General features: G+C 34.1%; 23 protein-coding genes across 23 annotated transcripts; 14 read left to right on the forward strand and 9 right to left on the reverse strand.

Annotated features, from left to right (window-relative positions):
* Positions 1 to 375: 375 nt before the first annotated feature.
* On the reverse strand, positions 376 to 3,181 carry EAE98_004635 (uncharacterized protein; the record flags this gene model as incomplete). Its single annotated transcript, XM_038952255.1, has 3 exons — positions 376 to 2,234; positions 2,290 to 2,919; positions 2,989 to 3,181. The coding sequence occupies 3 exons, from the start codon at positions 3,179 to 3,181 to the stop codon at positions 376 to 378; spliced, it is 2,682 nt and encodes an 893-aa protein (XP_038811791.1).
* Positions 3,182 to 12,057: 8,876 nt separating this feature from the next.
* On the reverse strand, positions 12,058 to 13,910 carry EAE98_004636 (uncharacterized protein; the record flags this gene model as incomplete). The annotated part of the gene is made up of 2 exons (XM_038952256.1): positions 13,651 to 13,910; positions 12,058 to 13,599 (listed from the first exon to the last, which is right to left on the reverse strand). The coding sequence occupies exons 1-2, from the start codon at positions 13,804 to 13,806 to the stop codon at positions 12,058 to 12,060; spliced, it is 1,698 nt and encodes a 565-aa protein (XP_038811792.1). The 5' UTR covers positions 13,807 to 13,910.
* Positions 13,911 to 16,379: 2,469 nt separating this feature from the next.
* Positions 16,380 to 19,059, forward strand: EAE98_004637 (uncharacterized protein). Its single transcript, XM_038952257.1, has 4 exons — positions 16,380 to 17,192; positions 17,243 to 17,276; positions 17,332 to 18,473; positions 18,525 to 19,059. Exons 1-4 carry the CDS (start codon positions 17,028 to 17,030, stop codon positions 18,783 to 18,785), a joined length of 1,602 nt encoding a protein of 533 aa, XP_038811793.1. The 5' UTR covers positions 16,380 to 17,027; the 3' UTR covers positions 18,786 to 19,059.
* A 1,223-nt stretch (positions 19,060 to 20,282) lies between these two features.
* EAE98_004638 (uncharacterized protein) lies at positions 20,283 to 22,281 on the forward strand (the record flags this gene model as incomplete). The annotated part of the gene is made up of 2 exons (XM_038952258.1): positions 20,283 to 21,327; positions 21,389 to 22,281. 2 exons carry the CDS (start codon positions 20,283 to 20,285, stop codon positions 22,279 to 22,281), a joined length of 1,938 nt encoding a protein of 645 aa, XP_038811794.1.
* A 1,521-nt stretch (positions 22,282 to 23,802) lies between these two features.
* On the reverse strand, positions 23,803 to 25,518 carry EAE98_004639 (uncharacterized protein; the record flags this gene model as incomplete). The annotated part of the gene is made up of 4 exons (XM_038952259.1): positions 23,803 to 24,276; positions 24,328 to 24,703; positions 24,755 to 25,316; positions 25,371 to 25,518. 4 exons carry the CDS (start codon positions 25,516 to 25,518, stop codon positions 23,803 to 23,805), a joined length of 1,560 nt encoding a protein of 519 aa, XP_038811795.1.
* A 1,056-nt stretch (positions 25,519 to 26,574) lies between these two features.
* Positions 26,575 to 28,433, reverse strand: EAE98_004640 (uncharacterized protein; the record flags this gene model as incomplete). The annotated part of the gene is made up of 3 exons (XM_038952260.1): positions 26,575 to 26,997; positions 27,054 to 28,232; positions 28,296 to 28,433. 3 exons carry the CDS (start codon positions 28,431 to 28,433, stop codon positions 26,575 to 26,577), a joined length of 1,740 nt encoding a protein of 579 aa, XP_038811796.1.
* Positions 28,434 to 30,749: 2,316 nt separating this feature from the next.
* EAE98_004641 (uncharacterized protein) lies at positions 30,750 to 32,339 on the forward strand (the record flags this gene model as incomplete). Its single annotated transcript, XM_038952261.1, has 2 exons — positions 30,750 to 31,138; positions 31,214 to 32,339. 2 exons carry the CDS (start codon positions 30,750 to 30,752, stop codon positions 32,337 to 32,339), a joined length of 1,515 nt encoding a protein of 504 aa, XP_038811797.1.
* Positions 32,340 to 33,061: 722 nt separating this feature from the next.
* Positions 33,062 to 34,976, forward strand: EAE98_004642 (uncharacterized protein; the record flags this gene model as incomplete). Its single annotated transcript, XM_038952262.1, has 3 exons — positions 33,062 to 33,550; positions 33,605 to 34,252; positions 34,302 to 34,976. 3 exons carry the CDS (start codon positions 33,062 to 33,064, stop codon positions 34,974 to 34,976), a joined length of 1,812 nt encoding a protein of 603 aa, XP_038811798.1.
* A 1,202-nt stretch (positions 34,977 to 36,178) lies between these two features.
* EAE98_004643 (uncharacterized protein) lies at positions 36,179 to 37,175 on the forward strand (the record flags this gene model as incomplete). The annotated part of the gene is made up of 4 exons (XM_038952263.1): positions 36,179 to 36,247; positions 36,332 to 36,584; positions 36,659 to 37,044; positions 37,125 to 37,175. 4 exons carry the CDS (start codon positions 36,179 to 36,181, stop codon positions 37,173 to 37,175), a joined length of 759 nt encoding a protein of 252 aa, XP_038811799.1.
* A 679-nt stretch (positions 37,176 to 37,854) lies between these two features.
* EAE98_004644 (uncharacterized protein) lies at positions 37,855 to 40,214 on the reverse strand (the record flags this gene model as incomplete). Its single annotated transcript, XM_038952264.1, has 5 exons — positions 37,855 to 38,004; positions 38,065 to 38,310; positions 38,379 to 38,724; positions 38,782 to 39,128; positions 39,186 to 40,214. 5 exons carry the CDS (start codon positions 40,212 to 40,214, stop codon positions 37,855 to 37,857), a joined length of 2,118 nt encoding a protein of 705 aa, XP_038811800.1.
* Positions 40,215 to 42,019: 1,805 nt separating this feature from the next.
* Positions 42,020 to 43,176, forward strand: EAE98_004645 (uncharacterized protein; the record flags this gene model as incomplete). Its single annotated transcript, XM_038952265.1, has 6 exons — positions 42,020 to 42,125; positions 42,277 to 42,608; positions 42,669 to 42,730; positions 42,789 to 42,961; positions 43,026 to 43,062; positions 43,131 to 43,176. 6 exons carry the CDS (start codon positions 42,020 to 42,022, stop codon positions 43,174 to 43,176), a joined length of 756 nt encoding a protein of 251 aa, XP_038811801.1.
* Positions 43,177 to 45,595: 2,419 nt separating this feature from the next.
* EAE98_004646 (uncharacterized protein) lies at positions 45,596 to 46,842 on the reverse strand (the record flags this gene model as incomplete). Its single annotated transcript, XM_038952266.1, has 3 exons — positions 45,596 to 45,675; positions 45,736 to 46,689; positions 46,746 to 46,842. 3 exons carry the CDS (start codon positions 46,840 to 46,842, stop codon positions 45,596 to 45,598), a joined length of 1,131 nt encoding a protein of 376 aa, XP_038811802.1.
* A 946-nt stretch (positions 46,843 to 47,788) lies between these two features.
* Positions 47,789 to 49,409, forward strand: EAE98_004647 (uncharacterized protein). Its single transcript, XM_038952267.1, has 2 exons — positions 47,789 to 48,689; positions 48,741 to 49,409. Exons 1-2 carry the CDS (start codon positions 47,914 to 47,916, stop codon positions 49,195 to 49,197), a joined length of 1,233 nt encoding a protein of 410 aa, XP_038811803.1. The 5' UTR covers positions 47,789 to 47,913; the 3' UTR covers positions 49,198 to 49,409.
* A 1,937-nt stretch (positions 49,410 to 51,346) lies between these two features.
* Positions 51,347 to 55,460, forward strand: EAE98_004648 (uncharacterized protein; the record flags this gene model as incomplete). Its single annotated transcript, XM_038952268.1, has 11 exons — positions 51,347 to 51,355; positions 51,493 to 51,628; positions 51,684 to 51,831; positions 51,885 to 52,347; positions 52,401 to 53,337; positions 53,389 to 54,029; positions 54,080 to 54,198; positions 54,252 to 54,747; positions 54,803 to 55,120; positions 55,169 to 55,298; positions 55,351 to 55,460. 11 exons carry the CDS (start codon positions 51,347 to 51,349, stop codon positions 55,458 to 55,460), a joined length of 3,507 nt encoding a protein of 1,168 aa, XP_038811804.1.
* A 520-nt stretch (positions 55,461 to 55,980) lies between these two features.
* On the forward strand, positions 55,981 to 56,791 carry EAE98_004649 (uncharacterized protein; the record flags this gene model as incomplete). Its single annotated transcript, XM_038952269.1, has 4 exons — positions 55,981 to 56,133; positions 56,194 to 56,382; positions 56,448 to 56,714; positions 56,768 to 56,791. The coding sequence occupies 4 exons, from the start codon at positions 55,981 to 55,983 to the stop codon at positions 56,789 to 56,791; spliced, it is 633 nt and encodes a 210-aa protein (XP_038811805.1).
* Positions 56,792 to 57,347: 556 nt separating this feature from the next.
* Positions 57,348 to 59,192, forward strand: EAE98_004650 (uncharacterized protein; the record flags this gene model as incomplete). The annotated part of the gene is made up of 3 exons (XM_038952270.1): positions 57,348 to 57,485; positions 57,546 to 58,970; positions 59,028 to 59,192. 3 exons carry the CDS (start codon positions 57,348 to 57,350, stop codon positions 59,190 to 59,192), a joined length of 1,728 nt encoding a protein of 575 aa, XP_038811806.1.
* A 2,154-nt stretch (positions 59,193 to 61,346) lies between these two features.
* On the forward strand, positions 61,347 to 63,257 carry EAE98_004651 (uncharacterized protein). The gene is made up of 3 exons (XM_038952271.1): positions 61,347 to 61,753; positions 61,952 to 62,728; positions 62,780 to 63,257. Exons 1-3 carry the CDS (start codon positions 61,522 to 61,524, stop codon positions 62,875 to 62,877), a joined length of 1,107 nt encoding a protein of 368 aa, XP_038811807.1. The 5' UTR covers positions 61,347 to 61,521; the 3' UTR covers positions 62,878 to 63,257.
* A 262-nt stretch (positions 63,258 to 63,519) lies between these two features.
* Positions 63,520 to 64,211, forward strand: EAE98_004652 (uncharacterized protein; the record flags this gene model as incomplete). The annotated part of the gene is made up of 3 exons (XM_038952272.1): positions 63,520 to 63,597; positions 63,709 to 63,804; positions 63,867 to 64,211. The coding sequence occupies 3 exons, from the start codon at positions 63,520 to 63,522 to the stop codon at positions 64,209 to 64,211; spliced, it is 519 nt and encodes a 172-aa protein (XP_038811808.1).
* A 605-nt stretch (positions 64,212 to 64,816) lies between these two features.
* On the reverse strand, positions 64,817 to 67,137 carry EAE98_004653 (uncharacterized protein; the record flags this gene model as incomplete). The annotated part of the gene is made up of 12 exons (XM_038952273.1): positions 64,817 to 65,270; positions 65,322 to 65,378; positions 65,447 to 65,509; positions 65,560 to 65,825; positions 65,879 to 65,949; positions 65,997 to 66,087; positions 66,138 to 66,238; positions 66,328 to 66,359; positions 66,471 to 66,501; positions 66,563 to 66,608; positions 66,665 to 66,808; positions 66,871 to 67,137. 12 exons carry the CDS (start codon positions 67,135 to 67,137, stop codon positions 64,817 to 64,819), a joined length of 1,623 nt encoding a protein of 540 aa, XP_038811809.1.
* An 897-nt stretch (positions 67,138 to 68,034) lies between these two features.
* EAE98_004654 (uncharacterized protein) lies at positions 68,035 to 69,690 on the reverse strand (the record flags this gene model as incomplete). The annotated part of the gene is made up of 6 exons (XM_038952274.1): positions 68,035 to 68,106; positions 68,170 to 68,580; positions 68,634 to 69,016; positions 69,068 to 69,251; positions 69,365 to 69,520; positions 69,574 to 69,690. 6 exons carry the CDS (start codon positions 69,688 to 69,690, stop codon positions 68,035 to 68,037), a joined length of 1,323 nt encoding a protein of 440 aa, XP_038811810.1.
* Positions 69,691 to 71,129: 1,439 nt separating this feature from the next.
* EAE98_004655 (uncharacterized protein) lies at positions 71,130 to 74,727 on the forward strand. Its single transcript, XM_038952275.1, has 8 exons — positions 71,130 to 71,316; positions 71,451 to 71,757; positions 71,810 to 72,228; positions 72,421 to 72,959; positions 73,093 to 73,154; positions 73,270 to 73,596; positions 73,668 to 73,939; positions 73,991 to 74,727. The coding sequence occupies exons 2-8, from the start codon at positions 71,668 to 71,670 to the stop codon at positions 74,166 to 74,168; spliced, it is 1,887 nt and encodes a 628-aa protein (XP_038811811.1). The 5' UTR covers positions 71,130 to 71,316; positions 71,451 to 71,667; the 3' UTR covers positions 74,169 to 74,727.
* A 924-nt stretch (positions 74,728 to 75,651) lies between these two features.
* EAE98_004656 (uncharacterized protein) lies at positions 75,652 to 77,073 on the forward strand (the record flags this gene model as incomplete). The annotated part of the gene is made up of 1 exon (XM_038952276.1): positions 75,652 to 77,073. One exon carries the CDS (start codon positions 75,652 to 75,654, stop codon positions 77,071 to 77,073), a length of 1,422 nt encoding a protein of 473 aa, XP_038811812.1.
* Positions 77,074 to 77,812: 739 nt separating this feature from the next.
* EAE98_004657 (uncharacterized protein) lies at positions 77,813 to 83,220 on the reverse strand (the record flags this gene model as incomplete). The annotated part of the gene is made up of 4 exons (XM_038952277.1): positions 77,813 to 81,398; positions 81,451 to 81,554; positions 81,602 to 83,070; positions 83,166 to 83,220. 4 exons carry the CDS (start codon positions 83,218 to 83,220, stop codon positions 77,813 to 77,815), a joined length of 5,214 nt encoding a protein of 1,737 aa, XP_038811813.1.
* Between the last annotated feature and the right edge of the window lie 45,294 nt (positions 83,221 to 128,514).

Genomic DNA, 128,514 nt, shown 5'->3' on the forward strand with positions numbered 1-128,514 from the left:
TTAGAATTAATATATAAGTTATTATTACATTAGTTTTTTAGTAATGAAAATCGTAAATATTCGAACTTTCTCTAAAATATAATAGAAAAAAGAGAGTATAGAATTCTATATTTCTAATGTGTAATTATTTTCAAAATCTATAAATAAATTACTAAAATATAACCATTAAAAAAAGGTAAGATTACATTTTGAAGTGATTTTGAAATGACTTCATATGATAATATAGTTTACATATATATATAAACCGTATTAATATTATCGAGAAACCAAAGAATTTTAGAAAAAGTTTATATAATCGTAATTACAAGTCATAATCAAACTTCTAGAGATAGCAAGTGTATATATTATCTATTCTAGCTATCATTTAGAACTAATCTAAGGTCTAAAAGGTTTGTTTGATCCCGATATGAACATCTTATTATTCCTCATACCTTCTAAAAACTTGGCAAAATCATTCATTCCATCTTCTCCTTTCAGCAAACTCATTTCGCAAGGCACGGGATTGAGACCATAAAGCAGCAATGGTGATCTACTAGTCTCGCAAGGCACCGGATTTGGCCCTGCAAGCAAGGACACTGTTCCGTCTGCCTCCTTCACCACCTTTGATACGCTCAAACTCTCCTCAAATTCATCATCTTTTCGAAATTCATCATATTTTCGCTTCCTATAATGATTCTTTCCGGTTTCCGCACCTGTGGAGAAGTCATCCTCAAGCCAATGATCAGCTCTGATTGACATTTGGTGCTGAGACCTGCCCAGAGCCCTTGCATCTCTTATGATATGCAGTTTCAAATCTTGAAGAGTTCGATATGTCGTGTGCTCCCCCTTCGGACATGATGGATATGGACACTTAAAATCGGTTTCGCGAGGATTAAGCATCTTCATCCGTCTCGAAAATCGTTTATTCCCATTATGGAATCCGGAAACCTGATGTCTCTCCAGCCTTGACAAAGATTCCCATAGCTTCTCCTTCTCTTCAACACTCGTTGTTTTATCCTGCTCACATAAACCACAGGTATAGCCTTTCGAATCAGGAATTTTTCGCGCAGCCGTTCCAAGTGTTGGCCTCAATGTTACCGGATCCTCTTCCATCAGCTTCTCCAAGAACGCCCTAACAAAAAACTCATACGTTACATTGTCCGACACATTGCTCTCAGAGCTCTTTTTGCCATCCACAAAAATCTCAGAAATCATCACATCATCCTGCTCCCCATCCTCAGCGTTTCCCAATGATAGAGACTCATCACCAGCCTCATCACCGAAATCTATACCCAGATCATCACTTAAATCAACATTGTCTTCATCATCCTCAGGTGCATCCTCATCTTCATCCCCAGCAGCCAGCAGCTTTGCCCTCGCCAACACTTCTTCGAACAGTTTCCCACTATTAGTCAATGCTTTGACCCTGGCCGCATATTCATCCATCGAGTGAAGTTTTTCGTATTCGGCTCTCATGTGTGCCCTGAGAGCGTGTCTAGCTCGTAGTCTTGCGCATCTAGATGCATTTTTTCTCTCAGCTGACGTAGTTGCTTGTATATATCTTTCGTCATACTGAATGAAAGTGTTAACGAATTTCTCTTCGTCCTCCCGAGAGAGATTATAGCAGATTCGATGTAGGCAAGCCTGCGTCGTCGATTCTACAGCCTCCTCCTCTTCATTTAGAGCGATCGCCGTTATATCTAGATCAACCAATGCGTCGTCATAATACGTCTCAAATGTAAAGTCGCCGGGACTATGTCCTAAGAACGCCCTAGCTCTACTTCGACCTTTAATTCTATCAACTCGTACACCCGCCCCTTTCCTCCAAGCGTAAAAAGTTGTTGTCTCAGTATAGCCTGCAGCCAGTGCCCTAGTCTTAAAGTACCCAGAAAGCCCGTTAGTCGACAAAGGGCGACCATCCTCATTGTAACCTCTACCACCAGGCTTGCCTGCTAGGAAGATAGGCTTGTCGAGATATTCCGTCTTGATGCTGATCTTTCTAGGCGCAGATGTAGATGACGTCAACAATTCATCAATCGTCTCGATTCCATCGAGTATGCCCCGTTGGAGCATGATTGCAAGAAACCTAAGCGCAGGCGAGAACATGATATTTTGTACCAACTTTGGATGTCTACTATATTGCTTCAACTTCCGTCGATTCACTTCGGTTCCCTTATCAACATTGATACTTCGGTCTGTCTTTAGGTATACATATCCGATAGCACAATCAAAACGGCCGATATGATTACCTCCATCTAAATAAAATGAGTTAATGAGAGTGAGGTAATGAGAAGATAGATATGTGTATACCTTGTCCTTCAAAAACCCGAGTAATTTCAATATCCCTCCATCTCAAATATTCCCCGGGCCTATCCGAGAGTTGCGCCAAAGAGCATGGTCTAACTCCATTAAGACAGCTTAAAACCCATGCGAGTGCATGTTGTTGAGAGAACCGAGGAGACGACGCATATTCCAACTCCCAATCGAGGAGTTGACGTAATTCAAACTTTCCGAAATATGAATTTCCATTTTCCTGACCTGGAATAGGGATTCCACCCCAAATAGTGTTCGCTGCTAAGTTAAGCCCTTTAGAGATCTCAATTTTCATTTTGGGATAAGAGTAATAGTTTTGGGGCTGGCGCTTCATAGTAATGAATTTCAATAACGTTGTGCGTCGAGCCGTCGCAGATCCGATAGATGGTCGTGCGTCGGTTAATCGTCTTGGCCTCGATTTTTCCATCCATCTACCAATCATGAATATACAATCTTTGATCAACATGTCCTGGGGCTGATTGAATAGGTCCGAATCGTAAGCACCTTTCATGTATTCATTAAAATCATTCCCCGGAAATTGTCGATTCGTTCGTGGATATCGAACCGCCATTGCAATTCGGAACTCTTTGAGATGTCCATCTTCTTTACGTATTGTACGTGGAGCACCTAAGAGTGACACACAATTAGTTTCATTCTTCGAATCCAGTAACCTTTCAACTAAAAGAAACTATTTACCAATACGATGAGATTCTGCGTTCTCAACAATAGCATCAAGTCTATCATACAATGCTTGCTCTTCATCTGTAATGCTTGTCAATTCATATATACCATCACTATTGAGCCAAATAGCATCAATTTGTTGAGCTATTGATCTTCGAACAGGAGCCCGAGATTGAGGAGGAGGGATTCCGGGTAATGTGAACTGCATATTGACATTGAATCAAGATATCGAATTCCAAATAGAATATAAAAAGACTGTGAAGAAAAGTAATGTTACAAAGGTGTCGAGGTATAGAGGTATAGAGGTGTAGAGGTATAGAAAGAGGGAGAGGAAGAGATAGAAGAGAAGGTTACCCCTCTTTAATGCTCCACAGATTTGGAGCCCCACAGAATCCTAACTGCCATCATTACACAAATTGGTATTGAGCACACTCTTTGCAGAAATAATAATTTCATTGTATTAAGAAAGGATACTTTGCAAAGAAAAAATCCAAAGATTGAAGCATTTGAAAATAAACTCTATAATCCCAAGATCCTCCCGCATGTAATCCTGACCTCTTCGAAGCAAAAACTTTATGCACTGAAAATTTACAGCGAAGCTGATAGGACCTCCTCTCTTTTTTTTTATGATTTCGAAGATTGCTATAACCAACTGATGAAATTTAGAATTGATCGAACTACTTTTTCTTGATATGATTCATTTTCATTTTCGAATCTTGAAGCTCGGTAACCAAGCGCTGAAGCTTAGACTGAGCTTCGGTAGGTACCCCCCAAGAAATTATTCAACCAAATACATTTGTAGCTTTGATTCAATCATCTTAATCAAGACATATATCATATCTATATAAATAGGTATTGATTAACATATAAAGATACAAACTTTATATAGTTTATCTACTCAAAAGAATATATATATAGGAGAGCTTTTTATTTACTTTCCTTTCACTCCTTACTATTCAGTTTATGGTTGAAAGACACAGAATTAATCTCTTGCCTGCTTCCTTTTCAATCTTATTATATCTAAGATCTATAGATTTACTAGTACTCTTGTTGCAAATACTATTCCAACTACAGCTTTCGAAATCAAATACCAAATACCCCCCCGACTGTCATTCTCCAATATTAAAGAAAGTAGTCAGTGTTTACTACAAATGCTAGAGCAGATGATAGAGTAGATGATAGAGCAGATGATGGAGTAAATGATAGAGGAGATGATAGAGCAGATGATGGAGTAAATGATAGATTAGATGATGGAGCAGATGATGGAGCAGATGATGGAGTAGATGATAGAGTAAATAATGATAAGTTTTGTGTGTGGGATACTTTGACTTGAAGCTTCCAATCTACTACGGTAGGTATTCCGATCTGCGATACTAAAGCTTTCAAAAGGATAAACGGATTTTGATTTGTTTGAATAAAAAGAGAATAAGGATTCGAAGAGAAGAATTAAAGAAAGAATGAGGTTTCGAAAATGAGGATTGAAGGAAGAATGAAGTTTCGAAGAGAAGAATTGAAGAAAGAATGAGGTTTCGAAGAGAAGAATTGAAGAAAGAATGAAGTTTCGAAGAGAAGAATTGAAGAAAGAATGAGGTTTCGAAGAGTAGAATTGAAGAAAGAATGAGGTTTCGAAAAGAAGAATTGAAAAAAGAATGAGATTTCGAGAATGAGGATAGAGGGAAGAATGAGATTTCGAGATTGAGGATTGAAGAACGAGTAAAAAGGAATGAGATTACGAAGAGGAGAAGAATCAACAGCGGTTAGTACTCTTGAATATAAGAATGCAAAAAGATCAAATGATAAAGATATTTTAGAGAAGAATGAAAACAAAAGAGAAGAATCAATACTGATGCATAGACTCTGAGATCATCTGAAGTTGGAAAAGGTGGAGGAAAAGAAGGGGCAATGCAAAAGGTAAAAGATTAACAACGAGAGAATTCCTACGAATGAAAAATTGATTGGTAAGACACATGACGGGTAATATAATCAGTTGTGTGTTTATGTAAAGAAAAAGATAATTAATCTAGCATTGTATTTGGCATGTCCGGTCAGATGTCGCTGCGAGTGGTTTGCTGATTCGCTTATCAATGACGCTATCTTGATCCACCTACGCTATGACCACCAGAGCGATAAAATCTGTGAATGCCTTAGGCAAGTGCGGGGAAATGCTACCAAACTATCGACCTTGAGAGAAAAAGTAGGATTCCGTATTCCTTTGCTTCAATCCAGCTACCCATTAACCAATAGCTTATACACAGATTGCAACTCGATATCTGTCTCGAAATCCATAGATCTTTTTTTCTATTCAACAAGCTATTCATAATTTCCTCTCAAATGGGATCTTGGCAAGCTTACGAATTCTTATCGAAAGTGAAAAGGTGAAACAATTCTGACCAAAGCGGGAGCAACTTGATAGTCTGGATAGAATTATAATGAGAGAATGAGTGATAGGAATTGTATTTCCTGCAATGATTGCAGCGAGTATTGTGATTAAGCAAGTTAATAAACTAACAAACTTACTGGAATTACAACTACAAAACATGTTAGAGATATGAAATCTTTTGTAGGTGGTGCAGTTGGATACGTGGAACCAGCAGACTTTCTGCAGTTGACTAGATTGAACATGAATTATCAAAGGTTATTGAGTGCAAAAAGTTTCCTAATACTAGATAGAAAACTTCATTTTCCATGTAAAGTGTTAACTGTATTGTGGTGAAAGCAGAAGCAGTGTATGGTTTTTCAGTATGTGATAATTGTAAACTAAAGGTTGAAACTCCGAATAGTAGAAGGTAATGCCAGGAGGAAAACCCGTGGTTTCATATGTGTATCCTCAGAATATTAAAAGATAAGCGTTTGTTCTGGGAGAAATAGCGAGAATAACTGGATGGGATACTTACCGAAGGATGAATCTCGAAGTATACACGAAAAATGTACTTATCATAAGAAGATGATATGATTGAGTAGAATGATATATGCTTGCTTTCTGGCTACACAAATATAACCATAGCATATATATATCAAACCGAGGATGACGCATGATTTTTCGGATTGGGGTACCTACCGAGGATGGAATCTGCTTGAAACATGAACTATGCTCAAGGTAGAAATACATATTTGTTTAACGATTTGGAATAGGTACATACAACTCTTTATGAGTGTTATGAGTATTATATGAGGTTTACTTGAGATTGGGGTACTTACTGTAGATCTCTTAGTTTCATTACTATACAGAAATGTATTTGAATATCCACGGCAATACCTAGGTGATTGATTCATTTGCTTGAATTACCTAGGTAGGTAGATACTTATACAATGAATATATTATCTCAAGTATCATACTGATTTAGGAATACAAAAGCAAATAGAACAACATATAATCAATTCGGAAATAAACCTATGGTAAGTACTCGGGGAAGGTATTCAGCTTGTCTTCAATTATATTATTAAATATATAAGTGGATTGATCAAAATGTATATATCTTCAAATCTTAATTTACACTCCAGGTATATAAGATGTATTTGAGACTATGGTAAGTACTCTATCTGATAAATAGATTTTATTAAAATACCTATTCTATTATATATGTTCAAAACTAGTAAATCACATTGACATGATAGGAGAAAAGATATCATCAGGTTTACGGTAAGTACCCCAGCTGTTATGAAAGTTGATTATCGTTTCATCTATCATGAAAGCTCATCATTAAATAATATCTACCCAACATTCAATCAATAGCCTAATCAATTCTTCATCTACATCGTTTGTATTCATATACATATTTGTATGATTTCGAATTTCTATGTTTGTCATATGAGCTGCGGTAAGTATTCCTTGAATTTCTAATTGAATGAAATGAAGTTTACCTCTCTCGATGTGAGGTCGATGTGAGGTTGTGAAAATCATAATACAACAATAAGAAAATGAATAAGAGTAAGGAAATGATACGAAGAGGGGCTTGATAAGAGCAAGGAGATAATGGAGGTACAAGTTTGATGAGGAAAAGAAATCATTGAGAGGGGAGGAAATTCTTGTTTCAGATTCAGATTCTAAGTTTATTTTTGTAAGAATAATAACATCGAAATACAAAGAGAGTACTTCGGTAAGTATACTGACACTTCCTTAGCAGTTAATTACCTTGTCATAATTCATCATTTAGATCAATATACTCAAGTACTAAAAATCAAATAATAAAATCTTTGATGACATAGTTTAATACCGAATGTTTAAGCATGACTCAGGGACAATGTAACAAAGAAAGTTCTATACTTTAGGAAAAAAAGTGCTGGTGATAAGAAAAGATCTAAATGTAGTATGAAGGGTTCCATGCTTTGCGAGAGGAATGAATTCTCGAGAGAAAAGATCTAAATGTAGTATGAAGGGTTCCATGCTTTGCGAGAGGAATGAATTCTCGAGAGAAAAGATAGAATGTAGTATGAAGGGTTCCATGCTTTGCGAAAGGAATGAATTCCCGAGAGGAAAAATAGAATGTAGTATGAAGGGTTCCATACCTCGCGAGAGGAATGAATTCCCGAGAGGAAAAATAGATTAATGGTCGCTATCGCTCCCATTAATCTCTTTCTCCCCTCGGGAATCCATGCCTCGCGAGAGGCATGGTTCGAGGTCTCCGGTTCGATCCCGGATTAGGCCCTGAAATAGAGTTTTATTTTTGCATGTGGACCACGTACTCCATGTCCCCACTTGGGCAAATACGTTTTGGCGCTAGAAAACTCGTCAAGATAAGAAATTAGTAGCATGTAGGAAAAGTTGAGAAAGAAGAAGACTTCTTCCACAAGACCAATAACATAGGTTTTCAAAGATCTCATTCGAATGCTTTTATTATTGGTCAACGAGTAGTTTATTCAGAAATTGACAAAAGTCTACCAAAAACATACTACTCACGATGGCAAAAGGAAATTCCGGTACGGGGAATTGAACCCCGGTCTCCCGCGACCTGATTGAAGCAATGAAGCTTCGATTGAGAGGCGGAAATGCTAGCCACTACACCATGCCGGATTGCTTGTTGTATGTGAATGGGGGGCTTTTGGGAGGATAAGTAGTACAGCCAAACGCTATGATCCCCTCATAGAATAATTTGGCTGTGGGCTCGTCTCAAGCTTATGAATGAGCCTTCAGTGTCCTAGCGTTGCAAGCAAAAACTCAGACAAAAAGTAAAATAAATCCAGGACATTCGGTCCCGGAAGTTGAAAGTGCACGTAGCACTATCATAAAAAACCAAAGCCCCCGCTGGGTATGCAAAGATATTGTGTCACTTATTAAAAACTTGCGCTCGAGGAAAAAAAATAAGGAAAATTCCACGAACAAAATGAAGCCAAAAAGAAATTTGAACATGAGATTCAAGGAATTCTACAATGAATGAACTCTCTGACGGGGAGTCGAACCCCGGTCTCCCGCGACTTGCAATGTTATTGACAAGCGGAAATCATGACCGTTAGACCATCAAAGATGTTTGCTTGTTGTTGAAGGCTGTGCTAATTACAAGGTATATATTTGAAACTTTGTGGGGTTTTTATCAGATAGTGGGGCAGAGTCGTCGCAGCTCGAGTGGATGGGCTCGAGGGGATGGAGAATAATCGTAACAAATACAATGTCGCAAGGCCAAAAAGGATAAACCTTCTCTTTCTTCCCACTCATCTTTAAACCCACCTTGGTCGATATCTGCTCCCCAAAGTAAATATTTATTTCATGATCGACCAAGCGGGGACGGAAAATGATCATATACCAAGTGCAAAAACTAGAAGCACACTCAAGTCCCAAGCATACCTAATCCTGACGGATAAGAAGGATATACAGACACTAAGTAAGCATTGCCCGATATGCACCCCCCAAAAGAGGAGGAAAGATCAAAATGGCAAAAAGTTATTGAAGGGAATTGAGCCCAACGGGGGGGTCGAACCCCCAACCTTGTGATTTCAGAAGAACTCATAGATATTGAATCGTAAGAGTCACACGCTCTACCGATTGAGCTAGCCGGGCGGGCTTTATTATTTTTGTTGAAGTTCACTCAGTTGATTTGGCTCATATTTGCTTCTACTTGAATACGGTGGGGAAAGTGAAGAAAATTTCTGACTAGCGTCGAAAAAACAATTTGTCTGCATGGGCCTTCTTTCACTTGACCACCACTACCCAACACTCATCGCGCACACGAATAAGTTACTGCTTGATTGAGTGGATCGTAAGATCCGCCATGATTCAATGCTTTTATCACACCTAATGCCTATTTCTAGATTGCAAAAATGATTATATTGTAGTTGACTGATAGGATACGACGGAGACCTTATCCTTATACTAGATGGAAAGCACCCGGCGACTTGGACAATGAATGTACATCCAACTTGAGAACAAACGGACATGTGGATTGGAGGTTCATTTTGCAGTCGCCAGTGTTTAACAGAATTGACTATGGCATGAAGAGCGGATCAATGTTGGCTGTAAAAAGCTGTTCCGGCCGCTCTTCCTCAGAAGCTACTTTGTATCCAAATAACTGAAGCCAAAACTGCGGAAGATTCAAGGCTTCTACAAAATGAGTTTAATGTTGAAGCTCTTAAGATGTTCAAATTTTAAGCAACGATCGAGTGTGAAACTTCGAAAGCTGTTCTTACTCTTTGGAGATAGCAGCTATTCCGAGTGTAGATTTTTGTGTTTTCCATATAGTTTCTTCGCCTATGGTAAAAAAATAAAAACGTAGTAAAAAACGCAAAAAAAAATAAAGATGTTCTCATCGGACTCAAACCAATGGTACTCAGGGTAACTCCCTACACAGGTCTCGAACCTGTAGCCTCAAGATAATCTTTAAGATACAGAAGTTACTTATAGAAGTCTTGCGCGCTACCATTGCGCCAGCAGGGAAATCTTATGACTTTGTGGTGATCCCGATGAAATGTCCATTTTTATTACAACTCAAAGCCGACATCATTTTGAACAAACGAAAGAGGCCTGCTTTTATTATTCCGAACTCGAAAATTCCATTCGCAAAACTACTAATTCTCATCATGGTGATGTAATTTCCTCTGTATATCTCTATCTGACTAGAACCCTCCGTAGTCAAAACTTATCAACGCATATTAATAAGAGAATGATGATATTTTCCAAGTGTTCGTCTGAAGCTCAGTCCGGATATTTCTTGGACGGCTCACGAATAACCCACTTTAAGTGAGTTCGATGGAAGTGACAAAAGGCTACTTACTACTCTTCGTTCTGGCTATCAATTATAATTAGGAAAAAGAGTAAGGGAAAAAATGCAAAAATTATGACCAGACTGGGGCACGATCCCAGGACCTTGTCCGTATTTTAACAACTGTTAATTGTTAAGGACACGTGATAACCAACTACACCATCCGGCCGGTTTTTGTTGTGAGAGTTTCTGCTATTCACAACCATAATCGAGCTTCCTAAAGCGTGGGGATGGAAGATGGAAAGTCCATGGGTGGATGTAGACCGTCCGAGCTCTCCAATATCACTTGAACGTGGGACCAGATAAGATTGCTGGTTGGAATCTTCAGAAACATCCACTATCATCCACTTGGTATCTAGACTAGTAACCATTTTGAAAATGGATTGCCATATTTTCAACATGAACCCAAAATGCTTCCAGTTCATTTCAGCGGCCTCTCTCTTGGTGGTCTCTTTTGACAATCTGATGTCGTGTGGGTATGATATGCCAGGGACCCACAGTGGTGCTTAAATGTGGGGATATCGCCATCATTCAGGAACAATTGAACAGATAGATCATGACGAAGAGGCAGCTTTCGAGAATTTGGTAGAACACTTGTATACCTTCCTCGTTGGTTGATTTCTTACTAGCTTGTATCGAGTCCGAATGTCAATAGCTCAAGGTACACGGGAAGAACCCGATTGTAGTCGTCATGTAGTCGTGTTGTCTCTTGGGTGACCGCTCCAGCGATATGACCGACGGCCTAATGGACAGAGAGAAGCATGATGGCAAAGTATTTGTTACCACAGCTTGATAGTATAGATGATATGGTCTCATCTCATTTTACCACACATAGATCCCATGTATTGGTTGTTGTCATCTCGAATGTCGATATCAACACCTAAGAGCTAAGTACGCCCAAGTGCATGACGCCACGTCTCGAGATTATCAATTATCGGCACATTGATGCAAGTATGCAAAGAATAATCGAAAGCAAATGATGAAAGAGAACTTGGATATCATAAATTGATGAAGTTGATGAAGTCAATTAGAGTCTGTTATTTCAATGTTTGGATGTCAATGATGAAATGAATGAGAGCATGTCTGTCAATTGGTGGTCTGTGCGTAAAGCTAGTGGCAAGGTCTATCGATCAACCCAACCTCAAGCCAACCAATTCATATGGTCGATCAGGTCTGAAGGAAGTAAAAAACTAGTGAATATAAGTATCAGATAGTGATACTTACAATTCGAGGGAAGTCAAATTCTCTAAATGTTGTCAATATGAGTATAAAATTAACAAGGATAGATTAGTCTTCAAAGTTCATGAGTTCCTGTTCTAATTATCCCCCAACATTGAGTCTAGTTCTCATCAGTTTCAAATAGCTAATATAACACTGATCTAGGTGGACTATCCCTTGCCTTCCATGAGTACGAAATGAAGTCGAGCTGAATTTGAGGAGCAGAAAATTGAGGTATTAATTGATAAGAATATTGTTTCTATTTCTATTTATTGATATTATAGCTTTATGATTTTTATATATATCAATACAAGTCTGTTGATTATTAGAATTGTATTTCTGGATAGCAAATCCTGTTTTATTTTGGAAAGTTGTATTATTTTAAAAGTATTTATTGAGAATATTATTATTAAAGTAATGATTTATTTCGATACAAACGAATAGACTCGGATTTCTCTATTTAATCACTAATTTTTATATTGCTAAGTTAAATGTAGATTGCATTATTAATTATGTATTGAGTGAAAATATGAGAATGTTTCCAACGAGACTGTTTTTGTTCTAATTATTCCTCAACATTGAGTGCAGTTCTCATCAGCCCTAACTCTTCCATCCTATCATTCCACATCAAAAGTAGAAGCCCTCATTGAAAACATAAACGATAATTCAAGCACAATTAATTCTCAGCGCCCCAAGCAGGATACTCAGGTGCTGAAGTACCATCACACGAGAATTGTACTACATAAGGACTAGCAACGGTGTTACCATCCAAGATAGTAGTTCCATCAGGGGCGGTAACCGAGAAAGCGAAGAGACCAGGTCCATCACCATTTGCCCACAAGAATCTCATCGGATAGTATTCTCCTTCAACCAAATCGATTGTGAATGTTTGTGATGGATAAGTCAATGTTGCAATCAAATCGGCATTGGCACGAGTCCAACCGGAATATGCATTAGCTCCAACCCAAAGGAAGAAAATATCATCGGCTGATGTCGTGGAGAAGGTATATGTACCAGTCATCTGAGCGAAGAGGTATCCACGATTATCAATGACGAGATAGAAGTCGTTGAGCTTTTGGGTGCTACCATAAACAGATACAGCAGTGTTTGTGTAGGTTGTGACGCTATAACTGACAGCAGTGGTGTTGCCAGTGATCTCTGCATTCTGGGTTTTATAAATGACGGGATTAAAATTCGCGTATGTTCCGGCAGAGTTGATGATTTGGGGAGTTTCAGCAAAAGCTGCGAATTGTACACCGATGTTGTTGCAGTTTACATCGGGTGTAGGTACCGTAATAATTATAGTACCTGGAATTGTGCCAGAGGGAGCTATAGTACTCGTGGCAGCCACGGATCCAGTGATAGTAGTAGTAACATCACTCTGGACATATCCAACAAGGACTGTTCCCGAAGTAGGTCCAGCTGCGAGGACTGTAGAGGTGAAAGCTATACCATCAGTAGGAAGAAATGTGGTGGTTGTAACAGTGCCCACAGGAACTCCGACATTGACATCTCCACCGATAGTTGAAGTGTAAGCAGATTCCCCATTGTCGAGGTACATAGTTGAAGTAACAAATGGTGCCGGAGTTGCCACAATTACAGTTCCAGGTGTTGAGTTTTCTGCGGAGATTGTGGAGGTATAAGCCGAGTCATAGGCTGATACAGTAGTGGTATAAGTGATGGTTGTAACTGATATGGCATCCAAAATGGTACCACCAATGGTTGAAGTATAAGCTTGCGATCCATCATCAAGGTAAGTCGTCGAAGTGACGTAAGGAACTGGAGATCCAACAATAATAGTTCCAGCTGCAAGCAATTTAGCTGGGATAGTTGATGTGTATCCCGTAGCATAAGCAGAAAGAGCCTTAGTGGTCGTTACTGTTGGCTCCAAATACCCAATACCAATAATGAAATTTGTTGAACTGGCACTCGAGGTGCTGGTGCTGGTAACACCCTTAGAAGGAGTTCGTAATTCGACACTGACTTCACAATAACCAAGATAGCACTTCTCGACAGTAATGAGGCGCGGACATGTAGCGCAGCTAAAAAGAGTAAATACGGAAAATGGACAATACTCGTAGATTACTTCCTGTGCCGTCCATGGAATGTTTGTGGGTTTCGAGACGACCGTTGTGCTCGTTCCAATACTGTAGGTTCCAGCTTTCGTGCAGGTCAAAGTACCACTAGTCGAAGTCGTGGTAGCGGCGTAAGTGACGACCTACAAGATGAATTAGCAATGAAAGGTGGCGATGAGGTATCATGAGTTTACTTGAGTGCTTGCGGTAATAGTTGTGGCTCCATTGTATGCTGAAACAACACTTAAGACACTAGAAGTCTGACCAGGTACAGGAGAGGCGTTGATAACCAAAAATGTGAGAGCAAACGCCGCTATACAAGAGCGCCAATTCTGAGATAGAGACAACATGATAGTTTGTAATAGTATAATGGCAGAGCTATTCGTGCGTTCAATCTCTGTGGAAGCAAAACAAAAGAAGAATGAGGCGCCTGCTGAGCTCTACATAACAGATAAAGCCGGCGCCCTATTTATACTCCTGGATTCCATGATCACACATGAGTGATTTCCAGTCGGCAATTCTTTGAACGCAAGCCACAGTACCACCGTATCATCATAGCAGCTAACGCAGCGGTCTAGGTCGCCAAAATGAGGAAAATTGAAGATATACTTTTGTTGTCCAAGTTCGGATTTGGATAAGCTTGTCTCTCTAGACTCGGCCCAAAGATACATATCAGGATATGAGACTTCGAAGAAGGATATTCAGAGAGCTGAAGTCTGATGCTGACGCTGTCAAAAAAGTGGAATTCTTCAATCGTAAGGATAGATACCCATGGTGCATTCGTGGTCACTGTCCCAAAAATTATACCTTCGGAGGAGCTAGTATGGAGCTAGTATTATTGAAGGTGGTCTATATACTCAGCCCATTAACTTTTCCAGAACAGTTTCCCCATACTCGAACATAAAAGGGAACATTTGCCTCGGTAACGGAGCATTTGCATGGGTAAAGAACCTCAAAATGGAATGTTCCTGGGTACCACACCCAGCTGAATTGGAATACACGTGTGGACCCACTGACCCTGAATGCATATTAAGTGGAAATCAGTTTCGATAGAGCAATTCAATCAAAAAACATTGCAAAGAAAAGAGGTATAAACACGCGAAAATATCAATAACTGGCAATAATTGGTTCCAGGCGCGAGTTTACCGTTGAGGTTGCATCGATTAAGCACCGGAGAGGCCGATGAGATTGAATCTAGTGATCTAGACTGTATGATAGAAGAGAGTGATAGGCACCATCTTCAAGTATGCATTGTCCAACTTGAACTTCATGGTTGACCTCTTGTACTGTAGCCGCCAACGCCCGCAATCTAGATTGATAAGATTGTTCGTGTGTTAACTGTCAACACTCTTTGAGAGGCAAGAAAATTATGAGCACTAGAAGCTCATTACTCCATCAAAGTACAAGGCTTATATCCAAATCCGTTCAGTCATTCCCACACAATAGTGCGAATACCAATGCTCTGAAAAGTATCAAAACGTCGCAGCCATTAAGAACATGAGAATATTTAAAATCAGATTTTCAAAGCGCAATAATGTTTGAGGAAGACATCTCAAAGCTCCCCGCCACTCTAGCGAAAATGGTGACCGGAGTCTTTTGTTGGTTTCAATGTGCGATTTGAATTGATTAAGAATCAACGGGAAATGAAGACAAATGCTCTAATAAACGAATAGGGACGTATCAAGAGTTTGTTTGATAATATTTTCGACTTTTGTCAACTTATTGAAAGATATTAAGCTGCGAAACTGTCTATTCGTAGGAGAAAAAACAGGCGGTATTTGACTATTTCTAAGATATCCTTTACAATTCAATTATTTCTCTTTAATATTATATAAAATAAAAACTTGAAATATTATTTGAATAATAAAAGTCTAATATTTCTTTTGATCTTTTTAGATTTATATAAATTATTTGTAAATTATTTTTTATTCAATTAAGTTAGAGGATTTCAATAAAAATTTGAATTGTCAAATTCCACCTGTTTTTTCTCCTATGAATAGACTATCAAGCATTGTAGAAAGACTCGCTTACAGAGAGCGAGTAATTCTATTGACGCACGAAAAGTTTTTTCTGTGTCAAGGTAATATAATGTCACACCCAAGGAAGGTTTCCAACAAATGGAGCAAACAGCCTGCCCGGCTAGCTCAATCGGTAGAGCGTGTGACTCTTATCCATTGAAAGATGTTCTAGATCAATCACAAGGTTGCGGGTTCGACCCCCGCGTTGGGCTCAATTCCCTACAAATCGCTTCTTTTTGCGTTTTTTTGCGCATGTCAGTCAATTAGTTAATTACATGTTTCAACCAACAATCACTCTACTAATAATTGATTGATCTTTTCTCCTTACTATTTCTTTGCTCGACCTCCGTCAGTAGAAAGAGAGAAAGTACATACGGTTTTCAGGATTTTTTAACTACATGTAGTCATATGCAAGGGGAATGACGATACTTCTAAGAGGTGACATCAAATTCGCCGTCCTTGATGTTCTATTGGATATGGTCAACATGCTGTGTTTCTATCCATATCCATTTTTGCTAAGGATTCATGGGTTATGAATGGATATCTGCTGGATGCACTGCTTGATGTGCCAATATTGCCCAATGCTGTCTGACCCCAATGTTTAAACACTTGGGTTACATAAAATTATTAGGTACTGATTCCACCAAGACTGTTTTATACTTCCTTTCTTCCTTCTTTCCTTCCTTCTTTCTCCCTTACCAGGCAGTCGGTCGACGAATCAATCAGCAGCCCTAAAGCCAAGGTTTCATTATTGGCCAATCTTCGCAAGCCAATACATGCAACGAGCAACGGTGACATTTCACTCTCTTCGTGAATCGTGCATATTACCAATCAATCAATCACTACCCTTCCTTCCTCCTTCCTCCTTCCTCCTTCCGAGCCTCCAATCTTTCTTTCCCTTATTTCATTCCAGTCATCAGTGATATGGATGCCACAATATGGAATTGACCCGCGTAGGCTAATCCAAAAAGGGAAAGGTCGTATCGCTTATCTACGGCTTCTATCGCGATAAGCGTCTTTTAAACCTTCCTCAAATACTACCCAGCGATACCGGCAATCTGAACATTTCCCTTCTGCCCCTCTGCTCGAGTAAAACTCTCTAACTCTCTACGATACCGGCAACTCTCTGACTCTTTTCAAGGTGGAACCATTACTTGATGACTTGATAATTACATGATAATTTCTATGATCTTCAGGTATACATGATACATATAATGCGAATGGTAGTCACATTGTTATCTTTCTCACTTCGTTTACGTCTCAACTTTCCCGTCTCCCGTCCTCCGTCTCCACATCCTTTTCTTGTAAGTTATTTTCCTCCATAAGATTACGAAGGAGAGTTACGCCCTTCGATTTGACACCCGTTGAACAACTGTCTCGACCCTTGCAAACTACATACTCAACAACGGGAAGTCGCATCAAGTATAAACTCACCGTATTTCTCTGTCATTCCTCAAAGATCCTTTCAGTCTTTACCTCTTCAGCATATCTTTCCTTTCCATTTACTTTCCTCCACATACTTTTACAACTCAGATCAAGTCAGATAAGAGAAGATGGCCCCTCCAACTGCAATTGATGTTGAGGGTGTAGTCGACACTGAAGCTATCGTCCTTCCTGATCCATTGACTGTCAATGGAGTTTCTGCAAGAAGGGCAAAGGCTGGGAAATTCGTTGCGGGTGTCGCAGCCTTTACTACCAGTGATCATTTCAAAAGTCCGGTTGGTACATTCTGCCCCAGAGATATTGGTCATTTCCTAATGAGTCACAGTCAACATGGAAACCAAAGGCCAAAAGATTTGATCGTATGTCACCCTTTCAATCTGTATACGTACATGCACTTTGACTAATTACTCGCAGATCGTATCTCCCTCGAGAGCAGATCGAGAAAACCATCGAACTTAAAAAGCGCCGCTAAATACTTCGGCCCTGGAATGATTTCTCTCGGAGGAGGTTTACCATGTCCCGACTATTTCCCAATCGAAGAGCTATCCATCAAGGTTCCTACTGTACCTCACTTCTCGGAGGCACAAACAAAAGAATCTGGAACCATCTTAACTGCTGGGAAATATGATGTGTCTGAGGGCAAGGGAGCATATGATCTATCTATCGCACTCAACTATGGACAAGGTTCAGGATCTGCCCAGATGCTTCGATGGGTAACAGAACATACCGAAATCGTTTGCAACCCACCTTATGCAGATTGGGGCTGTTCCCTCACTGTCGGAAGTACCTCAGCTTTGGAGCAGACATTCCGCATCTTCTGTGAAAGAGGCGACTTTGTGTTATCTGAAGAATATACTTTTGCTTCTGCTGTCGAGACTGCCGCTCCTCTTGGTGTAAAATTCTTGGGTGTCAAAATGGATGCAGAAGGTCTTTTACCAGAACCCTTGGATGAAATCTTGAGCAACTGGGATGAACAGGCAAGGGGGGCGAGAAAGCCATTCGTTCTTTACACTGTACCTTCCGGGCAAAACCCTACCGGTGCAACTCAAGGTACCGAGAGGCGGCATGCTATCTACAAGGTTGCTCAAAAGCACGATTTATACATCATAGAAGATGAACCCTACTACTTCCTCCAAATGCAACCATACACAGGACCAGATGCTCCCGACGTCCCACCACCCGCTAATAATGATGAATTTTTGAAAGCTCTCATTCCAACCTACCTAAGCATTGATACTGATGGAAGAGTAATGCGAATGGATTCTTTCTCCAAAGTAATTGCACCTGGTACTCGAGTAGGATGGATCACTGCTTCCGAGCAAATCGTCGAGAGATTTATTAGATCCAATGAGAACTCCAACCAAAACCCAAGTGGAATCTCCCAAATGGTTCTTTACAAAATTCTTGATGAAAGCTGGGGACATGGTGGTTACCTTCAATGGTTGATCAACCTCCGATTAGAATACACTAAGCGCCGAAATGTCATTCTTGCCGCATGTGAAAAATACTTGCCCAAGGATATCGTAAGCTGGAACCCACCATCTGCCGGCATGTTCGTAAGTATTTCATGAACCCAAATTTGATAGGAATTGACTAACGAATTTCAGCTCTGGCTCTCGGTAGATTGGCATAAACACCCAGCTGCCAAAACCAAGTCAATCGGAGATATTGAGCAAGAAATTTTCCTCTCCGGCATTGACCAAGGAGTTCTCATTTGTCCAGGTAGTTGGTTCACAGCTGAGAAAGATGGCTTTGTACCAGTAGATATGTTTTTCCGCGCCACATTCGCTGCTGCATCGGAGGAAAAGATGACAGAGGCTATTGAGAGATTCGGAGTGGCTGTTAGAAACAGTTTTGGCATTGAATAAGGGGGTGCATTTTGATTGCATAGTTGCGAGGCGTTGATATTAAATCGGGTTAGACAATCTGTTGCGAGATAACGGGATGATTTTGAACCCAAGTTTTAGAGGCATGAAAATTTACAGGAAGAACTAGCATGTTGTATAGTATCTTAAGGCTTTCTCGAATCAAGATGATCCTGGACATGAAGTTCAGCCTATATTTCAAAATTATGACCCTTTCGCAGAGTGAATCTGTAATTTATACCTCATTCTCTATTTTCCTCTATATTAATCTATCTCTTCAACAAAGAGCGAGGTGCAGTTGAGAGATAGAAGAGAATCGGGGAGTCCATGCGGAATTTTGAACCGAGGTCGAGGAGCGGAAAGCCGCGCACGCAAACTTGTTCTGTCTCAATATATCAACCTCCTGGAGTCTTGAAACTATACGCGAATAGCAATGTGTATTTAGTATGAATCAAGGTTCCATATTAGACACGACAACAAACACTGCCCAGTGGCGATTGAGAGAATTGATAATGATAAAATTTTAAATCTTGCTGTCAAGTATAGCGTTAACTTAGAGTGTTATTTCAACTTCTCAGTCTTTCCTGGGCCTTTTCTTGTACATGATTCTGCTTCTTGAATATTAGGAATGGGTTTGGCTTGGTGGGGATGCCATGAAGGCGTTGGGAACCTTGACTTGAGATTTTTGATTATGTAGAAGGGAGTGTGGATTGGGGAGCTCTTTATATTGTGTGATGTGGGAGGAATTAAGGTATTTGTATTGAATCTTACGGGTCTGTTCTCTCGCCTCGTATTTGTGATCAGAGTCAGAATCCCAAAATATGAAAATAAATTGAATGCTTTTATATGGGTTGACTTCACTTCCGCTTTAGCTCATGGACATGAAGTAAGTTCGAAGGGAAAATTCATTCCAAGATGGCTCACTTGACCAAGATTAGAATTTACAATATCGACAAGGTCGTAAATCAAGCAGTATTATGAAAAAAAAAAATTAGTAGTACCTACGTCTCTTTGATGGCAACGAAACTGCACAATGACGACAAGATTTCCATCCTCGGTGTCTACTCATCCGGTATGATTTTCGGTGCTCTGATTTAAGATTTTCGAGCAAAGCTTGGATGATTACAAGACTATATCACTGTGACGAAACACTTTAACAGAGTCTCAGGAGTGCTGTGTCCTTTGTATATAGTTAATATCTGTGCTTGAAAAGGTCCTTAAATACCTCTCGAGGGCGGAACGAAAATTGGCTGGAGAGTACAAGGCGGGTTTCTACGATATATTGTTATCGTTCATGAAGCGAAGAACGAAGATGTATTAGAGGAGCGAAAATGAAGTCAAATGCAAGAAAGTGGATATGTTGGACAAGCTGTTGTTAGACTGTTGGTTAAATGTCAGATTGCAACAGTTGCACATTACCGAGGAATATACACTCATTTATGTCGCACTTCACCCAAATATCTCTCTCGAAAGTGTTACTCTTTCTCCCTTCATATCATCATGAATCAATCATCGCAGTTTACTTGGCGCATCCCCGCGTCCCTGATCTTAGTCTTCCTTTCGATCGCCTCCGCGATAAAATCTTTATCCACCCCCGAAGTAATTTTCTCAGAATCTCAAGTAACCTTTCGGGGAATCATCTCAAACAATATCGAACACTTCCACAATGTTAAATATGCTGCGGATACATCCGGACCTAACCGTTTCGCGCCTCCAAAACCGTTTACACCCCCTCCTGGTACCATCATAGATGCTTCTTTACCCGGTCCAGCATGTCCTCAAATCAAAGATCCTATGCCGCCTTTCTTCTCTGCAGTTGAAGAAATCAGTGAAGATTGTTTACACCTCCACATTGCTCGACCAAGTGGATTAGATATAAGCTCAAAAAGCAATCTCCCAGTCGTTGTATACAACGCCGAGGGAGGAGCCATCAAAGGCTCTAACCATGATGACCACATCTCCCCTAACAAACTCATCTCACTATCCGTCGCCGACGGAAATCCTATAATCTTTGTAGCTCTGAATTCCCGTCTGAGTATCTTCGGATTCCCACGACTACCTATATTAAAAGACGAGAAGTCTCTCAATCTTGGTATGCGAGATCAACGTGCGGCGTTCGAATGGATTAGAGATCACATCCAAGAATTCGGCGGTGATCCAAATCGTATCACCGCCTATGGCTTGAGTGCCGGTGGTACGATGACCTCGCTTCAGATAATGGCATATGGTGGTCAGAAAGGTGTACCCTTTCAGCAAGCATGGGTTATGTCTGGACCGCCTGGCACTTCTCTAAATATGACCAGTGATGCAACTGAACATCATACTAGAGTTGTGGCAGATAGAGTCGGTTGTGGAGGACTTGTGGATTCGGAGATTCTTTCATGCTTGCGCAATATTCCTATGCAAGATCTCATTGATTCTGCAATGGAGTATTCCGTGTCAAATCATCCGCCTTCCGGTCTCTTTACCTTTATTCCTTCGGTTGATGATGATTTTCTACCTGATCGGTACTCAACTATGATGCGTGAGGGTAGATTTGTAAAAGGTAGGTTATCTATCATTTGTGTCAACAATCACAAGGCATCGCGTATTCTAACTCAGTCTAGGCATTAATATGATATTTGGGTGGACTCAAGATGATGGTGCCATGAGTGTTGGCCCTGGACATCTCATACAATCCGAGGAAGATATGATAACCTCCATTAAATCATTCGCGCATGCCATGACTACAGAACAATATGCAGAACTATTTGATCTATACCCGGCATCAGACTTTGAAGAAGAATTGACCAATTACGTATCACAAAAAGATTCTGAGGATCCTGATATTTCAGTTCATTATTTTCGAGTTTCCCGCATCTTGAGAGATCTACTTTTTACCTGTTCATCGATTGATTTTGGATATCACATGGTTAAATGGACACAACGAACGATGGACCCTACATTTAGGGGAGTAAGGCTCTATGACTTGAATCAGAGTGCTTTGACTCCGCTATGGAAAGGCGCTGGAATGCCTTATGTCAAAGTATCTCACGGATCTGACAACAACTACTTATTCAACGGCGTATTCCCCGAAGGTCAACTCACTGAAGAAGACAACGAGATGTCAGAGATGATGGCTAGAAGTCTTGTCAACTTTGCTTATAATGGGAATCCGATCAATACATCTCTATCACAAAAACAATTTGCCGAATGGCCTGGATCGTATGGCAAAGTTGACATGGAAGATACACAACTCGAGAGCTTGAGGATTCAAGTCATTGGAGGACCACATGGCACAGGACCTGTTATCTTGACCGACGAAGATAACTCTGACAGCTCGAAACAGAATCTGGAAAATGAGAATATCAGGACATGGCAACAAGTGTTGTCTGGCGCAGATGAGTATAGATCGATGGGCTCGGTGAAGGAAGCTGAAAGGAAGAGGTTGATTGAGCAAGAAAAATTGTTTCAACGATGTAAATATATCAATGCTTTGGCAGATACACTCGATGTATAAGTATCATACTATTAAGATGTCAATAGCTTGACTATCAGCGGCGCGAAAAAGTATGACGATTATTAATAAATGATGGCATTGATGGAAACTTTGAGATTATGTACAATACTCGATCGCTGTTGACAACATATTGCGGATAGACGACAGAAAGTACTCAATATGACGATGCTCTAGTAAACTTGATCGTGAAAATTCACCAGAAAACGTAGTAAATACACACACCTCCCAACTTCGATTTCTTCATAGCATCGCGAAAATAAAATAGGAAACTCGGAGAAGATAGAACGTCGAGTATTCCACCGGATCCAGCATAATCGTTGGGATATGCGAACTTGACACCTAGGAAGAAGTTGTCTAGATCGTATAAATCTCTCTTATGCATTTCCCTCGCCAGGTCTAGTACTACAGCCAGCCAGGAAAATCAATTAATCAATCAATCAGATATGACATCAGAATCAAAATAATCGGCATCATTCACAACTCCCATTAGCAGACCGCGTCTCACCCTCCAACCCCCACCCCCACGATCCTCACCTCCATCCACAGTATAAAAGCAAATCCACAAATTTTCTTTCATCCCAAGCACGTCTTAAGCTAACTTCTCGTTCTCCTTCAGGTTCAGGATCCATACTATAGACCAATCCACTCCAGCCCAACACATACCACCCATCTTATCTCGATCTTCCACGACGAAACAAAGTACACCGAAAAGAATTCTAGCCTATAAAACGTGCAAATAACAACAACAAAACTATTTGCCAATATTAAACAACCGACAACACAATAATCATCGGCCAATTCAAGAGCGTTGTCATCAAGACTCACATTTCAGTCCGTATACGATACCATCCCATCCCTCATTCTATCTCGCCATACATACAAGATATCATCCCAACAACTACATCACGCTAGTGTGTCTCAACAGCCTTTGCGCCTTGTTGCTGCGTTGCACTGTTGTATCGCGTAGTATACCAAAATTCAAAGACAGTCGTCCCAGCCGAATATTTATACTCTCACTTTACATCGCTTCAAGTGCAGTGATTTGACTTCTGCTTACCCTATCATCTTGTTCTCCAATACTCAGTCCGCATGACCTTCAATATTATAATCAAGCCTTGAGTTGTTGTGAATGGGAAAGAATAGGCTTATATTGCGTTGTAGATTCGCAGATTCGGGCATGTTAAACATGTCAGCACTACTGTTAAGACGACAAACAAATTGAGACTACAGGATGCTTATATGTAATGGAATAATTAAGCTCGAATATCGCATATGATAGAATGATTGTGACGAGACACTTGGCTCACTATTCATTTTGGTACTCGAGTACATCGAAATTCAGATTATTGTAAAAACAGATAAAAGAACCCAATTTCTTATTTTTACATTTACATAATGAGTTGAGCTGAAATAAGCACTTTCATCAATTGTTAATATTTATTCCCTTTAGCCATCTCCCAGAGCAGCCAAGTAAACAATCAACGCCGGATCATCATTCCCAGAGACATCATTTTCACCATCCTAGACCTTTTCTTTGACAGTTCCGCTTTGCCCTTCCAAAAATCCCACGTGTACACCCTGTCCAGGCTGTAAAACAATATCCGCTTTCAATTGTGGGTTTCCTCCATCAATTTCATGCATAAATCCCTCAAGGCCATCAAAGTTTTGCAAGAGTCTAACAATCGTATAACCCATTTCGGTGAGTGCAAATTGTTGACCAATACAAATTCGAGGACCGCCGTTGAAAGGAATATATTGCCAAGGTTTAGGCTGCCATGTGAACCAGCGGTCAGGATTGAAGGACATGACGTCTGGAGTAAGATCTTCGCGGCGTTGCATAATGAGAGTGGAGTAGCCGATTGGAGTGTCTTTGAGAATTCCCATAGGAGAGAGGCCATCTGGTCCGCCACCGACGGGCAGTGTGGTATCTTTGAGAGCGAGACGGACATTGAAAGGAACGACGGGGTAAAGACGAAGGGTTTCGTGCATAACATTCTGCAGCTGTAAGTAAGAGATTTGTGCTGTAATGAATAATGAAGGACGTACCTGTAGATATTTCATATCTTTCAAATGTTGATAAGTTGGGGGTGTCTCTAGACCAACTTTCGAGATGATTTCCTCGCGCAATTTCCTGAAAACTTCAGGGTGACGAGCTAATTCGTAAAATGTCCACGAGAGAGTGGAAGCTGTTGTATCGCGACCGGCAAGTAAGACTGCTACGAGTTGATCTCGAAGTACATTTCTATCACGGGTGTAGGAAGCTAATGCATGGAGAAATGTATACCCTTCCTCTGTTTTCGTTCTGGTTGCTAGTTCCTCGGGAGAAAGTCGAAGCGTATCTTCAATGAAGGGGGTAACAAATTCATTGATAACCTTGAGACCTTTGTAGAATGATTTTCTTGGAACTAATCCATTCAAAGGTCTGAGAACAATATTAGCGATCGTTTTAAAAAATGAAGACAGGAATGCATACCCAGCTCTCGCGATAATACTCTGTACCCGCTGAACCTCTGCGAAAGCATCTGCAAATTCTCCTGGTTTCTCTAAACTTTCCACACTGCGTCCTAGCAGAAAGTCTGTCGCAGCATCTAGAGTATATCTGAAGAACAAATCACTAATATCAATCTCCCGACCCTGAGTGCCATCCCATTTTCTGCCTTCTTCTTTGACCTTCCGGATTAAAATTTGAATATGTCTCTCGAAAGTATCCAAATCACTGACTCGATCCTTGATAAATTGTGGACGAATCAATTGACGAGAATCATGCCATTGGTCAAGATCTGTCGTGAAGATGCTGTCACCAAGGAAATCTTTCCAATCATTGTGAAATGGTTCCCCTTTGCCGTAGTCTGTGAATTGAGTCGCGAGTATAGCTTTAATATTTTCTGGTTCCGCAGTGAATAGCGTACGCTGTCCTCCTGGATTTGCCTCTACTGTATAACGTATGTCTTTGTAACCGGAGAAGAATGCCATCCAAGCTTCGAGATTCTTGTCATGCATGCCATAGTTGACCGAACGCGCAACGAGGTCGAGATCTGAAGATCATTAGCAAGCTTCTTTGCAAAAGCAATTGTAGTCTTGATTTGTACCGAATGGAATCCATGTTTTCGCTCTTCTGGCATGACCACCCAGTGATCGAATCTTAAGCTCTCTCTGAACAAATTGTGTGACTTTAAACAAGACAAAAATCACTACAAATGGTAAGATGAGAGACTTTATTGATATGCTTTCCAACATGATGCAGGATGTGTTTTGCTCTATATATCAATGTGCTCGCTCATATATATGGGAATGAGAAATGATGAATCTATGAAGAAATAAATGAATGAGTAACATCCAGAACTAAGAGATAGAAGACTTATATAACCAAGTCTGAAACCAGGCGTTGTTTTCAATTGTACTTGTCATATTTGCACAGATTGTCGTCTTTGTTATACCTTTGAGAATCGGATGAATTATTAGGCCTTGTCGCAATCTTCAAGTTCCGTTTGTACAGTAAGGTGGGGTTTTCTCGAGGAATGGCAAGAGGGAGCCCCTTGTGATCTTTACCTTTGCTCGAATTGGAAATGATGGCTTGAGGATTTCCTTGGATAATTTTACGAACATACGAACATACATGTGTGTTGTGCACATCGGGGGTGTTTCAGAGGAGAAGGAAGGGAAACATTGATGGTTTGCGAGGAGGACCGAGGCTCCACATGTAAAAGAAACAAGATCTGTGGACAAATCCGGGGTAAGGTTTGACTCCGGCTGCCGTTTCCACATTTATGATGATGAGGAATCCATCGCAGATGATTACGCATTATGGATAGAAATTCTGTCTAACACATACCTGGCTCGAGCCTGGTAAGTAGGTAGGTCAATAAGTCAGTTGGGGTCAGTAGGAGCTGGTGGGAGCATCAATTCTATAAAAAATGAAGAAATGCATGATGGACTTCGCGTACTGTAAACACTACTCGCTCACTACATACCAGATACCAGGTAGATGCACAAGGTATTTTTATGTTCAGGCAACCTGGTCGATTGTCAATTTACAGTTGATCCGAAATCTACATAGGTACCTACACTCTCGAGAGTTCACATACTCATTGGGACAGGCAAATAGACAAGTCATTGGTCAAATCTTCATCGTTGTGTAAATCCCTCTTAAGATCTAATCTATGTACACGTGGAAAGTAAGTCTAAGTAGAGATATAAATGTAATATTATATCCGATGCCCCCAAGGAACTCCTTTCCCAAATGCGATTCCGCCGATATCCATAGCTTCATAGTAACTATCCCAATTTCCCAACCTACAATGCGCATGTTGTCGAGTTGAGTTGTGTACAGTAAATCATTTGTACAGGTCCCGATCTGATTCCCAAAGTTCTCAAGTGTTCATTGAATTCTGGCAATCTGCTGCCTGCTTCGATTTGACTTCTGTTCTGTCCAGTGACTGGGTCCTTGGCTCCTGACCACAATACTTCTGCGGCGGCAGCTCCTCTTGGCCATACCATATCGTCAAGGTTGATTGGATCGGTTTGCTCAGACCAAATGTGAAATTCTCCGCCAACGACCAAATGAGTTGAGTTTTCGGGTACTCCGGCGAGAGGATCGTAGGAGTAGACTAAGCGCCAACTCTTGGTAGGCGAACAATAATCATTGTAGGGGAAGTACTTCTCAGAGGATGCACCTGGCTCGAAATTGAGCCACTGTCCTTTGCCACAATCGAGATACTAAAAGTTTGTCAGTACGTGAATTAATTTATGCGGATACATTGTAAAATGCTTACCCAGAAGTTATAATTGCCAGCAATAGCTTTATGTCCAGCCGCGACAATTTGAGCGACAGAGGCATCACTGAGCCATGATTGAACAAGAACATCAGATCCTAAGGTGAGGTTCCATGTTGTGATCATTTCTTCCCAGACCATTGGGGTAAGTCCAGCAGCTCTAACTTGTTTGTGGTTTCTGTCCACGAATGCTTGGATTAACGGTTGAAGAACGGCGGTATCATTTGATTGAACAGTGGGATCCAATAAATAGGCATTAACATTAACTTCATCTCCGCCAGTGTGAAAGTACGATGAGTATGGAGAGACTCTGGGAAGAAGATCATCAAACAATTTCTCAAGGAATGCTGGTACGGCTGAATCATTAAGTCTCAATGATCCACAAGGAGGTTCAGCACAGTAGGTATCCCAAGGTTCGGCGAACAAGGCTGCCATGAGCTCAGGGTGAGAATAACCAATGGAGCTTGTGTGACCAGGCATATCAATCTCCAAGATAACCTCGATACCAAGCTCAACGCCATACTCTTGAATTTCCTTGAGGTCTGCAGGGGTATAGGACAATCCGGTCGCATAAGCACCCAACTTTGACAATTCAGGAAGTGCTGGAATATCCAAAGGCCACGACTGAGCATCGGTGATGTGTAAATGAATAACACTACATTTAGTATAATGCATTGCTAACATTGTTTTCTTGATATCCTCAACAGGATACCAATTCCGGGATACATCCATGTTAAGTCCGCGGTGTGCAAACTTTGGTGCATCGTAAATTGTCACGGGAGCTAATTTGGTGTAGACACCAGCTTTAGCAACAGAATGAGTATAGAAGAGTTGTGTGAACGTGGTCAGTGCATGAAGGATGCCAATAGATGATGGGGCGCTGATGGAGGCCTTTCCATCAGTAGTGATTGTGAGGTTGTATGACTCGTCAACCTGACCATCTGTAGGCTTGAATGTGGAGGAGTTATCTTGTCCGGTCTGGGTGATGAGAATTTCGCTGATGTAGGTCTTGGTTGAGGTGGCCGATGGCTCAACTAGGGACAGGGTGTTTCGTGGATATAATTTCCATGGTGTCAAACCTTGATAGAAGATCTTGTTCATAGCTCGAGTTACGGCCTTAGAAACGATCGTCTTGCTGCTTGTTATATTTCCAGTTCCACTACTAGAATATCCTGTAGACTGTACAGCGAGCAATTTCTCAGTATTCATATCAACATAAAAAATGGGAGGGAATGATCGTACAGCGCCGCCATCATAAGTAACCTTAACGTTCTTATCCAACCACAAAACACCGGTACCATTTGTATACGAAACAGGCTGAGGCCAAATAGCCAACGCAGAGGAGACCAAAGCAGATATTAAAAAGGTAGAAGAACGCATTATGAGAAGTGCCAATGTAGTATTTGTATGTGTAAATTAGATGTAACGAAAGAAGTGGGAATGAAATAAACAGATGGGGATATGTAGACTATATAGCTTCATGAACAAGAGTATGGTATGGTATGGCCAATTACTTAATTGATTCACAGCCGTGTGGCTCAGGATTCACGAATGCTTTGCAGTATTGGCTGTGGTAAATTCACCAGGATTCAGGAGTGCCGCAGGAATATGAACCCAGTGATTGGACTGCGCAAATCCCAGAATAGAGTTAGAAAGCAATCAAATTAATTTTTCCCAGGGCTTGGATATGACGATAAATGAATATGCAGGTAGCCAAATCCGATGTTCCAACTGGTTGTCCTGTTGTAGTAATAATTGTCACTTGGTGCGGAGAAGTCTATGCGAGACTACCAATCCAGCTGCCGTAACGTTACGACAAGCGCCTCCAGAAGCCGGTGAGAAAAAGTACGACGTGATGAAGTACCTTTGACTGACTGTAGGTAGTAGTAGAAGAGTAGCAGTTTAAGCTAATAGGATGCCCGATTGATTCGTTATCTGATCACGTCGCCCTGTAGGTCGGATTGTCGGATTGATGCATCTGCGCGAGGAGGGAGAATTGATATGGATGGGGTGGGTGTGAGTGGATATGCTTGGATATGCTTGGATATGCTGGGAAACGGGTGGACACCAAAATGGATGTGTCTGGGTAGCAATGGATTTGAGGATGGATCTAGGTTGGGGGTTGAGAATTTCAAGGTTACGAATCTCATGATATTGAGATTGTGATGTGCATCGGGGGAAGGGACAAAGTCAAATTTGCTTACTCAGAACTCAGAAGCTCGTAGGGACACAAAGAGAATGTACACTATACCTGGCACTCAGTCATAAACGACCCAAGAATACTAAAAGTGGGTAGCTGGCTTTGATATCCCCTGGTTCCTGGTTCTCTTGAATTGCCGTCAATTTCTTTGGTGCGGCACTGCGGCGTTCACAAGGCTCGATGGAAGCGATGGTTTAAAAATGGTATCTGGATATGTGAAAGGATGGAGTCGATCATGGGAAATATGAAATAACATGTCAGCACTTGGAGGCTGTGAGATTTGTTGGACATGACACAACATATATAAAATCCAAGGCTGTTTCATATTCCAACAGCATAGGCGTAAGATGATGATGTTTGTGTGTCCTAGACTCTTAGTGTGCTGTTGGTTTGCAGTGCCGTAATACCAACATCTGGATGTATATACGAAGTATTGGTTCTGTATCTTGGTGGCTCAGATCGCCATTATCGGATGAGCTGATAGACACCGGTAGATAGCTGTATGAGCTCGATTTTAAGTTATCTATTAAGTCGGCTCGCTCGGTCGATGTGCAAGTGGCCGTTCCCCGCGTTCAAAGGGGAGGGTCGAGTACCTGAGCTAGCGCCCTGAAGGTATTTCTGAGGAGTTGATACATGCGACCAAAGAGCTGATGAAGGCTAAGGCTTCTTGAGTCCAAAATTCCCATTTGACTGACTCAACGGATGCAATGTATGAAGCGCGTTGTATAATATGGTAAGTGATGCATGGTGGGTGGTGCGTTGTTACCAGACTGCATGGCATGACTGACCGACCAACAATTCTAGTCAAAAATGGTGATGGTCGATGAATCCTTCGAGAAATAATATCCATATGGACTCATCCAAGTGGCTGGGAAGAGTGGCGGGGTTCACGCGACGAGACCGGCTCTACGTAGGAGAAAAAACAGGCCGGATTTGACCAATGCTCACTACGCGTTGTTTTGGTGAGGGTGCACGTACCATTACATAGTGGTCAATTCCGGCCTGTTTTTTCTCCTACGTAGAGACCGGGAACCACTGAGCCACTCTAAATAATAATCAACCTGAATTCTGAGGGGTTTAGTTTTTTTGGCTTCCAAACTGGAGGTTCCAGCTGGAGGTTATCAGTAGACATGAGCCACTTCATAAGCCACATATAACACGTGATCGTGACTAGCCTTTTGCGGCTCAAAATGATATGTCATCCTAAGGCAAATATGTCGCCAGGGCTCTTTAAGCTTCTTGGTCTTTCAAGATCTTTATTCTATCAAACACCTACCATCGTTTTTTTTGAACTAATCACAACCACCGAACAAACATTACAACATTCGAACCATCACCAAAAACAAGTCCCCATTTGTTGCGACTTTTAACAAGATTGTCACTGGTGAATAGATTACCACAGTTCACCGTCACCCTTATTTCAGTCAAGAGCTACCGCAGCTCAAGTACTTGAAAGCCTGACTTTTGATAAACAAAGAGATCAACGAAATTTTAAAATGTCGGTCGAAGTCGTCTTAGATTCGCCTCTGGCTCATGCGCTCAATGCTTCCATTCAACCAAAGCTTGTAGAAGTAGGATGGAGTACAGGTGGCGCTGATGATTCTGCGCTTTCGGAATATATTATCCTCATGCTGGTGAATGGAAAGACGCAGGAACAAATCGCCGCGGAATTATCAGGCGATCTTTTAAACCTTGGTGATGATGATCCCGGAGCAAGAGATTTTTCACAGTGGTTGTTCAACCAGGTTGGATTATTGAATTCACAGATTAGCGGTGGAGGATATCCAGAGACTGGCGCAGAGACCGAGCAGGGTCAATTTGGAGATTCAAATGTATCGCAAGATGCGGATATGAATGATGCTTCAGAGGCAGGCGATATAAATGTGTATGCAATCAGTCCCTTAATTATCTTCAAAATCAGAAACATTCTTTCTCGAGACCAAAAACTAACATATTACAGACCAACAGGCCCCAAATCAATGCGAAATGGAAGTGGTGGTATTAGTCGTCCGCGGGATAAACGTATGCTGAATCATCTGACGAAGGCAATGGATCGCACGCATGATGCCGCTCTCCATCGAGTACGACCACAATCGGGGAATGAACGAATAAATACACATGCGCGAGGACCCCCAACAGGGCCAAGGGGACCCGTAAATATCCGAGGTACTGCTCGCACGCAAAACGGGCGTGGGCATGGCGGCATGGGGAGCATGCCGACGCAACATGGTGCAGCGCAAAATATTATGGGCATGTCTCCACAACAACAACTCGAACTATATGCTATGCTTGAGCAGCAATCGAGATTGATGGCACAAATGTTCACTCCACAACAGCAACAAATGATGCAACGAGGGGTTAACGGCATTGGCTCAGGATTCCCGGGACAAGGCAGACCTTTACATGAGCGAATGCAACATCCCAGTCGATCCCAAAACAACAACTTCCAGAAGCGCCACGAGCAGCAACCACAATCTCAAAATGACAACTCGATGGATGTTGAGATGAATTCTAATGACAAGATTGATAGTCTTTCTCCAGACACTACATGCAGATTTAACTTGTCTTGCACGAATAAAGACTGCAAATTCGCACATCAATCTCCTGCAGCTCCTCCAGGAACGGCTATTGACGTTGCAGATGTTTGTACCTTTGGTGCAGCCTGCAAAAATCGAAAATGCGTTGGGCGACACCCATCCCCAGCCCAGAAGATTGCACATCAAACCACTCAAGATTGCATATATTTCCCAAATTGTAAGAATACCAACTGCCCCTTCCGACATCCAACAATGCCATTATGTCGAAATGGCGCCGATTGTACAACACCAGACTGCAAGTTCACACACGTCAAAACCATGTGCAAATTCAACCCTTGCTTAAATCCGACATGTGCATTCAAGCATGAAGAGGGCCAGAAGAGAGGAAAATTCGATGATAAAGTATGGGTGGCAGATGGATCAAAGGAGCATGTCAGTGAGCGGAAGTTCGTGGACGAGGATGGGAATGAGGAGCTGATTCTACCTGGAGGAGGAGCATCAGCAGGCACGGGAGCAGGAGGAAGTGGCGATGCAGAGATTGCCGAATAGATGGATTGAATACTTACATGAGCTATGGAGAGAATGTTTAGTTTAAGAAAAATGTACAACATGCATAGGGATGCGTGGGGAGGAGATTATGATCTGGCGTTTTATGGACAAGAGGATCGTGACTGGATTCTCGGGATATATCTTGGTTGGGCTCTCATAATGAATAGCTGGTCACAGCCAAAGCATCTCTAGGTAGAATGGATTGTTGCATCCTCGGCACCCCAAAGCAAAAAGACTTTGGGGCTTAGCCAAACAGAAAGCTCTCACATCTCTTCTCTTGCTTTTGATGTGAATCTATGAATTTATGACTTTACACTTATCGTTGAACTCTTCTAAAGCTTACCACAACTGATTCGCATTCTACAGAAACAAAAGAAAAGCAGTCTTTGAGTATCCAGTTAGATGAGCATATTGATTCGTTATTCAGAATAGAAGGCATTCAATAGATTCAAAACTATGAGGAGATTGCTTATATCATGAAATACTTGTTATACAATTTATTAATATGTATTATTAAAACTTCCACCTACCTATGTTTTCTGCCGTGTACATAAATTGATACCGAAGCATAGCGCTTTGTGGGGGGAGGGGTAAGTAAATAATACCTAAGCTTTTAACGTACAGCACCGTACTAAGCAAAACAACTCCGCGACGATTCATCCAAATATCACTGGTAATTTCATGCTGTTACTACACAGCATTGACAAATAATTATCCCGAGGATGCGTCTGCCCGAGTCTCCTTTGTTGGCTCCTCTGATGCGATGCTATAATAGTCCTCAATGTCAAATCGTACGTCTACGTCGGCGAAACATTCTGGGGTCTTGTACTAGAGCATGTAGCTACCAAGCACGCCCACAATTACACATTCGCGAACGATCAAAGTCTCTGTTGAAATACTATAGTAGCCATGTTCCCTCCGATACTCCAACCAGGAAGTCTGCGGAAGTTATATCAAAAAATGGTAGCTCAGAAGAATGGAAGGAACCCAGTGTCGCAGTTCTTGGCGGTGGAATTACGGGTCTAGCAACAGCATACTATCTCACCCAGATGGCACCACATCTGAAAGTTACGCTGTATGAGAGTAGTCAGAGGCTGGGGGGGTGGCTACGGACAAAATATATTGACGTGGGAGATGGTGAAGTTGTGTTTGAACAAGGGCCGAGGACTTTAAGACCGAACACGCCTGCGGGATTTGTTGCTCTAAACTTGGTAGGATCTGCTTTCTAGCTATTTGCTTTGAAGTATTCTAATTCGCGATTCTAGATCAGAGACCTTGGTCTGTCTGACCAGGTGATTAAAACCAACAAAATGTCTGCCGCTGCCTTGAATCGCTTTATCTATTATCCCGATCGGCTTGTTTGCATGCCCGAGCCCAGCCAAGGGGTTTACGCCATTGCCTGGAAAATGTTGACAGAACCAGTTTTCAAAGGAATGTACAGGTTGCTTTTCGAATATAAGAGGCCACGAAGACCAACAGAATTGGATGATGAATCTGTAGGATCATTTCTGGCCAGGCGAACAGGAGGAACAGACATTCCAGACAATCTAGTGTCAGCCGTATTTCATGGTATCTATGCTGGTGATATCTACAAACTGAGTGCAAAAAGTATAATGCCCACCCAGTGGGCAATGGAGGGGGCATTTGGAAGTATCAGTGCAGGAATATCTCAAATAGCAAAATTCAAGAATGCGACAGCTGAAGATGCAGATTTAGAGGAAAAGGAGAAGAGTTCATTTACGGACAACGAGAGGGCAATTGTCAAAGAAACAAGTGTCTATACTTTTCGCAGAGGGATTGGTACACTATCTGAAGCACTGGACTCCTCTCTAAGGAATAATCCTAATGTAAAAATCAAGCTGGGCGAGGACGTAAAGAAAATCGAGTACGATGGTCAAAGTGAAGGCATCAAGGTATGGATCTATTCACTTCATATCTCTGACTAATAGCTGAAGTACCTAGATCTACACAACTCAGGCTGGCGAATCATCCACCAACCATTCTTACGTTATTTCTACCTTGTCAGGCCGCACTCTCTCTACACTAACTACCTCTTCAAATGATTCTTTACTCCCTTCACTTGCGAAAACAGAGGCTGTGACGGTCATGGTTGTTAATCTCTTCTACCGGGAAGAAGATCTCATTCCGGAGCGCGGCTTTGGATACCTAATCCCACGATCCATTCCTTTTGACCAGAATCCAGAATTTGCTCTTGGTGTAATTTTTGATTCAGACGCAACAGTTGGTCAAGATACTGTTCCAGGGACCAAACTCACCGTTATGCTAGGTGGCCATTGGTGGAACGACTTCGAAACATATCCTAGTGAGGAAGAGGGTGCTGCTATGGCAAAAGCCGTTCTCAAACGACACCTGAAGATCGATCAAGAACCAGAAATGGTACATGCATCTTTGCAGAAAGATTGTATTCCTCAATATACTGTGGGCCATGAGCAGAGACTGAAACAAGCGCATTATGAGTTGTTAAGCGCATACAAGGGAAAACTGGCAGTGGCTGGAAATTCATATACTGGCGTGGGGGTAAATGATTGCATCAAGGCTGCCAAAGTCGTGGCAGGCGATGTTGCACGTGGTAATGATGTTACTGGACTGGAAAAGTTCACTGAACAAAAATGGTGAGAGAAAATGATCAGACGAGAACAATAAACCCCAATAAATCTTTGTAACAAAATTATGGAGTAAGTTGAGAAGTTTCTTACGCATCTTTTAGTCAACTGAATGTATAATAGAATAGATGAACATACAATAAATAGCAAAAATGTGAACAATTATTTTGTGTCAACGATTGTTAATTTCAATCCAAAACAAACTACTGCATTGAATATTCGAGTCACCACGTCCATGTTCCCTAATAAGTACCGATCCCACTTACACTTTTGATCGTTATGAGAGATAGCACCTGCTGTTTTTGGTTGGAATGATTTTAGTGTCATTGGGACTTGATGCAAGAAAAAGGTTACCTTGCTGAAGCCTGAACCATCGATCATTCGACGGCCACTTTCATCATAACATAGTGAATGAAGAGCACCATCCTTTTTTGGAGTCGTGAGCATTCAATATATGGATATTATTCGCGATATTCAATATGTTGTCACAGCTGACCATTGGGCCGGATTCAACTGAAAGTTCTGCGAATTGAGGTGGAAAAAGTTTTCGCATTCCACTTCTGTACAAGCGAACCCCTTTTATTACCGACCATCTTCCTCGACAATTTCTGAAGAAGAAAAACTCAATTCATCTATTGATTCACCTTATTCCTGTTGTCAAAATACTCTTACTTCCTTCATTTAATTTTCTAACATTTTTTCATATCGCACAATCACATATTGACATTCTTTTGAGCTTATTTTCGCAAGTGTTTTTGGTAGATTCTTCGATGTAATTACTCGATGCTTTTTTTCGGCGGTGAGAACTTGGTTTTCTTTTTATTATGAGAAAATGCGATTACATGGATAGATAAGCACTAGCCTTTTAATGGCACGTCGGAACTGCAAATTACAAGAAAATGATTTGTGATGGGGGTGTGTGTGCGGGTTTAGCCAGTATGAGATAGCGCTTGAGAATGGAAGATACGAGATACTGTTGCAGCTGGACCTGAGAGTGGGGTGATCAGATTGAGATTATGTATATATAGTCTGCTTTGTTTCCGTCTTCTCTAGTTTTTCCTTTGCTTTAAGTTTATTATTTGGACTTTTTTGGGGCATCATAGTGCTAAGTACCTCGGATCACTATTCTCACGTCATATAACACAATACTAGCTACGGATAATTGCATTAATAATCATTTCACATTTCACTGTCAGAAACACCTACAAAAGTACAATGGAAAACGACGCAGAATTCTTCAAAAAATGGCCTACCCTTGGCAAAGCAATGGAGTCCGGAGTTGAAGTATTTTCCTCCACTGTTTTTCCTTATCCCATTCTCACCTTCAATTTCTTTTTCTACGCATGAATTCTCACTAATAACCATCAGTCCCATGACGGCCGTGAAGCTCAACTCCTCGCTTACATCTTATCTCACAGTCCCACCAATCCCTTAGACGTCCTCTCCACTATCGATGAATTTTCCCTGCGCGAAGACTTCCTCATCAGTGTTGGTCCGAACAAAGCTGATATTTTGCGAGATCTCGTTATGCGGGAGAAACCGAAAATGCTGTTGGAACTAGGCGGATATTTGGGGTATAGTGCTGTGCTTTTTGCGGATGCGATGGTGAAGGTGCATGGAGGTTTGTTTAGCTTTTTCTTAAACTTGTGACTCATGCTCGTTTTTAAAACGACTAGATTAATCACGATATGACAGGTGATACGGGGCTAAAGATTTATTCCCTCGAACTCGATCCTGCCTTTGCAGCTATTGCTCGCCAAATCGCTCAAATAGCAGGACTCGATCACATTATCGAGGTTGTTGAAGGCACAGCCGCTTCCTCGATTACCAATCTAGTCAAAGAGAAGAAAATCACGAAAGTCGATTTTTTGTTCCTAGACCATGTGGAGGATTTGTATGAGCAGGACTTTAAAGTTGTGGAGGCATCGGGTGTGCTGAAAAGGGGAGCCGTGGTTGTAGCGGATAATGTGGTCAGGCCGGGGGCACCGGAGTATAGAGAGTTCATAAGAGGAGATATGAAGAAGGATCAGGGGTGGGAAAGTTGGGGAGTAAGAGGCTTAATTTGGCCCGGGGATTTCGAGGTAAGTTTGATCCTTTGAAGATGTGGCTGAAACATGATTTGTTGAGGAAATATGGTTGGAGTAGTACTGATGTTGAATAGGATGAACTTGAAGTTAGTAAATTAGTTGGTTCGGAATCGGATAAGCAGTGATAAGCACTATGTCAAGATGAAAAATTTGGCGTGGAAAGGTTTTTACTTTGAAATTATAAAATTCATTTGGGAAGTAACAGTGTTATATTCACTCGCATAGCAAGAACGTACGCTCATTTTGTCAACATAGTGTAAGCATCCAAACAAGTTCAAACTCAATTTCTTGAAAATACCATAATCACGCTACCGGTTATGATGCAAGCAAGACTTTTGTTTTGGGTATAATCTTTATCTTCTGTCATCCTTGTCAAGTGAATAGTTTGAGTCGGGTTTGATCTCAACATTGTACTTGCGGAAATGAAGAATCTTGTAGAGAATCTCAAATTTTAGACACGACAAGCTTTTTGACATGGTAGAGTTTTTCGCCACGTAAATGTGAATGTAAAGAGTTACATTATACAGTGATACAAAGATGACAACTTGCAGAATCACTCGAGTATATTCCTACGAAATTACATTCCAAAATATCGTTCCAGATACACGGTTGACTAATTAGATGCATAACGAAAAAGGTTCTTCGGATGAAAGATACTAGTACGAAAAGCCGGCTGAGTTGCTGGCGATGTATCGACCGCTCTAATCAAAGAGAAAAAGACGGTCGCATACTCCCTGCTACCAAATTTGGCTCCGTCGAGTAAGTATAGGGCCAGGATAAGAAGGTAGAGATCATAGAGCCTAACTAATCTTCTGCCAATGTAGGAAACTCTTTCTCTATCTCGAGTCTTTCATTTCTTGCAGCCAGAACACGTCTTCTTCTTGCATTCCTCATTTGTGCCATCTCGTGGTGAAGCTCTCTAGCCCTCTCACCATGATAATTACGAAACTCCCACTATTGCCAATAATTTAGCTGCTGTCACTGATGCATCAGATCTTCAAAGTCAAGACTTACCGACTCACTTTCAGCCAGATGCGCGGCCTCACTCTCCCAGTAAAGCTCTTTGAATCCCTCAACATCCGCCGGAGTACCCTCCATTTGGACAATAGGATGTCTAGATACTTCTGCGGCATCCACGAGATCTACGTTATCCCATAAGTCTACAGCCTCGGGAACAATTCCTGCAACTTTGTGGAGTTCCCACGACTGTGTATGCCTACAAAGAGGACACCTGAAGTCGGGATTTCCAGGGTTATCCCACTAAAAAAGCGCAAGGTTAATGTCTATCCATTCTACTTAGAGATGATCAAGTTGTTGAGAGTACTTACATAGTCGCGACCACAATCGTAATGCACCATATGATTGCAGAAAAATTGCACCCACAACTCTCTGGGTGCGTAGTCTTCGAGGCAATATACGCAATTACCAAAGTAAGAACCAGCGTACTTACAGGGGTCATGGCTTGGAAGAGGGTGTATGGAGAAAACATTGCCAAACAGATTTGGTTCAGATTCTGGATCTGCTTCTATACTTGCTCTGTAGTCCAATGCATCTTGCTCCTTCCCAGGTGTCTCGGGTAACACTTTAAGTAGTTCCATAGTGTTGTAAAAGTCATCAATAAGTCCACGCCAGGTATCGGTTGTAACGGTATCGAATACAAAGTACAGTTGTTTCCTATAGATGTTAGCAATTGTCTTGGTAGATGAACTAAAAGGCTATTGTGTAACTTACCAAGGTCTTTTCTTGGACCAGTCTCTTAAAAGTAGGTAATTGCGCCGATGCGTATTGACTTGTGATACTTTCTTCGTCAATGCTCTAACCTCCCTTGCTTGTGCAACATCGGGAATACGATCTTTCACGAAATCGGGATCGTAGTTAGCTTGGGATATAAGTTTTGTAATCTCCCAGTGTTCATCTTCTGCAATGACACGATTGTCGTACAAATGATCTTCGACATAGTACCTATTGTTCTTAGCTTCGAAGTCGGCAGCACGATCAAGTAATTGTGACCAGAGGAGCATAGGTCCAAATGGATTAATAGTTCTCCCTTGTGGATCAGGTTTTGAAGGGTGGGTGATCTATTCAATTCCTGTCAGTTTCATTCATCTTCAATTGATAATTGCCACGATACATACCTGAGCCCATGCCGCACTTACACGATCGGAATCTATGTTAAAATCCGATATAACATAGGGTTCTCGGGAGCCTGGTTTGGGAATAGAGTCTTGGCTAAATTCATTTGCGAGTGCTTGTAAGAACGTGGTCAGAGTCTGTAGTGTAGTTACAAACTCTAAAAGCGATTCATAAATCTTTCTACTCTCGACAGGAACGGAACGTGTCTCCTGCTCTAGTTGTGCTCTACCAATAATGAGGATATTTTTTAGTGCATCTATTCCACGAGCCTGCGCTCCCAAACTTAACGATCGATGATGAAGCAATCTTATCCATGCCCTATGTAGTACCCATGCTGCCTTTATCGCCGGATCCGCTATGTTTGATCCATCGGGTAACGCTGGTCGCCCTCCCAAGTGAGCATTTCGCTCATCGACGAATCTTAAAATTCTCATCAAGTAGCCGTTGAGGCGAAACATTGCATTGAGATGTTTCCAGGGTGATGGCGCGTTTCTGTCACTCGCAAGAGCATGCACCATATTATGGAATCTTTGAAGCTTCAACGAATCATCGTCCTGTCCTGTTACCCATGGAGGCCAATCCGCCTTATGGCCTTCAAACTCTTCGCTGTACAGCCATGCACTCCCATAAGCCGTCAGATCTTCGACAAAGCTGTCTATGTACTCGTCACCAACATTTGCAGCGGCTAGCATTCCCAAAAGCCCTAAAGTATCTTTTGAACCACCCTCTTTGCGAAGCAAGCCTTTGTCGGTAAACAAGTCGGCTGCTTTGTTGCTCGATTCTACGTAACTTCGTATCTGCCTTCGATGTGGAGTATTTTCAGAAAGCAGTAAAAGTCTTTCCAACTTTGCTTCTTTCGCGAAATAATTTTCTCCAAACTCATAAACATCAAAGCCGCCTTCATCGACGGTTTCTTCAGAAACAAACTTAAGTCTCAATTTCCTTAAACTCAACCATTGACGCCATTCTTCCTGAGCATGGGCCACGCGTTCCACATGGGTCAGTTTTCGTCTATCTGGCGGAGGAGGCATCTTAATGACTGGCAGTAGAGAGAATTTAGAAAGCTGAATTGAGAGCTGTTGAGGTTTCGGAAGAGATTTGGAAACAACATTGTATTCGCCATGTCATTATCGACAAAGATATGATCTTGATGCTCTTTGTCCACCCTCGAGTTGTCTGCCCTTCGGTAAAATCATGAAAGGATACGCCCCCGGATGCGGGAAACCTACCTCCAAAGAGTAGAAACGTGGTAGAAACTCTCTTTTCCCATAGCAAAGCCGCATTGTTCTTGAAAATTGACTCTATTAGAGTTAAAGCTTTCGCTTATAGTTTCGGGGGAAACAAACAACAAAGGAAACAAAGGGGGGAAATAAAGGAAGCTTCTTCTCATACTCAACCGGATTCGATGCGAAAAGGATAAGCCAGTGTCTAAATCGCGTAGTAGTATTATAATCCCGATTTCCATTATCTTATTAAATGAAAATACTAGTAAGTATACGAATTCGTAAGACTTATAAGTAAAGTATAATTTTACATCAAAAATATAGATTTTAATAATTCGATTATAATTCAAAACTTCATTTAGTCTTTTCAAAATTGAAATTGATTTTAAAAAAGTAAAATAATTTTATATGATTTAAATTTCAAATTATAGATTCTTAGAATAAGAGTCTAATAATTCAATTTAGTTTTTTCTATTAAAATTATTTAATATAAAGATATAATATTATAATTTTCATTTTCAAAATTAAAGTTATTAAATAATCTTTTAATATATCATATTATAATACTTAATTAATATATATCAAATATTTCAATTAATAATATCGATATCGTCGCTTAAAAGAAACTTATTATTTAATTAGATTATTAATATTCTTGAAAATTAATTATATATTTATATTTAAAAAAAAATTTCTTTTAAAATATTTAAAAAATCAAAATTCGAAATCAAGATTCTTTCTTATAAATACAATAAATAAAAAGTATTATAAAAGTTAATCTAATTAATTAGGCTCATTTATATAAGCTAAATTATACGAACTATATCGGTACTATACTCGATTTAATAACGTGTTTTCAAAACGTGACTTTTTTTGATCTAATTAACTTTTTACTGAATCCTATATTAAAATAATTTAATTGCTTTCAATTTAATTAATATAGCTTCAAATTCAAAAAACTCTATATTATAATATAGATTTCAATTGATAGAATCAATAAATAAAATTTGAATATTTTTAATCAAAAATTCATTGAATTGAAAATAGTTAAATAAAAATTGAATTTCGAAAGTTCAAAAACCTGAAAACTATTTCAAAAATTATGATTTTATTTAACTATCTTCAATTCTATAAATTTTTAATCAATTCTATTCAAATTTTATTTATAGATTCTATTAATTGAGATTTATATTATAATACAAAGTTTTTTCAATTTAAAACTATATTGATTGAATTGGATTTTCCGATTTCAAAAATTCAACTAGATGATATTCGAAAAAGTGCTTTTTTGGGGAGAAACACGTTATTAAATTGGGTGTACTAGTTAGTCTAGGGGATAGCGAAGCCGTGACATCGAATTCGCAATTAACATTACAATTCCCCGTTATCACCGTCGGTATCCCATCTCACATCCTCCGACCACTTTGGAAGATTGAATATATAAACCTTAACAGATACGTTCATACCTACCTAAATAATGTCCTCATCACTGTTTGAGGTCTTCATTCCAAGCCTTCATTTCAATAGTCAACCTTCATCACAAATATCGTCTACTTTTCTCCCTTACATCTTTGCCCTAAAGCTTCAAAGAGTGCAGACTCAAGTCACTCAATATGGCTACACAGAATGCCTGCGACACTATTCCACCAGTGACTAAAGTTGACTACAAAATAAAAGGTGCATGGGAGACAATTGCTGGAATACCTGTGTACGTCTCAGGTGGGTCAAATTATTTTCTAGCTATTCGCTCATTATGTTGTTCGTTTGTGTTTTGCTTGATTTCTGTCTTCAACTGCAATCACTCCTAAATAGCCTCACTCATTTCACCTCTTCATCTTCAAAATCCATGAATCTCAACCAAACTTTCTAGGAGCATCTAAACCCACAAACGCCCTTATGGTCATCTACGATGTATTTGGTGCCGCACCTCAAACTTTACAAGGTGCCGATTTATTAGCCGCTGCTCTTGAGCCCTTAAATATCGTTGTTATTGTCCCGGATCTCTTCGATGGGAAAAAAGCTCAAGCGGAGTGGTTCAAGGATCCGAGCGAAGAGGCCAGAGTCGCCACAGCTGCGTTTATGGAATTTATATCTGCGATTGACAGATGGGAAAAGCTTGTTGGGGAAGTTGTCGCCGATTGTGGAAAGAAATGGGACGGCGTAAAGGCTTGGGCATGCCTGGGGCTGTGCTGGGGTGGTAAAGTAGGTTATTTTCAGTTCAACTAATCCGATGTGTTCTCATGGTTCTCAAAGTTTGAGTAGGTTGCCGCAGCTACTTCACGCAAAGGGACTCCATGGACAGTATCCGGTCAAGTTCATCCAAGGTACGCATTCTCTTGGTTTCTTAGAATACTGGGAAACTATTGATCTGATATTTGTTAGTCGATTGACGAAGGAGGATGCCGAGAGAATCACAATTCCACATATTGTGCTTGCCTCAAATGGCGAGGATGCTAAAGCCGTGCAAGAATACAAAGATGTTCTTGAAGCAGGGAACGGGGTCGTCGAGACTTATTCAACGATGCATCATGGATGGATGGGAGCTAGAGCTAACTGTAAGTATTTATAATTCTTGACCTGTGACTAAATTTAGAGCTACTGATTAACATGCTACGATAGTTGAAAATGAAGACAATGTCAAGGAATATGTCAGAGGGTACGTACTTCTTTCTCTTTCCCAATTCCCATGAAAGATCTCTACTGATGAGATCTCATGAACTACAGGTATCAACAGTGCGCGGAATTCTTCGCGCAACACTTGAAGAATTAGATTCGTTTCTCGGAATTGCTCACGAATTTACGGTTGCAGTAAATCATTGAAGTTGTCTCAAGAGCAGGTTAGCATTGCAGACATATTTTTCGTATTCAACGCAGCCCATACAATTGTTCATTCCTAAGTAGGACTCTCAGAGCTTGTGATCCTGAATTGGTTATGAACTGGTACCCTTGCCTCCAAGCTTTTGTCGTATGCTTCGATATTCGTGAACTCTTTACGAATGCTTTTACTGTAAAAGCAAATAGTTTTGAATTTAGAGTGCTACCTGTGTTGAAGAGTTAATAGTCATATATTTGCTTTACTATGCATTGATCATACATGCTTCTTTCTGTCTTCATCCCGCCTTGTTGTTTTCTTCATCATTGGTAGAGATTTCCTCTTGTCTAACATTTTTACCATGGTACCGCCGTCTCAAGCCCTTCGATATCCTATTCATACTTGAAATTCGAATGAGTAGAGTACAGGTAAGAATTAAGAAACATATCGTTATATGAAGATTGAATGTTGTTGGATATTATTTCGTGATTGGCACTTGAGCACAGCTCAATCACCTTCTTCTTCTGGGACCCAAGAAACCTTGGAGGTCTGCCCGTTATCTGTGACTATACCATGTACTGTAACGTTTCGTGTGTAATGCACTCAATATCCAATGAGCATGCATTGGCACAAGGCCGCTAAAGTACCACGAAGCATTGTTCCGCTGGCCTCGAGCTGAGCCAACGTATAAAAGTGGGGTGTAAGCACTAGGTATTAGTGTAGCCGTACAAGAATTAGATGTGCAACAAAATCATTGGAGACTCGGGCTTAGATTACTCACGGGAGGTAGCAGTGCAGATACTCAACAGTTACCATCGGACTATCTAGGGCACTTGCTACAACCATTAGATATGACTGCGGGGGACTCGAGTAACTTTGGGATTGTTACACCGAACGTGTCCAGCGCGGGTGCATCTGTTTCACATACTTGTCTGTTGGGATTTATATTGAGTGGCACAGCATAACACTGGGTGGGAGGAGGTTTCCACAAAAGTCAATTATGGCCCAAAGCTCCCAATAACGAAAGACTCCACGGTAGTTACAAACTCTTTATCAAAATCGCCGACGCTCAAGATAATAATGAAGGGATAAGCTCCGATCCAGATGAAGATGCAGCATGATGTCGGTAGGAAATCAAAAGTAAATGAAATCGGCAACTTGTGATACATGTTGTCTTTTTCACTAACCCGCTCGAGGACAGGTCGAATACTTGCTACTACTGATATTTAGACCTGAGTCTTGGTTATATGACCTTGGAACATGAAATATGGAACGCATATACGCACTTATTGTTACAACCCAGGCCACGCTGAAAACACATATCGAAAGAGTACACCTTGAAGGTATATTGGAGTGTATATTCTTTTACATGACAAGACACGCTAAACATGTATTATCGCAACACATGGAGAAGAAGAGCTTGATACTTACACAGAGAAAGAGATTAGAAGATCCTATGTATAGAAATACCAAATAAGCATTCACTCTTCTATTTTCACTCATGTTCTAGCCATTTCGCATCACACCTTCACTACCTACTTCTCAACTAACCATTCGCATACACCCTCTCGCTTATTTCCACCCCTCACTTCCTCTCCCCTAAACCTCCCCACCCCCATCCTACAGGACAAAAGGTTTCGATCCCGCATTCCATTCCCCGTTTCTCTTCCCATGTCCTCACTTGTTCCTATGCGTCACTGCAAGAGGAAGAAATTTGCCTGAAATTCTCCCTCAGATTCATGCAAAATACTTCTCGCTCAAAACTCCCTCACATTACGCCAGACTTACCAAACCGAGCCCAGATGTAGACTTTAAAATCTCACGTTCTTTGACTTTGTTCCAAAGTAGAATCAAATATGTACGGAACCATGTATCAGGCATCTTTATCATTATCATTAATCTTAGAACTCTTGCCCATCATCCATCATTAGCTCATTTCCTTGTATGTGTATTCGCATAGCCGCTTTTTCCTTCGAGGAAACTTGCGCTCCAAGCTCCATTTCCTTGAGCTTCGAATGGCCAATCCCATAAATTTTTCATGTCTCATTAAACTCCGTTCCTATTTCCAATCCAACCTGCCTAACCCATATCGCACATCGAATTTCCTCAAATCCACAACCCCCCAACGGCAGCCGCCACTATCCCCAAGACTGTAGGCAAAGCTTTATGGACATTTCCGGCTTTATTTGTGCTCCTGACTTTTCCGCCAATAGCACCGGCAGCATTTGTCCCGAGGCCTCCTTGGTCAGCCCCAGTCGTACATGCCGCTATTCCAGTCACCAGAAACCCTTGCTGATCATAGCTTTTTGCCGTACTGCATCCTACAAAAATTGTGCTTGTTACAGCGAAACCTCTAGAGTCCCAGCCCGTGATCGTTTCAAGGCCATCTCCTGATAGCGGCGAAGAAAAAGAAGGTGAAGGGTCCACATAAAAGGAGGGGGTTAATCCTGTTGATGTCTAAACACAAAGTCAGCATGTGGGAAAGGTAAAAGATATTGGGGATAGGTTGACACGTACTTATTGGTGAAGCACTTACAGGGACAATTTTCCCCTCAGAAGAAATTTCCCAACCTGAAGGAATGCTTGGCCCAGTGCTCCATGTTACCTCCGATACAGTTTGCGTTCCAGCAACCCAAGGATATCCAGTTCGAGTGGCCGAATTACCATTGTTGATACCAGCGGGGATAGTTGGGGAGCTAGATGTAACAGCAGCAGCGCCAGCAGTTTGAATCGATGAAGCCGATGCTGGCACATTACCGTTAACCGATCCCCCGACAGCTTCGATTGATGTCCAGTCTCCAGATTGATCTCCATATTTGTATTGAGTACCAGTGGAATAATCACTCACGTCAATTGACTGAACGACCATAGAGAATGGACCATTGGAGTAATCGGTTGGACCACGCGCCCAAGAAATTGTCCCTGGCGCATTCGATGAATCTCCTCCTGACCAGGCCCCAAACTTGATTTGCATTGGCGATTGTGGGTATTGATCGGTATCGGCCGTGGCGGGTGTAAGGACTCTTACTACAGTAGAACCTACGGACCAAACGACCTGCTCTGAAGTCCACTCAATAGTGTAGGTAATGAATTCGCCTTGGTTGTTCGCCGCTGGATTGAAAGCTCCGCGATTGTAGTCTGTAACTTTGCCTTTACCGAAATAGTTGGTTTGTACTTCAGTATCATCCGCTCCAAGCCATTCCATATCAATCTCATCTAGGTCGTCGGATTGTAAAACTAGTGTGCTAACAATACCCGCGCCAGGGGCTGCCTTCATTGTGATTTGCACCTTTCCAAACATGATATAGAAGATACTAGAGAGTGTTGGTGCATCGCCTGATTTGGATACCGTGAAGGAAGCGCCATTGGAGTTGTATGAAATATCGCCAGAGCCAGTAAAGGAATTAACTGATCCTGAAGTGAAGTCGACATCGATAGATTTTCCCAGGGCAGTATTCGCAGGACAGCCAGCTAGTGTGAGGTCAGCAAAGCTTCAACAAGATAAGGAAACGAAGCAAGCCACCGACTTGTGAATAATGGGTTACAAGAACTGTAAGTCTGAGCAAAGGTTGATTTAGCAGACAACAATGCCGTTGTAGCGGTGAGAAGAAGTTTGGGAAACATCTTCAAGTAGAAGATATTAAAGGCGAGAAGGCAAGTCGCAGAAAGTCAACTGAATGTCGTACAACGGCCGAGATCAGTGATCTTCTTGAAGGCCGAAGTTCGATTGTCGAGAAGAGCTCCAGATACCTGTGTCCAGAATATTTTCAAAGAAAGATGTGACAAATGTATCGGTGAGTACCCTTAAATGGAAGTGAATATGGAAAATCAACCGTTTCATGCACCTACTCGTGTGGGTATATGGATATATGAGGCTGCAGGAGATAAGTATGTATGTATATACATTTCCAGCCACCTCATTATCGTTTGTACATTTGGATATATGACAGGGACCAATGGACCTATAAACAAGGATTCGATTAGTTCTAGAAAGAAGATGATACACTGTATAGCAAAATTCCACATGGACCTTCAAATCAAGCGTCATCATTTGTTGGACAACTTGAATTGAAGAAAAAAAAGAAATTAATGAAGAGGTTGGTGGGTGGACCAAAGTCGTATACAAAGTTGTGACTTGTTACCGAGTATCTCTTTGAGCTGGAGTCTTGGGCAAATTGAGTTGTGGTTGTTTCTTTTCCATGTATCCAAACACAGCCTCACTTACTCATCCACTTCCTAGGTGCTCGTACACCCACGTGCTTGGTAGATAAAGAAGAAGAGAAGGCTGGGCTGGGCTGGCTGGGCTGGCTTGGGATTTTGGCCCTCGATTTTGCCCCTCGAGGCTTCGAAAGCGTTTGGCACAATTGATTTGGGTCAGCTCCAACTCTCGAGGGCAGCTCGAGGGCAGTCAAATTCAATGAAATTCAATGCTACTAATCGGTGCTTGGCTCTTGGCTGGGCTGGACCGTTTAGCGTCGGCGAGTCGGGATTTATAAAATAAAATAATTAGAGCAGAGGGGAGGGGAGGGAAAGTAGAATTGCGTTCATCAAAAGATTTTAAATTACTATGTCAATCAATCGTCCCCTGCCCAAGATTAATAAAATCAAACAGAAATAAAATCGCGGCTCTGAGCTTGTGAAGGAGATACTTTCTGATCTGTACAAACAGTCCATTGTCGAATAACGACCGCGAAGATGAGTGCGGAACCCAATAATAACCAAGCAAAGGCCGATGTCCCAGAGGAAGTGGTGGAACCAAAATCTACAACGGTGGAGGAATCGAAATCTACAATTGAGCAAGATCCAAAGCCTACAACAACGGAATCACCACCAGTCAAGATCGATGACTCAACTCCAATTCCACAAATCACGCCCGAAGAACCAAAACCTACAATCGCAGAGCCATCAACAACTGAATCAGTAGCCGCGGAGCCCACTACGGAACAACCCCAGGAAGCAGCCGTCAAGCTAGAATCTGTCAAAGAAGCCGACGCGGAAGCAGCCGCTAAACTAGAAGCTACCAAAGATGCTGATGTGGAGAAAGCAGCTTCAACCTCTCAACACTCAGTCTCATTCGACAAGACTACCAAGACACATGATGGCTCGCCATTGTCAAAATTCTATTCAGAATTGCCGGCAATCCTCAAGGCAGCTGAATACAATGAGATGTGGGGCATTGTACTTGATCCATCGGAAACTCACGTTCAAACAAGTATAGTTCTCGAGAAATTCTTGCGAGCAAACACAAAAGACGTTCCTAAAGCCAAGGCTCAATTGATTGAGGCTTTGAAATGGCGAAAGACCATGCAACCACAGAAGCTCTTGGAAAGTACCGAGTTCGACAAGGTCAAGTTCGGTAATCTGGGATATGTAACGTCTTATAATACCAGCGACGGCGGCAAAGAAGTTATCACTTGGAACATCTATGGGGCAGTCAAAAATGTTAAGAAGACGTTCAGTGACGTTCCTGAGTGAGTAACACGTTAGATGTGGGTCGATATAGTACTGATTCTATGACTTAGATTTCTTAAATGGAGAGCAGCACTTATGGAATTATCCATTAAGGAATTAGATCTTGCCTCAGCAACGGAGAAGATACCTGAAAACGGCCCCGATCCATATCGCATGATCCAAGTCCACGACTATCTCAATGTCAGTTTTCTACGAATGGACCCCAGTATCCGTGCTGCATCCAAAGAGACCATCCAAACATTCAGCATGGCGTATCCTGAGCTTTTGAAGGAGAAGTTCTTTGTTAACGTTCCCTTGGTGATGGGTTGGGTTTTCGCGGCAATGAAAATCTTTTTGAGCGCCGATACAATCAAAAAGTTCCATCCGCTCAGCTACGGATCCAATCTTGGCAGTGAGATTTCTCATGTTGCTGAAAAGTTACCAAAGGAGTACGGAGGAAAGGGGGAAGAACTGAAGAGTGGTCTCACAGTCAAATATTCCGAGGGAGAAGCCTCGAAATCCGCCTAGAAAGATCAAATTAACGGCACGATCTATGGTCTAATTCGAGAGGATGTAATGTCATGGGTGGTTAATGTTCTGGGGAGGAACTATTCGTTTTAAATTGGGGCGTTCAATATATCCATTGCTTTGTAGTTGCTCATCGAAGTTTATAAGCTTCATCTGATACCATATATAGCAAAGAAACTATAATATAATATAATGACTATGATATAGTTTGAGTCGTGTAAACATTTGTCGCCTCTACATAGACACTCGATACATACGCAGCATGCATTGCCTCTTCATCTGAGAAGAGAGCAACAATTATCATATTTAATTGTTTTCTTTTGTACGATTCGCCATCCAAATCATTTTTCTGTAAGTACTTTGACTTTGTGGCCATGGGTTTGTGATGAAAGTTCTTAGGTTCTGCTGATTGAGTAAAGGATGGATTCGAGTTCAATGGCATTCATGAGGGGGCCACCGGCTATTCAACATATGACCAAATTCGCAATCAGATTAATTCATCTTATTGCATTTGACATATTGACAGATAGATAATATTATGAATATCTTTGCCTTCTTGAGTATCATGTGCATACCTCAGAATTGTTACAAGGCGGACCTACCGATCTACCGCCAGAGTACCTATCTACCTATCCTATCTACCTACATACCAACCTAGTACTCAGCCTTGTCTCAGTTAGGCTGTTGATAAAAGAAACCCATCAGGGCTGTTCTAACTTTGAGCTCGAGCGAATGTTCATCATTTGGAGCTTGGGTACTTATTTTTAAGTATTCCAAGGTTATACACTGCTGGAGCTTCGATGTTTAAGCCAGTCGTTATTTTTGCTTGTATTTTTGGGGGGCAGAGTGAATCATTTGATAGAACTTTGCTACAAGAATCTTGGTATGGTAATACATACTAGGTACATATGAATCCCTCACTACACTCACTACACTCACTACACTCACTACACTCACTACACTCACTACACTCACTACACTCACTACACTCACTACACTCACTACTTTGATGTTGATTCTCGAGGACGGTATGGTTAAAAGGTCGCAATATCTTATGTCTGAATGGCTGGATGGCTGGCTGGGATGTCTAGATGTCTAGATGTCCGAATGTCTGAATGTCTCGATGTCGATGTCTAGAGATAAAATAAGTTGCTCATGAAACAAGCACGCAAATATCAGTAGGGAATAGTATAAGTAGCAGCAAATAGCACGTAGTAGATACTGTCTGGAGTAATCGAGTATCAAGTACCTCCGGCTACCTAATATCTCATGATGCCGTATCCAACTTATTCCAAACAAGCACGCCCTCCTGCTCTTTCCTACCTACCTCGCCATCATTAACATCATTACGAGTAACCATCATCAGCAAAACGTCATTAGCATTTACGCCACACTTCATTGTGACCACCTGCACCCAAGCGATTCTCTCATTCACATCCATCAATCAAATAATCCCGTCCCGTACGGTGCACATCGTAAATCGTACTGGCTAACCCACTCCACCGTGAATGAACCCACTCCAAGCGTGCATCACAATTCGGATTCGGAAGAAAGTTGGAACTACCTACCTACCAGAGAGGTGACTAAATTATTATATCACCGATTCACCTACCTACCTAGTACAAAGAGTACTTGGGAATTATTAGAATACTACAATCTCCCGCTATCGAAGCCAGGTAAGAACAACACCGAACGAAGGAAGGAACTCATGATTGCCCTACGAAGTACATACACTACACTTATGCTACAGTACTCTACACTTCCCTACAATACAATTCAATACAATACAATACCACACACTACACTACACTACACTACGCTCACTACACTTACTAGGATTTAAACAACACCTAGCTCCCACTACTACTTCAAACCCTTCAATCTTCCATCACACCAATTCACTATCGAGACTCTATCAAAAGTCTATCCAAAGTGTACAATTTTGCAGCAATATTTCGAGATACCATCGCTTGATTTGAATTTACCATCCTCTCCTCTCTTTTGCTCTGCTCAGCACCTACCCCCACCTCTTTCCTACCTTCCCCCCTCCTTCTATCTTTGTTTCTTTTCCATTGGTTTTGTTATTCTACTTCGGAGAAGGTCGTTGGAAAAGTTTAGAAGCTGGTTGTACCTTTTGTCGACCGCGACCATGGATCCTGTAAGCAAAGATTCTGAGCATTCCCCACTTCCACCCCTCGCATGATTCCAACATCCCATACCTACTTTTATGTAGCAAGTACTGCTTGCGCCAACATGGTACCTGACCCTCGTACTGATTCAATCTCTTGCAAACAGTCTATCGATGCAGACATACAATCACCCGAGAATATGATTGTTGATCCGGACGAGTATGTCGAGCCATCGGATAATGAGAAGGATGACATCGCCATCATAGATCCGGATGAACCTAGGCCAACGCCTGCTGATGATTGTACAAGAAACCAACCATGGAGGGTCAGGATACTGAGCTAACATGTGCACAACAGATGAAGCTATAGCAGAGCTGGTATTGCCACCGCTGGATCAACAGCCCCCGATCATAGAGACGGTTCATCATACTTGGGAAATTAAAAATTGGCAAGGGCTCCAAAAGAGAGAACATGGCCCAATCTTTCATGCTGGAGGATACCCATGGTAACCACCTGGAATATACCAAACTTGTGCGCAATGAGTGCTGATGAGATTAGGCGTATTCTAATGTTCCCATACGGAAATAATAGCGATAATGTGTCCTTCTACCTGGAGCACGGATTTGAAGACGGGCCTCCGGACGACTTTGTATGCTGTTTGCAATTCGGTCTCGTTCTATGGAATCCGAATGATCCAACTCTTTACACTTACCACACTGCGCATCATCGATTTACCAAAGAGGAAGGGGACTGGGGCTTTACTCGATTCGTTGAAACCCGCAAGCTTCATGCTCATGTATGGCCTGGATCCAACCCCCCAAGGCCGTTGGTTGAGAGCGGAGAAGCAAATATGACGGCATATGTAAAAATAGTCGAGGACGAAACAGGCGTGTTATGGCATAACTTCAACAACTATGATTCGAAGAAAGAAACTGGGTTTGTCGGCTTAAAAAATCAGGGAGCAACATGTTATTTGAATTCGCTCATTCAGTCTCTATATTTTACTAATGCCTTCCGGAAGGTATGTATTGGCAACTAGCTACCTGGAGGGTCAAAAATTAACACAATGTGCAGGCAGTATATCAAATCCCAACACAAGACGAGGACACCACCACAAACAGCGCATATACTTTACAACGCCTCTTTTATCAGCTGCAGTCATCTTCTGCAGCTGTGAGTACCAACGAACTCACCAAGTCTTTTGGCTGGGACACAAAACAGATTTTTGAACAGCAAGATGTTCAAGAGCTTTCTAGGAAACTGATGGAGGTTATGGAAAAGAGAATGAAGGGGACTGAAGCTGAAAATGTTCTCCCTAAATTGTTTTGCGGAAAAGTGCGAACCTATATCTCTTGCATCAATGTTGACTACGAATCTCGCCGAGTAGAAGATTTTTGGGACGTTCAATTGAATGTTAGCGGTAACAAGGACATTGAAGCGAGTTTCCGGGATTATATTCAAGTCGAGACAATGGATGGCGACAACCAATACTTCGCAGGCGAAACCCACAAACTTCAAGATGCGAAGAAAGGTGTCATCTTTGAATCGTTTCCCGAAGTTCTTCATTTGCAGCTCAAGAGATTCGAATATGATATTGAGCGAGATTCCATGATGAAGGTCAATGATCGTTACGAATTTCCAGATACTTTTGATGCCGCACCATATCTATCAGATGACGCAGATAGATCCGAATCTTGGATTTATAAGCTGCATGGGGTCCTTGTACACAGCGGCGACCTCAATGCAGGACATTATTATGCATTCATCAAGCCCGAAAAGGATGGGTGGTTCTACAAATATGATGATGATAAAGTAACAAAAGCCACAATGCGAGAAGTTTTGGAGGATAATTACGGAGGAGAGATGCCCCTTTTGAATGGTCAAGTTTATGATGCGACACAAAAACCTATCATACGACATAACAGCGCATACATGCTTGTCTACATTCGCGAGGCAAGACTCGATGAGGTATTGCTCCCCGTAACGAACGCCGATACGCCAGCTCATCTCCGTAAGTTGTTACATTCTAGCCGGCCTGGAACTAAACTAATACCATTTTTAGAAAGAAAACTTGAAGAGGAGGCCGCTTTCAAAGAAGCACGACGGAGGGAACGAGAAGAACAGCACTTGTACCTTACTGTTAGGGTGATTACCCAGGAGACCTACGCAGCCCATGGTGGACATGATCTTACAGTGTTTGACCGAAGTCATGACGAAGATCCTGCGGCTGCTAAATCCTATAAACTCCTCAAGAAGTGTACTATAAGAGAGCTCATCAAAGTGATTGGTAAGGATACTGGAACTGATCCGAGAAGACTACGAGTCTGGTTCATGGTCAATCGTCAAAACAAGACAACAAGACCTGATACGCCTGTTCTGGACTACGATCAAACCATTGAAGAAGCTCACCTGAAATTAGCTGGTAGTAAGACACAAGAGCTGAGGCTTTGGGCCGAAACAGCCGAAACAGTTGATTCTAACGGTGATGCGGTGTGGCCAGCTCATCCGTTAGTGAAGGAAGGGTCGTCTCCAAGTAGATCTGATGAAATTGTCATATTTCTCAAATGGTTCAATGTTGATACCCAGTCTTTAGTTGGATGCGGTCACATTTATATCAGTAGCCAGAGTAAAGTTGAAGAATTGGCCCCGTTCATCTTGAAACGTATGAATTGGCCAGAGGACACTAGATTGAAGCTCTACGAGGTATGATTGGTGCTTTTTTACAATTTTTCGTATTTTCTGACATCGCATAGGAGATAAAACCGGACATGATCGAACCTATGAAAGCGAAACAATCACTCAAGGCAGCAGAACTCCAAGATGGCGATATCGTTTGTTTCCAGAGAGCTTTGGAAGGAAGTGGTGGAAGCGAGTGAGTTCCTTGATTGAACATTTGAGAAAGTAGAATGACGCTAACTGCAGCAGTGGCTCGGATACCACTACCATGGTTTCCAATGGCTTAAATCCTCGCCAGCAGCCTCTCAAATCATCTGACATCATAGATGATGCGCGACTATACTACGACTTCCTCCGTCATCGAAGACTCATTACTTTCCATTGCCATCCAACCAGAGGAAGCAAAGAATTTAATATAGACAATTGCGAATCATTCACTCTGGTATTAAGTGCGAAGCACACTTATGATCAGGTAGCTGCCAAGGTTGGAGAGAAGCTGGATGTGGAACCGACTCATATCAGATTTTGGACTATTGCTTTGAATACAGGTAATCCCAAAACGGCGATCAGACGCACGTCGAATCATACTTTGGTCAACATGGTCAGCAGTAGTTACGCGTCGTTTGCTGGCACCACTATTAGGTCAGATGCTTTATTTTTCGAAGTCCTTGATATCAGTCTCGCGGAATTGGATACCAAGAAACCTATGAAGGTTAGCTGGATCAGCGAAGGTGTCACAAAAGAAGTAAGCCTGTCTAATTTATTGATGTAAATTCGGGAAGGGTATTAATTGATCGCAGGAACCACTGGATATACTGGTGCCTAAAACTGGAACTGTGGATGATATAGTATCCTCGGTGATTAAGAAAGCACGATTAGAAGACGAAGAAAAGGGTGGACCTATCCGAGTATATGAAACACACAGCAACAAAATTCACAGAGAACTTTCCCGTGGTCATCCAATCAAGGATCTCACTGATTACATTTCGATTATACTAGAGCGAATACCGGAAGAAGAGCTTGCGCAACCGAATGGCAGTCAGTATATTCATGCCTTTCACTTCCACAGTGATCCAACCAAAGCGCACTCAATTCCGTTCAAATTTCTCATCTTCCAAGTAAGTCGCCGTTTTCTTATTCTTGAGGTCTACAACTGACAGCTCCAGGATGAAATATTTTCCGACACTAAGAAGCGACTGGAGAAGCGGACTGGTATAAAAGGCAAAAACCTTGAGAAGGTCAAATTTGCCATTGTCAAGAGGAGCTCTTACACCAAACCTATATACTTGAATGATGGTGAGTTATCACCTATGACAAATTTTATCTGCCCTAACTAAACATCTCGTAGACGATACATTATGGGATATGCTTGGGGATGATGACGACCAACTCGGATTAGATCACGTTGATAAGGTACGAAACACAAGGACTGGCATGGGAGACTTGTTCTTGAAGTAGATTTTGGCATTGCTTATGAGAGGTTTTCTGCATGGCGCTATTGGTTGGCGGGAAAATAGGCACGGTCTTTGATAGAGACAACGCGATGATGTAGACGACGGGCATGGTAGCGAAGTCGATTTCTTCTAAACAACATAATAGGTCACCAGAAAACTTCATTCCTAGCGATCAATGATCGAGGACGATGGGAAGACCAATGGTAACTATGATGCAGATATCCTTCTAGTATGATGTTAGCCACTTTGTAACCTAAATAACAAGCGCGAAATTGTTTACTACGATGCCTCACATGACATAACCTTATGATTATAAAATGGTGAGCGGTAGTGATTGAGATTGATATTGATAGTAGAGTAAAGAATTACACAGGCCACCTGTAACCCCTGGTTTGGAGGAAAGGAGGAATTACTCGCTAGATTCACTGCGCCCGAGGATTATCCGACTGACAGATAGCAACATATGTCCAAAAGCGCGTCAATGTCAAGGGTCTATTACTTTTGCAACTACACAATATTAAATCATGAAGCCGTCTTTGATCTGGTGTAGCCTTTTGGCATGCATTTCTCCTCTTGTGTCTGCCACTGCCCTTACATACAAGCTTAGCGCCAATGAAAAGGCATGCTTTTACTCCAACGTCGACAAACAAGGTGCCAAAATAGCCTTTTACTTCGCTGTACGATGCGCCTGGCCTCTGATATTTAGATGAACATCTCTGACATTTTATATTATATAGGTTCAAGCTGGAGGATCTTTTGATGTGGATTATGAGGTTGTAGGCCCAAACGAAAGAGTTATCATGAAGGAAGAGAAAGAGCGACAAGGCGATTTCGTCTTCACTGCCACAGAGGTCGGAGAATACAGGTTTTGCTTCAACAATCAAATGAGTACTTTCGCAGAAAAGTTTGTCGACTTCGAAATCGCTGTACGTTTACACTCCGCGAATTGCGAATCCAGAAACTATCACTGACATGTCCATTACTGCTATAGGTTGAGAACGAACCTCGAGCTTCGATACCCTCGAAACAAGGCACAACTCCCGAACAAACGTCCGCATTGGAAGAATCTATCTTTAAGCTCTCAGGCCAGCTCTCTACCATTACAAGAAACCAAAAATACTTCCGCACAAGAGAAAACCGCAACTTTAGCACAGTGAGAAGTACTGAGAGGAGGATTTTCAACTTTAGTGTTATTGAAAGCTTGATGATGATGTGCATGGCTGCGCTACAAGTCTTTATTGTTCGATTCTTCTTCCAGGTACGCATTCCTAACTTCAATATACACAGAGAGATTCTAACGATAGGGATTAGGGTGCCAGAAAGGGTTATGTTTGAACGAATTGGGTCTGGGATGGCTTTGAAGATGGTTGAAATGATTCTGGGTCCGAAGAGGGGTTCTGTGTACTAAAAACACTTAACAAAATTGATGCTCAATATGATTAAAGTCAAGTTAATTGATTGTATTACTCCATCCCAATGTCTATTAGAAGTATGTGTGAATTAATTCATAGTCTCCAATGCCTTGTCTAAACACACAAGACTGTTGAACATTTCGACAGTACTCGACAATACTAAATAGGTAAGCTATCGTACCAATTTAGCTAGATATGCAAGTCAATCATGTATCACTTATCATTTTACAATTCATTAGCTAGGTACTTATTAGGCATTTTATATATATATAGGATTGTATAACCTCTATCTCACATACATGTATAAACTAGTGTCAATGAGGTTAGCGTGACGTAGCATGGATGAGAATCGCGACAATTTGACATTTATCGATTCACGATAGGCACAAGCTTATAAAACCAATTCAATATCGTGTTTTTGTATCTTCCAAACCACCTCAACACGATCAAATCCTGCCTGTCTACACATTCTCGCATCAATGGCAGCTTCTTTATCACGGGCATTGCCAAAACCAAAATATACAGGTGAAGAAGAGGATATTCCACAACATGCGCAACAGAGAGGCCCTCGAATCCTAGGCGCAGGCGCTTTGGATGATACCCAAATTGTATTAAAGGTTGGTCTTTCAAATCTTGAGCAACTAGAGGTTTCTTCTAACAATACATCACGTTCACAGAAAACCGGACCTCCACCATATGGCAATCGAACAGGATGGCGGCCACGAGGACAAGAAGACTTTGGCGATGGAGGTGCTTTCCCAGAAATTCCAGTCGCACAGTATCCTTTAGACATGGGACGCAAATCTACTTCATCGAATAATGCGCTGGCCCTTCAAGTCGACGGCGAGGGGAAAGTCAAGTACGATGCTATAGCACGGCAAGGCCATAATGATAAACGAATAGTACACGCCTCTTTCAAGGACCTTATACCTCTTCGACAGCGAGCTGATGCCGGCGACATTAATTTAGATAGACCAAGTGAAGAAGAGGTTGCGGCTTCTACCGAGCGAACGAAGAATGCCTTGGCAACTCTGGTCAGCGGTGCGGTAGCTGCACAAAAACCTAAGAACGTAAATGTCGGGGCAAGAAAGGACCCTACTTATGTCAGATATACCCCGGCGAATCAGATGGGGGATAACTCAAGGAAAAATGATCGAATCATGAAGATTGTGGAAAGACAGCAGGACCCTATGGAGCCTCCCAAATTCAAGCATAAGAAGATTCCCCGTGGTCCTCCAAGCCCTCCGGCTCCGGTCATGCATTCGCCTCCACGAAAATTGACTGCGGAGGATCAAGAAGCTTGGAAAATTCCACCTCCTGTATCGAACTGGAAGAATCCTAAGGGTTACACGGTTCCACTTGACAAAAGATTGGCTGCAGATGGACGAGGATTACAGGATGTCACTATTAATGATAAATTCGCACAGTTTGCAGAAGCTCTCTTCACGGCAGATAGGCACGCACGAGAAGAAGTCAAGCAGAGAGCATTAATGCAACAAAGGCTAGCAGAGAAAGAGAAGGCACAAAAAGAAGATCATCTTCGTATGTTAGCACAGAAGGCACGAGAAGAGAGGGCTGGAGTCGGCGCTGGCTCCCGAAGGCGAGACTCGAGATCGTCAAGATCTCGTTCTGGAAGCTATAGTGAATCCGAGTCTGATCGATCCAACAGCGACGATGAAGAATTCAGAGAGCGAGAAAAGATGCGCCAAGAGAAACGAAGGGATGAAGAACGAAAATTACGACAGTCGCGCATGGGCACAGAGAGGAGGATTCAAATGATGGCGCGAGAGCAGAATCGAGATATCTCAGAAAAGGTCGCTTTAGGCTTAGCAAAACCTACGCAATCAACCGAAACTATGTTTGATTCCAGATTATTCAACCGGACAAGTGGGTTTGATAGTGGATTCAACGAGGATCAAGCCTATGATAAACCTCTTTTTGCGGCCCAAGATGCCATTAGTAGCATTTATCGACCACGGCAAAATATGGATGACGATGATGATGAAGCAGCAGCTGAGGGTGAGATGGCGAAGATTCAGAAAAGTAACAGGTTTGCGGATGCCCTTGGAAAGGGAACCTTTCAAGGTGCAGCAGATGTTGAGGTAAGAAATTTCCCCTTGGTCACGAGTGGGGATGAAGCTAATTTGAGGGGTGAACAGGCGAGGGAGGGACCAGTGCAGTTTGAAAAGGATGCTGGCGACGTTTTCAATGTCGACGATTTTCTGAGCAAGGTCGGTGAAAGTTCTAATAAAAGAGAGTATGGGTTACAGGAAGGCGAGGGAAGGTCCAACAAACGGGCAAGAGTGGATGAGGACGATGATTAAATGGATGGACAATCATGGGAATGCATGGACAGCATTGTATTTATAGATAATCTATACGATTGGGGCAATCCGTGTATAAAGCATGGCCTAGATATTCGTACATTGACAAATGGATGTCCGTGTTTGATTGATTCTAGATTGTCTTTTGTGTTTTGCTTTGCACCTTTTGGTAGAGAGTTGTTGATGAATCTACTTTCTCAATAATAAGATTTCCAAGCACATTGGTCTGTCATACTACAGCATGCAAGATCTCTCAGAAGCATCATCCAACTTCGAGTAGTCAATATTAACAGATGTGTTGGCCCAACTTCAAGCGGACCATATTTGTATATAATGAATTCTTGCTCATATAACCCAAATCTCCCAACTACACCCAAGCTTTCACCTACACTTCGATGGATGGAGGACATTTATCATACAGAATCCGAGATCCTTGCATTAAAGCTTTGTTGTACCCATACGTCTTTCTCTATTGTACTGTACCGACTTACGTATCTCTAATTTAGATTTCCCCGTAAACTCAATTACTGGGTAACATTATACGCGTGTTATATGAATCGTTAAAACGCCTTTTCTATTCCCCAAAAATAGTGGATAGTTATTAGTCGTTGGCCTCGGAATGTCACTAGTGAAAGGGTTGAGCTCTTGATTACGCGGCTTTCGACGACGACAATTTTGGAAAGGTACGACGACTTTGCTTTTGGCTTTTGATTGATGCATGCTTCTTTTTGGATCTTGTGAATTGTGGGAATCCTGGGTTGGGAAGGTAGAGATTAGAGCTTTATTCTTGGGAAGTCTACTGGTGAGTGCTTCTGAGCAAGCGTGACGAAGGTTTGTGGTGATGAATGCATTTCAAGAGAAGATCTGCCGGTGTGAAGTCAATGAATGATATATGGCAGCCGGTAGTTCGGTAGTTCGGTAGCAAGCAGGATATCTCTCTTGGGTCTTGAAGTGGTACGTACATAGGTACATACAGGCACTTCCCAAGCAGCTGGTTCAATTAATAGTAATTCTTCATTTTCTCCTTCTTCGCCATGCCCTGCCCTTCCCTGCCCTGCTCACTCTACCAGACTCGCACCTGCCGAGACTTTTCACACCTCACTAAAAATAGGGTCTGGAGCTAGAGCTAGAACCACCAAAACTAGACCTACCGGTACTCCATGCAACTGAAGAAGAAAAACTATGATTAGATCTTTGCTTATCTGAATTATCAAGGAAAACAAAGTATTCGTATTATATCTCCGACTTTAAACTCAATTGAAGTCTGAGTTGGCATTTCGTTTTATAATTGAAACAATATCCAATATTTATCCCAACTTATGTTCTCTATCAACCTTTATATTGGCCGAACGAACTTGATGATCTTCGTCTTCCAACATGGCAACATCATGATTCTTGATTGAAGTTCATGAACCCCCCCACAGTACTGGAGTAGTATGAACAGATAATTCGTCATTGGAGGGGAGAGCCCTGTACTGAGTGAGTCCTGACGAGGGAAGGAGTGGGTTGACAGGCATTGGAAAGTACCGAGTTGTTTGTTGGCGGCACATGTTAGAAGGTTTTGTTATTTTGAGACGGTCGAGACAACAACAGTTTTGGCATTGGAGATCAATAACTCTCATGTTGAGTTGTGTAGCTGTGATCGATCTTTATCTTACAATACAGTCCATCCGCTAGTTTAGCTTAATTCAAAAGCTAGGTGATATGCTTCTTTCCTGTTCGAATCTAATCAACTTGACGTTTCTCACTTCCATCGGATTACTCTTTCTCTAAGCTTTCTAGCTACTCTACAAGCTTAAGCTCGTATGTTCGCTTCGTTCGCTTTGTCCGCGTCGACCCATGCTTCTTTACACGAGGCTTGTCAGCCCGCATATCCATCAAACCTTCTTTTCCCAACCATCCTCGCCATCGTATCCCTTCTAGGTACCTGATTGCGACCAAAACGCCCTGCCAGCTTGGTACAGGTTACAGGTCCCAAAGTGGGGAGACCGAATTTTCTCACTGGCTCAGCCTACGAGTATCTTTCACATCTCTAATCTCCATAATTATCCGGCCTTTTTGGAGTTGGTTAGATAAGACAAAGTAGGCTGTTCAGGCAAGGTATATATACAAGTGTGTCGCTCATCTTGAACTTATTGCGGCTTTTGAATTTTGCATTATTAGAAATCACTCAAGCTAGTCAAGCATATACGAAATAAAAGTAGTTTTTTTATTTCCTTCTCTTGGAAACAAAACATTCAGACTGGACGTCGAAGGATCACTTCGGGAATCAAAGGAAGATAAACGATCGTTGAATAGAAAGCCAATATCAGTCGCTACAGTTGGGAAGATGAGAAATACGAATATCCCGTCGGGCTCACCACCCAAATATGAGGTTGATGATCCAAGTTCCTTGGCACCAAGATGGTGGGATATGAGAGCGTGGAGTAAGAAGAAGTGGGCAATTTTTGGTGCAGGAATCATTGTATTGATCGTTATCATCGTCGTGGCTGCTGTGGAAGGTTCAAAAAAGAATGCTTATCCAAATTACTCACAATTGAACTATACACTGAAGGATACTTGTAAGTTGTCTTCTTTTGTGTGATGTTGCACACCCAACAACTTCGAATGCACCAACACTTTTGATATCCGAGAAGTGAGGCTTCATCACCTCCAAGTGGAGTTAGCGGTGATTGTTCTAGACCTATCCCTATGGTTGTGTGACTAGAGATTGAACGAGATGGCCCTGGCATAGTGTATCTTGCTAACATCCACCAAAGACTCAGGGACTGACTTCTTCGATAACTTCGATTACTTCAATACGTACGATCCATCAGCCGGTTTCGTTCATTATGTTGATTCCGAAGTTGCCGCTCAATACAATTTGACATATGCTTCGTCAAGTTCTGCAGTTATCAGAGTCGACACATCTGTTACAGCTGACAGTAACCCAAATGCATCTACTGGCCGCTTCTCAGTTCGAATTGAGTCCAAGACACAATACACTGACGGTCTATTCATCTTCGATATTGTCCACACACCCATTGGCTGTGCTACATGGCCTGCACTGTGGCTAAGTGATCCAAACAATTGGCCAACAAATGGAGAGATCGATATCATGGAGGCGGTCAACGTTGTGAGCTCTACAAAAAATCAAATGACCCTCCATACTACGTCAGGCTGCTCCATGGACGTCAAGCGCAAAGAGACTGGAAAATCCATTCAATCTTCATGCTTGAATAGCACGAATTCCAACGCTGGATGTGGTGTGTATGACTCTGCAGGAACCTTCGGTGCGGATTTCAATTCAAATGGAGGTGGAGTTATGGCGATGGAACTACGTACCGCGGGCATCCGAATGTGGCAATTCGGACGAGATGCTATTCCAACCGATATTTCATCTGGTAGCCCAGACCCATCGACTTGGTCGGAAGCTACTGCCGATTTCCCCAGCACGGATTGCAACATTGGCAATCACTTCAAGAATCAAAGTATCATTGTCAACATTGATTTGTGCGGGAGTTGGGCTGGTACCCAAAGTGTATATGATGTTGATTGTACGCTCTCCTCTGGCCTCTTTTGATATTCCTATACTAATCATACAATAGGTCCCGGTACTTGCACTGACTACGTCGCTAACAACGCAACGGCATTCACTGATGCTTACTGGCAATTCAATAACTTCACTGTATACCAAGCTTCATAATCTTCGAATTCCAATCTTGGGTGGAAATGAAAGCGTGATGTTCATGGGAACGGATGTGATACAATTGCTTTGAGAGCACATTGGTATTGGAAAAGTTGTTTGACGAGAAATCGCAATTGGGATAGGAATAGACGGGATTATACCAGGAAAATGGCGTTTACAGGAGCGTTGCACGCTATCAGCGATGACGTTGTCTTCATGCTGAGGTTTAGATGAGATTTTATATGAACACTCAAAGCCCGTGTCGATAGATAGCTTATGGAAAGCAGTAATGATGTAAAGGATTATACTTATCATAATGTGAATTCCCTAGGTACCTAGGGTCGCCCTTGTGTCTAAAGAGCCTAGCGAATTATACCGACAATTAAAGCTAGCTTAGCCCATAGTCCTAATTATATCCTAAAAATAACTAGAATGATATATAATGAATATCTCTTCAAGACATCCCCCTTTTCGCGAGACGAAATCATAATCGACTTGGCAAGACTCGGGTACTTATGCAAAACGCGAGGCTTCAGACTGTGCAAGGCCAACCTTCAGCCTCGCCAAAAAAAATTCTCGGTGTATTACATCTCAAGGAAACCCATCTTTGTATTCTGCCTTTTCCCTTGACGAAGAATATCGCAACTACTATTATTCAAAATGAATGGGCCAGCATTTAATCCTCCAGGAGGGGGCCAGCAGGGTGTTGACCCTTCGACCGCTGCTGCTGTTAAAAATGTATGTTTGCTCTCCGGTTACAATTAATTAGCATTGCTGCATGGAATAAGCAGAGCCTTGCTATGGGAAACTGTCAAAGTGAATCGAATGAATACTGATAATGTCTGATAGATGCAAATGATAATGGAGTCCTGTCCGGGCAAGACTGTCGTCTCGGGTGTAATGGGATTTGCCCTCGGTGGTGCCTTTGGTCTCTTCATGGCATCTGTATGTTTTGCCCCGCCTTGTCTACCTTTCTTCCTACGTCAATGACTAACCTTCCCACACAGATGCAATACGACACTCCCATTCACACGTCCTCCACAGCTGCAGAAATCACATCGCTTCCCTTGCGCGAACAACTCAAACGAGGTCTCAAAGACATGGGTAATCGCTCCTATTCTTCGGCCAAGAATTTCGGCAAAGTGGGCGCTATCTTTGCAGGCACAGAGTGTTGTGTTGAAGGTTTCAGAGCAAAAAATGATCTGAAGAATGGGGTTATTGCAGGATGTATTACCGGAGGAGTGCTGGCGGCCCCGGCGGGACCACAAGCTGCCGCAGTCGGGTGTGCGGGGTTCGCAGCTTTTAGTTTGGCGATCGATAGTTATATGAGAAGGCCGAGTGATGGGGATTAAGGAGATATTTGGAGGGTGGGAATTGTGGATTAGAACTTTAAATGGAGCGGTTTAGATATGTATAATATGCTGCGAACAGCTTACGCATGGGATTGGAGTTATGGGCAAGCTTGGATGGGCTTAAAGTGGTTATGTTGATATGTCTGTATAGTTATGACCTTGGGATCAATGACTAATTTCACTCCTCACGAGCGTTGGTTTTGGCTCTGACGGTTCAGTATTATGTGATGGTTTGAGTCTTTTGTCATATATGTTCGCGACACCCGGCTGACTTGTTGTGTTTAGTAGAGAGCACATGCGAGTAGCATTCGGCACAAGCACATATTCAGGAACGAGCTTGGGTGACTTTATGAGTTACATTCTTATATCCCGGAGATTCTATGCTTACGTTGCTGATGTGCAATCAAGCTATCTCCATATTGATGAGACAAGTATCTATAGAGCGCCAGACTATCAACCATAATCGGTCAAGCTGTCTAGGAACCTATCTAAAATGAATCAAGTATCCATAGGACACCGAATTTTCAACTATAATCAATCAGGTAGTGACAATTTCCGAGCAAATATTCTCCGTCATCGTAGTATAGTGAATGCATTCACACTAGCTACTTGGTGGTGAATTTACCCTTCATTCTAATTCTCTTCCCATAGACATAAAACAAGAACGGGATGGGTATAAGCACAGTTGCTACAAAACCTAACACACTACTTCCCCATTCAATACCCAAACCCTGAAACATGGGAGTAACAAACAGGGGAAACAAGGCAGCAAAGATGGCTCGTACAAATGTTTGGGCCGCAACCGCACTTGCTGCACACGAGGAGAAAGTGTCGATGAGATAGTTGAGCGCAGATTGGAAAATGGTAAAGAAGCCAAATCCCATGAATATGAGACCGATGCATGGAGCTACCCAATGGATGCTTGGGGCGGACGTCCAGCCAAAGACGAAGAGGCCTGCTGCGAAGAATACACTGCCGATCATCATTGGAGGCAGGCGAGCTTCGGGGACGGGTCGGTTATCATTTGCTTCAAACTTGCGGGTATAGAACTTGTTGTTGCTGGGGTTCGTTGGTTAGTAGATATGGTTTGAAAATAGATCAACAACTTACAGAATGTTTGCAGTCCCACCGAAGATTGTACCTAGGAGAAGTGCAAGAAATGGAAGTCTGTTGTGAGGAAAGAGATTAGAACAACATCTGCCATATGGTTATCGTCAAGTCGGAGGCAAACTTACTCTGAAGTTACAGGTCCATAACCTCTAGCCAATGCAAATTGTACGGGAATCGCAGCCAGGCACCTAGCAATCCATTAACGGATGTCCAAAAACAATACTCGGTTCTGACTTACAAATAGAGAATGCCATAAACAAATGAAGCATACAAAACCATAAGAAAACAAATCGGGGTCCCTAGTAAGCGAAATGGTCGCATCAAGAACTTGTGTACCATCTCTTTAATGCTGAAACTGCGCTCTTCGTGTCTGGCATGTAAAGCCCAATTTCCAGTATCGTGACGGAGACGACGAGCCTTGGCGACCAGGAGTGCGTCTGGATAGGTTTCGTTAAGGACAAGAGCACCAAGGAGTAAGACTGCCATTTGCATGATTCCGGTAATCTTTCAAGGAGTTAGAGACAAGAACTACATAATTTAGGGGGCTGAGGACTTACATATTCTGTCCATCTCCATCCTAGATAGCTTGATGTAATGGCTCCTCCCACAATGGGACCCATGGTTGGACCTTGAATTGGTGAGAATTGGAAATATGGAAAGGACGCACGTACTCACCACCAACAACAGCAAATGCATATCCGACTATAGCTGTTCCTCGCGATTGGGGTGCCCAGATATCAGACAGGACGCCGCCGGTATTTGTTACCTAATTAAGATGTCAGAGGAGTTTGTTGAGTTCGAGGTGAGGTCTCTTACAGGAGCAGCTCCGAAGATACCAGCAAAGAATCGTGTCAAGAGCAGCGTCTGGATGTCTTTTGCTGTGGCAGAACCAAATGAAAAGCATGCTGAGATGAAAACTATTTGATACATTAGCTGTGGTTCTGCATGGTGAAGGGAGAAGAGTGCAGGCTAAGCTTTTGGCTACTTGCAAAACAGAATTACTTACCTGGGGTTAAGACTGCAGCCTTTCTGCCATAACTAATCGGCTGTTAGTATTGGTAACAAACAAGTGGGTGAATTGACCTGGTTGGTATCGCAGCAGTATAGTACAGCACACACGACTCCGAAGTTGACTTTCCGATAACTTACATTTCAGAAAGAGGAGCCCATAGCAGAGGACCTGCATCACAAAGATCAGTTAGCTTAATTATTCACTTTATGCTAGTGAAGGAATATCTCACCAAATCCAAATCCCAGCAGTAAGAAGCTTACACCCAGCAGACTGACCTACTCTTTGTTAATGGCATTCACTTTAGCTTCTCATAGTTCCAGGGGTAACAAACCTCAGGTGCAACGTTAAATTCAGCTGCAACTTGGTTAATAGCAGGACTGTATACAGAACTTGCCCAGGTCGAAGTCATGGTGAACAAGCCATAGACAAATGTAGTGATCAGCTTCTTTCTGAATGGCCAATTTAGAGGTTGATACTAATTATTTCTATCAGCATTGCCAAGTTCATGATTTCACGAGCATGGAATGAAGCACTTACAGGATCATCGGCACCATCAAAATCGACAACATCAGCTTCTGTGGTTTGCAAATGCGACTTTGGGTGCGTGAACTTCTGCTGGATGCCCAGGCGGGTAAGAGATTGAGAACGGGTGATGCGAGCTGGAGTGGATGGAGTGGATGGAGCATTTACAACAGGTTGTTTTTTGACCTCTTGTCCTTCGACATCCAGATCAAGCACAACTACATTTTCGAACCAATGAGTCTCTGAGCCAGAGCTTGAAGTGGACATGGTAGTTTGCATCATCTCAACTGCATTTACCAAGCAAAGAGATGTGCAAAGCAAAGAATTAAATTGAGGAATAGAAAGAAATCTCAAATCATGAAGATGCAAGGCAATCTTGTATAATACATGGGAGGAGAAATCAAGGCAAGTACAAAATTGTTTTTTTATAAAGTGAAGCAAAGTTGAGCACCCGGGCAGCTACAAAGGTGGCAACCATGATAAAGTAAGTGATGTCGTGACCACTCATCCCTTCACCCCTTCAATGATTGCAAAGGTGAAGAAAAGTTCTAGACAATTTTGTATCAATAAGGCTTTACCCTTTGGCCCGTTATCGGATAGAGTCCGAAGCTGTGAAAGGGCTTTACATCATCGGATGAATATTTGGTAACTATCAGATGAGACTAAAAGGGCGATGTCGGCAGCCAGTCTGTTTAGAAGTACTATGTTGACATGACTACACCGTGTGTCTTGTTTGAAACTGTCATATCATCTGCAGTCAAACGTCATATATTGTGTGGAGTATTAAATGATACATAGGATGCATACAGCTGGAGTTCACACAAAATCCCTAATCTTTGATGGTACCAAAACGGTAAAGCTCTCACAAAAAGCCCTTACATGTGCAAGATACTGTGGATAGTAATTGCATGTGGGATCAGAGAAAAGAGCTTTTCACAATAGGGTGACCTTCATTGATTGTACTAGAGGTCAAATTCTAAGTGTGAAGCACAGCATTTGACATGCATAACATAGAGATCAAATGATCACCATAACGATATCATAACACAAGATTAGGGTTGCATATTTGTTCAAGCAATGCCAGATTCTCCCAGGAAAAATTGCTTCATTAACAACTACTACATTGAAAGCCCAAGAATCATAGTATAATAAAGAAAGAATGTGGCACAACTTGATCACCTACAAATGTACCTGTCTTGGTCTGTCCACATAATCCTTCCACGCTTCATCAAAACCAACACTTCTAGCCCACTATACGAAAGGTTAGCACATAAATAAAGTTGCATGGAGTGGATGAATTCGTAGGGTACGTACAGTATCTCCAGTGTCTTCAACACTGTCAGCTACCATGTTGCCTATCTTTAGCCACATGAAACTCTTAATCTTTGCCCAATCTTGGTCTTCATAACTCTGGCTAACTACCTCGGCATGAGCCACTGCCCTTCCAAGCTTCACGGCGTGGCCATCGTCTTCGAACTCGAACAGCCTTTGAAACAGACCGCTCCATTCCGCATCTCCAGCTTCAAGAAGCTTCGGGACATATCCCGATATTTCTTCAAGAAGTAGCTCGGGGGAACGGCGAGATGCATACATGGTGAGATCAAAGCGTCCCTTCCACTCCAAAAGCCTTGCTTTCTGGGCTTCGGACAAAAAGTCTTGCTTGTTGAAGGAAGTGAAAAAAATCGAACTATTGACACAATGCATATAGTAAAAGTCAAACTTCACCTGATGGGATGAATGTCAGCTAGGGCACATCTGAGAAGCGTAGCAAGACTAACTTGTTTTGGCGGGCGCTGAGCAGCAGCAGCGAAGTAAACGGCGGAGCTGATCATTTGAGCTGTCTTGGCTTCAAGCTCACCTTTTTCCACGGTCCACTGAGATGCATAGCTCATCATTTCATCTGCAGCTCTGGCTAAGATGCCATCTCGAATCATATTGCCATCATTCCACTCAGCAGCAGTGGAAAGCTTTTTATCGTCTCTGATCTCATCCAGAAGTTGTGGAATCGTCTTATTCCCAGGTTGCGCTTTCTTTTCGACGTCCAACAAATACTTAGTAATCCACAGATCGTGGACGGAAGCTTGTGCTAGCGCTTCGGCAATGATAGCTGGTTGGTTGAATTCAATACCAAAACCTAGATGAATAAGAGGATGAAGAAACCCTGTTGAGTGTTAGCAATTTCTTAGATCCATGCGACTACAATGCCGTATACCTGCAAACATCCTGCCGAGCATGTCGTCTGCCTTCGAATCGCCTGCAAAGACACTTTCTTTCAACACTTCTTTCCATCCTTTGGATTCAATTTCTCGCTGCCAGAATACCAAAAAGTCATGATAGTACTTTGCTTTGCCGAGATTGTTGTGGAAATTATCTGGTATGGACATGTCGACCGGGGCCTAGAATCTTCAGAAATTGTGCTATGGAATGTTGGGAATTGAGATGATAGAAACCATGATTTATGGTAAGTCTGGTTTTAAAAACCAGTAGATTTGGCGGAATGCGAACTTACTTGATTCTTAGAAAGAACAACAGGGCGTTGATATGATGCATTAAGTTTGTACTGTCGCTCAATGACGGAAGCCGGAGCACCAAGGCCATATAGAGTCAACAAGTGGTGGACAATATGGTTGTGAAATCCTATATTATTGAAGAAAATATGATGTTTCTATAATAAACAATTGTCAGGACGTATTCTCCAGACAAAACGAGGCATCTTACATCATGGTTCTCTTGTAGTAGCTGCGAGGTTTTTTTGGCAGTTTCCGAATCTTGAGACCCGAACTTAAACACGCCCGTATCTTCAGAAGTCAGGTGAATGGTGTTTGAAGTAGCCATATTGAAAAGATTCTTTGTATATGATGAGTGAAATCGGATAGTGTGTAGCTTCAATGCAAATAGTCTGCGATCAAATGGTGGTATAAATAGCAAATTAACGAATACCTGTGACTTCCCTCCGCCCCTTATGATTTGGGAGAACGAGAGTCGAGGCCTGGCGAACATCCAAGACTGATTGGTGTATGGTGACGAACTCTCACATGGGTTTACTGTTGGACTAACACTCCTCATAAGCTGATAGGCCTCGACGGTTTCGACTCAATACTTCAATCTGGCCTCTCGCTTCCCCGCATTACCATGTAATAGAGTGAGTAATAAAATGACGAAAAGATTATCAAGCAAGGGGAACACGATTGGAAATCAACTCGGAGTCTCGCTCTATTGATGGTTTTGCACTCAACCCACTCCCGTAGGCTTCCGCTGATGCTTTCGAGAGACGGGGTTGTAGATTTTCTTGTAAATTTGGTGGCTGCTTAGCAAACCTATATAACGGCGATACGTATTCTAAAAGTGAGGGAGGGTGAGAGTGAGAGGCGAAAATAAAAGTGGCTTTTAGATGAGAAACGCCAATTGAGACAGTATAGGCGAATTTTATTGTGAGAATGGTAGATTGTGCTAGTAGATGTGTGTCTAGACATTCAGAGAAGCAATTGTGCTGAGGCGATGTTAACAGTCAACCTTGTATATCTACCTAGTATTAGTCGCTTCCTTGAGAATCGATCAAAGACATTTCTAACGGCAGAAGAGTACATGTGTTAGAACTAGCGAGTGAGCAAGGTTTTGATGGTGATCTGCATCCTTTGTACCCAACCTCAGCCAATCTTTGTGGTTAGTAGGTATAAGGCATGGACTTCGTGTATACAGGTACCTACTAGGCTCTTCGTAGGAGAAAAAAGAGGCGGAATTTAACTATTTCTATAATATCTTTATAAATCGATTGTTTTTAATATTATATAAAACAACTTTTTTAGATATTATTTGAATAATAATAATTTAATATTTCTTTTAATTTAATTAAATTTATATAAAACATTTATAATTGATTTTTAATTTAATTAATTCAAAAGGTTTTAATAAAGATTTAAATAGTCAAATCCCGTCTATTTTTTCTTCTATGAACAGCTAGGTATCTAATAATCAATATATCTTATTGTATTTATTATACGAGTACATACTCTTCCTTCTCGAATCGAGTACTGGGGTCGACTTTATCTGTTCAGCCACACCAGATATCTATTAGCTACTACCTAGCCACCCGTGGACCTTCGCAATTGTAAATCAGTGCCGGTAATTGGTTTGTTTTCTATCTCGATGACGTAAGTGTAGATAACAAGGTGCACTGGTCACCAGGTGTACCGCTCAGCTTACATAATGTCATGAACCCATAACACCAAGCTTGAGGTAAACCGAATTTCTGATTGCCTCCGAATCAACACCTACCTACATAGGTACCTAGTAATCAAATTCCTCGACTATTTACCTATCCATAAGTGATTTGTGCTACGCCAGGTACCTTTATATCTTCATTATCATCCCAATAATCATCCATATATTGATTCACTCACGAGTTCGATGGTATTCATCTGCCTACCAAGGTAGTAAGGTTATAGCTCAAATCCCGCCTAGGTAAGGTTGACTACCTACCTACCCATTCGCAATTGTGAAAAGAGGAGCTGTTTCGATATCTGCATTGCTTTCTTTCGATTCCTACCTACCTGCTTGCCTGTTTAGGTGCTCATCTTGCTGATTCTACATTAAAGCTGCTACTTCTGATATCGTTTCTTGTCTCTTTACTTATTTATCCCTTTCTAGGCTTTTATAGAGCATGTTTTGATACCAAATTTATCGCACCATTTTATCCACTCTATCTTGCCTTGTAGTTGGACTACTTTCTTGTTATCTCTCTCATCCACATTCCGTCTGTATTCTTGGTCTGAGTTGTTATCGAGATTGCTTCAAGTCTCTCTTGTACCCATCATGTCAACGGTTCAACAAAAGGTGGCTACTTGGAGCTCAGTCGCTTTGCGGGTTGCGACTTATGTCTTTCTCAGAATCATCCCTGGCCATGTAAGTACATATTTTCGAATTCAAAATTTCAACCACTTACACTTGTTCCCAGCCATGGCCGCCCCTCATATACACCCTTTTTGCACTATATGTGCCCTCCTTCGTTTATAGTCACGTAACACAGACCCCATATACTGTAGTAGAAGATGATATCAATATCACCGTTCTAGAGACTGAGCACGAAGACCAGCCGTTCATACCTGCGGCAGATTCTCAAAATATATCGGGCTCGGACAAACCAAAGCACGTGGAGGAAGAAGTTGAAATAGACGAGACAGTGGTGATGGAGAAGAAATCACCTAGACCATTCCATACACTTTTGACAGGCGCTCCTGATCCAGTATCAACTTTGCTCTCGATTTTGACCTTCTTGATGAACGTGGGCTTGGTTCTGGCCACAATAGATCTGGTGTATCATGCGAAAGTTTTGCATCCTAGCACGGAGCTTTCATTCGCACGAATGGGCTACATGTATGTGCACCACTTTGCCCCTACACGCGACTCCATTTAGTCATGGCAACCCACTGAAACTGTGGTCATTACGCGGGACTTCTGTTCTCATCATGCTAAACAGTCTCAAGATGTCAAGATTTCTTCATTGACGTGCCATGACTAGATCGAGAACCGCGCCCTCGATGAATGTCTTTACTGACTGTGTGTAAGTGCCCCTACGGAAGCAAATCTACTCATTCGAGAACCGGATCTCTCTAAACTTCCCATATCCATCACCTACAAACCAGCAAATCCGGCAGGTGCTTACGAAGACCAACCACAACTCGCCGGAACAATCCATACTCTGTCAGAAGCCACGGATTTCACACAAGCTTTAAAATTTCCACTGCCAAACCGCCCTGAAAGGACCTATCAATGGATGACATCAAATAACCACACCGGATTTTTCACAACTCCTCCAAAACCTGGACATCTTCCTCAATCAGGTTCTTTCACATTTTTTACATCCAGTTGCATTAAGCCTCGCTTTCCGTACAACCCCTTTGACCACGCTTTGACAATTCCTGGTTTCAAGCACATGGCAGATGTAATTAAGACGATTCCCGGAGGCTCTCAGTTCATGCTGTTCCTCGGTGACTTTATTTATATTGATGTCCCAAAGAGGTTTGGAGTGAGTGTGGAGGACTATCGCCGCGAGTACAGACAAGTTTACAGCTCTCCAGATTGGCCGGCCGTTGGGCAAAATTTAAGTGAGTAATATAGAACGTCTTTCCGTACTCAGTCAGAGATAGGTTATTGTTACTTCTATGGAACATGTCTCCTTGCTGCATGTTTTGCTCTATATATCCAAAGACTTGACTTGCTAACTGAAAGTTATTTAAGGCTGGATACACGTGCTCGATGATCACGAGATTGCCAATGATTGGGATAAAAAGACTGCTGGGGTAAGTCAATTGAGAAGCTTTGGCTGTCAGGCTAGACTCTAGATGAAAGTACTAGTTGCGGCTCGGCATTCGGATTTCCATTGGCTTTTTACATATATCATATGCTTACCACTAGACTTGTCAGATTTACGAAGCCGCCGCTGATCCGTGGCATCATTATCAAACAGCCGTTAATCCTCCTCGAGCTCGTCAAGCGGGGACTTATAACACTCTCAGAGACGGTGCCACCTACTTCGAGTTCACCCAAGGGCCTGCTTCGTTTTTCTTGATGGATACCAGGACTTACCGAGACTCTTCTTCGGAGCTCCCCGCCAACAGCACTGGAAAGTCAATGCTTGGTGCAGAGCAGCTTGCTGATCTCCTCGACTTTCTCAAGAAGCCTGAGCCCAAAGGTGTCAAATGGAAAATCATAGCATCTAGCATTCCATTCACGAAGAACTGGGTAAGCATCTGTTCGACCATCCTTTAAGAGTTTTTCATTTGTGGGAAATTGCTGATTCCTCCATGCTATAGAGGGTGAATAGTATGGATACATGGGCTGGCTACCTCAACGAGCGCCAGGTGATTCTCGAAGCTATGTGGGATGTGGGCCTCCGTGGAGGCTGTGGGGTCGTCATCATCAGTGGAGATAGACATGAATTTGCCGCAACAGCATTTCCGCCTCCCTTGAATGGTCGTTGGCCAGTCAGTGCAACAGTGAATGAGTTCTCTACAAGTCCTCTCAGTCAATTCTATCTGCCGGTTCACACTTATTGGCAAACTGATGAGGAAGATATACAGATCAAGTAACGCATATCGCGATATCCCTGATACATATGTTTGCTAACTTTTCAAAGGTATATCCCAGGCGGCAATTCAAAGTTAGGAGCCATCACAATTGAAGATACTGCTAGCGACCAAAGTACATTAAAATTCCGTCTCTATGTAGATGGTCGTGAGGCCTGGTCTTCCCTCCTTCTCTCACCGCCTGCTAACCCCGGGAGTCGCTGGACTAAGGAAGCTTTTTGGAGGTAGATTAACAGTGACAACTAGATATGATGTAGCCAGCAATAGAGACTTGTGGAACAGAATCAAATATCATCGAAAACTCAAATGTCGGGTGATGATAATCACTAGGGGTGTTCTGGCTTCTTGTGTTTTAGGACTTCTTGTTTGATCAATACTGGCTGTCTGGTTTTGCTTTCTATGTCGCATGAACAATGAAGTTCTATTAGCCACAGATACTGGGGAATTAGTAGGATTCTCCAGATTCCGGATTGGTCAGCATTGATGGTGTACTGATTCATCCTTTGCCATATGTTGAAGTCTTCAACACAGGTAGCTAATTTTGAAATTATGGCTCTTCGAGTCCCGAAAGACTTGATATCCAATTTTTAATCAAGATTATGGACGCGTTGAAACAAATCAGATGGCCGTGCAGAGAAAAACGTGCACATAATCAATATGTATAAAATATCCTGTTTCAATAATAAGCCGATCATGTTACAACCAAGCCATATATACCTGTCGAGTTAGTACAACTAATGGGTGTTGAATAGTGAATCTCGACTATCCTTATGCTTGTAGCAAGAGTTGACCTTCTACCACATATACGGCCCATTTTTTGATTTGCGTAGCTAAAGTGATTCATTGGAGTATTCAGCAGTATAGAAAATGAGATGAGCTTTACTTGCCTCTATTTCAGTACACTTTGCTGGATACGCGTTTAAGCAATATTTAGCCCTAGGGTCATTCAGAGCTATATAGGCAACGATATGCATCAGAACTTCTCGAAATGGTAAAATCCTTTTCTTGTTCCTTGGTAGCATGCTGGCTAAGAATATTAATATTAATGTTGCTGAGAATATTCATTCACTTTCATCTCATACATTCCCATTCACTTCATTACCAACCCTGAACGCTAAAATGAATTACGGTGTCATCCATTGATTCAGCCCAACAATTTCTTTAAATATTCCACTGGTTTTCCCTCTCCATAGGATTCCAGTACAATCACAACTCACGAATCAGAAGAAATCTAGCAACTTTTCTCTTGGCAAGTACGATACTTTTCCTTGTTACCAGATTCTTGCTCCCTCAGACACTTTTCCTTTTCCTCTTTGACAGCTTAATAACTATTTTTCAACTTTCGAATAACTTTGTCATAACTCATCCATATTGATTGGAGCACCATCGCTCATCTACTGTATGTAGAAACATTGCACATAGCCCCCCCCCCCCCCCCCCAAAAAAAACTTTGGATTCACTTGAGCGTCCAAAATTCCTCATTAGACCTGTTATTTTTTCTAATAGAGCGATCTTTCCCCTCTTGCGTGTGGACTAAAAGTGCTGTCATTATACATGCGCCTTTTTATCGAGTATCTACTAATATAGGTTCTACCATAGATATCTCCAGAACGCACCACCAACTCGACCATACCTTCTTTCCTACCCATCATATTCAATACAGTCTTCCCGAATCGCTATCTACCATTAGTCGAGAGCAAGCGATAGCATCATGGGAAATAAGAATGCCCGAGCAAAGAGATCCTTTGACCTACCAAATTTGACTTTTGTCGCAGCGGACGGCAATACCGCAACAAATGCATCCGCCGCCACTAGTCCTAAGACTCCTTTGGGATTTAAATCATTCCGCCAGGGAACTTTGATCACCCCAAACTTCGAAGCTCTGGATAAAGTAGCAGCAAAATCACTATCTGCAACCTCTCCCGAGTTCGTCCCGGCACTTCCTCCCAAAATTGCACCGTTTCCAAAGGCTCCTGTGGATACCAAGTCTGAGGGTTCACCAGTGATTGAATTAAAGAACCAATCAGAGATGGCGGATCGTACACAAATTAATGGAAGTCCCTACCATATCCACACTATGGGTGAGGGCTTGACGACTATGTCTAAGCTGCCAATGGAATTAGACCATGGAGCGACTCCAGCCAATCGAAACGATTCAAATGCTTCACAAGGTCTTGAACTTGACCCGAAGGCAGGTATTCAACTGTTACAGGACGGAATGAATGCAATGTCTATTCACTCCGCCAACTCCACGCCAGACAAGACTGGATCGAGCAGCTTTGCCACTCCGACCAAGAAAAATGAGACTCCACTTTCAACACCGTCTCCCGTTGTGTTGCCCACTGGTCCCAGACCAGTAAAGCCTCGTTTTGGCCGTGCAGACAAGAAGAAGAAGGACATCATAATCACTCAACTTGGTGTCATTAGAAACTTTGCTCGGATCACCGAACGCTACACGGAGAACGGATACCCGTACAAACATGCATGCGCTGATGAATTCCAACCTGATGTTTATGAAGTAGCTGAAATCGTTAGTAAGATGCCGACAAAGGATCGTGGCGAATTTTGGGAGAAAAATTGGATTGAAATTGAAGTTGACTTCCGTTCAGAGGAAGAAATTACTGGGACCAATGCTCAAGTTGCTGGACAAGAAGAGTCTCCCAAGGACTACGACACATTGCTCAATTACATCGATTGCCTCGGTCCAGAATTTGCTGCTCATGCCAAATATATCTTCGTCAACATTCTATTTCCTTCCATTGCCGACACCTATCAATCCAAAGCTAATTCTTCCGTCCAAGCTTGCCAGCAAACCCGCGAATTCCAGCACATTGAGAGACTCGTAGCTAAATTACAACTTTTCCCAAATATCAAGCGCTTGGATATCATCTTGCAAACTCCTTCCAACACCAAGAAGCCGCTCTCCATACCCCAACTCAACTTGGTCCTCCCATTTTACGATCTTGGTTTCACTAGTTGGAATATCAAGTGGAAGACGAGTTTCATGACGAAGGCCGAGCCGGTGGGCGGATGGCCTGTTCATTATCTTGACAAGGAGAGAAATCGACTCCTGAGGGAGAGAGAACGAGTCAAGAATGCTGTTTTTGTTAGGAAGAGTCAATTTGTTACATGAAGCTTATTCATGGTTTTGACGAGAATTCGCAGGGTCGGAGTTCCTGCGGGTCATCTACATGCGAGCTTGTCATATGCAATTGCTTGCGGTATTTGGTCCATTCAGGCATATTATTTTTCAATACACATCATCGTGCATACCGATATAGCGTTGTTATCACTTTTACGTTGGTTTCAAGACAGTGAAAGGGATTTGCCTGGCGACAACGATAAAAGTTACTTTCATTCAAACCTACCGAATCAAATTCATACGCCCGACGCAGTGACTAGTTGTCAATCATCTAGATGAAGCGTGGATAGAGCTTGATAGGATTGCGTTCCTGATTGCAGATTTAGGGGCGGAAATGGAAATTGCGCTGGGAAGACAGAATCTATTCGAAATATCATCAAGTGGTACAATATCACAGGGACACATCCCTCATAATTACAAGCTTCTATGACAGTATTCCTTAAAATGAATTTCTATCATGGCATACGTGACACTATCCATTTCTTTGAATGTTGTGAAGTCCCTGTGCCTCCTATTTTCAGGAAGTGCGTACAATGATACATACAAAAAAGAAAACGTGTCCAATTCCAAAATAGGCAAGTACACAGTACCGTTGCCACAAATAACAATAAAAGGTATCTCTTGCTGAAAACATTGAAAATAAACTCCGTCAGTGGTATATACAACATCATGTTCTCGTTTGCAAATGAAGGGCGTATAGCAAAACATCTGTTATATCATCAATCATATATCATGGAATAGCGTTCAGCTCCTCGCGCTGTCGTAGGTATTTCTTTGCCAGTTCATCCCCACCAAGTGCACTTAGTTCCATCCAATGATAAGCGACACACATGGTGGCAGGATCACTCCTCTCTCTGTCTCTCTCAGTCACCACACCTTCCTTGCCTTGATGCATTTCCATAACTTGTGCTTTAAAGGTTTCACGAGGTTTGCTCAATGGTGCAGTGATTCTTTCTACCAATTCGGGGTGGGTCAAATAAAATATAGCAAGTTCTCGCTCTGCCACAGGGTCTCCTTCTTTAGCCGTGATCGTCCACATATTTGCAGCATCTTGCATACTATATTTCATCAATTCGCCGTTAATGGAAGACGAGTCTAGCACAGCGGCTGTTGTCTTGCGAGTTTGGGTGTAATGCACAACTATCTCATCTGCAATTTCAATTAGTGTACGGCACACGTCTTGTTTCAGACCGAGCGCGGCAAGACCAGCATCCCAGAAAGCTTTCCCACGTTCTGTCTTATCTAAAGTAGCAGCTGGGACAAATGAAGCAATGAACTGTAAGTCACGGAACAGTGTCTTTGGTCGCATATCTGGGTCGCGGAACAGGTCTTGCAAGACATCGACAATCATATCTGTACTCGCGGCAGTTGGCGCGTTTGAGCCCATGTATCGTTCAGTATTTCGATTGATCGGCGAAGGGTTATCTCCTTGATTGAGTGTATGAGATCGACGCTCTTTGCAATTGTCAATTGCTTCTCCTAGAGTTTTCGCTCTTGGGGTAGTTGTTGCTGCATCAGGTGGCCCAAAAGCATTGTGGTGCGAAACTTCTGGGGATTGTGGGGAAATAGGAATGGGCTCCTGGCGGATTCGAGGCCGTCTCGTGGTGGAAGGTGTTAAATATGCAATGATCAAATGCTCAAGCTCGTACAGCGCGTTGAGCTTCGCGTAGGGGTTAGGGTGAACTGAGAACATACGCAATAAACGATTGAAAGCCATTTTGTAGGGAAACTCCAGATTGTCTAACTCCTTCGTAGCTCTCATCGTACCCTTTCTAGGCCTTGTGCTGACAGAATCACTGGTGGAAGAGCTTCCTGTGGTAGAACGATTTTCCGAAGCACCATTATCCGGGAGACTTCTATTGCTAGATATAGAACCCTTTTCTGCTTTTTCGCCAAGTGATTCCTGCCGTTCCATTGGGAGTTGCTCTATCTTTTGAGCTCCACGAAGGTCCCCAAAGCTCTTCTTTTTCTCTATCACACGCTTTTTGGTTTTCCTTCTGGCTCTTCTGTCTGCCCGATCTCTTCTTTCAATACAATCTTGACCTATGGAACCTGAAAACCATGAATCTGTTTCACTTCCACGAGCAAAAACGAGAGTGCCAAGATCACTAAGTAACAAGCTTGTCAAAGTCTGCTTCAAGTCCGCCAAAAATCGATGTTTAGCTGCAGTCATGTGATCATCCTTCAGCATAATAGTTTCATTTGTCGACGAGGCAGTGTCTGGGCGACGACTACTGACGCTCGTAGTTGGTGAATGGGCTCGTGTTTGAAAGGGTGACCAGAATGTTGTTGCAGAGTCTATTGTCAGCACGGGACTTGCCATGCCAAAATAATCCTGGGAGTCCATCAGATCTCCAGGAGGATTTAATCGCGATCCGCTAAACCTTCCTGAGCTAAAGCTCTGCTGAGAGTTATTTCTGGTAGACATGGCCCGAAGGTCATGGAATCCAGGGCGGTTGAAATCTGTGCTACGTAGGCCACGACGTGTGCTGTCCGTGCTTGTCACGTCTTCTCCAGATAAGTTCAGAGATCCAAAATGACTCAGAGACAGGTCGCCCTTTTGCTTTCCGCTATCCAAAATCCTCTTGTCTCTGTTGTAAAGCTCACTCGACCAAAGAACAGGCCCCTCCATCAAATTATCCCCAACCAGTTTATTGATGCACGTTTCGATTTCTAAACTGAACCTATGAATTCGTTCTTCACCCTTGCAAAAGTTCTCGATTCCAAATTGAGACAGCCACCTCAAGGTCTTCTCCGCTTGCTCGTCGGATAGTTTATTTGGACCACCTTGATCTTCACTAGCAGCCATCATATCCATCACTTGAGCTTCAGTCTTCAAAAGGAAATTGTTGGCTGAAGGCTTCGAGATACTGCGAGAGCGCGCATTAGACTTGTCCATATGAGATACTTTCTTTGGCGAGACCATGCACTTCAAAGCTATGGCAATGTTTCGGGTGCCCTCGTACGCTGCTGAGTTTCGAACATCGGTGACATACCACATTTTATCGCGGAGGGCTTTCAAACGTTTCATCATGGATTCGATTGTTACGTCGTGGCGCTCCTGGGACTGCTTGAGCCAAACCAGCCAGGCTTCGTATTCTTCGATGGCGCTGGTGGAGCGCCGGATGGAATCCCTAGGCCCTCTTGATAAGATAGTTAAGAGGGATGCAAATCCATCCCTCTTCAATGAGGCAGATGACATTTGATTCAGCTGTCTCAAGGTTTTCCAGTAAAGATGAGCATTAATAAAATCAGACTGCGCCTTGCATTGAGTTTCAGCAGCCTCTAGCATAGAAATGAGAACGGAAGGGGCCTCTGCCTCTGCCTCGGCTCTCTGTTTTGTATGTCTGGTATCAGTCCCTCTGGAAGATTTGTCAGTTCTGGGGGACTGATCTCGGGCTCGATACGGATTCCTCGACTGTATTTGAGCCAGTGACTTGGACTTGTTGCTAAACTTCCTGCGAGGAGTCTCGAGAATTGACGTGCGATTGCTGAAGGTTTTTGATTCAAGTCTTGAATCAAGTGATTCGGGAATCTCATAATCTTCCACAAGTTTTAAAATCGAACTTCTGAGCTGGTGATAGTCTTTGTCAAGATCCGAACGGAACCCATTGCTATCCTCATCCGTATCGCTGCTTGAGGTGCCTTCCTCTTCATCTCCATCATCGTCGTGAATCATCTGGGTTGACAGTCCTTGTCCGTCTTGTGTCATGAATAAAACAGTCCATCGTTCTGCACAAGGATGGCATGCACCAGAGGTCGTATCGCTACCTAAAGCACGCGACATTTCATGTAGGGCTTCTCGAAGTTCAAAACCATCATCTTCATAATAACTAAGTCGTTGGTTTTGGCGATTGGATGCTATTGATATAGAGGATGTTCGTTGCTGTGTGCTTAATGTCTCATTGAGCAGAGGTTCTCTGGATGTGGTGACATCACTTATCGTGGAAGAGCCACTATTGCTCATGATAGAAGCGCCGTCTAAAGCTTCACGAGTAGGTGGCTGCGGTACCAACACTGATATAGCAGACATTCCAGAGACAGAAGAAGCCGCAGATCGCAAGCCACTGAGATGAGAATCTTTCGTGGAGAAACTCGATGCGGGCCGTCTTTCCGGGAATAGTGCATTTACCATAGTCAATAGGTCGGCGGGTGCTAGGACAAGATAAGGGTGTACCTCTGCTGTCTCCCTTAATGAGGTTATAGACCTTGCGGGAAGAAGCTTAGCAATAGACTTTGATGGTTTTGTAGAACGGAAGCGTGCTAGGATATTCTCTATGTGAGTTTTGATTGCTGGTGCTGGAGAGGATTTATTCCTATAAAAGGCGTTAATAAGATGGAACTAGATGGATACGAGAATGGCAATACCAGGTCATATCAACAACTAGGCGCTGTGCACGCATCGCAACCTCTTTCAATATTTTCTGCCTACCATACTCTGTAATGTGATATTCTGACATCATTCCATATGACTATGCATGTCAGTGAATTGACCACTTGAAGGGTGCCTTGAACATACTTCTGGATGAATTATTGCGTTCAATAAGAAAACAGAAAACAGCCATTTTGAAACCAAGAATCTCCTGGTAGGTCCATGTCTTTTGGGATCGAGTTTTCGAAGAATGGCATTACCAAGTTCGATTAAGCCTTCCGGAATACCTCCTGCACTTGGGTCATCAATGATGTCGAAAAGTCCATGAATCGCCGCATCATAAAACTCATCCGCAGCTATGGAATCCTTGGCATTCCGTGGTTCAACATGTATACGCGTACCAGCCTGGTCCTCGGCTTTCTCCAATAAAAAGGCTCCATCCTCAAGAATTTTCATCAGGTACCATTCCATGTTAGTTCGTCCCGACCAATCTCTCATTGTAGTCCAGACATTCAAAACACTACAAATAAAAGGATCTGTCCCGCTTTTGCTCTCGGTGATTAATCGGGCGCATGCTGTGGCCCAGACATCAGTTCTTCTAAGGTCCTCTAAGGAATCGGGGCCAGCCGAATTTGCAAAACAAGTGTGAATCAAAGCAGACAAAGGATCATGACGCTGAAAAGAAAGTAATCGCTCAACTGCAGACGGTATGTGCGAAAAATTGCGGTGGGCGCTAGCCGCATGGCCCTTGGAACGAGTATGAAAGGGCAGAACAGAATCGATAGCTTCTAAACCTTGATGGAAGCTTGTCAAAGCTGATAACTCGGTCGGCGTAAGGCTGGCTATGCGACTGGCCAAATAATCTGAGTTTGTCCTGATTTGGGTCAAGAAATTAAGCAAACATTCACGAGATCGCAAGGGAATCTCATGCATAAAATTCAACACAGGTGTTGTATCCTCGGCACCGGATATACTTGATCGTCCATTGTCAAAATCAGGTTCCAACAAAGCGAAACGCCGGGAGGCATCGCATGAATTCCTGACATCGTGAATGGCATTGTAAAGGTTGGCAAAGTTTTTCTTCTCGTCGGCCCTGAAGTTGTCAACCAAGGTCCTGTGTGCCAATTCTCCGCATCGTGCGAGGCGGGCAGAGAGTGCTGTTGACACCAGGGATCTCTGTAAACGAATGCGTGAATGGGCACGCTTCTTTTCCTGGTACGAAGACAACCTAACCAAATGGGCAAGCTCCTCAAGACTTGTGTTCGTGGTCATTGAAGTTATGGCACTTATCTGTGGGTTTATATATTGAGATATGTCTTGCAATAGAGGCTGGGGCATTTTCATTGAAGTTATAGGTTCCTGGTTGTGCGGCTTTGGGGTAGACGATCTATCAACGGCGCCTGGAGCATCCTGGGCAGGTGTGGGCGAGGACGAACGTGAGGAATCTTGTCCAGAACTCCATCTATTGTCCGCATCATTTGGCAAGTCCTTGTAAGAAGTGATGGGTCTCTGTGGACTTCTCGACTGGTATCGGTGCAGTCGTGGTAAATTGTTCTTCTCCGGCGGAGAAGGTGTCGGACTCCTGGACGATACATGAGTGATTGTCGGGGACATAGCTGGCGATTCGGCGCATTAGCAATCTACTATTCAACGAGAAAGGGGCAGTGTAAAAAAACAATAAAACATCGTATATCGCAGATGCGAGACGTACGAGGTGAGGCATGCCCTGGCCCGGGGAGCGACGAGGATCGTTGCATTTGTATCATACTGTAATCTCACTACACTAACATACTACCTCGGGTTCCACCTCACTGGCGAAATGCCATGGAGAGTAAAGCGAAAGAAATAAAAAGGAGCCGTGAATGGAGTGCGCAAGAAAGGGAGTGATGGCGACGATAGAAAGAATGTGTACGGCCAGGGGAAAGGCTGATGAAGGCTGGAGCCAGTCGTGGCAGACAGGACAGGGTGCGCGGGGCCACACTTTGCGATAGTGATAAGGATCGGACTGGCTCAAATTAAGACGAGAGACCTGGAAGAAGATGGATTTCTCGTGACGACAAATTAATTAAAATGAATGGTAGAACAGCAATGGCAATGAAGTGAATAATGATATGTGTTATTGAGGGTAATACTCGACGACGTGAAGTTACGAGTCTTTTCTTAACCGCAAGATATTGACAGCTTCTCAGCTGAGAAGATTTTTGATAGTCCACTGGAGTGTGATAACGTATGTGATAGTGTGATGGCGAATAGAGTATGGAAATGATACAGGTATATTAGGTGTAGTGAGTAAGGCGAGCAAGGATAAGATATACTCCGTAGATGAGATAGATGGGATGGATGGGGTGGATGGGATGGATAAGATGGTACAGTGCAGCGCAGTGCAGTTGCATACAGTTCAGTGCAGAATATGTATTTGGTTGGACTGAGTTTGATGTGAATTGGCGACAGAGGACCTGGTAAGAGGGCGGGGGGCAAGAGGAGAATTGATAGGATGAGGGAAGGAGAGGGAAGGAAAGGAGCGGATCGTTAGATGAGAGTAGAGAAGGATGAAAGGGGGAAGGGGAAGGAGAAGGAGAAGGAGAAGGAGAAGGAGAAGGGGAAAAGAAAGAGAAAGTTGTTTACAATATCATTTTGGGTGTATGTATGTATGGCTGCTTCTTGTGGTTCCATGAAATGGAAATTGACAACAAATCGATATTATCGTATTGAAGGAAGCCAATCATAATCAGTCTTGATGTCCTCCACATTAGCCAACGCAGACATTCTAATAAATTTCGCGACATTCTAGAACAGCTCTTACTTCGGATCGTTTGGAAACCTTATAAGGCAACATTTCTATTAACGAGGAATAGATGTATTAAAGCTTTCGTCTCTCATCGACGATGTAGTAGGCTCGATTTAGTAACGAAACTGTCTTTATTCTATAGTAAATCGTCACTATATATTATAAACTATATTCGAAATTGAGTAAATATGTAAAATCGAATAAGATCGAATAATACTTTATATTATATAATTATATATCTAATTATTTCTATAGATTATATAATTAATATCTAGTATTTAATTTTTTTTATAAATCGAAATATTCGCTAAGATAATTATGCTACTCAAAATTGATAAGAAAAATAAATCTCCTATTCACTTTTAGTAATCAATTATACTTATCTTTTTTTTTTCTCAAAAGAATTAAAGAGAACTTTGATCTATTATTTAATACAGATTATATTAATTAATAGTATTCTCGATTTATAATATAAAAAAGCTATTTTCAAAAAATTATTATAGATCTATTAGCTTACTGTATTTATAATATAAAGACTATTTTTATTTAAAAATTAGAAATTATTATAATTATTATATTTTTCAATTAAATTTTGATATGTTTTTAGAATAAAGATTATTAGACAGAATGATTAACTAAAATCAATCTGTAATCTTTTTAAAATTATTTAAATTATTTCTTATCAATTAATCTGTTCGAATCTGATTGAAAAATCGAATTATATTTTATTATCTTCATAATTCAAGTGGGAATATAAAACAATACTTTTACTATATTTCTAAGAGATATAGTATCTGAATTATATTTTTGATTTAGTATTATATACTACTCTAATATAGTAAAAGCATTATTTGTATATTATTAAATTATTACTTATTAATTTATATGATTATAGTTTATAGGTTTTGAACCTAGTTATTATAGGGCTTATAATTTAAATTTAGAATAATAGATTTAATAAGTTTCAAGTACTAATTGATTAATAATTTAAAGTGAATCTAAACAAAAACAGATTATTATTTTAAAGAAAGAAAAAAATATTCAAAAATGTAATATCGCTTGATTACTAATCAACTTTTATGTAATATTATTCTTTATTATATTAAAGTTTTATTTTAAATAATATATTTTATAAATTCAAATTATTATATAAATATAATCTTATAAATATATAATTTAAAAAATTTAAATAATTTAAATTTTATATATTGATGTCTGAAATTATATTATAAATCGTTTTTAAGAATATAAAACTATTATTATTATTTATATACTTCTCTTCTTATTTATAAAATTGAAATATAATCTGATAATAAAATGAAATCATTTTATATTTAACATGTAAATTATAATCGTAGTAAGTCGGGCACCCTACTTTCGGGCCACCCCTGTTTTGGGCCACTCTTTTATATCAAAAATCACTTTTTAGGTCTATTAATATCTTTATTAATATATAATATAATTTGATGAAAACTTATACATAGATAATTTAGATCGATTTAAGCTTATTCTGAAATTTTCGGATTTTTAGGATTTTTCTGTATTGAAAGTTAAAGGTTCAAAATATCGATTTTTAAATTTGTATGGGAATTATATACAAATTTAGGATTTTTATAAAACCTTTAATAATTTTTTAATAATAATTATTAAAGAAAAACTGTATATCTTTTTGAAAGATTTGAACTTGAATCTATATAGAAATTTCTAAAAAATTTCTAAAAAATTAATAGATATAGAGATATAATATATGGTGAGTTTGGAGTAGTATAAATAATCCTTGTCATTTTGAGGGTACTCTTTTAAATATTTATTTATAAGAAATTTTCTATTTTTTCTGAATTTATTAGATTAAATATATTATAAATTTATAATGAAATTTTATAGTTTATTTTTAGTAATTTTAATTAAAAAATCATTGAAGATTTTATAAAAGTTTCAAATTTGTATGAGATTTTTATATTAATTTGAAAATTGATATTTTAAAGCTTTAAATCTCAATACAGAAAAATCCTAAAAATCTGAAAATTTCAGAATAAGCTTAAATCGATTTAAATTATATATATAAATTTTTATTAAATTCTATTTATAAATAAGAAAGTTAAAAATTCCATTTTTGATATATTTTTGGTATAAAAAGTAGCCCAAAAGGGGGGTGGCTAGAAAGTAGGATACCCGACTTATCTTCTTCTAAATAAATCAATATATTAATTCACTAGAATAAATATTTGCTCTAATATTTAGGAATGCATTCTTTATATTAAAGATTAAAAATTCATAGGAGCAAACGTAGTAGAGATATATTATATAATCCTATATCTATATAAGTATATTGAATTTATCAATTGATATATTCAAGCTCTCTTCTAATAGATTGTAAATAGTAAACAAACCTTTTAATTAATTGAAGCTCATTTTTCTAATCAAATAAAGAGAAGAAAAGTCTATAAAAACTCATAAAAGCTTTTTGATTTAATATATAATCTCAAATAAAAAGGAAATTTAATTAAAAAGAAAGTAATTAAATTAGAGTAATTAAGGGCTTTCGAATACTCTAACAAATTTTAAAATAAACCCTATAATTATAATCTAATTAATTGATTAAATTGAAAGAATTAATAAAAATATATTTGAAAACATGTTTATCAATAGAGGTATAAATGTCTAAGGTATAATTGTCTTAAACGTTTTTTGACATTAGAATTTGAATTGAAATCTGAATTAAAATCTGAATTAAAATCTGAATTAAAATCTGAATTAAAATGAAAATTAAAATAAAAATTAATGTAAAGGAATGTATAATAAAAACGTAAATAAGAATATAAATTACATCTAAAATGATTTTGTTATTTTATTATTCTATTATTATATTGTTTTATTATTTTATTGTTTTATTATTCTATTGTTTTATTATTCTATCGTTTTATTATTCTATTGTTTTATTATTCTATTATTTTATTATTCTATTATTTTATTATTCTATTATTTTATTATTCTATTATTTTATTATTCTATTGTTTTGTTATTCTATTATTTTATTATTTTTATACCGTATAGGGCATATACTAGTAGCATACCTTACGTAATCTATATCGTCGATATTCTTAAGTAGTATAGTCTTAGCTTTAATATAAGATTAGCTTTATAATCTATAGTACTAGGCTACTTATATTTAACAATCAGAATTTATTCAAAATTTATTATTACTTATTTATAATATATATTTGATTATTAAATTAATCTTTTGAATACTTTTATTTTAAATGTGAATAGAATTGAAATATTGATATGTATTTTAATATAAATAAAATCCATTTATACATTTCAAATTAATTTTTTAATATTTAATATATTGATTCTTAATTATAATAAAAATTTCATTTTTATTTTTTATTTTTTATTTTTTATTTTAAATATATAAATAATTGATTATTTAATATATTTTAAGTTATTTATAGAATACTTCTTAATTTTTATTTAATATAATTCGATTGACTTTTATTTATTATAATATTAAAAGATATTTCAGAAATGTATATTTTTAGATATTGTTATATATATTTTATAGAATTGAGATCAGAATTATAAAGAGATTAGAGATTAATTAATTAAAAGAATATTTTTTAATTGAAATTACTTTAACATCTTTTTAATTTGATATATAAAAGTCTTGTTCTATATAAATTAATATTCTTTATTTAATTCTTTTTATATAAAATCTATTTTATTATCGAAGATTTTAAAATAAAAATTGATATTGTGTTTAAACTTTTTACTCTTAAAATCATTGTTTATAATATATAATTTATTCTTTTCAATATTATTAAAATCGTTTTATATCATAATCTTTACATTTTTTTATATAAAATATATTTGAATTATTTCTTCTTTCTATTTTCAATTTAAAAACCGAAATATTTGTTTCTGCTTTCTTGATTTTTTTAATTTTGTAAAGTAGTATTTATTCAATCAGAAAATTAATCTCTATTTTTTCATTATTTACTTTTTATAATTTATATACCAAATTAATCTTTTCATTATATGTTTTTCTAAAAATTAAGATTTTTTGAATTTTTTAAATGATTATATTATATTTCCTTAAAATCCGTCTGATAATTATAATATTGAAATCAAAATTATATATTTTAATAATCTCTTTATAAAAAGATTTTAAAAATAATTAAATATTATATAATAAATTTTTTTTTGATAAACAATTTTTTTTAGACGTTTATACTAAAAATTTGTTGTAATAATATATTCGATTTTGCTTGGAAATATAATATATAATGAAATAACGAATCTTTCAGGTTTTAATAGTTATTATAACTTTTGAATTTCTTTTTTATATTCTTGCTATTTTTTTTATAATTATATAAAATTAATTTTGAAAAAACATATGATTGATTTATAATAATAATAATAATAATAATAATAATAATAATAATAATAATAATAATAATAATAATAATAATAATAATAATAATAATAATAATAATAATAATAATAATAATAATAATAATAATAATAATAATAATAATAATAATAATAATAATAATAATAATAATAATATATAGAAAAGTCAATTGAATTTTTTAACAGAAGCGCGTCTCGGCTAAGATAAGTATACTATTACTGTAATATATTATATCTGTTAATTTTATTATTTTATTATAACTAATTGAATAAAAAAAGAGTAAGTGAAAATTAAAAATATAAATAATGAAAATTGAAATGATGATTAAAATAAGAATCAAAATCCTAAAAAAAGCTTAACATAAAGCTAATCAAAAATCTAAATAAGGGTATGAGAAAAATATAAGAATATAAAGAATATAAAGAATATAAATCTAATAAATCTAATAAATCTCATAAATCTCATAAATCTCATAAATCTAATAAATCTAATAAATCTGATAAGAATTTAATAAAATACTTTGAATTCGAGTATAGCGAGGATTGGGGATAGAGGGGCTGGACCCTATATATATAATATTATTTGAAAATTAAATTAGATATAGACTTAGGTTTATTAGGTTTATTAGGTTTATTAGGTTTATTAGGTTTATTAGGTTTATTAGGTTTATTAGGTTTATTAGGTTTATTAGTAGTAGCTGTTGGGGAAAAGAATTGAAGTTCACGGACTTATAGAATTCCAAAACTACTATAATAATTAATAAGGAAAATGAATTCTATAAATCTATAATCTGAAATTCTTTTTCTCTGACATTTAGTTTTGATTATTATTTTTTGAAAATAAAATTATTTATTTTATTAATATTATATTAAATGAAATAGAAACTATTTTATTATATATATTTAACTAAGAAATATTTTTTATTTTATAATTTATTTCAAAAATTAATAAGAAAAATAATTAATAATAAAAATCTAAAATCGAGATCTAATGTTCGATTTTTTTTAAAAAAATTATACATTATATATTATAATTACTAGATCTCATTTGAGATATAAATAAATTATGTAAATCATACAAATAAAGAAATTGTTAATATTAATTTTAAGAAATAATTAATTTTCTTTTTTTTTGATAAAATTTTGAATTGTTAATTCAAACAGATTTATTAGATATAAATTTATAATTTGTTAAAATAAAAGTAAATAATTATTGATTTTTTAAATATATCAATATTAAAGGAAACAATACTGTTAATATTGACATTTATAAATCTATTTGATATTTAGAATCTATTCAGAATTTATTATTAGAAAATTATAATCTTATTAGAAGATTGTATTATTAAATAATTTTTTTTTCAAAAAAACAAATAATAATCTAGGTTTTAAAATATTTTAGAATATATATAATAAATTAAATCTTATTCATATAACACAAGCTTTTTTCAATTAAATTTATTAAGAAAAACTATACTGTATTCTGATTATTTATAGTATTATAGAAATAAAAAAATTGTTAAAACATGAATTTGAAATATTTCTATGATTATTAAAAAATGCACAAATATTGAAATTATATCAAAAGAAATTGATTTATTTAAAAAAAAGTTTAAATAATTAGTTTTCTTTTTCTTTCCTTTTTTTTCTTACTAGTTAAATTTCTCAAAATCGTTTGATTTTATATTAATATATATTTTTATTGAAAATATTTTTCTCTCTGTTATTTTCCTATTTTTTAATTGCATTTTATTTTTTCTATATTCAATTTGGTTAATAGCTAAAGATATCCCCTAGATCACTAATTATAGCAGAAGTCTACTTATGATGATATCTTATTAACCAATAAAATTATTATAATTCAAGAGTTCTTGAAATCACAGATTGTATTACATCAAATATAAAATATAATAAGATTTAAAGACTTTCTATCAATTTTTTTTTAGAAATAAAATAAATAAATCTATAATAAAGCTTTTAATTAGTATTAGTTCCTTATATTATAATCTTCAATTTCAATTAAATAGTTTCTATATTTAATATAATTTATGAAGTTATTAATATTTTTGTTTATATAGTAGTAGTAGTAGTAGTATTTATTAATGTTCATCGAGCCGGCTTAAGGCTAACCCTGGGAATCTTTTGAGGGGTATAGGGATGTGCTAAGCTATGGATTTATTTAATGTTTCAGAAAGTAATTTATATATATAGAGATTAGGGTTTATTTAAGTGACTTTTTTTTTGCTAATTGAGGTAGGGCTAGTAGTATTTCAAAACTTTAAAGAGTTAGATATAGTTCTTTAGGAACAGACGAATATAATGTTATATGAGTATGTATTTATATGAAATACTAATAGTATTGAAAGAAGCCCTTATTGTATCCCTGATTATTATTTAATTGAACAAAAAAAGAGTAGGAATTGTTTTAGAAAAAGAAAAGAAAAGAAAAGAAAGAAAGAAGGAGAATGGGTATTTTTAGTGAGAATAGATACTAGTATAGAACTAAAGAATTTCGAAGAATTCGGTTAATATTAATGATTGTGATATTAGAAATAAAAGATAGCTAAAGCTTTTTATTATTAACAAGAATAAAAGTAAAAATAATTATTTAGATTATTTCTCAAATTAAGCTAGTGATTTTTGATATAATATTAAATACTTAGAAGTTTTCTAACAGCTGTAGAAGTATTTCAAGTTAGTGTTTTGATACTAAAACTTTTTATAATATTATACGAAATCTCTATATCCTATATATATAGCTAGAATATAATATAGTGTTTTTCTTAGTAGATCCAATTTTGGAGGAAGTTTAATTATATAGACAAAATTCCATTTATTGTATATGTTTGAAAAAATGAATTATTATTTATTTTATTAGAATTGTTCTATTTAGTTATAGAGCCTTTTAATAATAATTCCTATCTTATTAATAATAGATATTGAGGCAGGTTTTAGGTTTTAAATAGATTTGCAAACTTTGAGATTAATAATCTTATTAATAATTTCGTTTTTTTCAATATTTATATATCTAAGGAACCAGCGAATTCTAATATCGAAGATTTGTATAGCATTTTAATAAGTATAAAAAGCCTACTGGAAGGAATCGAATACATTACTATATAGATATTAAATAATTAATATATTGTTAATATAGAGTTATAGATACTATTTATTAAATAAAAGAATTCTCAAAATATATTTAAGGTTTATATAGATCTTAATTATTTTTGAATTGAAAATATACAAGGTATTATTAATTGAATTCGAGTTAATAGCTATTTGCTTTTTATTCTGATATATTATATACCTATATCTAACAAGCCTTTTTCTATTAACAATTTATTTAAAGTTATTTGAGAAAATTAAAACCTTATTAGGGGGGAGGTGAGATTATTACTTTTTAAAATTAATAATTATTATTTTTTTATTAATACTTTTTATTGAATTTATTTAATATTTTGAAAAGAAATGTAAAGGTTGTAGTGTGGAATGTACAATGTTAGAAAGGATTATTTCTAGATATTGAATTTTGGTTTTAGATTTTTGTTGTTAATTAATATTTTTATTTTTAGTAATAAATAAAGATACAATCTAATGGATTATAGGGTAGAAGGTGTTTACTAATTGGATATATATAGTAAAACGAAATATAGCTTTATTTAATATTATATTAATAAATAGAATACTTATAATTCAAAAGAAAACAATTATTAGGATAATCTTTTATATAGAAAGTATATTCCTAAATACTAAAATAAATATTTGTTCTAATAGGTCAATATATTAGTTTATTTGGGAAAAGATGGTAAGATTATGGATAATATATTAAATATAAAATAGTTTTATTTTATCACCAAATTATACTTTGATTTTATATATAAAAAAGAGAATAATACAGATAATAATAGTTTTATATAAAACTAAAATTAAAGAATTATTAGTTATTTTTATAAAATTACAAATATAATATACTATTATTTAAGTTTTGATAATCCTTATAGTAATATATTTTTTGAAAAAGAGTTTTCTATCAAATTAGATTTTAAGCTATTTTAAAGTAAATTATATTTTACTTTTAATTATAATAATTAATATAATAATAAACTTTTTATTAACAATTTAGGGAAAAACATAATTCCTCTTTTTTTTAATAAAATAAATTATTTCAAGTTTTTTAAGAATAAAAGCAATTTTATTATTATTATTTTATTTAAGGATTTTCTTTATATTATTTGCTAGAATAAAAATATTGAAATTTAGAGATTAGAAGATCTGATATAGATAAAGATTATTAATATATTCAAAATATAATTCTATATTTTATAATATAAGTTTAATCAAATATAATATATATAAAATTAAAAAAAGAAAGAAATCCTAGGGTATTCTATATTTAATTCTGTAATTGGATATAATCAAATTCTCTAAGCAAATTCGAATAAACTGATTAATAAGAAAAGATTTAATTAGCTTTAAAAAAGCTAGAAACTAGTTTTATTTAATTATTCTTTTTAATAATCCTTATTTTAAGAATATATTAAAAGTATTTTGAATATTTATAATAATTATAATAATTTTTAATTTTTGGGAAAAAACAGTTTTTATATTGTATATAAAGTAAACTATTAGATTTATAATAGTTTTCTTAAAAAAAGCTTTTTTATACTATAAACTAAGAATGTTATTGATTAATGTAATTTATATCAAATAGTAGGCTATAATTCTCTTTAAATCTTTTGAAATATAAAAGATAAATGTAATTGATTATTAGAAGTAAATAGAAAATCTATTTTTTTTATTAATCTTAAATAGTATAATTATCTTAATAAATTTTCAAATTTGTAGGAAAAAAATTAAATACTAAATATTAGTTATAGAGTTTATATAAAGTGTTATTGATTAATAATTAATAGACTTTGAATATTTATATTATAATACGATTTATATCTGAAAAAATACTGAAGATTCTAATAATATTGTATTTGATCTTTTTTATTAAAATAAATTAGGATTATTCTAGAGTATCCAATCTATTTCAATTTTTAAGAGAATTATATTCGAAATTATTAAAAATACTAAAACAATTAAGGATTTCTTTATATAGAATCTTGACCTTTTTTATAATATCTTTAATAAGATTTTTATTGATATATAATAAAAACAATTTCAGGTTAGATTTTAGTTTATATTAATTAATAATTTTATAAAGCTTTTTATTATTTTTAATTCTATTTATAATATTCTTTTAATAATTATATTTTGCCTATTGAATTATATTATAGAAAATTCAAATTGTTTAAGGGATATTTTTATTTGAGATATTGTATCTATAGAAATAATTCTAATATATCTTTTTATATTTAGGGATTTATTATAATATAACTTTACTACCTTCCTTATTAGATTTACTAATTATATAAATAATGGTATCTATTATTACAATAAAATTAATTATACATATTTCAATTATTATTTCATTTATAAAAAAAAAGGGAATTAGGAAGGTAGATTATATTAATATGTACTAAATTAAAGAGTTTATTTAATTTTGTTTTTAGAATCTTATAATAATATTATTTTAATAGGGTTATATTTTATTTTAAAATAATAATGATTTGTATTTTGTGATTTGAGTTATTATATATATTTTCCCTAACAATAATATTAATAAAAAGAATATTTGAAAAGGCAAGATTAATAATATAATTTGTTTTATATATAGATTTATTAGAAATACTAATAAAGTCTATACCATTATTATTAAATTAACATATTAGATTTAAGTTTCTATATTTAGATTATATTTTTAATTCAAATATATAATATTAAATATTAAAATCATTCCCTACTAAATATCGAGATAATAAAATAAAATAAAATATATAATCTATTATTTTATTATTATATAATTGATAATATAAATTGAATATAGTATTTCTGTTTATATTAATTTGAAAAAGATTTTTATTATATATAAAGCAATATTGTTGTATATATAAATTAATACTTATATATATATATTATAACCCAAAAATAATCTAACTCTTTAAAATTTACAAAATCTTAAAAATCTATTAAAATATAGTAATTATAATTCGAATAGTTTTATATTTATATATTAATAGCTATTTAAAATTCCTGAATACAAATAATATCAATTTACTAAATATCTAAAACTACAAGAATTATTATATATATAGAAATACTTCTATTAACATTAATTTAATAAACCCGAAAATTATGTTATTAAATTTATTAATTACAAATTTTATTACAAAACCTATAATATTATATCAACATTAATAGGATTTTTTTTGGAATTAAATACATTAAATTTATTAAAACTTTATATATAACAAAAAATATTCTTATTCTTTCTTTTATTTGATTTTATATATAATTTGAAATCCTTATCTTAAAAAAGAATAAATATCTAAATTAGAATTATAAGAATTTGGATTTGATTTCGGATTAAAATCAAATTAATAATAAAGAAGAATTCAGTTTATTTATATAGAATAATAGTTTCATTATACTTATATTTATTGAAAGACTTTGTAATTATAGGAGTATTAAATATCTCCATTTTAAAAACTTTGATAAATATATTAGCTATTTTATATTAAATCTTTTTTATCTTTTAAATAGTTTTAAGTTTATTTTTAATAAGGAGTACTATAATACTATTCTTATATTGAAAAGTAATAGAATATTTATTATAACTAGTTTTAAATAGATTATAGTAGTTAATATATTTGGATAGTATTATATAATTAGTACCTACTAGTTCTTTATATATATCTATTTAATAGTTATAATAAATATAAAAAGAGAGTTGAATATATTTAATGGGAAAATAATATTCTTAATAATTTGGATTATATTAGATTATAATATACTTCTTCTCAATAAATCTGAAGGTATTATTAGTATTAAAAAAAGTAAAGGAATGGATTATTTTAATAAATAAAATAATTCAAATAATTTTGTTAGAATATTCACTAATTCTATAATTGAAGGATTTGATAGTAATTAGATATTTCTTTATTTGTATAAAAGCTTTGTTGAAAATAAAGGCTTTATTTATTATAATTACCCTATTATTCAGGTTTATAAAGAAGATAGGGATTTCTATAATCATATAATTGTACTAAATCTTTAGAATAATCAGGAATATAGTATTCAATATTTATAATACTTTTTATTAATTATACTTATTATAGAGCAGATTACGAATGTTATTAATACAAGAATAACAATTTAGTCTATAATTATAAACAAGATTATTAGAATATCAGCTAAAAAAAGACCTTTAATAATTTCTACAAATTACTATCAAAGAATAAAGATAAAGGATTAATTAAATAAAACAAGAAGCTTACATTTAGCAAACAATCTCCAATCCTAATATTAAATATAATTTGAGATGGAACTTTTTTCTAATATAAAACTATAAAAGGGTTTCTTAAATTATATGTTTCTAGACTTAAAAAACACATTATTTTTAATACCATTAATATTACCGAACTTAGCTACCTCCATAAAGATTTTAGAGCTAATAATAGATATAATATAAATAAAAAATTGAATATAGATATTAAAAGATATAAAGAGAATTATAATATTAATAAAACAATAATAATTATAAAATTAATTATAAAACTAATAAATTCCTTTATAAAGATTATACTAAATATATTTATATAGAATATTATAAAGATATTGAATAAGATTACAAACCTTGTAATAACTATATATTTACTTTTTATATTATATTCGAAAATGTTAAACTGCTTTTTGATAGTATTTGATATACTCAAAATAATATTTTGATTATAATAATTGATTTTGAAAGGAAAAGGTATTTGAATATTTATTCTGTTTTTTTTTTTTAATTATATAAAGTTGATTAAAGTTAATTAAGGATTATAGATTTGATAAATATATAAATCTAGAGTTTAGTAATTATAAAAAACGATTTGATATTATAAACCTATTACTTAATAATATTACTATAAAAGTAATTATTATATTGAATAAAAGGGTTTATAGAGAATATAAAGAGTTAATTCTGTATAACAAAATCGAAAATATAAAGATACCTCGATTTTGAAATATTGTATCGATCTGAGCGGGGGTGATTTTTGTTTATATATGAGTCATATATACCTGCCATAATCAATAATCTAGAGAATAATAAAAGTTATTTCTTAATATTAATATATTTTCTATTAATACATACTTTTATAACTTTATATCTTTTTTTTTATAAATTTAATTTAATTATTAAAAGTTTTTAAAAAATATTTATTTTATTTTAATTAAAAGAAAAGAAATTGTTTAACTAAATTCTATTTTTTATATATACAAATTACTTTCTAAAAAATTTAAATAAATTTGTGATTTGATATACTTCTATATATCTTAGAAGGTTTTTAGAATTAGTCTTATATTTAAAATACATTAAAAAGCGGCCGAGCTTTTCCTTATATATAGAGGTTTTAATTAATGAAAATTTTATACTTTTTAAAGATTGATATAATAAACTCTAGATAACAAAAGTATTCTAAAGAACCTTTTAAGAATAAAAAAAGTATTAATTTCATTAATATTTAGTATATATATTATTAGTATTAATATTAATATTTATCTGATATCTATTTTTATCATAAAGATAATAGCTAGGTCTAATGATTACTTTGATTAGAAGATAGATATATAGAGTAATAATAAACTAGATTAATTTGAGATATAATCATAAAAATTATACTTTGTTTATATACCCTAATCGGGTAAGATATTCGTCTAATTAGGTATATAGGGTATATAAGTAAAATGAATGAAATAGTATTAATAATCATAGAAGTAAATACTCCTTTGTTCCAAAGAAGTACTGAAATTAGTACTATAAAATTATATTATATAGTGACTTCCATAACATACCCCTCAGATTACTAAATGCTTTGATAATTATATCAAAAAGTCCATATAGTAAATAAAGGAAAATTTCAGATAGTGAATAGTGTAAGTATTAATAAACGCTTTATTTAAACAATTATTGTAAATTTATTTATTGGGTAGATTTATTTATTAAATAAAAAAGTATAAGATATATAAATATATAGAGTTTTCAAGAAAAGAAAAGAGTGAATTATATTATTAATTAGAAAAATCTATAAAAAAATAATAGTATTCAAATAAAAGAATTAATCCTTTAGATTATTGTATATTAGAAGGTTTAAGTTATATTAATTATTATGTGATTAGATGTTTATATTAATCAATTCAATTGATTTATATATATAACACTTTACAGTAATAGTAGAATTGAATGAAATTCAGTGGATTTTAAGAGAATTTAATAAATTAAAATAATTATAAAAGGAAAGATTTATTTTTTTTAAATTTATATTTAATAATCCTAATATGTTCTTTTATTATATTTTTTTTATTAAAAAGTTCTCAAACTTTATTAATTTTATTGATTAATATATAATTGTTTTTCTATATATATTATTAAAAAATAATATTCAATTTGGTGAATCTAATATTTAATATACTTTTGTTTAATTATTGCCTATAATTAAGATTCAATTGTTTTTTAATAAATAATTTTTGTAAACAAAATTACTTTTTAATAAATTTTAATAAAATCTTAATAATATTTTTTAAAAAAAATTAAAGTTAATTAAAATCATTAGATTGATATAAATAGAAATGGTATAATAATAATTCCTATAGATCACAATGATTTTTTTATTAATAATAAAAATGAATATTATCTTTTTAATCTTTTTTTTAATAATAAAAATTTATTTTTGGAATTACCTTTTTTTTTAATAAATCTTTTCTTATTTCTAAATTAAATAAAAATTTGGTTTCTATTTGTAAAGCTTATAGTAAATATAAATGAAAAGATTCAAAATATGATTTTAAAAATAAGGATATATAATATACTATTCCCTATATAAAATATATATATATATATTTTTAAATTATTATAAAGAGTATAGCAAATATTTCAAACAAAAATATACTTCTTTTTTTTAATATTGGAAATATATTATTTATACTTGTAAACTTTTTTCAATATATTTGAAATCTTTAACTATCTGATTATTAGAATTTTATAATTCTAAATTTGTGATTCTTTTTGAAAAGATGTATTTTGATTTTTTATATTATTATAATTTATTAATATATTTTTTAAAGAATTATTTCAAATTAAAAATCAATCTGTATTGTAATAATAGTTATATCGATGATAACTAAAGAAAATAATAAGTTTATTAATCTTAATTTTCTTTTATTATTAATATAAACTATATTTTTTTTCTTTTCTTCGATTATTATAATCATCTATTTATTCTTCCCCTATATCGAAATTATTACCTTCACTTTCAAATTAAGAAATAAAGACTTTCTCCTTTTTCTAAATCCTCTATAATAAAGTATATAAAGATTAAAGTAAGGGTTTTAATGATAAATTCTAGAATTTGATTATAACATATTTATTTTATTTTAAAGAATAGAAATAAGATAATAGTATTTGATATTGATAATAATAATGATTTTGATAATAAATTTAATACTATTGGTAAAAGCAATGTAATTGATTTTAGCAATAAATTAATTGATAAAAAACAATAACTTGAATTAATACAATTTGATATTCAATATGCTATAAAAAAATATAAACTAAAAGGAAAATATTCTATTTAATTCTATTGATCCTAATGTTTATATTTTATAGATTTAAAAGGAATATTAAATTATTGAATTTTTATTATAATAAGTTCTTAATCAATCTAATTTTATAGGTTTTATATACTTTCGAGGATTTGTCGGGAAGCTAGCGGAACTCTATTGTTTTTAAAGAGTTTCAGGATTTTCAGATTTTGAGGGTATTAGCCCGGCTAGCTTATAGAGTTCTGTCATTTTTCAGGATTTTCAGGAGACTTTCGAGGACGAAAGCCGAAAAAGGGGGGGCAAAACCCTATCGAATACGAACCACCACCTCACCATCGAATACGAACCACCACCCTACCGAAAGCGAATCGACTTCTTTTTCGAATTTTCGAAATTTTCAAGGTTTTCAAGGTTTTCAAGGTTTTCAAGGTTTTCAGGTTTTCAAGGTTTTCAAGGTTTTCAAGGTTCGAATATGGATTGGATTAGTTCTTGGTACTCTTGTACTACGGCATAGCTCCTTTTAAGAGCTATGGAGGAGCTGAACCTCATAAAATGAGGATGTAGGCACTGCAACACTAGCTTGTTGCTGTAGGAGTTAATGAGGCTTAGAAAAAGGGTTCGATATAGTAGCGATTGGTCGTCGAATAGCTTTAAAGCTTTCGAGGACGAAAGCCTAGAGAGGAGGGCTCTGTTACAGGGTATATATACAGTAGTAAGCTATCAGGACTCGATCCCTGATACTGTGCCTTTTGGACAGATTGCGTGCGTGGCGTAGTGGTAAAGCTTACAACTTCTATTGTTTCCTCTTACGTAACAGAGTAAACAAATATATAAAATAAAAAATCCTTTTTGAATATTTCTAATATACCTTAATGGCCCAAGTGGGAATGTGGAGCGGTACCCCCACCGTACCCCCACGCTGTACGGTACTCGATTGGGATACGGTGTCTGAGCTGTACTCCTGATTGGGTACAGTACACGCACTCCTAGTACAATGAAAATACAGTTCGCGCACCGTCAAAGTACCACTCGCTAACCCCTGTAGCACCCCTATAGCTATACCCTATAAGCCCTAAAACTATAAACTGAAACCCCTGTAGCTAGCCCCTGTAGGCCCTAAAGCTAGCTCTATAGGGCTTATAATATAGACCTAAAAAAAAATTCCTACTAGGCTTCTAGTATTAAATGCTTAGTAATCTAAAGTGGGTCTAGAGCAAAAAACACTATTATTCAAAAAAATATAAAAAATGTATTTAAAAAATATAATATAGCTTGCTTACTAATTATTTTTTATATAATATTATTATTTATTATATTAGGGCTTTATTAGAAATACAATAAATTTTATAAATTCGAAATCATTATATGAATATAGTCTTATAAACATATAATTTGTTAAATTCGAATAATTTAAATTATATATATTAATCCCTGAAATAGTAGTATAAATCGGATTTCAGGGGTATGAAATTAGTATCAAATAAAATCCGATTTTTCTTACTTTTTTTATTAATATTATAAAACTTATTATATTATTATTATATTAGAATTTGAATAATATTATTATATTATATAATTAATTTAATATCGATTTTAATAAAATTTGATGAAAAGCTTTTTTTCTCTAAGGCCCTAATTGGGTACGGTACAGGGGTTAGAGTACCGTTCCGGTTTTCGAATACGGTAGAAATACCACTCCATTAGTACTAGCACCGCTAGTACCGTGGAAATACCACTCTATTAGTACTAGCACCGTACTTCCACTGTATTATATCCCAGCTTGTTCCGTTAAGGTAGCTATATATTCTATATATTAATGTATTTTAATTTAATATTAATTCTTTCATTTTTTTCTATCATTAATTTAATTATTTGCTAATTATTATAAAAGATTATAATTGATTACCTAACTACAAGATTGATTTCTTTAAGGAATTATAATATAATTAATATTTCTTTTAATATATATTCAATAGTAAATAATTTGGTTTTGATAATAAATATAGTAATTATGTTTTACTTTAAAGCTTTTTATATTATTGATTTATTAAATAATAAAATTACAAACTTTAAAATAATCTTTATAATTCTTTATTATTAGTAAATAAGATATTCAAAAAAATCAAAAATTATAGAATCTACTTTTAGCTATATTTAATTAAATAATATTTCATATTTCAGAAATATTGTATATAATAATTAATTACTTTTGTATAATTTGGAAATAGATTGATTAAAAAGTAATTGAATTATAAAATTACAAAAATAATATCTACTTTAATTATAATTATAATATATAATATTAATCTTATTTTTTCTTAATAAATTTATATAAATATAATAATTATGTTTTTATTAAATTTTATGAATTGTATTATCAATAGAGATATATATATATTATTATTATTAAGATTAAACTTTTTTATAATCTTCTTAATATAAATATTATATACCTTAATAGAACAAGTCAGGAGATAATACAGTGGAAGTACGGTTCTAGTACTAATAGAGTGGTATTTCTATTGTACTAGTAATGCTAGTACTAATAAAGTGGTATTTCTATGGTTTCTAAATCCCTGAACGGTACTCGAATCCCTGAATGGTACCCGAACGGTACTAGTACTGTACTCGAATCCCTGAACGGTACTAGTACCGTACCCAATCAGAAACTTAGAGAAAAAAACTTTTAATGAAATTATATTAAAATTGATATTAAATTAATTATATAATATAATATTATTATTAGAGCTCTAATATAATAATTATATAATAAATTTTATAATATTAATAAAAAAAGTAAGAAAAATCGTATGTTATTTGATATTAGTTTTCTACTCCTGAAATCCGATTTATATTATTATTTCACGGATTAATATGTATAATTTAGATTATTAGAATTTAGTAAATTATATGTTTATAAGACTGACTATATTCATATAATGATTTTGAATTTATAAAATTTATTATAATTAAAATAAAGCTTTAATATAATAAATAATAGTTTTATATAAAAATTGATTAGTAAAAGCTATATTAGATTTTTTAATTATATTTTTTATATTTTTTTAAATAACAGCTTTTTTTTTACTTAAACCTATTTTAAAAGATTACTAAGTATTTAATATTATAGACTTATTAAATATTAATTTTTAAGATTTGTATTATAAGCTCTATAAGAGCTAGCTTTGAGGTTTACAGGGGCTAGTTATAGGGATTTGAGCTTATAGTTTTAGAGCTTACAGAAACTAGTTATAAAGATATACAAATAATACTTTAATAATATATCAAGCCTGAATAATACTTCTATTATATCAGGATTACATACAATACTCAATTATAGTATAGCTCAAACACTATATCCCGTAAGAGTACGATGGGGGTACCGTTCCATATTCCCACTTGGGCCATTAAGGTATTAACCAAAGTTTTCTTATTTTCTAACTACGAATAATCTAAATATTCAAAAATTATTTTACATTACTTAAATCTTTTAGTTTATAAATAATTTTAATATTAAAGATAATATTATTAGTTATTAATATATTCTTATAATAATATGTAATCTATATATTATTTATAAAGAAGAATATTAAAATAATCTAATTTGGATTTATAAAAAAATAAGATTCCTTTTCATATTAATTTGAATCTAGATTTTTAGATATCTTATTAAAATCTTTAAATTATAATATAAAAGAATTTTAGAAATTATATAATATATAATTAAGAACTATATATTTATTTAATGCTTTAAATTTATTTAATAAATAACAAGCTATAGATATATCTAATAGATTTCTATAAATATTAATCAATATATTAATAATATTGTTACGTAAGCGGAAACACAATAGGAGTTGTAAGCTTTACCACTACGCCACGCACGCAATCTGTCCACAAAAGGCACAGTATCAGGGATCGAAGTCCTGATAGCTTACTACTATATATATACCCTGTAACAGAGCCCTCCTCTTTAACCTTTTCGTCCCGAAAAGGCTAAATCGGGATTATTACTAATAATATATAGTCAACCATATGATTTGTGATAATACGCCAAGTCTATTATCCAATACCCTCACCATTAGTAATCCCATTACTAATGATAATACTAAGGTAATTTGAATAATTTCTTTAAAATTCCTTTTTCAAATATATTAAAAAAGCTTGCTTTTATTTGTATAATAATAAACAAGTGTTCTTTTTTCTATATATTTATATTTAAATAATTAGATTAAAATATTAAATGAAAATCTTTAATATAGGAATTATTCTTGAATAATAAGTTTGTAACAAGAGTGTTTATAAGTGTATAATTATTTATTGATAGATTATTTTATAGTCTTTTTTCTTGTTGAATTTGATAATAATAATTTATAAATATATTAATATTAGAAGTTATATTATCAGAATTAAAGGATTAATATTTAAATAGATTGAAAATTAAATAAGAGATTTCGATTCTTATAATTCTTTATCTTTTAGATTCTTAATGAGAAAAAAGTAAAATTTTATTTTTCTTAAATTAATCGATTATGTATATTAAAAAAGGTAATTTTTCTAATAATATTACTTTTTCTATAATATAGGTATTTATAATATTAATAGAATAAATATTTGAATCGCTTTTATATTTCTTATATATGATTTAGATAATATTATTAATATATTTATATTTTATATTTTCTGATTAATTATTATAATTATTCAATATTATTGGAATAAATCTTATAGATTTTTATAATTGATTAGTAATAGTTCATTCTTGAATTCGATTTTCTCTTTTTAGAATTTTTTCAAAATATAGAATCTTATAAATTATATTATTACTTTCAGTATTTCTATATAAGCTTTTATTCTCTAGAAATATTCCAAAATCCTATTTATATTGAAATATATCTGAAATATATATAATAGTATTTATAGAACTAATAATAATATATAAAGAAATCATTATATTATTCTTTTAATCAATAATAATATTATCAATATCGATTATTTATTAAATATCGAGAGCTAGTATAAATTACTATAGCTTTTGACTAGTATATATATTAATGGTTTTATTTAAATAATCTATTGAATATATTCTTTCCTTAAAGAAAATAATATTTCAAATAATAATAACCCGCTTAAACTTAAATATCTAAATACAATAGATTGAGGAACCTCGTAATTCTTTGTCTTTTAAATTCTCAATTAAAAAGAAGTAAAATTTCATCTTCCTTGAATTAATCGATTATATATATTAAAGGAAATAATCTTTCTAATAATATTACTTTCTCTACAATATAGACATTTATAATATCAATAGAATAAATATCTAAATCGTTTTTATATTTTTTATATATAACTTGGATAATGTTATTAATATATTCATATTCTATATTTTCTGATTAATTATTATAATTACTTAATATTATCACAATAGAACTTATAGATTTCTATAACTAATTAATAATGATTTATTCTTGAATTCGATTTTCTGTTTTTAAAACTTTTTTAAAATATAAAACCTTACAAATTATATTACTACTTTCAATATTTCTATATAAATTTCTATTCTCTAGAGATATTCCTAAATTCTGCTTATATTAAGATATATTTGAAATATATATAATAGTATTTATAGAATTAGTAATGATATATAAAGAAATTATTATATTATCTTTTTAATTGATAATAATATTATTAATATCAATTTTTTATTGAATATTGAGAGCTGGTATAAATTACTATAGTTTTTGATTAGTGTATATATTGATAGTTTTGTTTGAATAATTTATTTTGTATATTCTTTTTTCAAAAAAGTGATATTTCAAATAATAATAATCTATTTAAGCTTCAATATTCGGATATAATAGATTAAGAAATCTAGTATATATTTAATAAGATATTCAATATTTGCTTTTAGATTAGTTTTATAAATTCTATTATTTATATTGAATTCTCTTTTTTTATTTAAAGGGTATATTCCATATTTATATTAATAAATTCTATTTCAATTTGAATAGAGATCAATAATTAAGTAATCTGTGATTATTAGAATAGATAATTATAGATATTTATAAAACCAAGTATTTAGTATTTCATTTGAGAATTCAAATAATTGAATTTTAAAAGAATCAATATTATATAGATAGATAATAGTTTATATTGTTTCAATCTATAAAAAATTAGATATATTTATAAAAATTTGTATTTTAATTTATTTAATAATAATTTCTTATCCAACTTATTCTGATTTTCTATTTAATTTATATATATTTAATAAGAATAATTTAAATCCAATATCTTTAATTTTGATTTAATTTTTAAATATTATATTTTTTATAATATTGATAACTAAAGTATTATTATTCTATTTAATACAAATTATTACGAGATTATGCTTTCTAAATATTCAAATAAGAAAATTCTAAATTATATTAAATATTTTAAAATGAGTTTTTAAATATAATAAAAAGCTAAAGATTTTTTTATTAAATATATTCTTAATTACTAGAAATTAGGATATTCTAACATATATATATATATATATAGAAAATCGAATAGGTTTTATTAGATTTTATAAAAAAAATATAATGATCAGAATTTATTAAAAGCTTATAATAATATTTACTTAGTATATATATATAAATAATCAATATATTCAATTCTAAAGAGTTCTTTAATTTTTATATTTCTTATTGAAAAAACAAAATATTTAAGAGTTTTTTTATTTAAATATTCTAATTACTTGTATTAGAGTTTTATAAAATTCTTTTAAAATTTTGGTAAATTTCTTAATTAATAAAATAATCTTTTAATATTGAAATTGATTATAGAATATATCAAAAAGTTTAGATTTATAGATATTATATTTAAATTAATTAAATAAAAAGAAAATGATTTATATTTTAAAAACAAGAAATTATTTTTATTAATATAATAAATAATAAAAACAATTTTTTTCAAAATTGTCTTTTTGTAATATAGAACCTATTTCTAAAATTATATTCTAATTTTTAAAAGTTTTATTTTTGAAATAATATTATTATAAAATCCAGAAATATATATAATATTAGAAAGAATTAGATTACTTTTTGAATCTTGAGATTTTTAAAGAATATTATTAATTATATAAATATTTTATTCAATAATTTATATTTTTATTATTTTTATTTTAATATAATTTGATATTAATAAAAATATATATTTATATTTATTAAGAAAATTGACATTTTCAATTAAATATATTATATTATTATTATTCAATATAATATTATTAAAGAATTAATAAAACAAATCAGAAATAATAATACAAATCCTATAATTTGAAGAATTTTGAATAAAACAAATAATTATTTTTAATTTGAGATTTTATAAATTATAGAATTAAGAAATACTACTTTTTAAATTAATTTAATCTTTTTGTTTTTAGATTTTATATATATTTAACTATTAATTATTCTTAATTCTTTTTTATATATTACTATATTCCTTTTTTATTAATTAAATCGAATTCCAAGATTTAAATTTTTTAATAAATATAAACTCTATTAATTAATATATTTTAAAATAATAATAGCTATTTGTTTTTCTTTTTTTTAATTAGGTTTTGATATATAAAAATATTTATATTAATTATTTGTTTTTTTAGGATTTTTTTTTTAAATATTGCTTTCTTTTTTTTATAGATTATTAGAATTCTTTTTAAATTTAGAATTGATAATTGAGAATACATTTTTATTTTTAGAAATTAAAAAGTTCTAATAGATTAAATTATTAAAAACATTCTTGAATTATTTTAAAAAATAATCGGAAATTCTAAATTGATCATTAATTTTGATTTAAATAAATATAGTATTTATTTAAGTTGGAAACACATACATTTCTATAATTTATAGGAAATTAATAATTATTAAGTTATCTTCTATTTTAATATAATATAATTTTGTAGTTATATAAGCTTTAATTTATTTATTATATTACTTAATTGAATTAATTTGATTTATAATTGCTTATTAAAGAATATTTCGATATTTTTGAATAATAATAGATTTTATAATTGTTATTATAAATGTAAACTTATTCTATAGTTTTTAAATAATTATTTTGAATAGTAAGGCTTTAGTATTATTATTTTCAAAAGTGAGTTCTATAGAATGGAATATATTCATCATTTTTGCAATTTATTTATAAATATTTTAATATAATTTATATATAATATTATGTTTGTTTTTCTAATAATAATATTCTCTTTAAAATATAGAATATTCGATTGAGATATCTTGAAAAGTGATTATTTTAGATTTAATAGATTTAAATATTGGCTTTTTAGAAGATAATAATAGAATTATTTTAATGTCTTTTTCTAAATCCTTTTGTTGAGATTATTTATAGGTATTAAGATTAGAGAGATATTTTATTTAGTTATTCAAATTGTGTTTTCTTATAAAATTAATGATTATAATAAGTTTAAATAGATTTTTAATAAATCAGTTTTTATCATAAATAGGAATTAATTAATAAAAAGTTTTTCTATTTTTCAAGGATTTTCTGGAATTAATCGAAGTGTTTAATAACACTAACTCCAATATTATAGTAATTTCGATACGCGCGATTTTTTTAATAATTAATATCAATTCAACTAAACATTTTATAATTATAAATTTTATAAAAAGTTATAGTCCTTGATTGTCTTTTTAATATCTATTAAAGTTCATCACTTTAAATATCATTGTTTAATTGTTTAATTTAAATCAATATTTCAAATAACTTCATTATTTTTATTGATTAAAAAAATTATATATATATTTATATAATCATTTTAGTAGTATATATACCTTAATGGAACAAGCTAGGAGATAGTACGGTGAAAGTATAATACTAGTACTAATAGAGTAGTATTTGTATTGTATTAATAGTACTTTTATGGTTTCCGAATCCCTGAATAGTATTTGAAAAGCTAAATAGTATTAGTACTAATAGAATAGTACTTGAATTTCTAAACAGTATTTGAATAGTGCTAATACTATACTCGAAACCCTATACCATATTTGATATTCTTTATTATACTCGAATGGTATTAGTACTATACCTAAATCCCTATATAGTACTCGATTAGGGATTTAGAGAAAAAAAACTTTTGATAAAATTATATTAAAATTAATATTAAAATAATTATATAATATAATGATATTATTAAAACTTTAATACAATAATTATATAATAAATGTTATAATATTAATAAAAAAAGTAAGAAACATCGTATTTTATTTAATACTAGTTTCATACCCCTGAAATCCGATTTATATTACTATTTCAGAGATTAACATATATAATTTAAATTATTTAAATTTAATAAATTATATATTTATAAGACTATATTCATATAATGATTTCGAATTTATAAAATTTATTATAATTAAATTAAAGCCCTAATATAATAATTAAGTATATAATATAAAAGTTGATTAGTAATCAAGCTATATTATATTTTTTAAATATGAATTCCTTTTTTTTTGAAATAATAGCTTTTTTTGGTCTAGACCTATTTTAGATTACTAAGCATTTAATATTAAAAATCTAATAGGAATTTTTTTTAGATCTGTATTATAAGCCCTAGAAAAGTTAGCTTTGAAACCTACAAGATTAGTTATAAAGATTTGAGTCTACAGTTTCAAAACCTATAGAAACTAGTTATAGAATTTATAGAAATTAATTACAAAATTATATAAATAATACTTTGATAATATATAAACTATATAAACAGTATTTCCACCATATCAGAATAGAGTATAATATTCAATTAGGAATATAGTTCAAACACCATATCCCAATTGAGTACCGTACAGCATAGGGGTACAGTGGGGATACCGTTCCATATTCCTACTTGGGCCATTAAGGTATTTTGAATTTGAGATTAACAATATAATCCCAATATTCGACCCTCAAAAGTTTTGTAGTTGGAAATAAAATGATAAAGAGAAAATCTAGTAATTATATTGAAATAATCTTATCTAGGTAATAATCATTTCCCTATATCTAAATTTAATATCAATTGTGTAGTTAAATTAATATCAATTATTAAAAAAATCAAGCGTATTAGACTTACTATATATTAAAGTTAATATTTTCAATCATTTAGAGTAGTTGGCTATAAGGATAATTAGTTAATAAGTATTTGGTTTTTTTGTGTTTCCTTTTTAGGTAATATGGAAATAAAATTAAGAGCTTTGTTTTTTCAATATAAAATTTATATCTTACGACGAGATTCTATTATTTGTTAATCTAATTGAAATATTCTAGTGTAAATTGGAGATAAGTTTGATAATTGTTTTTTGAAATAGGGGGTTTTCGAAAAGTAATATAGTGTTTATAATTTTCTTTATTTTTAGTTATTTCGAATTACAGATTCATTTATTTTAATCTATTCTAATTCAAAAATTATTTTTCAATATAATGTTTGATTGTATTCTTTGAAAAATTAATAAATTTAATGTTTAATTAAATCGTTTTTGAAATGTTATATATCTATAAAGTATATATAAGCTATTTATTTATAGCTTAGATGAATTTTCTTCCAATGGAAATATTCTTATGTTTTTATAATTTTTTATTTAATTTTATATAGAATATATATTTTGATATATTGATTCTTGGTCATTTTGTATTGAGTTGGAGTTTCTGGTATTGATAATATAGAAGGAGGTAAAGTAGATTTAGTAAGTAAGGAGGTTGATATCGAAAATGATAGTAATGATATATAATTAGTTATTTTGATGATATCGATGTATAAATTTTGATGAATTTCGAATTGGAACATTATAAATATTAAAAAGATTTTTATAGAATTCTAAAAGATATTTAGAAATGCTGATTTTGATTGAATTTATTAAAATAGTATGATAAGAAAATAATTCAATCTAGTAAAATCTCTGAATTCCCTTTTACAGAAGGGTGTAAAGCAAATTAATATTTTATACAAAAACTAGCAAATAACACTTTAATAATATATAAACAATGCTTTTATTATATTAAAATAACATTCAATGTTCAATCAAAAGTATAATTTAAACATTATATTCTATAGAAGCACAATAAAAATATTATTCTACATTCCTACTCGGATTATTAAGATTATAGAAATTTTAAGTATATTCTAAAAATTGTTTTATTTAATAAATAATATTTATAATTTTGAAAAATAATGCAATAATAATTTGATATATATATTATAACATATCTAATTTCTTTTAATAAATCTTTTATACATTTTGGTATATTACATAAGTTTTCAGCATTAGCATCTTTTAATTTTCTAAATATATAAATATTAGAAAAAAAAATTGTTCATAATTTTATTGAATAAAATCATTAATCTTAATCTATTTAAAATATTATTCTTAAAAAACTTTGCTTGAATAAAACAAATAATTACCTAGGTATTTATTTTTTCAAGTATAAAAAATGAGTAAGATTTTAATATATAATAAATTATTTTTCTTAATAAAATTTATTAAAGAAGATATTATATTATATTCCAATTATGTACGTAAAATCCCTATATCTTATATAATATTATCAAAGATTTTGATCTTAAAATATTAATTTAAAACATTTTAAAAATTATTAAAAAAGTGTTATATTTCTAATATTATATTGAAAATCACTCATTTAATTTTATTAAAAATCTATTTATAGAAAAATAGTATTAATATTTTTATAAAATCATAATGTTTTCAATACCTAATTATTATAATTTTGAATTATAAAAATATTAATACTCTTTTTCTATAAATAGATTTTTAATAAAATTAATATATATAAGATATTAGTATTCTTTTTCTATAAAAAGGTTTTTAATAAATTAATGTTTGTATAAATATTTATATATATATATTCTAAAAAGATAGTATACATTAAAAGGGATTATTATTTTTTATATAAAAATAATATTATAATATATCTTTATATATATATATATAGATGTAGTTCTATATTCATATAATATATTAAAAATGAATTACAGGATTATCTGATTAAATTATATAATTATGTCATATAATTATTGTTTAAAGCTTTTAATTTAAAATACCTTAATAACCCAAGTGGGAATGTGGAACGGTACCTCCACCGTACCCCCACGCTGTATGGTACTCGATTGGGATATAGTATCTAAACTATATTTCTGATTGAATATAGTATATATATTCCTAGTATAATAAAAGTATAATTTGTGTACTGTTAAAGTATTATTTACTAGTTTTTATAACTAATTCCTATAGATTCTGAAACTATAAACTGAAACCCCTATAACTAGTTTCTATAAGCCTTAAAGTTAGCTCTACAGGACTTATAATATAGCCTTAAAAAAAATTCCTATTAAACTTTTAATATTAAATGTTTAATAATCTAAAATGGGTTTAAAGCAAGAAATGCTATTATTTAAAAAAAATTAAAAATAATATTTAAAAAATATAATATGGCTTGTTTACTAATTATCTTTTATATAGTTTTATTATTTATTATATAAAGGCTTTATTATAAATATAATAAATTTTATTAGTTCGAAATCATTATATGAATATAGTCTTATAAATATATAATTTATTGAATTTAAAGAATTTAAATTATATATATTAATCCTTGAAATAGTAATATAAATCGGATTTCAGAGGTATGAAATTAGTATTAAATAAAATACGATTTTTCTTACTTTTTTTATTAATATTATAACATTTATTATATTATTATTGTATTAAAGTTTTAACAATATTATTATATTATATAATTATTTTAATATTAATTTTAATATAATTTGATTAAAAGCTTTTTCTTTTTAAATCCCTGAATAAAGATAGTATTAGAATTGTTCAAGGGTTTGAGTATAATATAGAGATTCGAATATAATATTAATACTGTTTGAATATTATTCAGAGATTCAAATATTATTTAGCTTTTCGAGTACAGTATTAGCACTATTCGAATACTATTCAAGCGTTCGAGTACTGTACAGGGTTCGGGAATCATAGAAGTATTACTAGAACTATACTAATACCGTATTTCCATTATATTATATCTCGGCTTGTGCCATTAAGCTTTGTATTTTTTTATAATATTATGTAAAATCTTCCTATTTTGAATATAAAATTAGAATATAATATAATATATCTTTGAATAGACATAATTCAGAAAACAAATTTCATTAATATAGAATTCCAAAAGAAAAGATTAAATCTATTTTATTATTAATATTATTAACAAAAAGCATATAAAATATTAATAATTAATTCTGAAATATATAGATAGATTTTAGAATTAATAGATTTTAATATTTATAATTTCTATAATTAATATTAATAATATTAAAATGATTAAGAACCTTTTTATATAGTTTTCTTGTTTCCTTTAGGATGCTTTTGATAAAAGATTTATTGATATATAATGAAAATGATTTTAGATTAAATTTTGATATATATTAATAAATAATCTTATAATGCGCTCGTTTATTTTGAATTTCATTTATTATGTTTTCTTAATATCTTCATTTTGTCAATTATATCATACTAAAAAAGATTGAAGTCATTTAAAGATTTTCCTCATTTGAAATATTATTTTCAGAAAAATAATTTTGATATATTTGCTTATATTCAAGGATTTATTATACTATAATTTCATTATATTGTTATTGATAATAACAATATTTATTAATATCTATTAAGTAAATATAAGACTACCCCTGAGGCCCTTTTCCAAAATATGAAGATATATTAAACTCTAAATTTATTTAATATATTAAAATAATAATATATGTATATATATTAGGATTTATTTAAGAAATTTAATTTTTATTAATTAAAATTATCAAAAATGGAATATCATTTTTAACGATAAGTAGATTATAAGGGAAAATATTTATATAAAATGTATTTATCGTAGGTCATGAGCTAGTATATAAGTATATAGTATATATAGAATATAAGAGGAATTAGACTAGTATTAGTTTATTATGGGAAGCTGACTTATATTAACAACTAAATAACTATGAGATATATGATATTTGTAAAACAGTATATAATATTCCTTTTTTCTTATTCTATATTCAAGGGGGAAAGGCCTTATTCTATACTTGTCGGCTAATCATCCCCATGGCCAACCACCCTAGGTGGTTGGTAGCACCAACTCCGACATGCAGCAACTCCGACACGCTCGATTTTTTCAATAATCAATATCAATTCAACTACACAATTGATTCTATATTTAGATACAGCAAAATGATTATTGAGATTGCTTCAATATAGTTACTAGATTTCTTTTTATTTATTTGTTTCTAATTATGAAACTTTTGAAGATTGAATATTGGGATTATATTATTAGCCTCAGATTCAAAGTTTATATAACATGGGAATGATTATATAAACATATATATATCTTCATTATTTCATTACTTTTCTCAATTGATAAGGTTAATTGAATTATTCAAAATATCGACCTCAATAATACAATTGAACAACAATATTTAAAATAATAAATTTGAATAAATATTAAAAAGACAATTAAGGGCTATAATTCTATAAAAAATTTATAATCATATAATATTTAGTTGAATTGATATTAATTTTTGAAAAAGTCGAGCGTGTCGGAGTTACTGCATGTTAGAGTTGGTGCTATCAATCACCTAGGGGTGGTTGGCAGAATTTTTCTAATAGTCGACAAGTACTTTTTCCTATCAATTTAGCTTTTTATTTTTGTAGATTTCTTTCTAATCCGATTATTCTATTAAATAAAGTTTTTCTTTCTTATTCCTTATTCAATTTCATTAGTATTGTATTAATCTGATTATATATAAATTAAAAAAACTAATAAAGAATTAATAAAGAATCGATTTTCTAATTACCTGGATAGAACAAGCTGGGAGATAATACGGTGGAAGTATAGTGCTAGTATTAATAGAATGATATTTCCATTATATTAATAGTATTTCTATAGTTCCCGAATCCTGAATGATATTCGAAAAGCTGAACGATACTAATACTAATAGAATAGTATTCCAACCCCTGAATAATACTTAAACAATGCTAGTACTATATTCGAACCCCTATATTGTATTCAATTAAGGATTTAGAGAAAAAAAGCTTTCAATCAAATTTTATTAAAATTGATATTAAATTAATTATATAATATAATAATATTATAAAAATTCTAATACAATAATAATATAATAAATTTTATAACATTAATAAAAAAAGTAAGAAAAATCGTATTTTATTTAATACTAATTTCATACCTCTGAAATCCGATTTATATTACTATTTCAAGGATTAATATATATAATTTAAATTCTTTAAATTCAATAAATTATATGTTTATAAGACTATATTCATATAATGATTTCGAACTAATAAAATTTATTATATTTATAATAAAGCCTTTATATAATAAATAATAAAACTATATAAAAATTGATTAATAATCAAGTTATATTAGATTTTTTAATTACATTTTTCATATTTTTTTGAATAATAACTTCTTTTTATTTAGATTTATTTTAAAAGATTATTAAGTATTCAATACTAAAAGTCTAATAATATTTTTTTTAATTTTTTTTTAGATCTATATTATGAGTTCTATAAAGCTAACTTTGGGATCTACAGAAGCTGGTTATAGGGATTTGAATCTATAATTTCAGGGCCCATAGGAATTAGCTATAAGAATTAGCTATAAAGATATATAAATAGTACTTTAATAATATACAAATTATATAAATAATACTTTCATTATACCAAAATCGCATATAATACCCAATCAAAGTATAATTCAGATACTATATCCAATAGGGATACGGTGGGGGTACCGTTCCGTATTCCCACTTGGGCCATTAAGGTAATTATTTATTCAATTCTTATGAATGATTAATTTGATACCTACCAAATAATAAATGAACAATTTACTTTACTTTTATTTCAATTAATTATGAAAGAGTTTATTGAAATTCTGCCCTTAATATATATGTGGCACATAATCACGCCTATCTATATATAGATAAGGTTTCCCCCATTTATAAAACCTTATACAATACAATACAATCATCCCATTTCGTATTATACCTTTCATCAGATTTCAATTGTTTCTTGTTTTTAATATTATGATTACCAATATTTATCGGATTGTTTGAAACTATGGAATTTTTTATTAATATTTATTTTTATAAAGAACAATCTCTTTTCCTTTTCCTTTTTTTGTATTTTATTTTGTTTATTTCGAATTTTTAATATTTACTACCTAGGTATATATAATAACTGGATGTTTAATAAGAATAGTTTCATTCTTATAATACATTTGATTTGAGTAATTTATATAAGTATTTAATTTTATAATATTGCATAAATTTATTGAATATATACTTAAACTTCATTTAAGACAATAAATTTGATTTATATTAGTTGATCGAATTTTAATAAACATTATTATTACTATTAAAAAGAATCAACTTCATTATTTTTTAAAAAAAATTGAAGTCAAAGATCTTATAAATACCTTATTAATTAATTCAAGAATCAAGAGAAAAAACTAGAAAAATGAGAAATCATAATTTCTCAAGATTTATAGATTTATAGATTTATAGATTTATAGATTTATAGATTTATAGATTTATAGATTTATAGATTTATAGATTTATAGATTTATAGATTTATAGATTTATAGATTTATAGATTTATAGATTTATAGATTTATAGATTTATAGATTTATAGATTTATAGATTTATAGATTTATAGATTTATAGATTTATAGATTTATAGATTTATAGATTTATAGATTTATAGATTTATAGATTTATAGATTTATAGATTTATAGATTTATAGATTCACAGATTTATAGATCTAACAGGGTAAATAAAAGATTTTTTGGAAGATTTATTATAAGATTAATTCAAAGATTGATAAAGAAAAAAGATTCAGGAAAAGACTTTTAGGAAAGAGTTTTATTAGCTTTATTAGTTTGTGAATTTTTCAGCTTGATAGCACCTCCAGCATTCTATTCAGACTAGAAATGAAAGGCAATTGAAATATATACCTTAACAGAACAAGCTGGGAGATAATATAGTGAAAGTACGATACTAGTACTAATGGAGTGGTATTTCCACTATATTAGTGGTATTTCTACGGTTTCCGAACCCTGAACAGTACTCGAACAGTGTTAGTACCGTACCCAATTAAGGACTTAGAGAAAAAAAGCTTTTAACAAAATTGTATTAATTATACTAAAATCAATATTAAATTAATTAAATAATATAATAATATTATTGAAACTTTAATATAATAATAATATAATAAATTTCATAATACTAATAAAAAGAATACAAAAAATTGTATTTTATTTAATACTAGTTTTATATCTCTGAAATTCGATTTATATTACTACCTTAATGGCCCAAGTAGGAATACGGAACGGTACCCCCACCGTACCCCCACGGGATACGGTGTCTGAACTGTACTCTGATTGGGTACCGTATTCTACCCTGATACGGTGGAAGTACTGTTCGTATGGTTCGTGCACTGTCAAAGTACCACTCGTTAGCCCCTGTAGCACCCCTGTAGCTAGTCCCTGTAAGCCCTGTAGTTAGCCCCTAATACAAGCCTTAAAAAAACTTAAAAAAATCTAATAGGCCTATAATATTATTAAGAGCTTAGTAATCTTCAAAGTGGGTCCAGGCGAAAAAAAGCAATTATTCCAAAAAAAATATATGTATTTAAAAATTCAATATAGCTTGATTACTAATTAATTTCTATATGATATTATTATTTATTATATTAGGGTTTTATTTTAAATATAATAAATTTTATAAATTCGAAATCATTATATGAATATAGTCTTATAAACATATAATTTATTCAATTCTAATAATTTCAATTATATATACTAATCCCTGAAATAGTAATATAAATCGGATTTCAGAGATATAAAACTAGTATTAAATAAAATACGATTTTTTTTACTTTTTTTATTAATATTATCGTAGGTCATGAGCTAGTATATGAGTATATGATATATATAGTATATAAGAGGGATTAGACTAGTATTAGTCTATTATAAGAAGCTGGCTTATATTAATAATTAAATAGCTTATGAAATACGTGATTTTTATAAAACAGTATATAATATTTCTTTTTTCTTATTCTATATTCGAAAGGGAAAGGTCTTATTTTATACTTTTTTCTATCAATCTAGCTTTCTATCTTTGTAAATCTCTTCCTTTTTCAGCTATTTCATTAAATAAAGCTTTTCTTTCTTATTCCTTATTCGATTTTGCTATAATTATATTAACCTAATTATATATAAATTGAAAAAGCTAATAAAGAATTAGTTTTCCAACTGTTTTAAACTAAGAACCTTAAGCGATAATCATATAATATAATTATATAATTAAATTATATAATTTGGTTAAATAATCCTATAATTCGTTTTTAATATACTATATAAATATAGAACTATATATACATATATATAAAAAGATGTATTATTATATTATTTTTATATAAAAACAATAGTCCCCTTTAATATATATTGTTTTTTTAGAATATATATATATATATACATATAAATATTAATCTTGTTAAAAACCTTTTTATAGGAAAAGAGTATTAATATCTTATATATATATTAGTTTCATTAAAAACCTATTTATAGGAAAAAAGTATTAATATTTTTATAAATATTATAATATTTTTAATAATTATTATAATTTTGAATTATATCAATAAACCCTGATAATTTGATTCTTTTTAATAGTTTGGTTAAACTATTAGCTAATTGGCTTTTAGTAGAAATTTAAATTAGATTTAAATATTCTTTATTTATAAGATTCCTTATATAATAGTATTTAGTATTAATATCTTTATTTTTGTTATAATATATAGGATTTTCAGATATAGCTTTAGCTGATATATTATGTATATATAATAGGAATTTCTTTTATTTATATTGATTTAATTTCTGTAAAATATATTTTAAATACATAACTTTTTTAGTGGCTAAATTTATGGAAATTAGTTTGGATTCTATTGTATTTTGTACTATAATAGATTACAATTTAGTTCTTCAACTGATTAGTTTATTAATGAATAAAAATACATATTTATTAATAGATTTAATAAAGCTTTTATTTTCTATATAATCTGTATTATAATATTCTTTTATATAGTTTTTATAATCCTTTTTATATATTATTTTTAAGATTACAGTTTTTTTTAAATATCAAAATATTCTCTTTATAATTATTATATAATCTTTATTAGAATTAAATATATATCTTGCTAATTTTAATACAGAATAAGCAATATCCTATCTAGTTTCTAAAACTAAATAGAATAATTTCTTTATTACTTTTTGAATCTATTTTATTTTATTTAAATCGGGTTTATTTGAATTTATTTTAATTTCATTTTTAGTGATTATAGATTTAGCTATAGGGGTATAATCTTTCAGTTTTAGGTTTTTAAGATTTTTAATAAAATCTTTAATTAAAATTTTGCTAAAATCTATAATAGTAATATCATCGATGAATATATTTAGTATTAATTTCGAATATTCATTTATAAATATATATTCATTTGATTTTATATTTATAAAATTTAATTTATTTAATATGTCTTTTAATATAGTATATTAGATTCTAGTGGATTGTTTTAATTTATATAAAGCTTTATTAAGCTTTAATATTATATTATTATTATTATAATATATTTCAAAGGCTTTTATATGTATATTTTTATCAATATTTCTTTATATAAACGCTAATATTATATCTATTTTATATATATATTATTCTTTATTTATAGTTAATATAAATGTCAATTTTCAGATTATTTATTTTATTATACTAGTAAAAGTATTTAAATAATCTAATCTATATAACTATTTAAATCCTTTAGCTATGTATTTAGCTTTAAATTTAATATCATTATTAAATAAATATTTGATTTCATAAATCTATTTAGTTTTTAGAATATTTAATTCTTTAATATTATTATTTTTCTTAATAATATTCTAAATATTATTCTTTTTTAGAATCTTTATTTCATAATTTATAGCTTTTTCCTAATATTCCTTTTAATTAGAATTTATAGTTTATAAATATATTTTAGGAGTTATTAAATTTTTATTATAAATCTTTTTATTATTACTATTTCTTTAGTTTTTATATTAAAACATAATAAAATGTTTTCTTTATATTGATTGTTATTAATATTATTTGATTTGAATTTATAATCTTGATTTTCTAATTCTATATATTGTAAATAAACTAGATTATATATATCTAATTATAATTCTATCCTTTATATACACTTAAACTGTTTAACAGAAATAGGCAAATTAGAATTAAATAGAATTTCAATTATTAGTTTACTTTTATTAATATTAGAATTATTAGAATTAATATTTTTATTTAAATTTTTATATATATTATTATATATATCTATCTCTTCTTCTTGATTATTAGTTTCAAGACTTTCAATATTAATCCCTTCTAATAAGCTTTTTATAATAAGATTATTTTTAATATAATTATTATTATAAATTATATTTTCTTTAGTAATAAAATTGTTAAAATTTAGGTATTATTTTATTTCGATTTGATATATAGAATAATAAACTCTTTAATAATTCAAATCCTACTAGAATTCTTTTTTCTGATTTATAATCAAATTTATTATCTCTTTTTTCTTCATATTTTAATATATATCCAAAAGATCTTAAAACCCTAATATAATTTATATTAGGTTTTTTATTATGTAATAACTTAAAGGGTAAGCTATTTATAGTTCTATTACAATATCTGTTTTTAATATGAACTACACCCTTTAATATATTAAACTATAAAAATATTAGTAGATTTTTATCTTTTATAAATACTAGTATTCTTTCTATTAGATATCTATTTAATTTTTCGGCTATTCCATTCTGGAAGTGATAGTAAGGACTTATATATTCTAATATAATTCCTTTAGATTTAGTAAATAAATTCTATTGATCGAAATTAAATTCTTTTATATTATCTAATCTTGTTACTTTTATTTTAATATTAAATCAATTATATATCAAATAAACTACTTTTTTTAATATATTAAAAATATTTGATTTAAATTTTATAGAATATATTTATATATTTTGTATAATCCAATTAGTAAAAGTAATAAAATATTTTTCTCCTCTTAAACCTAGTATTTTAAATGGTTTATAAATATTAATGCCTTAATGGCCCAAGTAGGAATATAGAACGGTACCCCCACTGTACTCCCACGCAGTACAGTACTCAATCGGGATATGGTGTCTGAACTATACTTCTGATTGGGTATGGTATGTATACTCCTGATATGGTGGAAGTATTGTTCGGGCTTGGTGTATTATCAAAGTATTATTTATATATCTTTGTAACTAATCCCTGTAGGCCCTGAAACTATAGGTTCAATCTTCTGTAGCTAGCTCTTGTAGCTAGTCCTTGTAGGCCCTAAAACTAGCTCTATAGGGCTTATAATATAGGTCTAAAAAGAATTCTATTAGGTCTTTAGTATTAAATACTTAGTAATTGTTTAAAGTGGATTTAGGTAAAAAAAGCTATTATTCAAAAAAATATGAAAAACATAAATTAAAAATCTAATATAATTTGATTATTAATCAACTTTTATATAATTTTACTATTTATTATATTAGGGCTTTGTTATAAATATAATAAATTTTATAAATTCGAAATTATTATATGAATATAATCTTATAAATATATAATTTATTAAATTTGAATAATTTAAATTATATATATTAATTTCTAAAAAAATATTATTAATTGAATTTCAGGGGTATAAAACTAGTATTAAATAAAATACGGTTTTTTTAACTTTTTTTATTAATATTATGAAATTTGTTATATTATTATTATATTAGAGTTTTAATATTATTATTATATAATATATTTAATTTAATATTAATTCTAATATAATTTGATTGAAAGCTTTTTTTTCTAAATCTCTGATTGGATATGGTATTAGTATTGTATAGGGGGTATTGGAATCATTTAGGGGTTCGAGTATTACTTTATTAGTATTAGCATTGTTCAGCTTTTCGAGTACTGTTCAGGGGTTCGGGAACCGTAGAAGTATTACTTTATTAGTACTAGCATTGCTAGTACTGTAGAAATATCACTCCATTAGTACTAGCACCGTACTTCCACCGTATTATCTCCCAGCTTGTTCCGTTAAGGTGTTAATTTTATCGAATTTATTTAATTTCAAATTCGAAAGGGATTTACTAATATTTTAAGTTATTTTACTATATACATAGGCTTCACAATGATTTAAATTTTCTTTAGAATCTTTTAAATTTAGTATTTTAATAATACAATTCTTATTTATATAATTTAGATATTTATATTATAGGTCTAAATCCTTTGGATTAATATTATTAGATTTTTTTTTTAGATTTAGATTCCTTTTTAGATTCATTTATTTAATCTATTTTAAAATCTTTATTCTTATTATTATAAATAGTATTCTTATTTTGATTTAGTAAATCAAAATTTATATTATATTTTAAATAGAATATATTATCAATCTATTTAGTATTCGCTTTTATATTAAGGGATTTATTTGAAAACTTATATATATTTCTAGGAAATTGTATTTCACTTGCCCATCCCTTTTTAGTAATTTGTTTAATACTTATTAACATTGATTTTAGATTTAATATATATTTAATTATTCGAATAAATATTGTTTTATTATTTATAATAATAGAAATGTCCTTATACCCTAATATTAATATTGATTCTCTATTAACTATATTAACTTATTTTGAGATTTTATATTCTGTATAATTTATAAATCAATTTTTATTTGAATAATAATACTCTATAGCTCCTGAATTTATTATAATATTATATTTAAATCGATTAGTATAGTTGATTAGTATTAATACAATTATAATATTACTTTCCTATTTAAAACTAGATATTACATTGAAGTCTTTTAAAGAGATCTAGTTTATTTCTTCAATATTAAAGTTATTTTTAGATTTATTATTATTATTATTATTATTTTTATTATTTTTATTATTTTGATTTTGATTTTGATTGATTTTTTTATTATTTTAATTAGTTCTATTATATTTTTTAAGCTTATTCAACTCTTTAATTACTTTATATAGTTTTTCATTTGATTTTTTATTATTTTTAGATGAGTTTTTAAATTTTTTGTAGTTTTTATTATAAAATTCTGAATATTTTTTAAAATGCTTTTTCTTTAAATGTCTCTTTTTATTAAAGAAAGTATAATTTGGAATAGTATTTTGTAGTTTTATTATTTTATCAAATTTTATAAAACCTTTTATTCTAGATTTTTCGAATATTAATTTAGATATTAATTTATTTAAATTAATAATATTATTATTATTTAAATCTTTCGAAAGTTTTTCAATTTTTTTAATTTAAATGAATTAAATGAATTGTTTAGATTATTAAATATAATCCATATTATAGAAGCTTTTTATAATTCAAATTTTAATTCTTTTAAGTATATATAGAATAAGAGTATATAGTTTATATATTTATTTATATTATTAAAATCATTATAATTTGATTTTATTAATTTATCAAAATATCTCCCTATTATATTAAAAGAAGTTTTATTATAAATTTTATTTATAATATTTCAAAGCTTTATTGAATTAATTTTATTCTTCAATTTATTAATTAAATCTATCGATATTATTGATTTTAATATAATTAAAACTCTTTTAAATTTATTTTTATATTCTTTTAATTTTTTGTTATATTTGAGATAAATCTTTTTCGAAATAGATATATTATTATTTTTAAAATAGTATTTTCTTTCAAAGCCTTTTTCTAAATTATTTATATAGAGCATAAAACTATTAGTCTTTAAAAAGAACTTAGATTTCTGATATTATTTTATATAATTAGATTGACTATTCAGTTTAGAATCAATATATTTGATTTCTTGATTTATATTCATTTTTTTTATATAAATATATAATATAATAAACATTATAGAATCAAAATCTTTTATGAGATTTTTATATTTTACATTTATTAATATAAGATATTAGATTTTAGTTACTATTTCTTGGTATAAATTTATATAAATCTTTATATATAACTCTATTAAAATTAATATACTTTTGTATAAAATATATTAATATACAATCTGCTATAAATAATATATACATACACATATAGTTTCTAGAGATTTAGCTTTTAGTTTAATTAGATTTAGTCTTAGGGATACAGGCTTATATAGAAAGACTAAAAGAGCTAATAGTCTACAGGAATATATATAGAAATAAGAATTTATATTAAAGCTTTTGATATTTCTTTGAATATAAGGATTCAAAGTAATTATATTCAATTTATTTCTTTTCTCACTAAATTAAATATTAATTCGATATTATTATTTTTAATTCGAATTAGATTTAGATTCAAATTTAGCTTTTTTTCAATCTATATACTTTTAAGATATTCTGGATTCCAATCTTTTCTATTAATAAAATTAGGATTTTTATAAAAAGCCTTTAAATTGTAATTATATAATATAATTAAATTATAAATAAAATCAGCTATGCTTAATGTATTTATATAATCCTAGCTTTTATCTTTTAAAGCTATTAAATAATATAAAATTCTTATAAAATATACAATAAAATAATATACTCTATTTAAAAACCATTTTCTTTTTTCTTTATATTATACTATATCGTATTCTCTATTATCTACATTCTTATTATACCCTTTTAATATTCAATCAGAATAGTTTTTAATTACTTCCATATATATATATATAATAAGTCGATAATATATATAAGTATATTTAGGGTTCGCAGATATATATATCGATCGACAGCTATATACGAAGTGTATTTAGGGTTCGCAGACGTATATATAGATCGACAGGGGTATGTAGGTAGGGATCGACGACTAGCTTTATGCCTCCGGTGAGGTGTGATATTCAACTCCACTACGTTCGGTGACGTGTAGAAAGGGGATATACGTCCGGTGACGTGTATTATCAATATAGTATGCATATGCCAGTGATCTATAGTATACCTCCAGTGAGATGTGGTATTGATACTAGTATGCCTATAATAGTAAGGTATAGTGTATATACTAATATATTAATAACAATCAGATATAGTATATATATTAATATACCTATAACAACGAAATATAATATCAATATTAGTATACCTAGTATAATATAATATTCGTTCTTATTTATATTATTTAGTAGTATAACAAGAATATAATATAATATATATATATATATATATATATAGATTAAAAACTCGGAAAGGGATTTAGGATCAATATAAACTCATACTAATATATAAATATACTTAGATAATATATATAACATCTAGATTGAATAAATATATATTAATTTAATAGAATTTAGATATAATTCAATAAATACTTAAATTTCAGTTACTTTTTTAACTATTTTTCAATCATACAACCCTTTCCTTGCTTTTTCGAATCAAATATCGATATATGTATATTATATTTAATCGTATATATAAGATACCGAGCTTATAATCTATTATAAATCATAAGCTAATATATAAGTATATAATATATATAATATATAAAAGAGATTAGACTAGTATTATTCTATTATAAGAAGCTGACTCGTATTAACAACTAAATAGCTTATGAAACACATAATTTTTATAAAACAGTATATAATATTCCTTTTTTCTTATTCTATATTTAAAGAGGAAAGGTCTTATTTTATACTTTTTTCTATTAATCTAGCTTTTCACCTTTATAGATCTCTTCCTTTTCCGATCATTCTATTAAATAAAGCTCTTCTTTCTTATTCCTTATTCGAGTTCGCTATGATTACATCAACCTGACTATATATAAATTAAAAGAACTAATAAAGAATCGGTTTTCTAGTTGTTCTAGACTAAGAGCCTTAAGCGACAATCACGTAATATGATTATATAATTGGATCATGTGATTTGATCAAGTGATTCTGTAATTCGCTCCTAATATACTATATGAATATAGAACTATATATATATATATATATATATATATAAAAAGATGTATTATTATATTATTTTTATATAAAAACAATAAATATTATAAAATTTATTATATTATTATTATATAAGAGTTTTAATATTATTATTATATTATATAAGAGTTTTAATATTATTATTATATTATATAATTGATTTAATATTAATTTTAATATAATTTGATTGAAAGCTTTTTTTCTTTAAGTCCCTAATTGAGTATAGTACTAGTACTATACAGGGGTTCGAGTATAATACTAGCACCATTCGAGTACCGTTCAAGGGTTCGAATACTGCTCAGGGGTTCGAATACTACTCCATTTGTACTAGCACCGTTCGAGTACTGTTCAAGGGTTCGAGTACCGTTCAGGGTTCGGGAACCGTAGAAATACCACTCCATTAGTACTAACGCCATAATATCACCGTATTTTATCCCAGAATGTCTCGTTAAGAGGAAGATTTTATTTATTATTATTATTTTATTCATTTAAATTTATGAAGAAATCAAATATTTTTTCTTAATTATTTGATCATAACAAATTCTGAATATAATTCGAAAGATAATATTTAATGTTTGAAAAATTTCTTATTAATTACATCTTTTTATTAAATCAATAATGAATATTATCAATTATAAAAATGAAAATCTATTTTATAATTATGAATAATAATTATTAATTCGAGAAGAATATGAAAGATGTAGTACTTACGTATTTATAGGTCCTAAATATCTAATTATATTCTATCTAAAGAATTACTTATATAGGAAAATAGTAAATTTTATATAGATACTATAATAAAGTCAATTTCTTTTATATTGATTTAATTCTTTTGATATAATAACTATCTTAATAGTTCAAGTGGGAATACGAAACGGTACCCCCACCATACCCCCACGGGATACGATATCTGAACTATACTCTGATTAGGTATTATATACCACTCTAATAAAATATAAATACTATTTGTATAATTTATATATTATCAAAATACTATTCGTTGATCCCTATAGCTAATATTTATAATTCCTATAGCTAGCTTTTCATATAAGTCTTAAAAAAATTCAAAAATCTTCTAGGCCTATTATATTATTAATAGCTTGGTAATCTTTGAAGTGGGCTTAGGCAAAAAAAAGTAATTATTTCCAAAAAAGAAAAAATATATTTAAAAAATTTAATGTAGGTTGTTTACTAATTTATTTTTTTATAATATCATTGATTTTATATTAGGGCTTTATTATAAATATAATAAATGTTATAAATTCAAAATTATTGTATGAATATAGACTTATAAATATGTAACTCATTAAATTCGAAGAACTTAAATTCTTCGAATTTAATAAATTATATATATTAATCCCTAAAATAATATTATAAATTGGATTCCAGGGGTATAAAACTAATATTAATCAAAATAAGAATTTTTGGATTCTCATTATTATTATTATTATTATTATTATTATTATTATTATTATTATTATTATTATTATTATTATTATTATTATTATTATTATTATTATTATTATTATTATTATTATTATTATCATTATTATTATTATTATTATTATTATTATTATTATTATTATATTAAGGTTTTAATAATATTATTATATTATACAATTAATTTAATATTAATTTTAATATAATTTAATTGAAATTTTTTTCTCTAAGTTCTCGATTAGATATAGTATTAATACGATATAAAGGTTCGAATACATCTCAGGGGTTTGAGTATAATACTAATGCCATTCAAGTACTGTTCAGGGGTTCGAGTATTGTTCAGCTTTTCGAGTATCGTTCAAGGATTCAGGAATTGTAGAAGTATTACTAAAACCATACTAATACTGTATTTCCATTATATTATATTCTAGCTTATCCCGTTAAGGTATATAAATAATAGAATTTATTATTATTATAATAAAGTTTATTATATATATCTCAATTACTACTTTATTTATAAGGAAAAGGAAAGTAGGACAATAGATTATACTAATATATATTATCAAATTAGAGAATTCATTTAATTTCATTTTTACAATCCTATCCCCTAGACTATCACTCCATGGCACCTTTGTAGTTTGTGTACTAAGCAAGAATATTAATAACTTTGTAAATAATATTGAAAATAAAGAAAACAACAAATATACTGTATATAATAATTCTATCAATATAATCTCAAATAATGTAGAATTTGATTTTACTAATATAGAAATATAATATTCAGATATTACTTCTATTTTGAAAGCAAAAACTTATTTTGAATTTATAGAATATATTGATTTCAATCGAAAATTTGTTTTATTAGACAATCTTCAAGATTATTAATTATTTGTTATTTTTTATTTTTATTTTTTTATTAAATTAATAGAATCGATTATAGAATAAACAAATTTATATATATAAATTCCGAAAGATAAAGAATTTTCAAATTTGTAAGTATTTTTGTAATATCTTATAATAATATATAAAATTTATTTATATTTAGGGATATATTTATATATATTTATTTATATTGAATTTAAGATTAATATTTATTAGAAATATAAAAAGAGTATATAAAAATTTAATTTTATATAGTTTATATCACGGATCGGCACTCAATCGCAGCTGTGATCACTCACGTATACATACACGCATATATACGATTATGTGTATATAATTGATATATAGATACGCTCGATGAGCACTTTGCTTTTGATTCTATAGTTGTAGATTTTAAGGACAAATTATATCCTATTCTTATAGTTCTTTTAAGGCAAAACATTATATTATCTATAACTCCTATACAATTATACAACTATTTAATAACTATCCAAATAATATCTTATAATTATAATACCTTTTTGAATAAATTATATATTAATATTATTTATAAAAAGAAGATTTATTCTAATTAAGATTTAATAAAGATATTTTCCTTAAATATATTAAGTTATAAGTATTGCTATTATATTTAATTTATTTATTTTAAAAAAACTTTATTATTCTTTTTCTATAATCAATTAAACTTCTTTAATTAATAACAATCAATCTTAATAGAATAATAAATATAATCCCTTTAATTTGAATATAAATATTAATAGATATAAAAAAAGC

The sequence above is a fragment of the Botrytis deweyae genome (genome assembly GCF_014898535.1).
Source record: "Botrytis deweyae strain B1 chromosome Unknown BDEW_008, whole genome shotgun sequence".
Lineage (NCBI taxonomy): Eukaryota > Fungi > Ascomycota > Leotiomycetes > Helotiales > Sclerotiniaceae > Botrytis > Botrytis deweyae.

Excerpts from the sequence above, each read along its gene's own strand:
- EAE98_004655 (XM_038952275.1), top strand. The coding sequence starts at position 71,668 with ATGTCAACGGTTCAACAAAAGGTGGCTACTTGGAGCTCAGTCGCTTTG. Across the intron at positions 72,229-72,420 it reads TTCGCACGAATGGGCTACAT|TGCCCCTACGGAAGCAAATC; the intron begins GTATGTGCACCA and ends ACTGTGTGTAAG. Across the intron at positions 73,597-73,667 it reads TTCCATTCACGAAGAACTGG|AGGGTGAATAGTATGGATAC; the intron begins GTAAGCATCTGT and ends TCCATGCTATAG.
- EAE98_004637 (XM_038952257.1), top strand. The coding sequence starts at position 17,028 with ATGGCCCCTCCAACTGCAATTGATGTTGAGGGTGTAGTCGACACTGAA. Across the intron at positions 17,193-17,242 it reads GTGATCATTTCAAAAGTCCG|TCAACATGGAAACCAAAGGC; the intron begins GTTGGTACATTC and ends AATGAGTCACAG. Across the intron at positions 17,277-17,331 it reads AAAGGCCAAAAGATTTGATC|ATCGTATCTCCCTCGAGAGC; the intron begins GTATGTCACCCT and ends AATTACTCGCAG.
- EAE98_004647 (XM_038952267.1), top strand. The coding sequence starts at position 47,914 with ATGAGTGCGGAACCCAATAATAACCAAGCAAAGGCCGATGTCCCAGAG. Across the intron at positions 48,690-48,740 it reads ACGTTCAGTGACGTTCCTGA|ATTTCTTAAATGGAGAGCAG; the intron begins GTGAGTAACACG and ends TCTATGACTTAG.
- EAE98_004651 (XM_038952271.1), top strand. The coding sequence starts at position 61,522 with ATGAGAAATACGAATATCCCGTCGGGCTCACCACCCAAATATGAGGTT. Across the intron at positions 61,754-61,951 it reads CTATACACTGAAGGATACTT|ACTCAGGGACTGACTTCTTC; the intron begins GTAAGTTGTCTT and ends CATCCACCAAAG. Across the intron at positions 62,729-62,779 it reads AAGTGTATATGATGTTGATT|GTCCCGGTACTTGCACTGAC; the intron begins GTACGCTCTCCT and ends ATCATACAATAG.